Here is a 117067-nt window from a genome sequence, read left to right on the forward strand (position 1 = left end):
CAGAGATAGTGAAGGAGGAATGCAAAGAATGTTCTATGGTTTTCCCCTTGAAAGCAGAACCATGCCCCATTTCTGTGGGAAAAGAATAAGGTGTGTGCATGCCTATGTATAGGTTTATGATTAAGGGTAGTGCTCATTTCTTGCTTTATTTTGCCTAGTGTATGTGTAGGTGGGTGGAAAGCTGTCTCAGTCTATCTATGCTCCTTTCCAAACATGGTCAAATTACTCTCCTAATATAGTAAAACAGTTCTGCACTAACTTGACTTTTAGACATTTAGGTAGTATGCTGCTGGAGGCCAGCAGAGACCTTCCTGCCTGCCTGTCCTGTACTCTGTGTGCGTGTGTGTGTGTGTGTGTGTGTGTGTGTGTGTGTGTGTGTGTGTGTGTGTGTGTGTGTGTGCTGTTTAAAAAGTGCATACGAGTGTTGTGGCCTGGTTTGCCTTACTAGGACAAGCCAACATGGAGTCACTGGCAGAAGCAAGAGGGTTTATTCAAACTCCCACTTGCCTTTTCAAAAACCCCCAACATCCCAGTTACAGCATGCTGCTGTTGCCTAGCAACCAGCTGTGTCTTGAGAGAGCATAGAGGCGTCATAATTGTGTATGTATATCCACGGCTGAGCGCGAGAGCAAACACTCTCTGCTGCCTCTCCCTCCCCTGTGGGCAGCTCACTCTCTCCACAACCTCACTGCCATGTAATGGGGCTCAGTATCACACACTGAATCCTGCCGCTGCTCAGCATCACCCAATGACACTGCACATGGAGAGAACCATGCTTATAACCATTTATTATGGACACATTCGTCTAGTCGGTAAACAACATACAGACCATGCTGTCTTTATAGATCATCAAGCATCAGGAAAAATGACATAAGACATGATAAAGTTCATGGTCTTTTATTTGAAAAAAAAATAAAGACTAGCATGTACAACTTGGAATGAATGTAAACTGAACTCAGATGAACAGTCGCGAAAACTGGTGCGCTGACACTCCTAACAGCATGCGCCGCGAACACAGCACACCCCTCACTAATGCTCGTCTGAGTCGAGAAACAGAAGAAAAAGAAAAGTGAAGGCCAGTGATTCTCTCTTGCAAGAAAAGACAGACACTCCATCTCAGCGAGAAAATAAAAGAAAAAGAAAAAAAAAGAGAAAGCTCACCGTAAGACTCTTTAAGTCCCCCCTCCTTTTAAAAAGGGCAGGACGCACAACTACTAAGATGGCCATCCAAATAACATAACAAAAACAAAAGAACATGCCAAACATTTGAAAATGTATTTTTTGTACATTGTTTTTTTCACTTTTTATCTAGCATACAATTAAGTCCCATTCCACTTTAACGCTTGAGTTAGAACCTGGTATATTCTCTCATGTTAACAGTACAGGGTTCCTCTCCAAATACAAAAAAACTGTACCAAACCAACAAGAGGACAGCTTATAGTGGAATCAGCACGCTCTGGTAGCCCGGAGGAGGGATGGGGGGGCAAGGGGGTTAGTGCTCCGGTCTCAAGCTGCATGCATGAAGAACAGAAAACAGAGAGAGAAAGAAGAGATGGCCAGCCCAGACATTTACCACTAGCAAATGGAACTGGAAGGAGTTCGCCAAATGCCTTTGCTTTAGTCTGAAGGTAGTAGTTACAGGGTTTGTTGTTATTATTTTTACTTGTTAAGTACTGATGCTAAACTGATCTCCGGGGGGAGGGGGACAGGATCACTAACCATTTTCATGCAGATATTTTTTGTATATTTTTATATTTTTCCTGTGTGGACAGAAGGATATTTTATTTCAACATTCAATTATTTTCTATACAGAAACAGTATGAATAAATGAACATTTTTCCAAGAGGTAAGTAAAACATTTTGATTTTTTTTTCCTTTTTTTTTTCTTCTAAGAGGGGACAGGACGGGGCGGGCAAGCTTCACTTTGCAGTCATCATCTGTACAAACTCTGCAGAGAGAGAGAGCGAGAGGGAGGGAGAGAGACAGAGAGAGAGAGAGAGAGAGAGAGAGAGGACAATAAGGGCATGAGGTTTAAGGCTTTGGCACAGCCTGTTGCCAGTGAGAGCAGTCACCTGCTAAATTGTTAAATGCTTTATTAATTTTTTAATCAACTTGAGCAGGTTCAGAACACACATCCTAATTAGTGTCCCCTTTCTAAATGGCTTCCGTGTTCATCTCATTAAACCCAATTGATTAAAAAGCTCCTGCATTGTGCTTACAGTTTTGGAGCAATGTGATGACAATATGCACACACACAGAATAAAAAAACAGATAAAGGGAGACTTGGGAGAACATATTCTCTCCGCGGTACAATGACAGTGTAGAAGTAGGACACTTTTCAGCTAAAACTTATGGACTGTTCATAATATATCAACAGCCTTCTAGAAAATGAGCGCAGTCTCTCGTGTAATGTGCCGAGGGAGTGACAGTAGGGGGATGGGAGAAAGAGACAAAAAAGGCTCCTCGCACACTGATGATAATTCAGAAGGATGACTTTCTCCCATCTCTGTTTCAGCAGGCTCCTTCTATAGCCCCTATCTAATAACTAATATTACGTGTGGCTGGCTTATCTCACAGTCGCCCTCAGAGAAATACACAGCTTGGAAAATGAAGTGCTCTTGTCCCCCTGTTTAATAAAAACTTACACCATGGCCTAGAAACTAAAGCTATTTGTGCACCGTGACATTTTTGTGTCTGCTTCCTTTATAGGCATCTTATATATAAATATATTTATATATATATGTATATATATCATTTTTTTTACCTTCATAGTTGACCTGTCCGTCTCCGTCAATGTCTGCTTCTCTGATCATCTCATCCACCTCCTCGTCCGTTAGCTTCTCTCCCAGGTTCGTCATGACGTGACGGAGCTCTGCAGCACTGATGTAGCCATTTCCGTCCTGGAAACATGAAGCATGGGATCCAATGTGTGAAACGTGAAAAAAAAAATCCCCACAAGCTGACAACTGGTGCGGCAGGTGTTAAACAAGCAGTAAGTTTTTTTTTCCATCTGCATAAACTTACTTTACTTTCAGCCTTACTTAAAAAGCTTAACAGATGATACTATAGCTGCAAGCAAGTCTTCTTGGCCTCCACGGAAAAATAAAATATTCAAACAAAACTAAAAAGCTTGGCAGGCATAGAGACTGTTCTACCATCTCATTAGCACTTTAGCACACACTCATTTACCTTGTCAAATACCCGGAAAGCCTCACGGATCTCCTCCTCGCTGTCTGTGTCCTTCATTTTTCTGGCCATCATAGTGAGGAACTCCGGGAAGTCGATGGTTCCATTACCTGGAATGGGTGATCAATGAGGCACGTTTAATCAGCAAAAATTGTAATTACTTAAAAAGCCAACTCGGATAAGTAGAAAGAATTTAACCCAGCATTTAGCTGATGAAGAGCACTCGACTGAAAATATTAATTTAGTGCTACAGTCCTCTTTTTTTTCCCCCTCTGTGAATGATGGCAGCGTGTACATTATTGTATGGAACATAACTTCTCTCCAGTGACGGTGCAACCTGGGACGTGAGTAATGGTGGAGACGGCAGCAGCCCTAAGATCATGTTAGTATACACCTTCCTTCCTGCGATAAATACAGCTACTGCAAGCTGAAAGGAGGAGGGGGATGTATGTGTGTGTGTGTTTCCTTTTCTTCCTCAGGGAAGCCCCGGGAGGAGGTTGTGTATGTAGTACACAGCACAGCAGCATTGCAGGGGGGGGGGGCAACCCATGGCCAGTCATCCATAATGTAGACGTACAGTATACTGTGCAGCCTGGCCTTCAAGCAGCCCGGATAAATCAAAGGCTCGTCTCTCCTGGTGCCCCTGTCAGAAACCAAGGCCGGACAGGAAGTGAGAAGAACAGGAAAGGGGGTGGGGAGCTTCAGTCCAGATGCTCCATCCCTCCCTTCTGTTTTTATCCATCCTAGATTCCCTCCTTTTTTGTCCCCTTTTCTTGTCAAATATCCGGCAGTGTTTGCATGTGTTTTTGGGTCATCTGGAAGCGACACCAGAAACCCCACCAACCACTGGTGGCTCATGTATGCGTGCAATAGGATCAATATCCATGTTGCCGCTGTCAAGACAGGATTACCAGGGGATCAGACCCTCTTGACAGAGGAAGGATCTAAGAGGAGCTCAGCAGCTCACTAACTGCAGCACCAGGAGAGAGGATGGGAGGGTTGGTGGTGGTAAACCTCGCTGTTATGTAGATGTTATGGTGATGTAAGATCGTAGGAGTATGGAAGTTATCATTAAGATTTGTCGAGAAAAAAAAAAAACGTAGAAAATTGTCAGGACGCTGAAGTGAAGGTCAGAGACACCAAGGGCAAAGTACCCAGGAGGATTAGCCCTGGGGTGGGACGGATTGAGGGGGTGGGGTGGGGTGGGGGTTGGTGAGCAGATTAACCAATGATGGAGCACGCCTCAAGAGAGCGAGATAGAGAGAGAATAAGGGAATGCATGTGTGTATGTGTGGAACAAAAAGGAATGCAGTAATGTGATGGGGCAGATGGTGAACTCATGACCCGGGGTAACAATCTAAGGACCTGTTATCTAACACAGAGAGACAGCCAGCAGCGCCGAGGGAACACATGCTGCCACTGGGGGGTTGGAAGGGAGGCTGAGGAGGGGTGGGGAGGCGGGGGTCCCAGTTTGGGAGAAGGGTAAAAGTGCAACTGGAAAACCATCATTTGAGAGCACAATGACCAGAGAAGCAAGGCAGCCCTTTGAGTGAAATCTGCTCAACTGCACCTCGGGCCAGTGGCTGCTGCGGTGGAGGAGGCAGGGAGAGAGGGAAGGATGGATGGAAGCAAGCAGGAATGGAGATAGGGAGGCAGGTGGGAAGAGAGAAAAAAAAAATGGTGGGAGGGAAAGAGAGAGAGAAAAAAGAGAGGGAGGGAGGGAGTGGGCGGTAGAGAGGGAGATGTGAAGAGGAGAGAATATAAGGAGTGAACCGAGTGGGAGATGGTGCGATTACACATAAGAGGTGCTGACGCAAACTATAGAAGGCTGAGGCATCTCAGCGCACTTGTGTGTGTGGTCATCGTTTTTCCTGCATCATAAAGCCAACTTCCATCCCTGAGATAAGAAAGAGGGGTGGGATTGCATAATGATGATGAGTGGTGTGCCGGGACTAAAGCTAGTATTTTTGTCATGCAGTTATTTAATCTTGTCTCAAACATCCCTTTCACATATTTTACCTCATTAAGGTCTAAGATAGAAGCCCTGTATCATTTTAAGTAGGTGTGGTTAATTCCCGATGTGTGTGGTTGGAAGATAAACAGCAGCTATTCCATGTCGTACTGTAATCCACACTGTTCGTAAACTGCAGCTTGGCTTTTACATTCAAATAGCCAAGAGACTATTTCTTTTCACAGCTGTGTCTAGCTAAAGCCCTCCATCCTCTCTTCCATTCATTGTCATTCTTTACCACAGCATCCTTGTTTGGTAAATAAAGCTGATTTTCAATGGGCCAGCTGACATCCAATGGCTGCCGATGTGGGTACGGGATGTGCAAAGCGCAGAGAGGCCTTATGTAACCACTTTTATTTTCCATTACTAGCTTCATTGCTGTCTGACCTAGATTGCATCAGCCAAGGGAGGCAGAGGCAGAACAAGGGGATGTTAGTGGTGTGTGTGTGCGTGCGTGCATGTGTGTGTCTGCTTGCTCCTGGGTGTAACCAAAGGGGAGGGGGGAGGGCACTGAGGATGGTGGGAGGACGTTTCAATAAAGGGGCAGCCAAGCTGCGGTGCAATTGATTCCTCCTGATCAATGCGGTCCCATTTTAGGAAATCCTATAAGCTGACAGAGCACCACTGGGGTAAAGGCCCCACTGACATATAACATCCTCGACTCTTCTGCCCAAGGACGGCCAGCTTGGGAGCTACTAAGCCAACTCTGACTCCTCTCTCTCTCTCCCTTATCACTCTCTTTCGATCACAGAACCTTTGGGAGACGCTGCAGTGCAGGATGAAGAGGTGGTAAACAGAGGAGGAGGAAGAATCTGTCTGAATTATGGCGCTCAGCGTGGGGCGCCAACACGGACAGTCTTTTGACACTTAGCCCGCCCTTCTCACCAGCACTGCAAGCACCTCCTGCACATCCATAACTCTTACAATGTCAGCTATGATGGAGCTGGATACACAGTGACTAAACTGCTGACACAGAGCGACACGTCATCTGAAAATAAAGCCGGCCGGACAGTTGGCTCGGACAGTTGGTTGACAGTTGGCAGAAAGGGGAGGGAGGTGGGCAACAGCACTACTGATGTGTTTCGAAATGGAGGCAGTAATGGATGCTCTATATAATCCCTTATCCATTTGTAACAGAGGTTTTATCACTGAAGTCATGCAATGAAACGTCAACGGAAAATAAAACCAGCTCTGACACTAAAACTTTGTCAGTATTTGGAACCAATCAGGAGATGGCTATATCAGCTCTATTTCCTTATTTGGCATCTCATATGACCTCTTTAACAATTATTACTGCTATGTCGGTATTAATCAAGATCTCTGTTAATGTCATGGGTAAATCAAGCACGGGTATACTGACCGTCAGCGTCCACCTCGTTGATCATGTCCTGCAATTCGGCCTCTGTGGGGTTCTGGCCCAGCGACCTCATGACGGTGCCCAGCTCTTTGGTGGTGATGGTGCCGTCGCCATCCTTGTCAAATAAGGAGAAAGCCTCCTTGAACTCTGCAGGGGGCGGAGGAAAGAGTGAGAGGTTAGGTTACTGTTGCTATGCAGTTACAGAAATGGGTTATGCTGGGACACTGCAGTCGGGTCTAGAAGGTCAATCGATTCTTGTGAGCGATGTGACTACAGGGGCCGAGTTAACTCGGTTCAGGCTTGTCGGTAAATTGGCCCACATGAGCGTGAACACGACTAGAAACTGTGAATGTGCTGAGCTCTGAAACCACACTGGGATCTTATCTCATACTATGAGAAAAAAAGCTGAAAACTGCAAGTTAAAAAAAGCCACAAGATTTCAGTGTAAGAACTTCAATGTGTGCATTAGTTTTTTCTTTGTAGGAGCAGCCCTCTAAACTACAGGCCATAATCAGAAGAGCAGGCAATAGTGAGCGTTACCCTTGGAGCATTAGCACAGGCTAATTAGCCACAGAGGGGGTTTGACAAAGAAAAAACTGTGCAGCCTCCAGTATTAGTACAGAGCCCACATCATTTATTTATCAAGAATATCAAGGTGCCTGAATGATTGAAGCTACTCGTGAGCTTGTCTGGAAAACTGTCTATTCACTGTAGCTTTGTGGGTTTCCTGTCCTGACTCATGACATGCTGTAAATACGTTTTCCCCTTACTTCCTGTTCATTCTGAAAAGCTAATGATCTACCAAGGGAGGGTGGGGTGCCAGATCCTTCAATTTTCTGTTGCGTGTCATGTTCTCTGTAAGTTATGTGGAAGCAACCAGAACAGCTAATGAGAAACACAAAGAGGAACTTTATTGAAGTTATATATTATATATTATATATCAGAATTATAATTATAGGGTGGAACTGATCCACCAGTTGCCAGTAAATGTGTGAAGGAAGGATGTGTCTGTGAAGGGAAGAAGAGGAAATCTGTCTGTTCCTACCTGCAATCTGCTCCTCTGTTAGTTGGTCAGCCTGTGGTTGGAAAAAGAAAAGAGGGAAGGGAGAGAATTACAAACAAACAAGTCACTCAACAAGGCAATTATTCCCAATACCAAACTGTTTCGTCATTACATTCCTCAGCATCCCCACCCGCCAACCACCACACAGCTTAACACTGGCCACAGTGTTCAGGGGTCTGCTGGCCTCAGTGCAAGGCCATCTCCAGAGGCCTCCACTGGAATCTAGTCTTGGGGCTGCCAAGATTTACAAATGACGATAACTCAAAATTAACCGCAAGCCACAGTCAGAGGACTTGTTTTAATATTTTCTTTATCTCAATTGCATTTTCCTCGAAGCAGAATTTCACCTTGCCCAATTGATTCAGTCCCTTAAATGGTTTTAAGCCAATTGGAGTCCATCTTGACTCCAGTCAGACTTTGATTGCCATATAATTGATCCTGCAAAATCCGGAAAATCAGTTAACAGACATGGCTCACATTGATAGCAGCACGGCTTATCAAGATGCTTTTTAAAGGTTGTGTTTGTTTGATAGGCTGTTGGAAAGGCTAACATGCAGAGAGCTCTACAAAGGTACTGCGTGATGTTAAACCAGCCGATGAGTGGCTCCATGGAATTGTGCAAAAGTAGGCTACGCCATGGCGGTTCTCACAAGAGGGACTGCTGGGAAACAAGATGGTGTAATAACTCGGATGAAGTGCTGTCTCCAGACCAGGAGAGAGTGTTTAAGCAGGGTTGTTTTAGGACATATCAGCATGGGAGTGTTTTTCATGGCCCTACCAACAGGAAAAGAGGCCTGCTGGGTTGGCACGGGTTGGTTCCCCCTCCCAGTCTGTTCCCTCCACTAGCTGGGGCTCTTTAATGGCTGACAGTGACTCACAAATACTTTAAATGGCTTGGAAGCGAGCATCCACTCGCCAGGTCCTTTTTACATGGATGGATCCAGCTTCTAAGCAGCACCACTGATTTCAAACAAACACCCACAGCAGTAAAGTGTGAATACAGTGCAAACAACTCCCACAGGTACCCTCCCTCAATGCTGCATCAGAAAAAAAAGGATTTTGTTTTATTGTTATTGTTAACAGACCACTCTGACATCATTGTGCTTGCCAACAATGTAGGAACACACACAAAACGTGAGTAGTCACAGATGTGCACATATACTTGCACACTAACTTAAATTTAACTACGTTACTCTAGCACGCACACGCACACACACACTCATACACGCACACACACACACACACACACACACAGAGTGTCTCTTAATGGCATTCTTTCTCAACACCAATACTTTCCATCCCCATGTTTCCTGTGAATTAGTCAGACTAGCCAGTTCTGCCTCAAAGCAAATTCCCCCAGCCCGTCGGTGTGTTTATGTGTTTGTACAAGCAATCTAGCTCTCGATGCAGCCAAGCCCACATCCAAGAACCGAGTCATCCTCAAATCGCGTGGCCGTTGAAACCTGAGCCTCATTTTTTGAGGTGAGGGTATTTTATTTTGTAATTCAAGCCAGTAAATTCAATTTTGTTGCATAATGACTAGACTCGGTTGAGCTGGATAAGATTTAGCAGGTCACCGCATGACAAGCTACAAGCTGACCTTTGACTTTTCAAAAAAGGGGTTAGAAAGGCCTCTGGCTCTCCTCTCCTTGTGGCTTGAGTAGCAGCAGCCACAGGATGGATCGATCCGGCCAGCGAGGGGTTCATGGATAACTTCAGCGGCGCTCATACGATTAGCTGACATGATTCAATAATCTGCTCCGCACACAACAGCTCTTGCTTTTCTTCTCCCTCCCTGCACCCTCTTCCTGTCTCCATTTCCATTTGTGAGAGACGGAAATGTCAAGAGACAAAAACAGCCTCGCCACCACTAAAATGCCACCCAGCTTGACCAATATCTTCAATCTCATTTTGTTCATTTTCTGACGCCATCTTCCACCGTTCCACTCATCTCTTATGTTCTGTCCTCGTGTTAATTTCTCTCTCTCACTCTGCTGATGAGTCTCCCTTCCACTCTTTCCTTAGTCACCCTGTTTGTCATGCTGTGTCGCTCCTGTTGTATCTTTGCTGTCTCTTTCTGTCCCCTGCTGTCTCTCTAAGTGGACTGGGTGTGGGGTATGGTGACTCAGTGCTATGGATCCTCCCCTGGCTCCAGCCCAAGCTGTTGGGGACTCACAATGTTGCTGCACCACCAGGCCCACTACCGGCCCATCCCTTCCTTTTCGCCTTGTTCTTCCTTTTTTTCCCTGACACTTGGACTTCAGCCAATGCCAACTCCTCCTCCTGAAGACCTTTCCCCTCTATGTGTCTCTCTTCTCTCTCTTTATGTGGCATACTGTTCAGAGGAAACTCCCTGTGATTCACCATCCAGTGTCTTATGGACAGGGTTGTTCACTGCCAGGCTTCCACTCTTAATAACAGCTTGTAGAGAAGAGTGTGTGTGTGTGTGTGTGTGTGTGTGTGTGTGTGTGTGTGTGTGTGTGTGTTTCTGAGGATGGGTGGTGCTCTACTGGCAGTGGTCTGTTGGCATGCATCGGTCAACCACTCCCACTGTTGCCCGGGCAGCCAGCCTCAGCAATGCGCTCCAAACAGGACTGTGAGGAGGCAGGAAGCAGTTCACTGGGCCAGCGAGGAATATCTTTTACTCTCACTTGATGCTATATCACCCTTCTACAAACATACTGCATCCTTCGCTGTTCACACTCAGTTTAAGTTGACAGGGGATGCAAAATGGTGTAAGAAAACACCAATTATTATCTTTGCAGCCCTTTCATCAACACTTTCCAGGTTTTTCAAGTTGCCAGTCTGTCACTGTGAGGTGCCCAGGCACTTCCTTAAGCAGTTTCTCTATACTCACCAAGTGAAAGGTGCAAAAACCAGCTGTCACTCTGACAGATGGGTGTGACACACACACACACTCTCGTACAAACTTCCATTCACTATGACACAAGCACAAACATAAAGAGTCAGTGTGACACACACACTCCCTTTCTATAGGAGCACTGAGCTCCACAAAGCACTGAACGCCTCTTCTCTTTGAGGCCGAACAAAAGGCAGCGAGGCCTTTGGCCCAGCCTGTGTCTGGAGGGGAGGAGGGAGAGAGAATGGGTGTAAACAACACCAGCCTCCCTACTCCCTGCAGACAAGGCTGGTCCACCATATGGCCTGGTGGTGGTAGGTGGCTGGGTACTCCTCCACACCATAGAGAGCACTTTACTGCTCCTAGACGCTCGGGACATGGAACATGGCTAGGTGTTGCCGCCAAGCATATAAATTATTCACTGCAGCGGATCAGATGTCCTTCAAGTTACTAAACATGCATCAGCAAACAAGAGCGTAACAGGAATAGGATAGGGCCTTAGCATGGTCCAACTACTTATTCGATACTTCCACCTCAATGGGGGAGGCTGTTTCCACTTCAATGGGCGTATTGATGCAGACAAGGGGCTTACGCCTGTGGATTAAACTTTTCAGAGATGCTGATACGCAGGCTAACTCCATAACAATTCCACTTTACACTCCAATTACCGCGCCACATTTGCAACGTGAAACTGCATCGCAGTTCGATACCATATATGGGATATTTGATCACAGCAGAAGGGGGGTGGGGGTGGGGGTGGGGGGGTCTACAGCTTCTTGAATCCCTTCGGCCATTAATGATCTATCAAGCTTGATAATCAATGGATTGGCTTGAAGCCCTCTTTCCCACATCCACACTTGGTAACTTCTCCTTGTGTGACGTAGCAGGTGGAGGGGCTCTGTAGCTGCCTGCAGATGTCAAAGTGCGCGTGGACGCGTGGCCCCAACATCTGGTGAAATTGGTTAGAACTGGGTGTTAACGTGTATGTTAATATAATCTGCAAGTCACCCAGGCCTGTCCTACTGAAACCTCATGGTGTCACAGAATTTGACTTTCTACAGAATAAAACATAACCTTTAAAAATGTATAAGCTGTAGAGCAGCATGGCAGTGCTGTAATATTCATATCCCACGATATGTGGCGTTACACTGGTTTGGAAAACGTCGACTAAACTTCCCAGCTGTTGATGTTTTTCAGAAAGAGCTTCTTGGACAACTCACACTGGCTGCCACATTTGCATTACATCGAAAAATTTGCAAAGAGGCAACCAAATCATCCGACATAACACAAATAGATAACACAGCCTGAGATAAACCCCGCAGTGAAGGCGGAACTGCGCCTCATGTCGCTGTATGTGTAGCCCTTACACACAATTTAGCTGTAACCTTGTAATTACAGAATATGGTCAGTTTCCGTTGCGGAACACTGACGAGATCCACTTGTGTCATTCCCCCCATCGTGGCACAGTATAGCACGGCACGGCACGGCGTGGCTCGAGCAGCAGCACGATGGTGCAACCTAGAAAAAGGGAAACCAAGCTCGTTTTTTTTTTTCCTCATGACGAGGGGCAGCGCAACTCGCGGGTTAGCCGTGTTCAAACCGTGTGAACAGCAGCTACAGAGAAGAAACCGTGTCCCACATACGTGTAGAAACGTGTTGAAATAAATGTCAGCGTATGGCTCTGCTGGGACTCTAATAACGTTAGTCAGGGCGTCCCAACATGCCTGCGCTCCTAAGGCGGATAGTAGAAATGTTGCCCTTAACTGAATTATGCTGTAATAACCCAGAATAGCTTGCTAGTTATTCCGATACCACTAAATCTAGTCCAAGAATTAATTCGATCTGCACCAAGCAGCCGTGAACCAGCTACTTGACCCGACATAGCCGGATAGCCAATAATGCTCTATGAATTGCGCAGTTATGGGGAAATACGGTCCCGGTTTGAAGGTGACCATCGTTTCAGAGAAAAAAAACATAAACACGAATAAAGCCAGACTTCGTTATGGCTTCACGTTATCTCGTGCACTAGCTAAAACATAGAAAAAATGCGGTTTGCGGGCGTTTTCCGTCCTCGTCTCTACATACGAGTAGCTCATAAGAGCAATCAATGACTGAGTAGCAAATACGAGGACGGAAAAGCATTAAACCGCACCGGGTTTACATTTGTAATAAGCAGGCTTTCCTACAATTAAAACGCATTTCCCTTCTACACAGAATGAATGACAATACATACCATGTCGGATGGGTTGTGTGCTTGTCGGTCTGTGGAGGCAGACTAGGAGTGTGGTCGTTCCTTAGATGGAGTTCCACTGGCGGGTTAGGAGTGTGTATATTGGCCGTGGCCAGATGGGGATTGCCTGTGTATCCCTCCGCCACACTAGCACTGATCACTCACTTCCTTATTTCAATTCAGGGCTGTTGCAGCAGCTCGGGCCTCCAGCAGATGACATGCCAGTCACCGGGGCTGAAACGCCTGCAGTGCACGGAGAGCATCCATCCACTCATATTGAACTGCATGACCTGGGATGCAGTGGACATCCAGTTGATAATAGCTAAATCCATCTTTGTAGGATGATGATTCATGATGTACATTAAGACAGCAAACTTTGTGATATCACTTTATCAATGGATATATAAAACCCTCAGACCAGAGGATCAAACCCCCAGCAGTTAATGTGTTGTTTTCATTCTCATAGACCATTAAACTCCATCACCGCAAGCAATGACAAACTGAGGTAAGTCATGTAAGGATAAGGTCTTTTAAGGAAAGCCCGGATGAACATTTCTAGATATGTATCCACGTTTGCCTACTGGAGGCCATATTCTCCACACACTACTGCTTGCCCTTGTTTTGTGCACCATATGTGCAGACTACTTTAACTTGCAAGAATCAATATTTTACAGTTTGTTTGGTTGGCCCCTTGGGAGCTCTCAGGCCAAGTTAGATGAAGCGGCAATAAAACAGCAAATTAAAGTTAAGGCCAAACAGTTACTAAGGTGTTATGGACCATGATTAACTTTGAGTAAGTAAGAAATGTACATCTGAACTGAGCCACCATCAACCTTATCATCATCATCAACATCCTAGCCAAGAAGTTAATCCCATAAATGGCCAGGATACATCAACTTGTTTGTCTGGATCATCTAGAAAGAATTTTTCCTCACCTGATAATCATCACAAATCATTATAATACAAGGATCAAACCTATTATGACAAAAGTAATCAACAAACAAAAGTTATTCATGTGTGAAAAGGTGGGTGTTTGAGAAATGACTGTAATCACAAATATAAAGACTAACTGAACTGATGTTTAATCTTTTGTTATTATTTAATCTAATATTTATATCAGTCCACTAAGAATATATTTTTTATGACCATAATCTGTTTTATTATCAATTTATTTGTAATTTTATCAGCAAATGTGGACATTTTTTTTTACTTTTAATGAAACCCATAGGTCAGAATTTAATGCAGACTGTGGCTTTAAAATTGAAGCAGCTAATTGTGAGAACTCACAACTTCACCAGATATATCTATTACATACAAACATATAAAATCTCTTTTGGTGCATTTTGAAGCTGCCATCTATTCACCTGGCTTGTTATTATTCCAGAAAGAGAGTTGGATTCTCCCAACACAGGGTACTAGTTTGCAGCCGCGGAAGGATAACGTTTGTGTAGGAAGCCGCCTGGTTGACACTGGAGAATTTGCTGTGCCGGTGTGTGATGGCGTCTCTGATTGGCCGCTGCAGACCTGCAATATTATACTCCATGTGTCGGCCGCATCGATTGGCTACACGGGACCTGCATTGCACCAGGCAGTGGCACTTGATGGAAATATAATAAATATAAATACAGGAATCTTAAAAATCAACGCAGCTTTCAGCGCCGCGTTTCCTCTGCTTTGTTAGTGTCTATAATTATTTACATTTGTTTGGTGGAGACGGATGTAAATTGCGACAGGTTTTCATTGGTGCGGGGTAAATGTTTGATAGGCTCCATATGGGAAGTGCGCAGACTTACTATTGGCTGCTACAAAGTCTGGTAGGCCTACGTGAAATTAACAATGAAGCGTGGTAGTGTTACTGCCTACTTATTTAAGCGGTACATAACCGGGGTGCGTTGCATGCCATTAAAATAGGAGCTTGTTAAACAAGTGAACATTATGTCTGACCCCTGAATAAAACTAAACTTAGGGAGTGACGACGCAGGATGTGACAAATCACATAGTATGTTGTCATAACCCTACACACTAATACACACACACACACACACACACACACACACATATATGTGTGTAAAGGTCCTCCAGCCTGTTTGTGACTGTGAAGTGTACCTGACAAAAGCACCACTCAGTGGACAAAGCGTAGAAATCAGGAACAGTTGTTTACAGCAGGCGGCAACACGGAAGGAAGAGATCCCACATACCGAATACAAAAAGAAAATGTCTTATATTCAGAGTAAGGGCCATGAGCATAATTTTAACCATATGTTCAAGTATTGAGATCACTGAAACGTGTTAGTAACTGGTTTCTGAGATGTTTCTCCAGTCACAGCTTGGTTTCTAGTTTGATTCAGATCTTTATTAACATGTAAACAGACTCATAAAAGGCCTCACAAAGTCTTAGTAAGTTATTAATAACTGTTCATACATATTCAAGGGTGCAAAAGGTATCACTGTAAGACTGAACAAGTGACAATGGATAATAAGGAAGCTATCCAAGAACCCAGAACCAGTGTTTTATTGATTGAACTGCTGATTATATTACACTAAAGTCCCGTACCTTCTTTTATTCTAATCAATGAACTGTTTTATGTATAGGCCTATGTATTTGTATGCATATGCATTTTATATATAACATTCACCTTGTTTCATTTACATAATCATATGAGGTTTTCCTTTGAACGCAGGAAGAATAGTGCTTTTAACTCCTAACGGAGATGCAAATAAACAACTTCAGCTATTTAATATTTAAATTCAACCCTTTAGAGATCTTATATTATAGTTCTTTAAGTAAAATCTCTGCGGTTCAGTCAGGGAGCAGGCTGTTTGCAGTCTTCTCATCAGGTCAAGTAACTCTAACTCAAGTTGAGCTGTTTCATTTGTTAATCTACTGGAACTAATCGGGACTTCTTACTGAATTTGTTCGGTGCGTTTGCCCTGTTTAACAGGAGAAATAGCTATTACATAAGCAGATATACATTTCTCTTGCTGCTTTGCGTTTATCTCCTACTCTCTCTCTCTCTCACACACTTCTCTTTTGTGTTGCTGCACTCTTTGCAGCAAGACACAGGTGAAAGGATGAGCGTTGTTGTTTATGACTTGGGACTACATTTCCCTGCACATGTGGGGATTTGAAATGGCAAAGGTAAGATCACAACCCCACTTTTCAACCTTAAACCTCTTACTGTCTTCTAAAAGGCTGAATAAAGCAGGACCCGAGGTGCCCGATAAGGTCATGCTTCAGGTTAGGAATTGCTTTGCTAAATACTGCAAGGAAGTGTTTTGGATATCTTCATTAGTTCTTTACCATTTATGTGTTTGTGAATTTCTAATTTTGAAAACAAAGCTTTTATTTGCGTTTACACAGAGCTACATTAACTAGAGCACAATCTGTACACACTGTGACTGAACAATAATGTGGATGTGACATTTCAGAGAATGCCAACACCATGGTCAGCCCTGCTGATCATCCCCCATCAGTGTCTGTGCGCTCACGGGGGCGGTTTAGAAATACCCAACCCAGAGTTTGCCTTAAGCTGACAGGGCAAATGCCTCATTAGAACGCACACTCCTCTTCTTGTAACCCTCCCAGTCTTTCTGGCCCAACATGCCACGCTTGATTTAAATGGTGTGTGGGTGTGTGTGTGTGTGTGTGTGTGTGTGTGTGGGGTTTCTTCCATTTGCTGAATGTGCTGCAATGTATGAGCTGCAGTTGAAATGCGTGACTGATTTAATAAGGAGAGTGTTTCCGAGGAGGGGGCTGCAGTACAACAGCAGCAGCAGCTTGGTTCTCACTCGAGCCCAAAGATGGCCCTGTAAAGTGGTTCGATGCTTTGCTGCATGGGGCCACTTTCTGCTGAGCACTGAGTTACACATGGCTCCACATCAAGAGGAATTAAATCAACGCTGCTGCTCTCCACATGTCAGACTGCAGCAAAGGCAGCTTAGCTGGATTTACTTAACCATGCTGTAATAACTTACAAGGCTGATTTGAATGGAGACGGCAAAAATCAAATCACAGACCACACTCACTCAGCACCCCCCCCCCCCCCCCCCCCCCACCCACAGAAACAAAAACATGTGCCAAAACTCACTTTGACTTCTCTCCGCTGCTGAGGAACATTTCCCTTTAAACACTTGAGAGTGAAGCATTAGTGCATTGACATTACGCTACTCCTGTACTCCTGGAGGAAATGTCAGAGTAAAATGCGACAGTCAAGGTGTTTTCTCTCATTCTGTAACTCCAAGATTTAATTATCTGCATCTGTGTTGTTGTCAAGTGTGTAGGAGTCATATGGAATATTGTGGTAATTAGTGAATTTCTTTTAAGAGAAAAAACAGCCAGTTCCTTCGGGTCTTTACTTTGCCTCTGGGGTCTTGAAATAAGAGGTATGTCATGTTGAGGAAGTAGGCAAGGAGGACAATAAGACAACAAACATGACTTTGCATATTGATGGGAGCTATTACGTTTGTGACACTGAGGGCGACAACAGAGACTGAATTAATTGAATAATCCATGCGATTAATTATCTCAAGATATTACAGCACAGAGATGAAGTCAATATACAGGAATCTAATAAAGAGCAGACGTCAACAGATACTGCGTCTGTGCAAATACGATTGCAGAGGCAGCTGCTAGTCCAAATGCTCCTGTAAATACAAAAGGAGAAAACTGATGATTTTTTTTTTTTTGTCAATTTATTTACTGTCTTAACATATAACGGTAACAGGAGAGTGGGATAAGCCAGACATGACATGCACAAAATATATCAAAACTCTCTCTGGGGGAGACAGACAACTCAACTGCTGCCTCCTCTCTTTCACACAGCGATAGATAGAGGTGGAGGGGTGAGGGGGATGGTGGTGAGAGAAACATAAAAAGTTTAAGGGTTAAAGGTAAAGCCCCTCTGGTGTGCCCTCCTGCTTCTTGTACAGGACGTTCTCCTTGGACTTCTTGAAGTCTTCGTTGGTGACTTTCATACGGCGCTCTCGCAAAGCCATGAGGCCGGCCTCTGTGCAGATGGCCTGGAGGACACAGTGAGAGGAGAGAGAACAAGAGTCAAGCTCAATCTAGGCTTCCATAAAGTTTTTGTTAAAGAAAACAGACACATTACACTTTGTGGAAATACAGTAAAGATGGCCGTGGAAGCCCATTCTACTGAAATGGAAACAAAAAGTTATCAAAAGATCAAAGTTTGGTTGGAGTTCTCACTTTAAAGTTTACACCTTAGTTCATATAAAAGTTCTTCAACAACGATGATGCTGCTCAAAATCAAAAACCTCCAACCCCGTGCTTTCTTCATGATCTCCATGGACTTCAACCAATTATGCAATTATAACAGAGCAATTTCCCAATAGTGTTTCTGATCCTGATTTTAAGAATATAACTAAGCAGCTATTGTAAATGATCAACATAAAATATAAACGATGACAAACCACTTAAGGTGGAAGCTCACTCAAAGTGTTGTACTACAACACTCCACATGAGGGCAGCAGAGTTGAGTCAATGAAAGGTGATGATGTGAATGTACAGATAACACTTTGGATCTTTCTGAACGGAGGACTTCATAAAGTTAAGTAAGTTCACACTACAATAACTTAGAAAACCAGCCATTGTCCTTCAAAAAGCTTAATCTTGTTTTCTCTATTCCCTCCACAGCGTGAAGCCGCTCACTGCTCAGACCTACTGAACCAGAGCAAGTTAAGAAAAACAGACAGAAAGCATCTGCAGTGCCAGGATGCACTTTGATAGGTCACAACATCTGCCATGCTGCTTAATCCACTCATGTTAAAGACAACGTTATTGCACAAATACTATTAGATCTGTAAAGGAAAATAACTCTTGCTTTTGCTGGAAAATATCATAATTTACTGGCCTACCTCTTATTTACAGGCTCCTTTTTACTCTAAACAACAATGTGTCAGGTCAGAAAGTGAGACCGACTTGTAGGTTTAGGAATTTAGCTACTGGGAACAGATTGAAAACTGTTATGCAGTTGAGAATGGACAGTCTAGCTCTTACCTTGATGTCTGCTCCTGATAGGTCGTCCTTAGCCAGGATGAGGTCATCAAGGGTGACATCATCTGCTACTGTCATGCGGCTGGTGTGGATCTGGAAGATCCTCCTCTTGGTCTTCTCATCCGGCAAAGGAAACTCGATCTTTCGGTCGATTCTCCCTGAGGAGGAGACGGAGAGAAGAACAGAATAATGTGACAAACTGTTTGCAAACTGCTTCTATGAACAGAATCTCATCATTCTGACAATTCTTGTTTAAGTTTTGATATTTTATTCAGTAACTAAAGCCAATAACAGTCACTCAAAACCAGCTTGATTAATAAACATAGCGTTGCACTACTTCAAATTATAATATTTTGTTAATTTATCAAATGTTAATCTTTTAAGAACACAATTACAGAGGCACCTTTGCCTATGACAACTCTACCCAGACTCAAGCTGACTCACAGTAAAGCAAAGCATTTTAATAGCAGAACTGTCCTGGTGCACAATCAGTGCAACTGAATGAATAAAAAAAGAACCGTTAATATGTACTGTGGTAAAGTGAATATCTGATTTTTGGAATAACCAAGATTTTCAAATTAGCAAAAACAAGTTTTTCATTTAATAAATGTCAATAATTCTTCTGCGTCGTTTATGTATAATAACGAAGAAGAATTTTGTATTGTTGTCTCACTAAATTCACTTTGTGTTTATAAGTGAGCACCTTTATCATGAATGTTTATTCTAAAGAGCGGTTTCAATTCATCCAAGAGAGAAAAAAAACCTTGAACTTCAAAAGAAGAAAAAACTTTGTCATAATTTCTACTTCCTGCCATGACTCATCAAAATACAACCACCTCCCAAATGCCACTCAGTCATAATGTAGATATTCAAGCCGGCAGCCAATCAACAACAGATACAGTCTCCTACTGACCGGGTCTGATGAGGGCTGGGTCCAGGGTTTCTATCCGATTAGTGGCCATGATAACTTTCACGTCTCCCCGCGAGTCGAAGCCGTCCAGCTGGTTGAGCAGCTCCAACATAGTCCTCTGGATCTCCCTCTCACCTCCAGAGTTAGAGTCATACCTACACAACACACACACAGGATATATACACTCTTAAAAATTTATGGACCACACTATATCACCCTACATCTTCAGACTCCAAGGACCTCAAGCTTGTCCATCATGTAGTCTTGTTATCACTAACTAATTTTACTGAGTCGTTTGCCGTCTCTTCTTTTTTACAGCCAACATATTACATCACACCCACATGATAAACAAACTGGCAAAGTTTGATGTGGATACTGAAATCTGATAAATAAACCTGGTATACTGTACAATTTAACAGGCTTACAACATTTTAAAATTCACCACACAGTAACACATCTTCAGTCAGATGAGGAAAACTCTGCAACCTGAACTGTACTGTTAAATATAATAATAAAGGCTCTGCCAGTTTTCACACTAATCCAACACCTTGTCATCTACTTCTGCCTCCTCAACACCACAGGTGGAACATCATCACTGCTCTGACGCTATCAGCCTAAGACAGCTTGAAGTGCACCTCTTTGTACCTTTTAGTGCCAATGGCATCGATCTCATCGATGAAGACGATGGAGGGCGCGTGTTCCTCTGCCACCCTGAAGAGCTCTCGGACCAGCTTGGGTCCGTCTCCCAGGTACTTCTGGATCAGCTCTGAGCCCACCACACGCAGGAAGGTGGCCGATGTCTGATTGGCTACGGCCTTAGCGAGCAACGTTTTACCTAGCATACGCATAAGAGAGGCACATTCAGTAAATACAGTGACACATCTAACGGCACATATTTAGCATGAAAACTCAATTTGGTCCCACAAACATCCTTGTCCTTTGGACCCTGCACACTGCTGTTTCTTTATTCTCACCCATATGAATGTCATTACTTATTAGCAGGGTAGAATAGAAATACTCTGACTAGATATGATTTGAGACATTTAGAGACATTTTCAGTAAAAGGGTAAAATGGTGAAGAGGTGGTGAATGGTAATTTTATTTTGAAAGGCTTTGGCAGTTTCCAATGAGATTTTCTTTTATATAAAGTGGTGAGATAAAGTATCTGAACACTGGAATTATGGGGTTTTCTGCACTAATTGGTCATAAAATTTGATCTGATCTTTATCTATGCTACAAGTGCAGACAAACACTATGTGCTTAAGCTAATAACTCAAATAATTAGAATCTCTCGTGTCTTTATTGAACACAGCAGGTAAACATCAACAGTGTTGGTGAAAAAAAGTAAGTGAGGCCTTGGATTTAATAACTGGTTTAACCTCCTTCAGCAGCAATAACCTCAAATAAGCATCTGCAGATCAAAGCTGCACAATGTTTGGGGGGAATTTGGTCTTTTCTTCCTTATGGAACTGTTTAAGCTCAGCTATATTCTTAAGATGTTACAGTATGTCTGTCGGGTTAAGGCCTGAGCTCTGACTACTTTTACAGACAGTTTCTCTGACTGTGGACTGATGAATATCTAAACTCTCTGAGATGACTCTGTGACCTCTTCCTGCTTTATGCAAATCAACAACTCTTGACTAGAAGTCTTCTGAGATCTCTTTTTTACGAGGCATAGTTCACATCAGCAAATGCTTCTTGCGAAGAGCAAACTCAAGTGTGTGAGTGTTTCTTATAAATCCAAGTAGCTCTAAGCCACACCTCCAATCTGGTTTCATTGATTGGACTCCAGGATTGATAACTCCTGACTCCTAATAGTTCTTGTTGATGTTATTAGCCGAGGGGTTCACACACTTTTTCCAGCCTACATTATGAATGTTTGAATGATGTTCTCAATATGGATGTTTTCAATAAGAAAAATACAAGATTTTTGTGTTACTGGTTAAAATAAATTGTTTGTTCATAATTGTAATTTAGATGAAGATCTGACCATTATTTAGGACACATTTATGCATAAATGCAAATAACTCCAAAGGGTTCAATTACTTTTTCTTTATCTAATTTCAATGTCTCATTTCATCTGGAGCACAAATTCAAAGGTTTTTCAACCCCCAGGCAAATTCTATATTTTGTTGATTTTTTAAGTGTCCCTGAAAAGCAAAAATAAGAAATTTCCAGCAACACAAAGTGCATAAACTGATAAAATTAAGAACACAGTTGTATGCAACATGTTGGGAAGCAAATTTAATATTTTGTTGAAGTAAAAAGAAGTAAATAAAACCCCTGCAGCAAACAGGCATTAAAATGTGTCTTTCTTCTAATGTTAATGCTCTGTTACTTTTTATTCATGGACTTAAAAAACTGAAAAAATCTGGGTGATGAACAGAACAGCAAAGTAAACCCTCCATCTGACTGCAAAGGAACTGCAGGAAGGTTTAGCTGACACAGGAGTGGTGGAGTGGTTTTTAAAATATTTAAATAATTCAACAGTAATTGTGGCATGCAAAATATCACTTCAAGCTCTGAGAGCTACCCACAGATGCTTTCTCTACAACATGGTGTAAGGCAGGTTGGATAACAGTATAAGTTACAGGCAGGAAAGATATTAGCTTTTTAAATATTAGCATCTTTGTTTTACTTGTTTTTTTAAGAGCCACTGTTACATGTAACATGTTTAATGAAAGAACTTACCTGTGCCAGGTGGGCCATACAGGATGACACCTTTAGGAGGCTTAATGCCCATCTCCTCATAATACTCTGGATGTGTAAGAGGCAGCTCCACCGACTCCTGTTAGAAACAAACAGAACTACACAGTCAGATGAGGCCTCTAATGATAATGTTAAACAAATACAAGCAAACGTTAGAACATTAACCTTACATGGTGGTTTATAAGCAAATGTTTTTTCAAGTGATGCAACGGGTCATTATGTAGGCTACAAACATAAACAATGTATTTAACCATATTGGGTTAATATTTGTGTGTTTTGAGCAAACCAAGCAAACAGACTGAGAGTGGAGGATCATGATACAGAGGTGGCATAGTTCATATAGAAAGAGGCCAAGTGTCTCTTTTTTCCGCTCTTATTCCAGACCACAGACAAACTTCATACAGGTTAGCACTTCATAAACCCACCTATTTTCTTGCTTCTCTTTCTTTGATATATTGAAATTAAGATTTTTGGCTCAGGAAATATGCGAGAGAGATTTTTTTGACTTTATAACATGGCGAGAAGAAGTGCCTGCGCTGTATATTGTACCTTGATCTCCTGGATCTGATTGTCCAGTCCACCGATGTCAGCGTAGGTTTCTTGTGGGGCTTTCTCCACCTTCATCACTGTCACCAAGGGATCAGTGTCATCCATCAGCACCCCAATCACAGCATGAACCTACATAGGATACACAAACATAGGACAAGTGGTAAGAATTTTTAAATCAATTAATAAAGGCAGCTGTAACTTTTTAAATAATCTTTACAGTGTTGGGGAATTGTAGAATATTTGCTGGCAAGATGGATGGACTATTAAGTGCTACAGGTAGTTAAATAAAGGAAAAATACTAAATATCAAAAAGCCACAAAACTGAAATTATTTCTGGTTAACTGTCTTGAATCATAAGTTGACAGAAGAAGCCTAACATAAGGATTACGATTGAATGTTACCTTGTGGTTGAGCAGGACAGAGCAACCTGGCTCAAGCAGATCCTTATCCACAAAAGACAGGATGCTGACGTAGTGCTCTGATCCCACTGAGGTGGAAACGATGGCGTGGTTGTCATCAATGATTTCTTCCAGGGTGCCCACAGACATGGGAGTCCCTCTCAGGTCGTCCACCTTTGACCTCTCCTCCTGTTATAAAAACAAAGGCAAGAAGTGGATTGTTTCTTTATGTTTTATCCAAATATACAGCACAAAAGCATGTGAGGTACTAAGGACGCAAAGGCTGACCTCCTGTTTCTCTTCTAGGGGTTTCATCTGCTCCTGGTTCCTGATAAACTCCTCCTCCATCAGTAGGTAGTCTTTGATTCGCTCCTGCTTCAGCAGCTTAAGGCGGCATTGAGTGTGAGGGGTGACTGAAACAGACAAATGCCAGAATGTGTTAACCTCACAATAAGAAATTATATAAACACTAAGTTCATACAATAACAACCAATTTGTTTTCAGACTTAACCTTTCCTCTTAAATATGATGGTCAATATGACGCATTTACTCTCACCATTTACATCAGATCGTGTTACTCTCTCTTACATTGTTTTTATTCAGAAATGCCATGTAAGGTGCTTCAGCAGTATTACAATCTTTTTACCAGAGATTTCATGATAAGTACCAAACAGTATCCTTAGTATCCAGTGAGATAGAGAGAGATCCAGTGAGATCAGATATAACATTGAACAAATGCTGTTGACTGGACAAATCCAAAAACTCACAGTGGCACTAAAAATGAAAACAGAACAGCAAAAGGTCAACCAAAAATTTAACAGATTTGTGATACCGAGAAAACAACAAAGTGGTATGGGCAGTAGACCTGAGAACTGAACTGAATAGTACTGGGAGATAAAATATTTCTTCAAAACTCCACATCTTTTCCATTTCTTACCCAATGGTAGTTTGCTGGCAGCATCTGGTCCCTTGGTCTTCTTCTTCTTCTTACCAACTCTAGTGGGAATTGGAGGCTCATACTTCTTTTTCTTATCCTTCAATTAGCACACAGTGCGAAAACACATCAACTACAGTGTTTACCTTTCACAGACATTTAACAAAAATATAATTTTCATAGCAAAATAAGCCAAACAAGTTTTTGCTTGTTTGTTATCGTCACACAAACAGCTCTACAAGATCTTTGCTTACATGTAATGCAGTCAAATGTTTACTCTTTACATACAGTGGCCTGTGGTAAATCGGTGTTTGATACAAAACGTATAGTTGGCCTGTCTGTCAGTCACAGTGACAACAAAATATCATAGAATACTACTTTTACTAAATGTGAGGTAATTACTGGATGGTGTAGCACATTTTGCTGCGCTAATTACCACATAGACTCATCCAATATATATCCATTAAATCATCAAGACATCTCGGACATGTGCAAATATAATTATTTTTTAATATTAAAATTTGGTGGCAATAATACACGAGTTGATTTAATTTTGACTACCAAAAGATGCAGGTGCAGAGGTGAACTAGCAGAAGCTGTGTCATTCTCACCTTGTCATCCTTCTTGCCTCCCCCTGGACCGTGGCCTCCACTCTGGCTTTGACCCTGGAAGAGTTTCAGACATATGTTAATAACACTGAGAAAAAAGTTGCCATCGGTTTATTTTGACCGTTACAGACAGTGATTTCCTTTCCTGAACAGCTCATTAGCAGAGCTGTTTACAACAAAGTTAGCTCACGTCGCCGTTACCTGCTCTATTAGCAAAACTCAATGTGTTAGCTTGTAATTAAGGAAAGACATGACCGATACAACATTGACACTGTCATCCACGAAGAAACATCGCTAACACTGACACTAAGAGAAAAGGCTGCCTCCTAACCATGAATGACTTCGTTGGTAAAAGCCAGTATAACGACTGCTGCTAACCGGGAGAAAAGCTAATGTTGCTAGCCTTCTGCTAGTAGGCTGTTACTTACTTTCAATTATTTTATAACTTCAATAATAAAACATAAAAACGTTTGAAACTACATGACAGTGGGAATATTATGGTTTCAAGCACTGTGAATAATGTTATATTGGCGAATATTATGTATTAGTAGAATAAATATACGAGCCGTAGAGAAAATTGCTTGCTCACTTACCATTGTTACTTGTCGCTCTGGAGTGACGTCAGAGTGTACGGCAAGAATGTAGGACCAAAAGAAAAAACCCACCTGTCGCTGGAACAGTCCACCATGGGACCACTCTTAAAACATGATTTTTGCACGATATTCGGGTTTAATTTGTGTATTTAAGCCATTTATATAAAAATGTCCAATCAGTATATTTTGGATGCAAATATTAGTTACTAAAATTAGCTAAGTAGTGGTGTTTTTAAGATGAACACTTAGGATACAACAGTGAATAATGATTAGATAGATAGATAGATAGATAGATAGATAGATAGATAGATAGATAGATAGATAGATAGATAGATAGATACTTTATTTTATTTATCCCCTAGGGGAAATTCATGAATAATGGAACAACTTCTAAGACATCATGACAGAAACCTTGGTAATTTGGTACTTACTTAACTTAACTTGGTAATAAAAACTAATTTTAATTGGAATATTTTAAACACATCTTTATGCACCACTAAACTGTATGGCAATTGACTAACTTTAAAAACATATAATTTGGTGAAATCATACCTTCATGTCTTAGTGCTCCAATTTCCTGTTTGGCTTCCACATTTGTCTGTATATACATATTTCACTGTTTGAACTCATTGGACTATAGCACACTGTGTATTGCTTTGAGTAAAGTTGTCCTTAAAGTTTATTGAACACATTTTAATGAACATCACATATCATGCATTGTCATGGTTAATTGTGCAATTATTGCACATTGTAGCTGATTATTAATGAGTCCTGTATTTTCAACAAGACAAGGTGAATTATGGCACTGTATGTCATAACAAAGGAGTTTCCTGAATGACACAAGTGTAACAAGACAAGGTAGACTTTGATGGATGATTTTGAGGACAGTGTCCTTAGTACTGCACAGGTTTTTGATGTGGGTGCTCGACAGTCATAAAGACGGTATAAAGCTACAGAAATAATATTATTTCAGCATATGTTTGACTAGAACTACATGCCACTTTCGGCTTTCTTCCTATTTACCCTGTCACACTCATGCACATGATAAATCAATATTTATGCATATGACAGTGGCAATGCATTCCTCCCATCCTAATTAAATCATTAGGGCAATTTGCTAATTGTGCAGGGCTGCCATTGTTTGTGTAGCTAATTCCCCACCACCACCCACATCCTCCATCCCATCCCATCCCCCACCTCCAAATTGTAATATGGAAAATAAATCCACTTTCATTTATTCTCATAATACCATTGGAGTACGTTTCAAATAATTGTCTCCAAACCAACAGATACAACAGCAGTGTAAGAAACAGTGTGAGTTGGAAATACCTTTAACAAAGAGTTTTTGTATGTCTTCATCCGTCAAAGTCTCACCTCCAACACAGAAACATGTATTTCTGCATGTACAGACATGCAAACAAACATGAACAATGACTTGTTCAAAGCAATTATTATCTGTGTAGGCACATCTTCTCTTGATATACTCTCTGATTCTCTGTTGAGCCATTTTGGTCTGTGTGTCTGTGTGTGTGCATGTGCATGCAGCATACGTGTGCATGAGCATTGGCAATGCCAAGGCAACATCTCTCTAGTTTGAGTATCAGATTATCTGTCTGAGGGTGAGATTGTCTCCATAGCAAAGAGTGGATGCTGTTAGATTCAAGTTATTTTTGTCTGTTTTATTATCCTGCAAATGATATTGGATTTCAGTATTCAGGGATTTGTTCATGTCTGTGTTATTTTCTCCTTCTCTGTTTTTTTCTCCTATTTTCTGGTCTGATCATGTAGGTGACATCTAAGTGTTGGTTTTGATGAGAGCAAAATGTTGACATGTTGTTTAAAAACATTAAGTCAAGTAAGGCAGCACATAAAATGTAATACCTTAGAACATCTCAAAGTTGAGAGTAGAACAATTAAATACTCTAAAGAATTGTTTCAAAATGGCCTACTGCCCTTAGTTATTGTTGAAACATATTGTTGTCAAGCTTTCTGTTCTTGCTCTGTAAATTTACAGTTTATAATGTTAATGGTGGCAATTTACCACTTGAATTTATTAGTCATTTTTGAGGCAATGGGTTTGTGATTTTAGACAGAGCTAGACAAAAGCAGGCCTCCTATTTCTACCCGGTAACCACGGTTAACTAAGTTAATGTCAAGTCCAGTTAGCTGTAAATTCCATCGCCACCCGACTTTTTTATGTTTCAAGCATTATGATGAAAACAAGAATCTTGTATAAGATTTTACTTCATGGCTACATGCATGATATTGTGCTAATAGACTGAAGCTAGTGACTTAGTGACTGCTAATGTTAGCCTCAACTCTGATAGCATCCAGGATTGGCTTCCACACAGTGGAGAAATACTACATAGTGGAAGTGCTTGTGTTAGTGAGTGCTAACGAGGCTTAGGCTTTGGCGGTAATGCTGAGTTACACAGCACTCACACATATGCATTGGAGGCTTCTCATTCACTTTGAATGGGGTGACATCATGGGTTGCATTTTGGTTCAGTTGCTTCGCTTTGCTTGTGGTAGAAGTTAATTAAGCACAAGCGTCAGCCAATCAAATGTAATAAAAGCATGGCTGTGATTCGGTCATAGGGTTCCCTCCCTTTCTCTTTCACTCCTCCCGCTCTCCTCTCCTCCTGGGTTTTCATCACATATTTTCCTTGTCTATGCTCTTAACTTTAGGTTTTCACTCCTTTGTCACTCCCGTCCTCATCTATTCACCTATTCCTGCTTCCTCTCGTAGTCCACAGGTTATCCTGTCCTGTCCCCTTGCTCTTATTTGAGAGGTTGGAGAGAGGTAAGACAGAAGGACAACTCTTGGGACAGATTCAAGATTATATACTATATATATATATATATATATATATATATATATATAATATATATATATATATACATATACATATACATATATATATATATATATATATATCCTTTAATACAATAATAAACAATAACAATAGCAGGGAATGTAAACCAATGTGTGGTCAAGTGAGGACGAGTGAGGACACTGGGGGACAATGACACTGGGTGAAAGAACCTCCAGACAGAGAGAGAGAGAGAGAGAGAGGGAGAGAGAGAGAGAGAGAGAGAGGGAGAGAGAGAGAGAGAGAGAGAATAGAAGTAACATGTTACTGAATTTTAATTTTTCCTCACTTCATATATATTATACAGTCCATGATGTGACCGGTGTACACCTCCCTGCGCTGTGACTGAATGGATTTATTTACTCGACAGAATGTGACAAAAACGTGATGGGATTATCTTTTATTCTGATAAAGCAGAAAGCTAGGTACTGTGCATGAGTGGCAGGCTCCGTTTCCCTCTTCTCCCCATAGATGAAAGATTAGGGCAACTAAAATCAGTACAGTAAATACATATAAACTAATACAGTTTGTATATAAAATAGCTATAACAATGACCAAAAAAGCAGCATCAATACTAATTTAATACAAATTTTCCCGCCGTTATAATGTAACATCTAAATGTTGCTTACATATAGCATAGCCTCAATAGATTGTAAGACACGTTCCTGCAGTACCGGAGGCTGCAGTCTCAGGACCGCAGTGTATTATGAATAATTATATTTCATTTCATTAATATAAATATGGTAGATGGTTGTGTCAATAAAGAAATTAGTTGGTTACTCTTAATATATTTAGGCTATATGAGCTTTCATACTCACTTTCTGTTTACCGTCCATCTTCTTACGAAATGCGGAGCCAACGTGTAAAGTGGCAGTGTCGCCAGAAACTACGGTCCTGAAACTGCAGTCTCCAGTTCTGCAGGAACATTTAACTCAGAATTTCCTCCAGTGAAGAAATCACTTTTTTTTGTTTAAAAGTATTTCCGACAAAGAAAGGGGTAAGACCAGCGTACAGGCAGACTGGCAATGAGGACTTCTGGCTGAAACCCCGGTCGGCCGGTGGTTCATGCACTTTACCGGCTCCAATAACTCCAAGGCTGAAGTTCTTACCCAATCCTACCTTAGAGCCAATTATGGTCTGGATTTACCGAGATGGAGGGACCTACTAGCTGCTAAAGGACTCCAGCTTGACTCAGAACTGGCTTTTCTTCTCCAAAGTGCGTAAGTAACTTGATGACTACATAATGTTACGTGTCTGTTTTTATTCGTGACCGGTTACTGAAGGCATGATAATATTAGCTGACTTGCTGTTTCCATTATTATGAATGTGTTCGGCAAATGTTGCTATGGTTAGCTGGCTAACTGCCAGCGTTGCTAAGGAGCATAACATGGCCATGCTAGTGAGCTAGTGGCTGTGACTAGATTGTTTTTTGTTGGCTCTCATGTTGAAAGAGTACATTTATTCAGTTGTGCATGTTGTGTGTTTAGTGGCTGCTAGCACTTAACTTCATAACACCTTGTTGACTGAGAACGTGAAGGGGGGTTGTGGCCGAAGGGAGGCCGGAATTGTGGCTGACCAAGCGTTTGTTTTGGTCTCAAACGCTGGTGGTCTAATGCGACATATACTCTTTTAACTTTTACCCCTGTGATTTTGAATTTTGGAAATGCTACAAGAAGGCACCATACATTAAAATCTGAAACAAATGCAGTTTTTCCGTGATACAGCCTTATTATGTAGGCTGCTTCAAGGTTGTCTCTCTGTAAATCAGACACACTTAACTCAGATATACAAAAGCTCAGCTGGTGACATCAGAGGTGGAACCTGGGGGATTCTCACCCTGTAATTTCAGCGTCCTCTCCGATGCATTACATCGAGCATGAAGATGACTATACAATCTGCCTAAATCAAGCATAATGTAGTGTCCACAAGTCGTTCTTGCTCTTAGCTGTTTGCAGGTTTCACCTAAGTCAGTTACTCCACAGGCATGTTATTAACAATCTCTTCCGTCTTTTGTCCTTTGTGTTTACTGTGCTTGGTGTGAATCCAGACAGTGGGAAAAATATAAACCTGACACTTGCTGAGCAAAAATCAAATAATCAGGCCTGTAATTATTTGTTTCAGTTTTTCACATTTACATCAATACCAACCACCTAGGATAATGTGCAGCAAAGCCGAAAGCAAACAGCAGTCTCACATAATCGGTTTCATCTCAGATTCAGAATACTTCTCATTCAGCTTCAGATAGGTCTGTTTGCTTTGTAATGAGGTTCTTTTCAGAGGCTTTGTCTTCTATTTGTCGTGATTATGAATGAATGCAGTAGCAAAGACAGAAGCTATTGAGTAGGATATAATGTGGCTGTAAAACATTTGTCTGAATCCTGAATGATGTGAATGAAGAGTGCCACTGATTGTCTGAATGTAAAATCATGTATTCTTCATTGAAGGTAAACATTTAGTTACCTGTGAATTAGGCTACTTTTTCATTTTCTACATGACACTGTGTTTTATGTAATAACTACCAGTAGACACAAAACCAAAAAACACCCATTTTATTAAAGCTATTTTTCTCTCATTAATGTCCTTTACAGGGACAGATACAGTATGGACGTGGGCAGAGTCATAGTGGGTATTGTAAAGTACTGCAGATGAGTGGAAGTTGTGGTTAGATGTGAAGTAGCTGTGTAGTGCGCATGAGGTCTTTAAAGCATAGATACAATGGCTCTAGGCAGGCTTTTTTATCACCATGGAAACTGAATTCCTAGCGGGGTGGGGGATTGGGCATTCCGGTACTCTGAGCTTTGTCCAGATGTGAGACTCCAGCAAACTATCATGCATCATTCATGTAGCCATGTTCTTGACACAAAGGTGGGCTGAGATGGTTTGTTTCTAAGCCGCAGCTGCTGGGGAGTCAGCCTGCTTGTCAATGGAAAGGATACATTATTTAGTCATGAATTCAGTCTTGTAACACCAAGCAACTCTTGTTTCTTCTTCTGGAAGGCAGTCCTCATTGTCTTTTTGAGCTCACTCGCCTCACCCTCTCAACCCTTTTGTAAAATTTGACAAAAAAAAGATTCACACTTTTCCCCCTATCTGTCCACACTAGTCTCTGCCAGCCGGTTGTTCATGATGCCCAGGGCGCCCACCCCTCCTGAGAATCCGTTCTGACGTGAACTGGAGCTGCACTGGCGTGGGTGCCCGATGGCCATCTCCGATAGCTGTTTCTGCATAATAGCCAGGTTCACCTGCAGGGAGGGGACAGAAATAGAGAAATCAGAAGATGAGGAAATATTTGCTGTCTGTGTTTGGAAGTGGTACGTGCAACCTGTGAAGCATTGTGAAACAAGAATTAATACAGTCTTGTTGGCAGCAGGCACATCTGATTTAACAGGTGTGATATAGCAGCAGCACAGGGTGTTTTTCTTCTCCTTTGCAGTGTTGATTTAAGTGAACAAAGACAACAAAAACTGACAGAAACCAGATATTTACTCTCCCACACACCAACTGTTCCCTTTCATTTTTCACTCTACAATGCAGTGTGTGGAGAATTTACTCACCTGATGTGTTTTACATTTGTTCGATCAGTATTAAAACCGCATGATATGCAAAAAAACAAAACAAAACACAATCATATTGCGATAACCTTGGCAGATATTGTGATAGGCGATTTAACTTTCATTTCGCTGAAAGAAAAATACAAACATGATGATGTGATTTTTTTTTGGGACTTGTGCCAAACAAATATGTTCCTTTACTTCTGGAGAATATGATTGTAGGCAGTCTCTGTAGCACCACATTGCTTATGGTGCGATGTGGATATTGCACTTGGCCATAATGCAATTTCGATTATATTTTGATTAATTGTTCAGCCCAAGTCAGTATTAAAGCAAATGAGCTGGAGCTATTTTATCTACACACAATTATGTGTAATATCCTAAGGACATGAATCTAGGGATGGCAATATTAGTCCACCACTTTGGTACAGAGTGAAATATCTCTACAACTACATGTTTTCCATTTGGGCTGCACGATATACAAAATAAAACATATAGCAATTATTTTGGCAGATATTGCAATTGTGATATGAGTCTTAATTTCATTTGGAATGATAATTTTTGCATTTCATTTTGACTGAAAATTTTTAAAATGATGATGATGTGATTTTTGTTGGGACTTGTACCAAACAAGCATGCTCTCTTGTGTGTGGAGAATATGATTGTAGGCCGGAGCGCCTCTGTAGCGCCACAATGCTTATGGTTCTAACAATGCACAACAATGTTGTGACACATTTTGCCTTTATCAAAAAAATCGCAGCTCCCGGATTTGGATATTGCACTTGGCAATATTGCAATTTCGATTATATTTGATTAATTGTGCAGCCCTACTTTCCATGAAATGTTGTGCCGACGTTCATAGCCCCAGGAGGATTAGGCCAGCCGCTGACTTTTAGCCTAGCATCACCATGGCACTGACAGTGACGTTGACAATGTTGTCGTTGAGTGGAAGGAGGACTGCCATGAAATGTGGTTCAGTCCTTCGTGTTCCCCTCAGGATGAACTGTAATAACTATTGTGATCACCTGATTTTTCTTTCTGTTCCATCATCAGATCAAAAATTTAATTTTGTCCCATACTTTGGTTTAGGGTCAAATACTGCTCTCATCAGCCTCAGTTATACTTTATCTTTGATGCTAATTAGCACACATTTGCATATTAGCACACTAAGCTAAGACAGTGAACATGGTAAACATTACTGTTATTATGAGCAGATTAGCATGTTGATGCTAATTTAGCTCCACTGTATGCAAGTATAGCCTCATAGTGCTGCTAGCATGGCTGCAGACTCTTCTTGTTATGACAGAAACAAAGAGCATCATTCATAAAATGTTTGTGCACACAATGTCATGGTGTTCAGTTAAACTTGAGATAACCACAAAGTATTTTGTTGCATTAAGATGTAAGTTGTTGTTGTCAGTGTTGTTAGTGCTCTCAGTAAATGGATGTGTCTGATGGGGCCATGAACTGTTGACCTCATCTTCAGTGTCTGCACCGAGTGTTTATAGATCTGCTTCTAAGAATTTAACCACCTTGTGCAGCTAGAGAGGCTACAGCAAAATAAAAATGTATTCCATTAACACCATCTGAACTCTAAAGGCTATTATGAATTTCGAGTTTATGTTGCCACTGAATTCCACCTACATGTCATCGACGTTCAGCTGTCCCCGATTGGAAATGAAAAGGTCAGTGTGTTACCTTGGGCAGCACAAACATTTGAACTTGTAGAAGTCTGTGAAATGTCTCGTCTCCAGCCCTCCCTCTGTCCTCTCCCTCGTATTCTTCTCTCCAAAAGTACAATATCTACACAGCCAGACTTTACATGTGTCGTATGAATAAATGTTCAGACAGACTAGTCTGATATTCAGACTGAAATGCCATTTCATGTCATTCATATATTATTATATATTATATAAAGGGCTGAACAAATTGGTAGACAGCAAATCAGAGGTCTGGAATCACAGACCTCTACAGACACGAGGCAATACCATGATTTGCAGGCAAATTTGCTGTCAATCAACACACAAGGGTGCATGCATGTAAGGCTCTGAGGTTTCCATCCAGCTCCAAGCTGAATCAAGCTTTAGTTGTTCTTTTATTTTGAAAGGAGACCAGATTGTGTTTGTTTTTGTGAGTATTGTAAATTTTAATCAGTGTTTTTATGCATAAGAAAACAAACTATAGCATCGTTTGAATTCATCTGTCTGGGCAAGGTGGGGTCATTTTAACATTAGCTGCCCTGGTAAGTGATTTCAGTCATGTCTGGAGCATGTACAGCATGTGGGTAGTTTTTCACAGCAATTACCTACTGTTTTTCGGCAACCTTGCTGGACCTCCTGTGGTTTAAATCTCACTTGGAGTGATGTCCTTGTAACTTAAAGTGGATGTCTGAATTTTTTCTGCAGAAAGGGCAGCTTCCCCTTCTGCTTTTTTCATAACCTCAGGAGGAAATTTGTCTCTTGTGTGAAAATTGAGTAAATGCTAAGCTAGTCAGACAGAAACATGTTAACACCAATTTAGACCTATTTGGGAACCAATATGAAAAAAACACCAGGAGAGCAAGACCTCATACAAGTTCATCTTGGACAGGGCAGATTACAGTGACTCACTATCGCCCTTTTGAGGTACAAAGTCATATTACAAGACAAGACTGGCCAGGGCTAGCTGATAATCATGCTAACTCACGCTAACTTGAATAGATATCTCTGGAACACAATAAACTATATATAGTGTATGTATGTATGTATGTATGTATGTATGTATGTATGTATGTATGTATGTATGTATGTATGTATATATATGTATGTATGTATATATATATATATGTGTGTGTGTGTGTGTGTGTGTGTGTGTGTGTGTGTGTGTGTGTGTATGTAAAATATCAGATTCAGTTGTTCATTGTGGGCCAGCACTAATCCTCTGGAAGTGCATGAATGATCAATATGTGTGTCAGTATGTTTGTTGTGTTAATGGTTTGACGTCAGTTTTTATCACCTGCTTGCTACAGCATCGCACCATTTAGTCAGTCAAAACCCTCAGGCTTTAATCACCATGTGTGAAAATCTAGTTTTTTTGAGTTTATAGTGAGTTCATAATCCTTGGGAGCATGGTTTTGACATTCAACAGCTCACACTGCTCACTCCTCTTATCTCAGTGGGGTAGCTGTTATGGAAATGTGCGGACAATTGACACCTAACTGTCTAGAAGGGCTGTCGAGAAATTTTACAAATAATGTTTATGTAACCTAGAAAACAACAGCAAAAAATAAACTGCTGCTTATACAAACAGGAGGCTCTTATCAAAATATGAATCATTATATGAATTATTTAACCTTTGTTAAACCACCAATCATTGGTGTTGCTTATCTTTTATTTTTAATATTTTAATGAGTTTCAGTGATAATAAGTCTACACGTATGTTATGGCTCATGAGGAATCTCTATTGACAATTGTGCTGCCTTACAGCATAAAAAATTCAATTAGGCTTATAATGATGGAGATGACTGAGAGCAGGGTGAAGGAGTTAATGAGTACAGTAAGCACGACTACAGGGAAACAAGGTTACTGACTAAATGTTGTACTCATGTGAGCAGTAAAATCAAATTATTCTAGGTATTAACAGAATATCCTGTGTGCAATAACATGCGTGATTACATTAACCATGTGAAATGTCACACGAGCTGTTTGCCACAGCCTGATCGAGCCCTGCAGCTCTCACCTTATTGGCTGCTAAGAAGTCCCGCATGGAGATCATCTCCCCAGACATCCTGCGCCCAGTGTCAGTCTCGCTCTCGTTGATGGCGTCTGTCTCGATCGAGGGGTCTCTGCGGGTACGCAGGTGACCTGGGGCCACCACGTTCCGTCGGGGGTGCCGGTGCGGATGGTGACCCCTCCTAGGGAAACAGCAGCGGCAGGGGGCTTCCAGCCTCCTTAGTAGCCAGTTGAGGACCTGCTTGATGACAATGGAGATGACATTGAAGAGGGAGTAGATGCAGCAAACGCCGGTGAGGATGAAGAAGAAGTTGCCCAGCCGGTATGCAGCTGTTGCGTGGCCCTCGTAGACGACCCGCTGGCTGCTCACCATATCTCCAAAACCGATGGTGCTAAAGGCCACAAAACAGAAGTAGAGTGAGTCCAGGTAGCCCCAGCCCTCGGCCGCTGAGTACATGAATGAAGCGCAGCAGGACACCAAGATGGCTGCCGCTCCTAGGATGAGCATGACGCAGTAGACCGAAGGCTTCCAGCCAGCCAGATCCTCCCCTTTTCCCCCTCCACCTCCTGCAGCTCCACCTTCTCTGTTTCCTTCAGACACTTGCCGGCCATTTTGTGGGAGCACAGCCTTGTTATGGCGTCGTTCGTGACAGGACTTAAGGACAACGGCGATGACGGTGATGACACGCTCCAGAAAGAGGTTGAAGAAGAGGATGGTGGCTGCGCAGCCAAGCAGGCCGTAGAACATCAGGAAGACTTTTCCTCCAATGGTGGCAGGCGTGGTCATCCCAAACCCTGGGATACACACAAAAAATAATATGAAATATGTTAAAATTACACAATGAAACTGGTGTTATGGCAAAATCAAATGAAGAGAATACTAGGAAGAGCAGCTTCCTCGATGTTTTGCCTCTGAATGAAATAATTGTTTTACATAAAAGCATTACATTCACTTTAACAACTGCTTAGTATTACTCAGTGCCTCCATTTTTCTTTCAAGCACACACTTAAGTGCTCTAAGGAAATGAATGGGTTATTTGTAGAGGAGATAACGGTGGTCATTGCCTCCAGCTTCTTTTACTCACCTTTAAAACCAAACGTGCACCCTCTCTGTCATTAACAAAGATGGCTAATTACTGAGCTCGCCTTCTTCCTAGTGAATATTATACTCACACAACAGCTTCACTCCACTGGGTTGCCATTGGTGATGCACTCTCCCTCCTCTTTCTCTCTCCGTCTCTCGCTCCCTCTCTTTTTGTCACTCAATTTAAGAGCTGAGTCCAAGCACATCACTGCAATCAGTCCCAATGTGTCGGGTTGTCTAACATTTCACTGTATTCCACACAGTTATTTGGCTAAGATTCGAACCCATTTGACTGGTTTCACCTTAAGGGGAACTGAGATGCTGTTTTTAAGAGACTTCTCTTTTGTCTCTTGAGAACGGGCAGAACAGGCCTTCCTATCGACTGCACCAGTATCAGTGAAGTATCTTTTTCATCCCTCACTTAACACTGAAAGCTCAATGAAGCGCTGTCTGTCTGGCTGCTCTTCTTTTTCAGTTTATCACATTCATAACATTGTTGAAAATGTGAGCACTTATAATTCTCACGGCGATTTCACGCGCCGTGTAACGAATTGACTTCTTACAGGTAGGTATAGCAGCTGTAGAGCCTTACAACGAGAGCTCTTTTCTGTAGAGAAACAAAGATGAATGTTAAGGTGTCTCGCGTCATGAAAAGCATACTCTGCAGCAAGACTAATTGCCACTGTGCCACAGGCGGGCTTCTTGCAGAGGATTTGATTGCCTCCACATTCAAAATTGGTTCTCAAGGTGCAAATTGAGCCGGAGTTTTCTTCCAAATACGCCGATAAAGCCAAATGAACTGGATTTTATAGATGTGTTTTTCTTTCCTTCTTGTTTTGTTAAGCCCGGTTAAATGCGATGTTGATGAGTCATTTAACCTGTTTAATAAAATATACAGCCCATAAAAGAAAGGGGAGAAAACAGTGCGCTACTGTGTCAGTATGACATCTGTGTCAGGAACAAAAGCTGTGAACATAGTGGGTGTTAATGGAGGTGCTGGGCTGTGCTACACAGTCCCGGCTTTTTCCTCCTAAATTCAGCGTCACTCACTCAAGAAAGATATTTAAACCAGTAAAAAGATGTGGGAGGTGTACTTAACTTCTTCTCATAAGTTTTTATATACACAGGCTTGTGCTTTTGACTATTTATCAATGAACTTTTATTATCTTTTGAACTGATGATTCAAACTGGACAGTTTCATGCCCATGCAAGCTGTAGAACTGTGACTTAACAGATACCTCAAACATGAATGTGATATCAATCTTCTAATCTACTTTGACTGTAAACCTACCTATGCACAATGTTATCATATATTTTAATTAGGCCATTTAACCAAATAGAGTTTTATTATCGCAATCTTATAGTAAAACTCTTCTTTTGCTCTTCAACTCTAAACATGACTGTGCATATTTTCTGACCACACATGCACTTGAGATATTAAAAAGATGCACCACTCTCTAGTACTCCTCCATGTATTTATCCAAGCTCTGCAAGCATGCAGCACTCTCAGAGAGGATGCAAAATGATGCTGTGTTTGTGAAGGGCTTTACTCCAAAAACCAAGGGATGAGAGTGTAGGAACAGAGAAGATGAAAAGGCTAAAGAATGCTCAGATTGATCTCTCTCAGCATACAGGATATGTACAGGAGGTTGCAGCAATGATGACAATACTTCATACTTGCACTGTTATAACCATAAACTCACACTTGTAACGCAGTCTGTGATTGTGGAGTGTTATGCAGGAGCATTTTGAAATTGTCTGCATTCATACGCAGAACAATGATGCTTCTTCTCTTGGGAGGCTACTTGAGTGAAAGATGTGATGAAGTTTGTGTTTAAAAATCAGAATGTTGTCTTTGCTACTCTCAGAGGAAGGTGCAGAAGGAAATTCATCTTGGAAATTGTCAGACTGTCAGAATAATTGGATCAATCTTGCAGCAAGGCCTCTTTGTAGGCCACAATCTATCTAAAAAAAAAAATGAGGTCGTATAAAATGTGATCATTTTGGAAATTGGCTTGACAAACCCCAGGTCCTTCATCACCTTCCCTCTGATTTAAATGGCGATGGTCTTTCCAGTCATCTAATCGGAGGGCTTGTCAAACTGTCAACTGTCATAAATTCAAAATCACCCCGATCAAAGATGTTGAAATGGCGCTAACCTATCAGGTACTGAGAAATAATCGCCTGAGTGTACAGGTACAAATCAGGGGTATCAGCAACAACAGATCAGTGAGTTTATTGTCACTCTGTGTAACAGTGCTATTCCCTAGAAGGATGGCTCTGTCTCTCTGCTCCGTCTGTCATACTGACACTAACACCTGTAGTGCTCTCAGACAGTCCTGGAGAGTCTGAGCTGAAATGGAGAACAAATTGTCAGGGACAAATCTTGCGCTAAGGCAGAGATTACATTTTTAAAAAAACATTTTTTTTTTATCTTTCTTTCTTTTTTTTCCCTCTGAGCTTTGTTCTACCCAAAGAAACAGACTGCAGGAACTGATGCTTCAAAATGAAACATGCGTGGTCAAAGAGGAGACTCATCAAACACAGGTGGAACTAATTACATTAATTAAGGCTTCATTATGTTCAGCTTTGCTACATCCAGGGCTCCGGTCATGTGTATGCTGGATCACTGCCTGTATTGATATGTTACATGGGAAAAAGTCCATTACACACAATATATTATTACTGTTTTGTGTGAAAGTTTGAAACCTAACTTGCTTTCTAAGACATTTTCAGCAGAAAATGAAATGAGTGTGAAAATAATTTAGCCATTTTGGCTCATAGAAAGTGAGTAACTCATGGCCTTGAGTTTGCTGTAGTGTTTGTAAACTGTGAAAGACAATTTGTGACACAGTCATCTGTAATTACATATAACAGACAAAACATACACATGAGGTAAAAACTGATTATCCTGGAAGAGAGGTCAAATCGATTTGGAAATGAATGTGTTTTCAGAAATTGCATTTTAACACCGTTTTAAGCGCCTCTCTCTTCATCTCACCAATGGTTGATACCACAGTTCCCACGAAGTAAAAAGCGCCGGTGAAGTCCCATCGTGGTCTGATTGTGTCCACACGGATACCGGCTACGTTCGCCTCCTCGTAGTTCCTGAGGAAGTTGTTCAGGTCCTTCTTACTCAGGTTATACTTCTGGCTGAAATGCTCGAACCTCTGCGCCCAGCGCTCCTTCGCCTCTCGCTCCTTTGGCTGCTCCAGTGCGGAGAAAACTGCCGCCCCACAGAAGAGATAGATGATGATGAACAGTGCCAGCAGCAGGAACCTCGCGTTATCTTCGTTTATTGGACCGTAGCCGCAGCAACAACCGCTCCTACATGCCATTATTTTGCTGTTGTCACCGTGGTACAGTTGCAGTGAGGGACCTGTGGCATGGTGGTCTCGAATAAAACGCTCTTTTCCTCGGGAGAAACGTTGCAAAGATATTTTTTTTTTTTTACAAAAGAAAAGTCCTGAGCAGTACAAGTAAATGGTCAGGTAGTTTGTAATCGAGCTGTGGATTCGGCATTTTGCTCACGGGCATCTGCACTGTCCAAAGTCCAAAACGTTCATGCCAACGCGTTCTTTAGCGACTTCTCACTTCATTTCCAACGACTGTACTCTTCGGTGTGGGCTGCCAAGATGCACAGAGAGGAGGAAAGATCCGCGCAGCAACCTGTGGATGCAGGGAGTCGTGCTGTTGTGCGCTGTGATCCTGCCTCTCCAAAGAAGTCTCCACCCCAGAGCGCGCGTTTTACGCACCCCGGACAGACCACCATAATAAGAATGAATTTACAGGGTCCGTCCATTCATCACCGTATGCGAAGTCTATCTTGACATATCTGCTGATTCCAGAATTCATTTCCACATTTCAATTGTAAAAGAGGCTGATGTGTTAATGAGTCCCAAACTGACCTGAAAATGTTCGACCTGACCCCAACTTTGGAGGCTTGATTCTGACAATATAGCGCACGTTTGCATAGTGAGATCAATATCACTTGACCTTTCCGAGCTCTGATGAGAGATTCATGCTCCTGTCCATGCTTACCCAGGGACGATGTGAGCAAATGTCACAACGGAACGAAGGCTGGAAATAAATTATTCAGGATCACAGGGACAACAAAAAGCCATTTCTGTAATACTGGGAATTTAACACAACGATGACGCGTGCAAGGCCATTTCAGCACCATGGACAGAGCGTTAGATCACACTTTACAACAAGGTTTTATATTTTTTGGAAATAACAAAGTTTTTACTTTGCCAGAACTACTTTAAAAATCAATTGAAAGCTGCTCAAAGTGAACCAGAAAGTGTTCACTGGACCAGTTATTAGCATTTTGTACTCTTAAATATTAAAGCCCAGATGAAATTGTTTTTTTTTTAAGAGAGTTGTAATAGAAGACTTGCATCACTGAAAGTCTACTGATGCATAAAACATATTAAGAATTCTGAGCACGTCAAGCATTACTTTGAAGTGAGTAATATATTCAGCATTGTTAATATGCTAATTCATGATTTCAACTGACACAATCAGAATTAATTTGAAACAATAATAGATTACCAAATTAGGCGTTTTGGAGCTGCCCTTACTAACAGGTACAGTACCACAAGATGATCATTAGCAACATATTATAGCAACTTGATTTTAATTGTATTTATACCATAGGTTATTGTTAAATAAGGTTGATCAATGGAAGTGATTTTCTCTATGTCCTATCTGGAATTAGTGCAACATAACAACCACCCGTCTTTGAATGGCAGCTCATCAGCTTGGATTGTTCCCAGTGATTGCTCCTGGTTCCGGGCTACAGTAAGACAGGAGTGCCAGGAAAACATTTTATTTTTAAACTTAACATATATTTAAGCAGACAGTTTAAAATTACTGTATAAGGAAGAAGTCCAACCTTTGCATGCAAGGATTGAAAAGTTACTGTGTAAATAAGATTTAGGGAAATCCCTTTTACAAATGATAGTATTAAAACATTAAAAACTAAACTGTTCTCTCTGATATTTGCAAAAGCTTCATGTTGACTATTATGGTTTTGCCAGTCTTCATACATAAGCTTATAAAAGTAAGACAGTAAGAATGTTAAGTCAATAACATGGGGCAGTTGTATTGTAGGACAAGGAAATTCATGTTAGATATAAGACAAAAGTGTGAATGGAAAAGTTATATTTTTCTGAACAATTGGCTGTATGAAGGGTGGTAGTTACATAAACACATTTTGTACATACAAGAAATCGGAATGAAACCAGTGCAAGTAAGGAGGAGTTATTCTAGTCGTTAAACATGAGGGAGCAATTGATAAATATAGAAAACACCTCATAAAATAATACACCACTGAAAGTAGACAATCAGCTTGATTATGTACTGTGTACATGACTCACACCCCTGATTACAGCCACCTTGTGTCTGATTTTATAGACTGGGCCAAATCCATGCCAAACTTCAAAGTATTGATATTTCACTGGCCATTATTTGGCGATTAGAGTTGACTGGAGTGTTGCTTCTCCTCTCATACATGGCTATTTAAGGCCATCAACAAGTGATAAATAAACTTTTAAGTGTGCTTGACATTGAAACAAAATGGGTATACTGCTCATTTTAGGGTTAAACATCACTGCTGGTTCTGCTGTTTTCTATAAATAACTCTGTAAATAAGGGTTTTATGTTACACCATATTTTCTACTATTGCTTTGTTGTATAGTATAGTATAGTTTAATATAGTATACTACACGATACTATCGTATCGTGTAGTAGTGTATAGTATACTATAGTTTTAGTATCCTATAGTATAGCGTTGTATACTTACTATAGTATAGTGTAGTAGTGTATAGTATAGTAGAGTAGTGTATAATATACTATAGTTTTAGTATACTATAGTACAGCGTTGTATAGTATAACATAGTATAGTAGAGTACTATATAGTGTTGTAGAGCATAGTATAGTATAATAGACTAGAGCATTACTTAATATAGTATAGTATAGTATAGTATTCTATATTATAGTATAATAGACTAGAGTATAGTATATAATAGTGTTGTAGAGTAGAGTATAATATAGTGTATAGTATAATATGGCACAGGCATGTGAAGGTCTGTCAGTTATTTAATTTAATGGTGACAGGTTTTAGTTGCAGAACTGGACTCCATCAGATATGTAATTATCAAGGTTTAAAAAGAAATGAAAAAATATGTGTAATTTGAAATATGCTGTGTCCTTTGCCTCACAATGGAGTAAACGGGCAACCCTGAAGCCGTTTCTTTTCCACAGTACTGACGAACAAGCAGATAATTATTTCATTAATTACCTCATAGCCTGAAGCATCGCCTGGTTTTGTGGAAGTTTTTGTACATAGAGCCAGACAGCCAAATGGGCTGCTGCCCTCCAGTCTCTTGTTGTCAAATATAATTTAAAAAAAGTTGCTGCTCTACTGTTGTGTAACTTCCCAGAAAGTGCTAACAAAAGTAGAAACAACTGTGTTCAGCTCTAATCTTGCTCTTACTGAAGACCTTAGTTTCTTTTTACTTCCTATTCTTCTGCTTTTACTTTCTAAATCTAGACTTTGTAGCCAAGAATTGCTAGTAGCTGTGTGCATATAAATATAAGGTTCATTTCCAATTCTGTTCTTATTTCATGAAGAACTGGTGATTATTGGACTGTGGTGGTTTATTAATAATATAAATCATACTAGACAGATGGGTATTGAGCTTCCTGTTAATTCTGTGTTCACTGCAGATATGGAGTCAGTCCATTTCAGTTTAAGCAGAAAATGTTTCATTAAAATTCCATGACTTTTCAATACACATTTGTTGACTGAAAGTGACCTGAACCCGACCCTTCTTCATACTGGTTGAACGATTGTTGTCTGATAAACCAGCATAAAACATCAATTTATATACGCTGCGATAACTAACAGGGCTCTGCGTACATACACTATGTATTCATGTTTGTGCATATATGGCCTTGATTATAGTCATTAAATGGCTTGGCATTAACAAGCATGAGTGTGAGTCTGCATACATGGCATTTGCTTATTTATGCATACACACAGACACAACCACACGTACATCAGTCTTGCCTGTATATGTGGCTTTGATGGCGTTGTCTACAGTAGCTACCTCTTCCTTTGCAGAGCTTTCAACTTATACATGGCCTTGTTTTGTACACAGCCTTCACGTGCTATGGAAAATACGACCTGGCAGAAGAAAGCACAACATTTTCTGTGGTCTGCTTCACATCATTTTGAGCAATCTTCAACACACTCAACTGGTCTGTTCTTATCACCAGGCGAGTTTATCAGCCGGCCCTCTTCCAAAATTTGGTGCAAATCTACAATGGCCACAATTTTTATAAAAGAATAGTTTGTTTTCATGTGAAGAGTTAGAGATTAGGAGATCGAAACCACTTTTTCCCAAAAAACAAAGTCAAACTTAATCAAATGCAACATTCACTAACATATTTAAAATCAAGATTTACATTGTGCATTATGAGAGACGCCAAAAAGTTAAATACAAGCAAATAAAGTTACGCTTTTAAGCTCCCATTTTTTTATACTGGCCTCAGTTGGAGCTGCAAGAAATCTGATAAATTGCCTCTGGTGATGTCACGAGTCAGCGTCAGTTGGGTCTGAGGACTATAAGTTTGAACATGAGAAAAGGTTGAGTAGTGTGGCGTTGCAAAGATATGAACTCACCAGACCTCTGTGACCCACTCCTGATCTCTGCTTGAGTCTAGCAGGTCGAGCTTACTCTCACAGCACCTAGAATTACACACCTGAATCTCCAACAGATGCATTGTGGATAATTGTCAGTAGATGCAAGGAAGAAGACTACACCACTAAATTTCAAAGATATTCTCTCCTCTCCCAATTCTGGATTTTGTCGCACATCCGGTCAGAATATGAGACTTGATTTAGATAAGGAGTAAATATTCTGAATAAGAAAACAACTCCTATATGGTCTTATTTGGGAAAAACATGAGCATTTCATAACTTTCCATATGCTTATACGCACTGATTAATGGACTACATCATAGAACTTCATCTCTGAGAAGCACTGTGTGGGATATATACCTTTTATATAGGATACTGAAGGCAGTCATAATTTTAAAAAATGTACTGTTTACTGTACTGTTTTTTTTTATTTTTTTTGTAGGTATGAGATCCGTTTCCATGGAAATACATTGGGAATATTCAAATAAGGGTTATTCATGAGCTGAGCGTTTTGTGAGCACACTTCCAGACCTGCTGTAACCTAATAATAATCTACTCTTTTATTCATAATGCATATGCCCAATTATCTGAATGTGCATGATCCCAGGCTTATTTCTTAGTTGATATAATGACACTGTTGCAGCTTCACTACTGGCAACTATGACTCCACCATTACCATGTGGTCTGCCAAGGTCACAGCCATTTGTCATCAGCCTCTACATCTGTAAGTAGGCACTTCACCTCATTTTGCCCTGGTTTATAAGCAGCATCATTAAGCTAGTGCTCTAATCATTTACACACAAACAGACACACGCACACACACACATATACAAAAAGGACTCTATTTTAAACTCTTGGGTCCACAAGCGTCCGCACTGCTGAATCGCCTTCGAGCAAGACTCTGGATCTCAGCATCTCCAGCAGCTTCGGGGTAGTTGTTCGGTATCTGACCCTAACCGTTGACCTCCCTCTGGAGGGAGCAAGAAAAAAAGAGAAGTTCTTGTTGAGTGGGAGCAGAAGGCATTATTAAAAATTTTGAAAGTCACAAGGGAAAAACCCTGACCTTCAGCTTCACTGTCTTACCTCATGGTGGACGATTGTTACCTCTCACATGGCGCTCATATTCACAACACACCACAATCTTGGAGAGAATCAGATCACATTGTGTAACAATATTGTCTTAAAAACACATATACACACACAGTTAAGAACAACCTGTACTGAGTAATGAAGCTGGTGTGAAGGATCCTTTGTGATGAGAGTTACCTCTGACTGCCTAAGTATAGAGATCTGATAGTGGGGACTCAGTGAGTGATAAAGTGTCTCTTGCATTTAAATGACTTTTTCAGCAAAAAGAATCCGACTGGGCACATAGACATAATACCTGTGCTGAATAAATGACAGGAGTCTCTCTATGTGTCTATTTCAATGCCAAACTAAAGGCATCCCCTGTTCCACAACCTTTGAGTTACAGGGGTTCAAAAAGTAGGTGGGAGTTTGGACCAACCCTGTGTGAAACAACACCAGCTATGCAGTGGGGCTGCTGAGGAAGTGGGGGTGGGAGGAGTGGATGTGGGGGCTCCAGCAAAAAGCAGCAAGGTCAAACTGACAAAAGTTGAACTTGGCCAAACTTTTGCTGCAATGCAACAAGCCGTGATCCAGCAAGGCTCTGAGGTAGCCAGTCAAATACATGCAAGTGCACATTCCTTACAAATGACTTGCATGAACGACACATTTCTACAGTTTTGGGTTTTGTATAACTCGCACCTTTGACCCCACGCTGCCCAGTCGTGAAGATTGTAGCATGTCAGCATGTGAGTAAATTGCTCTTTGTTATTCAGAGAACATTTTGGTATAACAGACTGGTGGCAACAGGAAGCAGATTCTATGATGTTTCTCATGAGTAGAGCCTGTTTCCTGGCCCAGAATAAGTGCATTAATTTAAGTAAGTGGAGACTGACTGAAGAATGTGTTTCTTTATTCATCACTCACAGTATTATAATCCACTGTGCAGTGTTTCGGTGAGTAATTAACCTTCAGACTCATGGATCTGTTGCTCAAACCGGTGCTTCCCGGTTCATATTTCATGTCTCACCAGAACCTGAAACAACACACCCGCTTGCATTTTAATGCAGGGTTGTTTTCGGTTTGTTAGTTAAGTTATGTTGTTTGTGTGGATGGAATAAAAAGAAGCGGGTATAGGACACAGCTCCGTGGGACCACAGAATTTAAAATTACATAGCTGGATTTAGAACCATTTTGTTGCCTATCCTTCAGGAACCTGTGGTACAGAAAGCCAAATAACTGGGGAAACTGGTGTGGGTCCAGTCTGTCTGCAACTGAGGTGGTCACACACTCCCCTCTCCATTTACATAGCAAGTTCAGCTAAATACACTGAAGACCATGGTCTGTTAGATGCCATTCATTTACCCAGTCATGTGCTTAAGCTGTCTTCGTGGTTTTCTTTGTCAAATTAAGATACAATAATGAAACTGTAGCAGGATGACGAGTACCACTGGTAGTACTGTATCTCTGCTTTTGGATAATTCTATGACTTTGTGCTTTATCAGAGTGGATGTGATTTTGCTTTTCTTTTAAGTGGACGACAACGAAACAAATGAAAATCTTATTCCATTTGAACTAAATCACAAGATTCAATTGATTTTTGGCGAATACATTGACAGCACAGATCTCTCTCCCGCTCTCCCTCTTTCTCTCTGTGTCTGATAGAGAGACGTTTATCCACTGAGCATGGGGTAACCATAGTAACTAAAAACTAGGTTACAAAGTACTGTATATAAACAACAGTAAAGTGCACAGGCGCGTACAATGATCGTACAGTTCTCAGACTGTCAATATTCTATCAACAAGATGTTCCAGGGAAATATGTTGAATATAAAGTGCTTTGTTTGTCAGGATGTACTCTGTGTATGAGAGTCGCCTTCTCTCAGTCTGTCTCTAATTTCTGTATCTGATTCTCCCTCCGTCTTCACTGATAATACACAATCTCACTTTTACTCCACGGGTTTCATCCACACAGAAACTTGTATGCCAGACAGAGTTTATACATGGACTGCAGTAGATTCTATAGGCAGTCATGATACTGTGTCCAACTCTTATATAAACAGACTCCCCCAGTGATTCTTGTAATACACGCTGAAATTAAATATACAGCAGAAAGCATATACGATATAGACTTCAACATAGCAGAGTCTGGGGGTCATTTCAAATATTTTTTTTTTTTCAAAGCCTGCTTTTATTGCACAATGCAAATTTTGTTTCATAACTGCACTTTCAGTTGCACTGTCAGTCAAGACGAATAGGGCAGGGCTATTATGTGATTGGATGTCACTGTTGTCTGACTAAGCAACCACTCATATTGCCCATTCCTGGCTCTGACCTGATTGTGTTCACTCACAGATAAAGAATCAATTATTTAATATTGAATAGACTTCTATTGTTGTCCAAAAGCTATTAAAACACATCAGGGAGCCAAACCGTTGCACTGGGTGACATCTTCCTTTGTAACCATAATTGTGGGCATTGTAGGGCATTGTATACTATTTTAATTATTCAGTCCCACCTACACTTCCCTGCTGTAAATACTCACTATAGCAGAAAAGGTATTAATCTGCAGCTGAAAATAATTCCTAACAAACACATTCTTTTCTCCTGTTTGAGTAGTATTTATTTAAAACTACAGTGCTCATTTGTTTTTGGTAACTTAGTCTTTTCTTTTTTTTTTAAACTTTATATTTGTAACAGACTACAAATTCATTGCTGGTTTGGTGTTTTCATGGGATTTGTTGACAATAAGAAAAACATACAATAACGCTAGACTTATGCATTATTCCTCAGATCTTATGACCAAAACATTTTATTTTTTTTTGCAAGGTATGAGAGTTATAAAGCTAGGTATTAAATTTACTGCCTTTAGATACAAATTTATTGGTCTCAACTAGTTAACAGACTGAATTTGAAGGTGCATGAGAAAAGTCTTCCACTTTTGATATTTGCTGTGCCTCCAAATGATGCCTTTAATTTTCCCTGAAGCAAATTCTCCTTCATTTCCACCTTTTGTCATGTAAATGCATAAATATGTTGTTCTGGAAAAGACTCGCTACCTCGTCCACTGTGTTGAACTAAAAGCAGCGAGCTTCGTCTCTATTGCACAAGAGTTGTATCAGCGTTCACACAGAGCTGGGATTAGTTTTGAGCCAATTAGCAGCTTTGCGCGCTATGGCAGCTTTGTATGTGCTTGTCTCTGTGGGGGAAAGCATATAGACATGGTTCTGTGCATATCTTTACATATTTATGTGTGTCTTCTTATCCATGAGTTTTCTTTGAGGGAATCTATGTGTGTGACTGTGTACAAGTTTGGGTGTTGGCGAGTATGTGGAAGGCCTTTATCTCTACAGCCTTTGATGCTCACAGCTTTCTCCTGTCTTTTGTGAAATACACAGGAGGGGGGTGGGGGGGGGGGGGGGGGGTGTAGCAGCACTGTGGCACTTTACAGTCCAAAGCCAATAAAGAAGACTGCAGCCTCTTAAGTACACTGTAATTGGTAAGGGAGGAATAATGAGCTTGTTCCATTTGAGGAGGAGTGATCGGCCGCCGAGACAGAAGATCCGTGATAAAACTAAATTGGATAGACCTGTCCTTCATCCTGGCCCCATACTATCAATGAAGTCAAAGAAATGATTCGTCATCCCCTGGAAGGTGATGACAGCTGATTTGTGGTCGGTCACCCCGACTGATGTAATGTTTCCCACCTCTGCTGGACAGTTCATTTTTCCTTATTTGAAATTCAGAAGCAAGGAACAGATCTATTCAATATGCTGAACCTATGCTGATGCTTTTCTGTGAGCACCCCATTATAACAAACAGTACTGTGCTGGCAGTGTCAGGTTATTGTCAGCCTGGTTCTAGGGCTCACAATATTAATCTGTTGGTCAACCATTCTGGTCCAAACTCTCTATAATCATTGAATGGATTTTCATGAAGTTTCATTCAGACATTCATGGTCCCCAGATGGTGACCACCAGTAGGTGACGTTTCATGTACCCAGTGAAACTTCTCAACAGCTACACAATGAAGAGATAATCATTGTTCCAAGACGAGATATCCTAATGACTTTGACGACAGCCCGACTTTTCCTCTTGTGCACTTCTTTTCATCAAAATTTTGATTTGTCTAAAACAATTAAATAACAGCTAATTACAAGTGAACACCTGCAAGTAAATACTTACCTTGTGGAGAATCTGTCTGAGCTGACGATGTGTAGCATGTCAGTATTGACAAATGTTTAAACACTTGTGTCTTTGCGTGTGGTGTTATGTTGCTTTGCACGAGCTTCAAACTGGTTGCCAGCGACCAGGTGGGTTTTTAAGAGGCTTAGCCCCCTCAGGTGTTTTTTTTTTTTTTGCTCCTACTCTTAAAGCTTCCTGTAGAAAAATAGCAAAAACAGCAAAATTATTGGTCGAGATATTTTGATCGTGAGTCAGGACCACAATGAAAAGCACATTCTGTGTTTGGGTAGTGGAACATGGGTTTGTCCTAAAGAATAAACTTGTTTATGTTTATAACAAAATGTGTCAGTCAGGCTGAGAGAGAACAGGAGGGGCTTCCTTCTATCTCTTATAAATCGCCCGGTTTTAATAGTTACCATGGTCAAAATACATGAAAGCAGAACTTTTTATTTTTTATTTCATAGATTTAAAAAAAACATTGGATATTTTAATTATATATTGATTGCTGAACTGGGAACATCTGCGGTTTTCATCCATGACATCTGGTCACCTTAATGTGGGGACCATAAGAACTGAATGGTCAGCCTGGGCTGCTCATGTTTTCTCCTGATCCCACTGAGGAGCATTGAAACTGAAGACAACAGTAAGGAAGTTAGAGAAATATTCTCATTAGTCACACACACACACGCACGCACACACACACGCACGCACACACGCACACACGCACACACGCACACACACACGTCTAGTGTTCTACAACTATGTGTGCAGCCCACTGTCGCTCTGTATCAGTAAAGAGAGAACAAATGAAATAGTTATTGTGAAGAATATAATTAAAGCACCATACGGCCCAATCATGAGTGTGGCACTGTAATAGCATTATCAGTGGCATTAACCCCTTGCACTGACTATATCTCCAGCTTCTTTTCATATGTATTATCTATTGTCATGTTCGAGGGAAAAACTGAAACCAAATACAGACCACGAAAAAGGGGGTTGGTGGGAAAAGGTCTTTTAATAACAAAAAGTGACTTACTTACAGAACTCAAAATCCAAAATGGAGGCAAAACCCAGGAACAAAACTGAAACACTAGGGTAACTAATAGGAGAGAAAAGCAGGAGCAAAACACAAGCAAAAACAGATAATCCAAATACACTGGAAACACAGGCGCATGAGCCATGAAAACAACACGAACTGACAAAGTGAAAGGGGAGCACAGAGACTAAATAGACACAACGGAGGCAAGGGTGATTGAACGCAGGTGAAACACATTAGGGCCGGGCAGACATTCAACAAAGAGGGAAACGGGACAAAGACAGGAAGTCAAAACATCAAGAGACGCACAAGGAAAATAACTTCAAAATAAAACACGAAACGACCAAACTCAAATATAAATTGTCATGGCAACCCATGACACCTATATAATTAAGTAGGTGCAGATGTTTTTGGGTTTCACTGCGCTTCAGTCCTACACCACTTTAGCACATGGAAATCTGTTGATAAATGTTACCATTGAAGAAAATTAGTGTGGTGCTTTCCTTACAAACTTTGAAAATTGAGCAAAGCAATTTATTCACATTTAACAATTCATCAAATATTAAGATAAAGTTAAGAAATCACCTTCAGTTTTTATGTCTTTCAATATCCTTGGTAAAATGGTTTCTAAAAGTTCTCCTGCTGACAGGTTGATTCATTTTTGCTCTCAGGGATTTTGGTTGAACTTTTTGGGGATTTTGCAGTAGGTGCTCCTCAGCGTGGATCCAACACCTCTAAGATGTGTGATCAACATGTGGCGGTGTTATTGACAAGCTCACCTTTTTAGAACTCCAACAATATCATGCATTTAATGAAGCAATAACAGTGTGCAAATTATTCAGTCAGGGATTGCTGCAACAGTGGGAAACCAGAAGGGTTTTATATTTATAAGTATAAGTTTTGGCAGTCGTTCCTATTACACTACTGCTCAGGATTCATGCTTCAGGGACCCAGTAGGTGGTTTTGTCTGTTTTAGCCCATTAACAAAAAAAAAAAAAAAGAGAAGAAATGAAAAAAGAGTAATCATTTTCCAGTCCCTACCTTCCAGGGTTTTAGATATAGTTTCACTTTTGCATTTTTTGAATCGTTTTGCAGTGAAGTGGACAAATGGTGCTGCAAAAAATTTAACAAGTGATTTATCACAGAGAGGTATGTAGTTATGTATTGCCATGTTGGTCTTGCAGTTGCAAAAACGTACATTTCATGTGGTCCTTCTTTGTTGATTTTGTGTAGCAGGGAAAAAAATGTGGCCAACATAGAGTAAAGATATTTCTATCCAGTTTTCTTGACCAACACTGTTATGCTCCGTGAAAAGCAGAGACAGGGAGCACACAATCTTCTTTAAATCACACAAATCATTGCATCTTTGCTGAAATCTCTTGCACAAAGACATTTGAGCGTGCTGCTTGTAGCCACTGGTTCCTCCATTTGAAGGATTGCTCCTCTTTTCAAAAGGGAGTTCTCTTTTTAATGATTTCTTTTGCATGCTAGGTTCTTGGTATCAGTTTGAAGAAATGGTAAAAATCTGACAAACGTTTTCAAATGTCTCAGTTCGATGTGTAATATTAGTATTAGTGTGACGACTGTGGTTTGTTGCCTAAATCAGCACCAGTAAAAAAAAAAAGTATCTTGTAAATGATAACCCTTTCGTGTTGTAATGCATTTTGAACATGCATTTTACATGTGATCAAACGAAGTTCAAAGCGTTTGTTGTCTGACACCTCCTTCTTATTTTTCTTATCTTTCCTCTATCCCCCGTGAAACAGGCATATCATAAAACATCTTAAAAGACCTCACACAGTGTTTTTGCCCTCTGTGGCGATGTCATGGTGAGGCAGACTGGTTGCCATGGTTATTTCCAGTGGCTGCCCCTTTGATGTGTCATAGCAGCTTTTCCCGCCCATGTTGTACCACACTTCCCACTTCAATCAACCAATTAGATCCGGACTGGTCCTCGGATGTTTCATCTAGCCACGGCACCCCTGCTGGGAAAGCAAGTCATCAATATGGGACCGGTGCAAGCTTTTCAATCACTTGTAAATGCAGAATTTGTTTGGTTCAGCAATGTCTTCATGGCATATTATCTCTGAAACGAAAAATAACACAAGTGCTTTGTGAGGTTTGGTCAAGCTTCTATTGACATTATCATATCTACATGCATTTGTCATTGTCAAGTTTTTGTTTGACATGAGTCATAAACAGAAATTGTTGATGATGTGTAAACACCGTGTTTGGCTTTAGTTCCACCTTTGACAGGTGGATTGTGGGTGGACCAGGCTGTCAAAGTGCACCATGGGGGTTGAGAAGCTGCAAGAGCAGTTATAACATGATATACAGTGTCGATGTAAGAACGACTGGGTGAATGGATGAATACATGATAACCATTAGAGGAAGGGGGGTCATTTGGGTGTTAAAGAAAAATAAATAGCATCACTTTTGAATCCAGGAATATTAGCATCAGTTATTCCACAGGCAATCTAACATTTGACGCAACAGCCCAATAATAAATGCCATCACCATGGTTTCAGGGTAAAGCTCATACACAGTGGGAGGTGTTGGAAAATGGCTTTTTTTTCAGAGGAAGTTTTCAAAACTACTGGTCATTTTCTAATAATTTTGTAATAGCAGATGGTTCTTTTTACAATGAGCAATATGAAACACATTGCAATATGGGCACTTTGTGAGGCATTCACCAGGGGGTGTGTGTGTGTGTGTGTGTGTTTGTGTGTGTGTGTGTGTGTGTGTGTGTGTGTGTGTGTGTGTGTGTGTGTGTGTGTGTGTGTGTGTGTGTGTGTGTGTGTGTGCGTGCGTGCGCAGATGTTGCACACTTTTGTGTGTATCTATATACATGTGTTTATAGGTGCATGACATGTATTAGACCTTTATCCTTTATTTTTGGGCATATTTTGTATGTATTTTCACGAGTGTGTTTCTATGTATCAAAGACAGGCTGTTTGCTGCTAATTGTCAGTATCACTTGAGAGATCACAATGCAACCATAGACATAAAATGAAACAAACTGCTCCGAGTGATTGGCTTACCACCAGCAGTATTACACACTTGCAGCTGTACTGGTGCACTTCATGTGGTTCAGAGCTGATTGCAGTGATTGCATGAGTTCATCTGATTTACGCATGCAAAAGGAATCGATATACCATATCTACCTTGTATTTTTCTGCCTGACCATCTCCATACTTCAACTCCATCATTTTCAGCCTCACTAGGGGCATGGCTGTAGATGAATCTTAAAGATTTTAGTTAGTAGGTCTATATATTATATTTATGACCATGATTTCCAGATAATGAATCTTGAAGACAAAACGTAAAGTGTACACTAATCCCCTTTATTTTTCATGTAGAGCCATCATCGGGTCAAAATTTTAATATGTCCAATATTTTGATTTACGGTCTACTAATCAAATGCAATCTAAACTAATCTAATCTAAATTTATCTAATATAATCTAAAACTAATGACATTCCCATCAGCCATAGCTGTACTTTATATGTAGTGTTAATTAGCAGATGTTAGCATGCTAACACACTAAACTAAACTAAACAGATAGTAAACATTATACCTGCTTACAAACAGTGTGATATCATTGTCATTATTGGAATGTTAGCATGCTGACGTTAGCATTTAGCTCAAAGCACCACTGTGCCCAAGTACAGCTTCACAGAGCTGCTAACATTGCTGTAGACTATAATGTTAACGTTTGCTGTCCTTATGGGCAAACACGAAGCCTGAAATATAGCACTTTAATAGCAAATCTTAAGTTCTGCATCTTGTTTCCTTTCTAGAATTTGAAAATTTAAACGGTCAATGGGAAAGTATACATTTCAGAATAGACTCATTCGTCAAACACACCCTGAACACTGTACAGAAATTATTTAGATCACAGGAATGAGAGTCACTTTGAAGAGAAACTAAACTATTCCCTCATTGTTCTGAAACCACAGCGATAAAATGTTTATTAGGCTTCCTCTGCTAGTTTTTCCTGCAGTGATGTGTCAGTCTGTGCAAGTAAGGCCTGTGCAGCAATCTGGTGTAGGTCAGCAACAAGCCTTGCAGAGACCTCCGACAGATTGGATGATGTGAAAGGAAGAAGAGTAGTCCCCATAGATCCCCTTTGATGTCATACACAAATAAGCTTGTTGTTAGAACCGAGGCCTGGAGGGACAACTGCTGAACAAGTGTTGTTTAGCAGAAATTATGAACATGTTGTATAAATGTTAAGTGGGTTATAATTACTATAAAGAGAGAAAAAGGTTTCTTTTGATACTGGCATACAGTAAACGAGGCAGTATAGTGGTAGTAGACCTGTGTGCGGCATGTATAGAACAGAAGTTAAAGCACAAACACAGCAAACCTTTCAGATTGAGAGAGAACGTCTCTGCATTTTAAATGCCATTTAAAGTTTTGTTATTTGGTCAGGAAACTTTGTATTAGTAATGATGAATTAGCCGAGCAGCAGCGCTCACAACAGCTTGGCTTTGTCTCAAACAGGCTTTTCCTGAATGATAAACAACTAATTAAACACTAACAAATCAATTACAGTGCAGGGCTGTATTGTTAACTTCACACAAGCTAACTAACCAACCAAGTATCATCATCATCATCACCACCACCACCGCATCCAGCTGGAATGGAAGCAATTCATGTCCCCCTCCTGGCCTTGGTGATTGTGCTGTCATTGCAGCAGCTGTAAATTAACACTTCTCCCATCCTCATCCAGCCTCTCAGCAGTTAGCCACCAGCACGGGGCTGTAATAAACCTTTTCAGGGACCAAGGGATCTAAAGATATTGGACTGATATTGCAAAAAAGGGAGAGAGCTCAAGCTGTGAACTTGTGACAGTTTGTATCTTCCCTTTCATTGCTCCTGTGTCATCTCTTTACAGCTATATTTGTGTGAGTGTTTATGCAGCAGAAGGGAACAAACATTGCCTTCACATATGCAAACAGTAACTGCTGGAGGATATGACATCGCAATTCACTCTCATAGACAATATATGATGTATTTCAGCGGGTGTTAATGCTTTCAGTGACTCTGAAAGGAATAGTTTGGGAAATATACTCATTTGCTTTCTTGTAGCCTGCTAAGCCCCCTGCTAACCCCCCTCCTGGGTCCAACCCAGGAGGAGCAAAGTCCGCTGTAGAAAAAAAGATTTTTTGCTAAAAAGATTAAAGGCTGAAGAGATTGTTGGAGAGGCCAAACAAAACATTAATAAAAGTCATTAATAGAGATAGAGTGAGAAACTGGTTTTAGGTAAACACTTAGAGAAACCAGATCCTACAAGGCTGGATGTTGTGTCCAGATGGGCGGGGCTTGGGGCATGGCTGAGAGCTTGACTGTTTCGTTGTGACATCACAAAGTTACAGAAGGCATGACGGCTCGTTTTAAGGCTCAGTGTCTGAATACCGGCTGTGTGCATTTCTTAATAGATTAAACATTTTGACACTTTCACAGTGTTAGTATAGAACCTAGACCTGCTCTATAATCAAAGAAGACCTCGGAATTTCACTTTCTACAATATGAAAATAAAAAAAAATAGCTTTCCCTATTTCTAAATCTTTAATAATAACACGTTATATCTGATTTATTGAATCTATAGACACTTGTGTTTTTAGCGGATGTTACCAGGAAGTTACGTGCTGGAGCTACAATATGTTTTGACGCGGTCACTGTCTAGGTCACTGTCACTTCCTGGAGTCTGCAAGTCTGGAAGCCTGGCAACCAGCTTTGGAGAGACTTTGGTTTGTGTACTAAGCAAAAAAACAAGATAGAACATGTTAACTAGTTAGCCTTTGAAAATTTTTTGAACTTTGGACAGAGCCAGAATAGCTGTTACCCCTGATTCCAGTCTTTACACTGAGATAAACTTATTGTTTTGCTGGTTGCAGCTTCATATTTAGTGTGCTGACATTAGAGAAAAAGCATAAGTAGATTTCCCCAAATTTCTAAGTATTATAAGTATATAAGAAAACTCTTTTCTTTACAAAAGAGTATCATAAATAAGACAAGTGAAACCTGCTTGTGTGCAACAACAAACCTTCACTCTGATTAACTGTTTCTCTGCTTTTACACAAATCAAACCATGACACAGCCTCTCTGGCTTCCTAGGGGTCAAGGATCAACACCTTGAACGTCATAAATTATTGCAGCACCATTAAATAACACAGCAACAGCAAGGGAACACATTAAAACTTCAGGATAGCAGGACACAAACACACTTCATACACACATATTGCTTGGATCACCATGGCAACACAAAAGGAGGGGTTATAATCAAGAATGCTAGATCATCGTGTTCAGAACAGCTTGGTGTTGATTGGTTGATTGATGGCAGGGTAAACAGAGTGGTTCATGGGTAATCTCCAATGGTGGGGTTAATGGGAGGCAATGTTTTGAAGATGGTAGAAATATGCTTTTCACAAACTGTGTCTGTGAATGTGCTATTTGTTGCTTGGGCCTGTTGTGCAGCTGGTCTTTAAAACTTTTCCACTCAGAACAGCTGCCCGCTGTGTCAAAAAAACAACACTGACAGGCAGTGAGTGTGAACCAAACCAGTAATGGTGGGGTCGAAATTCAACACAAAGCGATGAAAGATACAAAAACACTTGACAGAGTTGAGAGGAGCTGCAGTCAGGTGAATATTCCCTGTGGATTTGTCACTATGAGCGACCCGCTTCACATTATACCTCATCATTTGATCCATTTTTGGTCGGTCCAGAGAACTACATCGGAGTGAGTGAGTTAGTGAGTGAGTGACATCATTGGTTGGTGGAGCGTTGGACTTTTCCAATTGGTCGTTGCTCTTTTAAAATGATTTGGCATGAACCTTTTCTATTGTGGGATCAGGGGGTGTTTACAGCAGATCCACTTTCAGACCCTTTAAGCTCTTTTAAAAAAAAAAAAAAAAAAAAAAAAAAAAAAAAAGCACCTAGCAACAAATTTAGCCATGTTTTGTGTTTGGTGAATTCGTCAGACAATGTCACGGTTATAAAATCAGGATTTTAGCAGCAGAACAGCAGCGTAGAAATGGCTTGGAATAAACATGTAGTCTTAATGAGCCACGTTTCAGTCACTATTTCAAACTGGATCCGATGTCTGACAACAGAAACAGAAACATATATAAATGAGAACAGCTTTATTGGAAATTCATCTATATTAGGAAACTGTATGTGTGCGCACAGAGAGAAGGAGAGACGCAAACAGATGAAGTGTTGAAACTGGTTGACACTAGACAGAACACAAATACAATGCAATGATGTCATGAATATGCTAATTAGTGCATTACGTCATCTAGCGTCAGTCAGCGACTTCTCCAGCAGGATTTAGTTACTTTCCATTAAAAGAAATTGTTTACAGCAGCTCGGCAACAGTGTTCAACTATGTTCTCATTTTTGCACACTGAGCATACACAGTCCAGCCATATACTAGGGTTTGATATAAACTTGTTTGTATAACAAGCTTGATTAGAGCAACTTTAAATATCAGCTTGTTCAACAGCTTAAAAGATGGGAAAGGATTCATCTCACAGTGATTATGTTTCGAGCCTGCTTTGTATCTTCTGATAGGTGTTATAGTGTGCACAATCCACAGAGCAACCGAATAGACACGACTGGTATAAATTGTGCTGTGGCATAATGGTAATCTGATTTATCCATCCCAAGTGCCTATATTTTTTGTACACAGTGCCAGCGTATCAGCCTTTAACCCTGTTACTTTTGGTGGTTCATGGCTCAACTCCTTCAACTACTTCAAATAAAAAAGACTTGGTTTCATGTAGCAGAAAAACTTTTTTCCTGGCAAAACATGAACCCAGTGCATTTACTTCAAGTGATTCATTAGCTAGTTCCTGATCCCCTTCACTCTCCATGGATATTTGCAAATAACAATTGTACATTCTACACCAGCACTTAATAAAAAAAAATGGGCACAAAGACATCAGCTTGGAGAGAAAGTGCAAGTTTAATTGGGCTCACGCAGCGTCTCACTGCCAGTGGGAACTGTGAGAAGATTAAAAAGAAAAGCAGAGTCAACAGTAGAGCGCTAGAGGCTCTTTATCTGCCCCTACCTCGCTCTTCAGTCTCTATCCACCCCTCCACTTATCCAGCCCTCCGCCCACACGGCTTCGAGGAATCACCGTTACCTGGCAACCCCGGGGGTGGAAAGTGTGGTGGGGATGCAGGGCTGAAGGTGGGGAGAGGCGAAGGTGGAGATGCATCTGTATCAAGGAGGGTAAGGGTGGATCAGGAGCCTCGTCAGAGACCTCTGAAGATGAATCCAAGCTCTGATTTTGTTTTAAGGGCGTCATGGTAACCAGCCTGTGATATGGTCGGCCCGTTTTAAGGCAAGGCTGGGTCAGGAGAAAAGTGCCACAGACACCAAAGAATATTTGATTTACTTTACCATAATCATGACTCCTCAGTCAAGTGATATCAGTAGATCAATGAAAAGAGGAAGACAGAGGATATCTGCTTGTGTGCAGCACTTCCACTGTTTACCTGACTGAAGCATAAAATTGGCTGTTTGGCAATCAACATCAGTTGGCTTGTTATCTCAAACAGTGTGGGTCTAAGAGGAGGCTACAGAAAGGCACAGAGCTGAAAGTGGAAATATAACAAAGAACTCGAAAGAAATGAAACAGATGAAAGATGAACAGAAACTGGATTGAACAAGATAACAAGTGATTAGGATGAGAAAGAGCTTACAGGCAGACATAAAGGACTCTTGTGGCAGAGAAATGAATCTGCTTCTGAAGGACTAAAATATGCTGTTATTGCTGATAGAAATGTGTGTGTGTGTGTGTGTGTCTATGTGTATGTGTGTGTGTGTGTGTGATTGCACTGTTTAATACAGTTCACGTTCCAGCCACAAGTGCTATTTCGATCTTCACCCCCTCCCAAAGCCTCTCTCCCCGAAGGAGCCCAGATGTGGGCCCAGCTCATTTTGGCAATGGTGTTACCGTGTCATGGCTATTTTTAGGTACCCACCTCGAATGCCTGCCTAATTAACATCTTGTGACATTGTGAGAGAAAACAAAGCTTTTGATTGGCCCATGGAGTGTGGAGTGTCTTAACAGAGCTTTTGAGCGTCTCAAGAAATGGGCAGTGGGGACTCATTACATACTGATTTAACATCCTTGCTTGTGCGTGTGAGAGAGAGAGTCTGAAGATTAAGTGTGACTAGAGGGTTGGTAGTTGAAATCCGAAAAATAAATAAAAACACTGCTAGACATCATAATTCAAAGAGGCCACCAGCAGAATAGTGGCTGTATTTCCCCGCTCTGATTATGTAGCTGTGTGTGATTCAGTATGCGAAACAAAAAGGGGAAACTAGAGAATAGCATGAAAGGTCAGATTGACAGCAAGAGAAAACATCCCAAGATCAGAGAAATGATGTAAGGATGAAAATGAAAGAATAATGTAGAAAGTGGTTTTGTGAGTGTGGAGAAGGTTACCGTGTATTCTTACAATGGGTGAATGCACACTAAATAAAAAAGGCTTCACAATACATCAGGCATCAGAAACTGGGTCGTAAATAATGACAAAAATAATGAATGTAATGGAATAAACGATTAATGAATGGAGAAAAAAAAAGGCCTTGATTGTCAGTTTTTGTAATTCTTATGTGTACTGTTTTTGATAGAAGCATATTTTGCTTTTGGCTTCTTTGTGGAGCTTTAGAATCAGTTCTGGCATTTGTATTGATGTTTCCTTAAGGAGTTTAACATATAATAGAGTGGAACAATGGGAGAAATTTGATGACTGCCATTTTGATAAATGTGGATGTCCTGAGCAATGTTTTGTGTCACTGGGCGTTTTTAGGCTGAATGCTCTCAGCAGTTTTCAACAAGTGGAGATGGTGCCTTGTAGAAAAAGCAACAGCTCATTCTGCAGTGATGCTGGCACTCGAGAGACTAAGCTGCCTCCCCAAAGTTAAATTCAGAAAATACTCTTATTCACTTTCTTTCTGAGAGCTATATGAGAAGATTGATACCACAATTTTTCTCTGGTTTCTTGTCAAGAGCATTTGTTGGTGATTGTTGATTGACAAGAGCTTCAGCCATCGTAGCGTTTACAAGACAAGAGGTTATAATACTATCTCTGAGCAGTGTGGACGCTACAGTGACTCGGTATCAGAAAGTGATGAGACGGGCTAATGGGGCAAGGGCTAGCTAGTTAGCATGTAAAATTCAGTATAAGAAAAGCAGTGATAGAAAGCGAAACAAGGGTTGCTTTCAGGTGTATGATGTTGGTGTCATTAAAAAGTTCAGGTCCCTCTTTCTATAATTTTGGAACATATCTGACCATCCAAATAGAGACAGTCAAGTGTGTGGAGAGATATTGAACATTTAGATAACCTGACTAACCTGTTTGCTCATTTTTGGTCTTTCAGGCTCCAAAATGAATTGGTCAGCCATGGAAAGCCAAGTTAATTTGCACAGCACATTTCACACACAAATTCAGTTCAAGGTGCTTTTCATAATGCCTTGAAACATTTAACATAAAGTGCAACATAGAACCCAAATTAAAAGGGGAAAAAACATTTAACAGAAATTACAAATATAAAAGCTGGGAAATAAATGTAATATAGATTTTTTTTTTTTAAATGTAAATGCAAAGTATATAAGGTTCAGTCAAAGACAGGAGAACATTAAAGTTTTTTTTTCTCAATGGCAGGTCAATTCCTCCCTCTGGAGGTTTCTTTCACCTCTTCTCCTCTACTCTGCTTCTCCATGCTGAATCTGGACTCTGGAAACAGTTAATTAGTGTACTGAAAGTTCAATAAGTTCGATAGATTTTTATGACTGGTCACTTTATTGGTCATGGAGAATAAACAGTTTAGACATGGTTCATGAGGGAAGCCAAACCATTGGCTAAAACCTGTGAGTCAGGGTCACATTTTCACCAATCAGAGTCAGAAGTGAGTAAAGCAGCGGGATGTCGGCAACTCATCCCCGCTGAGGGCCGGGGGACACCATGTGATCTTGGGTGGCCCTCTTTAGAGGCTCTGTGGAGATTACACACAGAGTCTGATGTATTCGTACGGGTATCTCTGGAGATGGAGGGAAAGGGAAGCCGCAGAGTTTTAGACAGATTCCTCAACAATCGCGCTGGTGTGATCTCAGGCAGCAATAGAGGAGTGAGGGTCAATGTCCTGACTGATTGTGATGACAATGACAAATCCAACACACTTGAGGTGCCTTTACAGCCATCTCAATGTCCTTCATGCAAGGACAGACTATGGATCAGGCCGTCTTTCAAATCTGATATTTTAGACATGGTTGCCCTTGTTTTGACCAAACTGGTGTAGCCCAGATGCTGCGTTCCAGCATTTAAAAATGTCACTGCACCATAATTAAAGGTCAAAATTTATATCTTTGAAAGCTGCTATTTTCTACCAAACTCTGACAGATTTAAAACCCTGCTAGCTCCACACATACCCGATGATGACTATACAATTAAAGGTCAAAATTGTAAAGTCAAATGTGATACTTAAGATACCACTGTTCCAGTTCTGATGAAACCTGACAGGGTGATGCATTTCAGCAAAGTGTCCATACAAAGACCATAACTGCTTTATAAATGGTCCAGTTAGGATGAAAAATGGAGGGAGGATGGTGGCTATTGGTCCATGGGGTCGTTTGTGTGTAAGTTTAAATTCCATGTCCACAACAGGAGCCAGTAATTAATAATCACAGACAGCTCTGGCTGCTGATAGACTCATCCATTCTGCCAGGATGTCCCCCTCCACCAGCAGCTCATTTGAAGTCCTTGAACTAAAGGAACAATGTAGAGGACCTCTCCTGCCATGTCTAGTAATCCTGTATTAGTCAGATAATGAGTCAGTTTCTCTGACAAAGACAATTCATAATAGTGTAGTGCAGCTAAGTGGTACACACCACTTTAAATCATCACCACCTACTTTGTTCTCGCTGTGGCGGAGCTGCTGAGTGGAGTTTCGTCCAGCGCCACTAATGATTCCTTATCTATTTCTGACTACAAACACAAAAAAACAGCTGATTTCACATTGATGTTTTGTAAACACACACTGACTGTATGGTATTCTGTATTTCACTACTTAAATCTAAAGCACAGGGAGAGAAACCCCCTTTCCCTTGCATTTGTATTGACAGTAAAAAAAAAATGCTCATTTACATATTCAGGCTCTACAAGATCAGCAGCTTTAAACTCTTTTGTTTAAAGCTGCTGTATTGTTATACTAGCTCGGGTTAAAATTATTATGTCTAATGTGATAGAAGTCTTTCAGTAGGTTTATGACATGAGGTGACATAATAATAAAAATTACATTACAAGTTACACTACAAGTATTTCGCAGTATCATAAGACCAGAGGATTGCATGTGTCACTCTCCAATCCATGTGGGAAGATCAGTATCCACAGGATCAATGTCCACTACTTTTAGCCCTGCCGGGCTGTGTGAGATAGCATTGTCTCTGTGGAGCTACTGTACGTGCACAATGGCAACAGTTAAAAGTGTATAGGTGACTGTTTCCATCTAGTGGACAACAGCGCACATTACACCCTCAGTGATGGTAATGGAAATCGGTGAAAGGTTATATATTTGACACTTCTGAGTGCCACACGGCCAGATCAACCACAGGTAACGGACTGTAGCCAGTAGCTTGGTGAAATTCACAAGTAAATGTGAAAGGAGATGAGCAGATCGTTGAATCAGACTAAAATGCTCTGGTATCTCAGAAATCTCATTTCAGGAGTCTCTAGTCTTTATTGGCTTCCTGACATGACTGCATCGTGTTTCCCCTTGATATTTGTCTGTCTTGTAGCTTGCTAGCTCAGCGACAGAATGACCAACTGGTGTTGTGTTGTTAATAAAGTTAAGACAACAATAACAAAAAAGGTGGGACTGTGGGTCCAGGTGGACTGTGCAGGGGGCATTTCTGAAGGACTGGTTGTGACATCAAAAATCTACTCCTGACGGCTTGTTTTTTAAGGCACAGCTCCTGAATATGGGTTGTGTGTATTTCTCTGTGGACTGAGTGATTTCATATTGTCACAGTCTTTATACGGAACAGGGCTGCTTAATAATAATAAAGACATGGAAATCTCACTTTCCATAAAATGGGACCTTTAAGTGCAAGATTTTTTTCTTCACTTAAATGTCACACTTTATTATTATCGCTGTCTCCTATCTCACTCTTATTACTTATCTCTCATAATCTTTGATTAGATGTCTCAATCCCCAGAACTGCAAAGTACCACTGATTGTAGCTAACTAAATGTAGTTTATGAAACAGTTTCCTTTTTTAAACTTCTGCGCTGCAGAAAATGAAAACATTTTTGTCAAATGCTGGCAGAGCCACAATAATACTAATCTGGAAATTTTAAGCATTTTAGGAAAACAAAATAAGTTAAAAACAAGTAAACAGTAGGTTCCCTTGAAAAAAGACATTCGTTTGCTGACTTTTTTCTTGTGGAAAAGTAGTTGGTCGTTAACGTGTTAAACTTCTTAAGTTTTCATATTTTCTACATACAACATGCTTCATTTACATAAATTACACACAAAAAGTCTCCAAACAGAATGCTGAAAGAATAAAAGTATTTAATTTGTTTTTGGAAGCTTTGAAAATTAAAAGTATATGATAAAACCACAGTATACTGGAACCTCTGCATTCATTGTGCAGTCTCTCTCCCACTTACTTATCTGACAGCTGTTGCTGTGAAGAATCATTTCAACCCCAGTTTGAAGCTGAAACCGTCAACTTCAAAGTTTGACAGTTGGTCCAATGGAAAGGATAAAGAGTCATAAACTGTGTTCACTAACACTCAATCACACACATACACACAGAGTCCACACTCATGCCCTTGTCTGTCAGGTGAAATGACTCTCCTCCTCTCCTTTGTGGCTCCCTGCTAGGCTCTTGACCTATGGCTGAAGGAGTCCCAGCCACTTTGCAGTGACAGTCCAAACGGATTGACTCGTGCGAACGACCTTGTCCATCCCCTCTGGACATCTGTACACTCACTCAGCGTGGACAATCAATCCAGCTTTTTAAGTGCATGCCGTGCCGTCGGTCACCATGAGAGGGAGCTGAGATACTCTTTAATCTCCTGGAACAAAGTAAGGCTTGCTCTTTCTATTCTTCGCTTCACTATTTGTCTGAGCTTGTCCTTTTTCTTTTTCTTTTGCCTTCTTGTCTTCCTCTCGCTCCTCTCAGTCATTCTCACTTTCCCTGTAGTTTTATACGAGTGTGTGTCTTTTGCATGCTTGCCTCCTTGTGTGTGTGTGTGTGTGTGTGTGTGTGTGTATGCGTGTATGTGTGCGTGTCGCTGTTAACTGTGTCTACTGTATGTGTGTCTGCATGTGCCTGTTCCGCTCTCTGTTGTGGAACAAATTACACAGCGGCTGGGGAGCCAAATGACTAATCAGTGGTACACAGATTAAAATCCAATTGCTGCAATTTGAAGCCACACAGGAGTAGTATGGGAAATTAACTACTACAGTGTCTGTGCCGCTGTCTACACCAGGCATACCTGTTAGATGTTGATCATTTAATTAGTGCAGCCCATAGAAACTGTAGATCAAAGTTTTTAAAATTATACACTTTGCTTGGAAACCTGGAAAAAGACCAGATGAGGGATTTTGAAAGTACAACAAAGCTGACAAATGACACTTCAAATTTTGATACCCAAATTAAAAAGAAGCTCCTTGTGCAGTGCTCAATGCATCTCAAGAATTAAATTGCAGATTGTCTGAGATGTAATCTGCCCATGAAAGACAATAATAATGGCGAACAAAGTTAGAGCAAGCCACAGTCGGTGGTTAATTTGTTCATATTCACCAGGAGGAACGTAAGAAAGATAAAGTGTTGTGCTTACGATGGGGCCGGGAGGATGGGATGTTGTCTGCAGTCACTCATTCGCCATCACTGTATCATCCCCCTGCCCATAATAACCACTTATCAACCACAGGCTAAAGTGGCCATTGCCAGGGCTTACCATCTCCGACTTAGAAATGGATTGCTAAGCGCTGCGTGTTTATTTTAAACTGCAGCCCAGCCGACAATTCATTTCTCCTTGCACAAAAACATTTTCAGGGGGGAGAATGAGTGATGTGAATAATGAGCAACCCCCGGCCAAGCCCGCTCAGCCCTGTAGGTGAAACCCTGTCAATTGACTCCCCTTCTTATTATATTATCCTTTTTTTCTTTTTTTTTTTCCTGGATGTACAGAAGTGCAATATGCGCTTGAGCAGGGCTGAGACACAACATGAACGCTTGCCTGGAATACTCTCAATGGCAAAAAATAATCTCATTTTGTCTGGGAGTGTAAAAATCCTGTTTGCATGGCTGTGGCGTGCGTCTTTGTGCCTGAGTGTCTCATGGCAGGCAGGAGACATGTGTGCAGGCTGTCGCTGAGACCAGAACAATCACGCTGAAACACTTCATTGGGAATGAATTGAAACATGCCACGTTTACCTTTTTCATAGACATGACATATTTTAGTTTTGGATCATGCACACAAAGGACGGCCTTGTTTTTTTAGATTTCTAAACAGCGTGGAAAATGTCCCAGATGCCAAAATTGCGCTTTTAAAACACTTTATTAACCAGCAATGGTTTGATGAAACACACCTGCTCTCTTTCAGCAGTGTCCTGCATATCCTTATTAAGTAGCAGAGCCGAACTCACCTGGGAGCTGTTACAGCCCCCGTGGACACTGAGCCACTCAGCTGCAGCCGTTCTTAGCGCAGATGCTTTGTTCACGGGTTCAGTGTGGTAACTGCTGAGGGAGGAGAGAATGAGTTTGGTGATTTATTCCAACCAGTTGAAACCTCCACTTTATCTTCATGAGCCCACTTCTCTAAAGTTTGGACTGCCGTAATGCAGCTCAACAAGTTTTCTAGCACTGATCCAGGACCGTCATGTTAAACTCTGCAGTTTGTGTCACTCATTGGCTCGTCGATGTTGTTACCGGAAAAAACTTCGGACATACACACTCACCAGATGGTAGGCAATCTTCTTAGCAACTTCCACAGCAAGACTGCAACTTTTTGGAAAATGTATTTGCTGCTTTCTTTTTGCCAAGAATTACATAAGAAGACTGATACCACTCCCATGTCTGTATGGTAAATATACTGTAAGGCTACAGTCAGGATCCTGTTAGTTTAGGACTAGACAAAAATCAGCTCTGTTCAAAGGGGGAAAAAAACACCAACCAGCACGTCTTACATGTTATATCTCACTTGTTTAATTCATATAAAAAAAAAAAAAAAACTATGCCAGAATATTTCCTGGCCAGGAGCAGTAACTTGACGATCAGACTTCAGGAAATTACAGTCAACTTGCTAATTAGTTAGAGGTGGTAGAAGTGCTGGCTTCAGACAATGCCAGACTTCCTGTTTCCTCTGTTTCCAGTATTTTTGCCAAGCTAAGCTAACTGGCTACATGGGAGAGGTACTGATCTTCTCATCTAATTCTCTGCAAGAAAGCAAATAAGTGCATTTCATAAAATGTTGATCTTCTAATTTAAGGAAAAAACCCACAATAGAACTGACAAATGCCTGTTAGCACCTTAAATACAGCCCATGTAAATCACTGCTATTAGTGGCCAGAAGCTACACTCACTGAGCACTTTATATGGCCAATCATGGTTTGAATGCTGCAGCATAACTGAGTATTGTTGGTGACCATGTGCATCCCTTCATGGCCACAATTTACTATCGTCTAGTAGCTACTCCCAGCATGACACTGCACCATGTCACACAGCAAAAGTCGTCTCAAACTGGTTCATTGTCTGGAGTTCAGTGAACTTCAGTGACCTCCCCAGTCTCCAGACCTGAATCCAGTGAAACACCTTTGGGATGTGGTAGAACAGGAGATCGGCGGCGTGAATGTGCAGCTGACACATCTGCAGAAATAATGTGATGTGATCATGTCGACATGGAGCAAAATCTCAAAGGAAAGTTTCCAACATCTTGTGGAATCCATGCCATGGAGATTTGGGGCAAAAGGGTGTTCCTAATAATAAAGTGTTTAGTGAGTGTATTTTACATGCATGAAATAATGATTTTACAGTGGCACGATTATATGCTTTTATTTTGTCATATTGCGATAAAGCACACCACTGTCAATAAATCATTAAATCACTGTAGCTTGGGGCTCAGTCAAAGGACCATCCAAAAGCCATTATTCCAGATGGTACATTAGGATGAATATCATTATGATGATATCCTCCCCCACAGGTCCTTTCTTTCTTCTGTCATTTTCATGCTATCGCATTTTATAGCTAAGCATTGTGAGGGAATTTTCTCTTGTCCACCTAATGAATGACTGACTCAGGGTGAAAGGTCAGAGTGAGGCCCTAGGTCTCTGTGCCACAGCTACTGCATTAAATCTTACAGGCCTTGAGATGCACAGGCGGCTCCTCAAAGACGCAGCTGTGGTTTGCTGTTGATGCTGCTGGTGCCCGGGCTGATAGCAGCAGACCTTGGATGGTCAGTAACAAGTGGCTGGGTGTTCTGCGAATCAGCACTTGGGCGTATATAGTCATGGTTCCTTGTTTATGGTTAATGAACCAATAGTGTATTCACACATCCCTCTTCTCCCTCTTCTTTTAGATATTTGACCAATTATGGAGTGTAAGCTATCTGAAGTAATCTCTCTAAGTGTATAAAGACGATCCTCAGGGGTTCCTGCTTCAGATTTGAGGTGACATCATGCACAGGAGACTGTATTGATGATTCCTCCTTTCTCCTTGGGCTCAAGCTTCAATAAACATCCTCAGCATAAGATATCCTGAACTCCGGCGCTCTTTCTTCTCCACCGGTGATAAGAATTTTCCCACACAACCATCACATGCCATGTGGTCTTTCACTTACTGCAGGTATTGTTCTGACATAACAGCAGAGGATACAGTGTTGAGGAAAATTGTGGGGTTTTCTTTTGTTTTTTTTTTTTTTTGTTTGTTTGTTTTGCTCTAGATTAAAACATTTTGGACAGGTTGTTCTTTTTAAACTCCCTTTTCAGTGTATTAACCCAAAAAAAGAAGAAGATTCCTCAGGCTGAAACAATTTCCTCTCTCCCTCTCCTCTCTTCTCTTTTGACTATATTTCTAAATTTACCCATCCATTAGTGGGAGACACAGAAGAAGACAGAGCAGCTCTAGCTTTTAACAAGGCTACTTCTTCACTTCAGTGTCATGCTCCACTGGGCTTCAAAACACGCAGCCCTCTTTTGTGTCTTTATTATGGCCGGTGCTGAAAGAGAGATGAGTTTGAGGTTGTTGAGCTTTTGTGTGTGTGTGTGTGTGTGTGTGTGTGTGTGTGTGTGTGTGTGTGTGTATGTGTGTGTGTGAGAGAGAGTGTGAGAGAGAGAGGGGGACTGACATCAATAAAATTTGGGGAAGCTGCATCACCAGCAGTAGGTGGTATTTGGCGTGGGAAGGAAGTAGTAGTAGGTGTGTGTGTTTGTGTGTATGTGTAGTTATGTCCCAGTTATCTACAACAGATAATTGATGTGGACAAGCTCGAGTGAAATCTCTGTGACAGCGATAGGCAGGCCGCACACTCGCTGTTGATGGATGCCCATGTCAATCTTTCTGACCCCCCCCCATCCCTTTCCTTCACACACTCGCTCTCACACACACACACTCACAAGCTATGAGTCCTTTTCAGCTGGGCACAAAAGGAGCAGTCTCCTGGCACGCCATCACCAGCTGAGCTGTAACAGAACAGTGCTCAGAGGGCACAGGGGGGGAGGACGCAAAAGGAGGATGCGGATGTAGGAAAGGGGAGTAAGAAAAGTATGAGAGGGAGGAGGTGGAGGATGGAAAATATTGGGAAGGAGGGAAGATTAGAGGTGATGTTAATGAGGTAACAGGGGCGGGAGATGAGAAAGAGGAGGACAGAGGATTGATGGGGAAACATGAAAGCTGGTGACACGAGGAGGTGAGGCAAGTGGAGAAAAGGAGGTGGTCGGCTCGAAGAGGGAGAAGGAGGACAAGGAGGAGTGTTTTGTCAACTGTGCTGAGTTTGTCTTGTGACGCTAAAGATTTGGGAAGCTGCTTAGCATTCTCTCTCTCTCTCTCGCACACTCACTCCAACTTTAGAGCTGGCTCAGCAGAGAACACATAGATGTTAAAGTGGCGTGATTAATTTAGGATGCAGTGAGCTTTTTTGGCCAGCGCGCGGGCACACACACACACACACACACACACACACACACACACACACACATACACACACACTTCCATGCAAACTTACACATCAGGATCTGAATGGACGTAGCAGTAGTAGAGAAATGGCCTCTCACAGCTCGGTGTCAACATGACAATGAAAACTTCAGATCAGGCTTATCTAAAGGGCACAGTCATAACCGTAAGTCAAGATGGTGTTTAAATCCACATGAAATGAGCAAAAGTGTTTAAAGGACATGTTGGAAATAAGTCTGATGAATATGAAAAAATTTGGTCATAATGGACGAATATTTGTCGAACTAATGTCTGCTCTATATGAAATGTCAGGGGATCATCATTCCCTGCGGACCACGAGTTACACAGCAAACCATACGGTAGCTTTACGGATATTTTGATGAACCTCTAACATTTTTACCTCAGGGTAGCGCTAGAAGAAAAGTCAAGGGATCATCACAGTCATTAGCATTCATTTTCTCGAGATCACGGATATCTGTAACAAATTTCACATTGGTCTGTCCAATAGTTGTGAAAATGTTTCACTATGAACCGCAAATGTCAACTTCATGGTGACACTAGACAAACAAGACTAGGTCAAAACCTAGTAAATGGCTGGACCACGTATAGTCAATGTGTGAAACTGGGGACGTAGTATTGATATGCTCACTTATACAGTATTTTTTAATACAGCCAATCCCAATAAAGCTTAAAGCCGTGCATTTACATGTTTTTTCTGTTTCTGTATAGGGTATATATCTGTCTATCTAGTTACTGAAACGTGGCTCATTAAAACTACATGTTAACTTCCTAGCCATTTCCAAGCTGCTGCTAAAATATAAAAAAAATATATAAACGACGCTGTCTCACAAAATCACCAAACCTATAAGTTAAAGACAAAGACTATGCTGTGATTTCAGCTTTACTGACTTGTAAAATGATCACAGAGAAAGTTAGAACCGACACAACATCTTTTTCATTTTGTCTCCCTGGGTAACAAGCTCCACCTTACTGCCACTCACTGATGGGAGTAGAGCGGAAAGAGGGCATTACAGGTTGACTCTCTTCTAAGTAGCCACGGTTTGACCAAAAAATTGTTAGATTTGCTCCTATGTGATTTTTTTTCTCCCCCCCCCCAAAGTCTTTAAATCCTGCAACAAATGCGCTGAGTTTGCAACACCTCAGGTTGTAAACGCCCCTTATTGACAATGTTTGCGCTGATTCATTTTGAAAGAGCAACGGCCAATGAGCAAAACTCCAACTCAGTCATTCAGCTGACCAGTGAGGAAACTACGATCACTCACCCAGTCAGTCAGTCATTTGTGATAATAGGGCCGGCTCTGCTGTTGTGGTTCAGCCAAACGTCAGGGGATCAATGACGTAAGTAGGACCCTAGCTTCATTTTTAACAATATGGGAGTGATATCAATTTTCTCATATGACTCTAATACACGTATTTCCCGAAATAGCAAACTGTTCTTTTGAAGTTGACATCCTATCACCTTCTTTAATGCATCCATTTCTCTCTCAGTGTCTGGGTTTCCTTATTATCTACTTCCTTATGGCGTTGGTGAAGGCAGATTGGAGCTTAGCTGATTCGGCAAACCCAGAGGGACAGATGAATTAAGCAGCACTCAAGACACATACCTGCTTTCACACACTATTGATTTCCTTCTTTCCTGTCTGTTGTCCTGCTGTCTCCCTGCATATCTCCACACCACGCAGCCTACCTGTCGTCGCAGCACCACGCGCCATCACATCTTTTACACACAAGTGTCACTGACCACTCCACAATGGAAAAAAAAACACACATGCATTGACACCTCAGCTCTGAGCAAGGAGCGCAGGAAGTGAAACTAACGCCCACGGGTATTTCCAGATAGAAACCCCTGCCGGTGGAGTGGCGTGTGTGTTGGTAGTGGTGGTGATGGTGGGCAATGTGATGAGAATTGGACCGCTCTCCTGGCGTGGGTAGCATTCATATTTTCGCCGCCATGAGTGCCCGCGGTGCAGTGCCGGGCTGGCTGGCAGGCTTGGGGAAAAGGACCCATCTGTTGTATGAGATTATTTCAAACCAGGAACAGCACAGGATGTCACCTGTTTGGAGAGACTCAGGGGAGGTGGGATTATTAGGAGGAGGGTATATATCTGTGTGTGTGTGTGTGTGTGTGTGTGTGTGTGTGTGTGTGTGTGTGTGTGTGTGTGTGTGTGTGTGTGTGTGTGTGTGTGTGTGTGTGTGTGTGTGGAGGTGAATTTCTCAAGACAACATGTGTTCTCTCATCCTATCTAGTCACAGTTTTATTCGTGCGTGTGTGTTAAATGTGATTGTGTGTTTGACTGTGTGTCCGTCAACCTGTAACTGTGTCAGCATAAAGAGACTCTCTGAAGGGGAGGAGGAAGCAGCCTCCTTTAATTTGAATTATATCAACTTCCATATATTTTTACTGCAGTTCTTTCATATATTATCTTCAATAATCTGGATTTTTTCTATTTTTAAACCATAGGCTATATCCAATTCTTCGCAGCTGCAACAACTCAACTACCCCAGCAGATCATTAAACTTTCATTTTATCTAACGTATGTAGGAAATGAATGAAATTCTACTGGGTACCACAAGCAAGTACCTGCAGTAAGTGAATAGTGTCAGCTTTCCACAACTTTACAGTCGGTTGTCCTTGAATATGACACTCTGGGTTCCTGGACAGACAGTGGCTTTACATTACATCCCTTGTCTAATTCACATTATACTCAAAATACAGCCCAGTTTGAAATAAATAAATAATTGATACAACATTAAAGTGAAAAGACTCAGCTTTCACTTGATTAAGTTTAGCTCAATGTAGAAAACTGTGTGTTACGAGGGCTATATCTCCCACACAGAGTTCAAAGTTTATCCTTTGCAGTCAATGACTGCCTGAAGTCTTTGACCCATAGACATCAGCAGATGTTTTGTATGTTCCCTCGTGACGCTCTCCCAGAGCTTCACTCAGGTCTCTCTGCTTTCAATCTGGTCTTCAGCAGATGGAGTGCAGCTCAGTCGGACTGAGATCAGGGGAGTGACTCAACCACTCCAACCACTCGAGCATATTCCACCTCTTCTCCTTGAAAAGCTCTTGATTGTTTTGGCCGAGTGTTCAGGATCGTTGTCCTGCTGAATGATGAAATGCTGTCCAATGAGTTTTGATTAATTTGGCAGAATCTGAGCACAGGACGCTCCTGTAGACCCCCGCATTAAACCTGTTGTCTCCATCAGCAGCGAAATCATCAAGAAATCCCAGTGTGAACCGCAGCCTGGCCTCTCTGTTTTTGAGGCTCACTAGGAGTTTGCATCTTGTGGTGAATCTTCTGAGATTCTGGTCAAGAAGTCTCCTCTTGATCATTGATAAGGAAACGGCGACATCATGGAGAGCATTCTTGACTCACTGTGCAGTCATACACCATGCAAATGATTATCCACTCATCCACACATGCAGACTTGTACTCTTGCCTCTGCCAGGTCATTTGCCATTTTCTAGCTTTTCTGTGTGAAACTGCTTTTTAAAAAAAAAAAAAAACACCTCTTTACTCCTCATAGTGACTGAATCTGAGCAACATGTGAGCTCCTTTGTGCATGAACTAACACTGAAACGACAAACAGCTGCTCAAGACACCTTTAGTTGCCAAGCATCCAATTACTTTTGTGGACTGTTTGTTCAAGCTGAGGCTTAGCACTTTAATGTCATATCCATTATTGTATTTCAAATTGAATATGATGAAGCACAGAGCCCGAAGAACAGAAAATGTCTAACTGTCCAAATACTCACAGTCTGGGTTGTATGCAGTGGTAGAAGTACTCAGATCTTTTACTTAAGTAAAAATAGTCTGTTGCAAGTAAATGTTTTACATTCAAAATTTTAATTACAGAAAAGTACTCAATCATCAGCATAAAAAATACTTACAGTACCAAAACTATCACTATTAGTTCTGCTCAGTTACATTCAACCAGAGAAAGTGTGGGACACTATACACAAAGTTATAGGAAACCAGAATATCAAAGGAAACCTGCGACACAGGCTATTCAGCTGTCAAACACATTTAAAATGCTTTAGTGGTTTCGATGTACCGAAGCCAAAGTATTGACAGTTGCTCAGTATGAAACTCATATCAACATCAGAAGCACACTTTGAACATCTTTACCACGTCTTGACTTGTAAGCAACTTTCAACAGAAGCTCTGGTTTGGGCACCTCCCCCTATGGGCCCCTGGCTCTGAGCCCAGTATGACCATGCAGTAACACACCCATGGGTTTAGATAATCCGACCTAACCTTAACCCTATCGCACAATCATCTTGGTGTGCTAAAAATTATCACAGCTGATAGAAACTGTAGCTAAAACTACGAAAAAGACCTCAAAATCTACAAGTAAGACTGAAGTTGTAATAAACTGGAGTTTTCTTTTAAATATTCTGTCTCTTTCTAGCCTAAATAAAAGGTAAAAAAGAGCAAAAGTGGCAGAGGAAGGCTCACACACTGCCACGTCACACCCTCAAAGTACCACTGAAGGAGTCAGACCTTCGGCCAAGGTTAGACTGATGCACCACCTGCATCCTAATGGCTGTAAAGCAGAATCCCTGCCTGCAGGTGATGAATGAGTGTCATGTCAGGAGGGAGTATGGGAGGAGGAGGTGAAGAGGAGGAAGAGGAGGAGGAAGATGAAATTTGGCTCTAGAGATGTTGCCCACAGGATACTTAGGCACAGACCTCAGGAAGCCCTAACCCCTTCACTCCACCATCTGTGGCTCAGAGGTGTGTGTAGGAATGCGTGTAGTGTGTGCAGAAAAGGGAGATACTTTTTGTGGTTTTAGTAAGTGGTTGATAAATTGTTGCAAGTGTGTGTGCATACATACAAATGTGCAGTATGTGAAAAGCACCCCATGTATATATACTGTAAGTAATTACCTGTGTGTGTGTGTTTCTATTAACCTTCATACCTTTATACGTTCGTCTACATGTGTGATTATTTTTGTCTCATTAACTCCACCCTTTACACACAAGCACACATCCTTGTTTTACTATATTCTTAGGGACCTGTCATTGACACAATGCATTCCTCAGCCTCTGACTGTAAATTTAACCTTCACAACTGAAGGCCGAACCTTAACCCAAAACCAAGTCTTAATCTTCTAACAGCCATTTAAACTTGTGGGGTCGAGTATTTTGGTCCACACAAATCTGTCGGACCCCTCAAACATAGTGGGATCCCAATTTTTGGACCCAACGAATATAGTAAAACAAGCTCACACACACACACACATACACGCGCACCACACTCATCACCTCTTGCACCTCCACCAAGCAGAACAGATGGGAGAACAGGAGAGAGGGTACCCACGTCCGCTCCTCCACCTCGTCCAAACTCAACCCATCGCAGCCCAGCCTGCCTCGACCCTGCCAGAGCCACCGTGATTCAGCCAAAACACACACACACACACACACACACACACACACACACACACACACACACACACACACACACCTCTGCTGGAACCCACACATTCCAAAAATATCATGCCAAACTCATATGCACACAAACACAGTTAAATACACATTTATTCTCAAAGCCACAAATTCACATGCAAACACACACATCAAGTACTTTGGCTGTCTGACCGTCCAGAGTGACACCACTGAGCCAAATTATGATGAGGTAATCAAACTGCAGTTAGTGCTGAACTACATCACATCTATCTCCAAGTTATTAGGACTCCGCTAATAAAACGCTTTTGTGATTTACAGTAATTCTGAAGAGACGGTCAAAAATTCCTTCAAAAGTCTGTGGCATTTGAAGAATAGTGGCACATTTCATTGGTTAGCTGAGGCTCTCTTGAGTCAGTTGCTTTTAGACATAATCATTCGGAGACGTGCCTGAGAGCAAGTGGGCTGGGACCACAAATAGTAAACAACAAACATGTCTCCTGGTGACTTCTTGTTTTGTGATGAAACCACTGAAATTAGTGTCTGTGACATGCGAAACTGTAGTGTGAGACTCTCGAGGAACATCTTTAATGGGAAAGGGGGTCATTTGATCAGCAGGGCTAGCAGTAGTGCTGTCAAGCTTATTCACTGGCACTTGCTTTTCAATGGTAAAAGTAATGTTAGCCTGTCATTCATGTGTAGCTCACCATGCACATCTTAGCGTCTCTTGCTAGCTTTGACTACCTGAGATAATGAGAACGCTAATTAAATACCAAGTGTTAATGCAAGGGCCTGTGATGTCATCCAGATAACGTATCCAGTTACAGATGGTTGCGTAAGGCGGGTCAGAATATCAGCAGACTCAATTACATATCGATCATCGCAACTTGCTTTCTAACAAGGTTGCCATAACAACGTGAAAGGTGATTGATATGTCAGTGTTTTACTGCTTTCTTCTGCTGCTCCCAAGTAAAACGATCAGCTACTGCAGGTTTAAGTAACGGTGCTGAAGTATTTGCCAAAATGTAGTGAAGTTAATTGTAATACAGAGAAGTAGCCCGTCAGTGTGTACCATGAGGGCGTGTTAATACTGATGCATCCATGGGCGCAATGTAGCATTTTATAGTTTGAGTCGGTCAAGACGGAGCTCCTTTTAGATTATATACAGTTTGGTGAGTTAATTAATAACAATGTATTGTGCGTTTTTGTCATTGTTTTGAAAAGTCATAATTTGCAAAGCAATTTATTACTAGCTGTCAAATAAGTAGTGCAGTGTTGGAGTAAAAAAAAACAAAAAACATATATGTGCCTCTGAAATAAACAAGCTGAAAATAGAGACATTCAGAATTACCCTAAAGAAAAATACCTCTGCTGGAGTAAAAAAGTGTCACTGTGAAGATTTTGACTTGTTATAGCAAGAAAATTACAGGTTATTTTTTATTTTTTTAATTAACATTAATGATGGCTCTGCTTCATGTTGGTGTCCCAATAAGTCACTGCCACTGAGGCGGTATGCACAGCACCAGGACCCTGAAACTGATGCAGCTATATGGAAACGCAGCCATTATTAATATTATAAATTACACCTCTGCTTGTCCTGTTGTGACGTAGCCTCATCTTCAGTCAAATACCACTCTGCGCCCCCAGAGTCAATGAGAAAAATAACAAACATCATGAAGTGAGTGAATCAACAAATACTACCAGATTCCACCTGCCTGGCTGTGAATAACCACCTGTGCCTCACCCCACTCTCCACAAGCATGCACAGCTTTACATAAGCACCGATGCTGCTCTGTAAAGACCAGATAATTCTCTCACTGTCTCTCCTGACAGAGAAAGAGATGGCATCAGCATGTCACAAAATCAATGGCAGTTTCATGAGGAAATCATCACTTGTTCTGTGCCTAAGCCCCCTTCGGCTGTTTTCCCGCCGCCATGACGAGAGAGAGAGTGAGAGGGACGGCTGGACGCAGATAGCAACGAATCGCAGTACAGGGTTAAAGCTTGGTTGTAATCGATACAGAGTTGGCAAAGGGCTGGGGCTAGGGATAAACAGTGAAGATTGCTCTGAGGGGCTAACATTGATGTGTGATTAAAGTCAGAGAATCCCCCTGCCGTCCGGAACTTGTGAGTGAGATCTCTGACGCCGGGGTAATTGGTCTTGGGAAAATCAATGGATTTGGCGAGTGAGCTAGTCGCATCTGTCGAGGCTGCTGGACGGCACAGAGTAGGCACTGACATTTTCACCTGAGGCTGAACTTGACATTTATGTTTGAATGGGCTTAGGGCCCGACTTGACCCAACTTCATGCAGTTGGCAAAAACGTTGTTGAGAAGTGCGACCAGGGCCGTAGCCTTCATTATAGACTGAGGTCACGTCAACACTTGGCCATGTTTCAGATTTTGTAGTTTGAGGTCACATCAAGTGAAATTTCAATTCATGTTGTAGTTCAAGGGTACAGTAGCTGATGTGATTTTCCTTGGCTGATTTTGAAAAATGCTAAGGCAAAGACAATTGACTCGTGTGTAAAGTCACAGTAGAGACATTTTGATCCACACGACAAACATTAAATTAACTGAACCCATCACCCAGCAACCACGGTTTCCATGTCAACTGAAAATGACCTTGGTGGGACAGATGCAACATTCACTACTGACTGGTTAAGGCAATATAAAACCCACTCCCGAGCGGGAAATGGTTAACAGGACACACTGAATAATAAAGCGAAAACGTAACAGCAGTTCGCTCTGAAAATATTTTTATTTAATTGTTTTCCATTAGTCAAAACCAACTGTGAAGAAATCCAATAAAAACCACCTTCTCCGAGGCTTTAAAAGATGTGTGTAAGTGGGAACAGACAATGAAATGTACGGTAAAGTGGATGTTTATAATTATTGTGCCTGGCTGGAACGGCTGTATTCCTTTGTGGCGTCTTAATAAAGAACCGATTTGTCATGGAAAATAAATTGTGACAAGTGAAATCAGGTTGGTAACTTGATTTCTGTAACCCACCCGTCATCTCCTGCTCTGTTCAACATGACAGCTTTCTGTAGCACAGGCCTTCACTTTCAAAAAGGTCATTGATGATGCAGGGGCACATCAGCATACATCTGATCCAGTGACAGCTGTGCCTGGGAGCCATCGCTCTCACAGTGCAGACCAATTAGAGAGGGTCTTGTATCAATCAGAAATCAAATAACATCTCATCAAAACGTCTGTCTGTTTTTGATTCCCCCCTCTCCCCCAAGAGAATTATCCCTCTCCCTAGATCCCTTCTTCATCACCCCGCACCTCTTTTGGCTTCTGCCTATATATATTTTTTTTTTCAAACATCCACCCATCTTACCAGTACATACACTTAATAGCTATGCACATGCACTCATGTCGTCACACGCGCACACACCGCCCACGGCATTGAGGGACAGTGCAGGTAACCAACCCAATTAACACCTTAATGAGACGGGCCCCAGCCGCAGTCTGACTTACTCTACATGCACAACAGAACACACGGCTCTCATCTTCCTGGATACAGCACGAGGATTATGAGCATGGATCAGCTGATGGACTGCAGCTGGATTCTGTGGCTTAGGTTGTTTTAAAGTAAAATCACAGAGGTGAGCACAGTGATTGTAGTTTGACAGGTTTTATAGTATTAGAAAATATTCTGAATATTGTCGAGAAATACAGCTACAAGCAGTAGACTTTAATTAAAAACATATTTGTTAGATAATGTTAGTAACACAGACAACAGCTGGTAATTTACACAGGTTTTTAAAAATTTTATCTGTCATTTTCTTTTTTCAAGGTGTATGTAAATAATAAAAGTCATAATAATATCACTATTGGAAAAGCTTTAAGTGGCCATTTTGAGGAACTGCAATATTTGACACTTCTGTGTTGGCTTCCTTTTTCAGCTGTGGAAGTTGCTGCTTGGTTCTGGCAGACCATGAAACGAATGTCCACCTCTTTTTGTTCATGCAAACGGGCTGTTTGTGCAGTCTGTGTGTGTTCGGTCTAAACAGACAATTACAGCGAAGACATTAGCTGTGTCAAGCTAGCAACATATGCACAGACCATGTGACCACTGAACTGAAGCTCCTATCGCTCCAGTCTCTTTCCTTAAAGCTTAGCTATGAATGCAGATTTTTGATTGAAGATGGAACCTCAGTGTGTGCCACAACATATTAACTCATGTCAGTTTGCATCTATTGGCTGAGCATTCTTGGTTCTCTCACCTTAATGATGATGATGTATGAATTTCAACCAGATTATGCAAACTGCAAATATTTTTTACAAACACTACGTAGCCTCATTTGCATAAACAAACAAACAAAACTTTCAACGACTCCATTTTTTTCATTACTGGTCAATCCTGCATCACTTACCTCCCGCTTACTACCCATAATGCTTTGAGATGCAATTCACTTGCGTCTCATAGAAACTGACTAGGACCAAACCTTGCTTAGCAACGCAACGCCCTCAATGGGTCAAGTAGCCCACTCTCTGAAATTACACCTCTTACGATATTTTATTTCTTTGCAACATATAAAACCATGTGTGTTTTTACAGATGTAGAGAATAAAATATTGCAATTGGTAGGGCTAATAACAAAATATAAACCAATCCCAGCTCTCATTTCCCTTACAAAGAAGTATTGTTTTAATTTCATGTTGTTCAATATACTAATAAAATGTGCATGACATGTAAGTACAGTAACTTTCACAGCTTTCATTTTCTCTCAGGACATGGCACCTGAATGCACACCTATTTTTACTCAGGTGGTCGCTGTGTATTATCGTAATAGAAGCCCTTAGTTAATCTGTATCAAGTTAAATCATATAAAGTTTCATTATGATGGGAGGAAAAAGAAAATTTCCTTTCTCTTTGTGCATTCATCTTGCAGAATATATTGACTGCAGTATTACTTTTTTGCAAACCACATATTAGCGGACAAACAAGACAAACAGCACTCTGAAGTACATGAGAAATTGTCAAGCACCTGGCAAATCACAGAAGTGTGTAATGGAGTGAGCTGCAATGAGCCTTGAAAATTTTCTCAAATATCACGCAAAGATTAAGTAAAGCAGTTTTGAGCAGAGTCACATACACTATAAAGCCTTGATTAAATTGGACTTTAGTTTATTTCATAAACCTTTCAGAGCCCATGTTGAGATCACATCATTAAATATAATGACAGCACTGTAATCACAGTAGTATCAGGTGTGGTGGTGATGGCAGAAGAAGTTGACAGAAGCAGAATAAAGAAGACAGCAGAAAAAGAATACTGGACTTAAAGTTTTAGATCGCATAGAAACTTTGAATCTCTTTCTTGTGATCAAAGAGACACGGTGACTCAATCCGAGCTTTAGTTTAGCCACTTGTTCTCTCCTCAGAGTTGGGATCCAAGTTTGCCTGGAATAATAATAGCACCTTGATGAGGCTCGGTGCCACACGCAGCAGCATTAGGGCAAGCAGTTTGATTCACAGCTCTGACAAAAATCCTCTTGTTTATGATCACACGACATCTGTTGACGGTGAATCACTCCCTGTAATCAGCGCTCTGCTGCCATTTGATCATTTTATCAGTCACAACTTTGTGTGACTGTTTGTGTGTGTGTGTGTGTATGTTAAGGCTTTGTAACACCACACAATATGGGAGGTTCTATAGTAGAATATACCGCGTGCAGTTTATTTCGTCCGTTTCTGTGTTTGTATGGTGTGTGTGTTTAGGTGCTGGGATCATTTCCAGCATAGATTCAGTGTTAGATGAATAAAGCTATAATCAGGGCCCATGATGGTGGCAGTTTTCTCTCATCAAAGCTGATAAACATCAATGAGCTGTTCAAACATCCTCTGCTGCCATTAATTAGAATCTACCAAATACCAAAGACGATGATGTAGCAGCTCGAACAAATAAAGATGAAGTCTGACCCTGAAAATCGGAACCTGACTATTCTCCTGCCACTCCTAATTCCAAACACTAATTCAAAGAGGATTCGTAGGCATTTTTTCTAGGTCAAACATCACAACTTTGAAAAGCTCTTTTTCCCCCTCCTTCCTTTGCTGTTACTGTTTTTTTCTGATGTTGCTGCTTTGCAAAATAGCAAAAAAAAAAAAAAAAAAAGAAGAGGAGGCCGAACTGTAAAGGGTTACAAAGTAGAGCTAAACATACAATGCAAAAAGCTCACACAAGTTGGTTCTTGATCCCCAAAAAATGCTTATTACTCTGAGAGGAATTGCCTTTCATATGCCGATTTGTTTTTGTGCTTGCCCAGCTAGACGTCTTACCCTAAATCTTCTTCTGCACCCAGCTGAGGCGAGAGACAAAAACCAGAATGTCAAGTGAGGCTGTGGGACCGAATACAAGGGACCTTGATCCAGAGGGGATTAGCCATCAGCTTGCTGCAAGGATGTTGCAGGTCTCCAACTGCCATGTGTTGAGGTGGTAATCTGTGTTTTTGTTTATTTTTAATTTGGCGGCTAATGTTGGTGCTAAATGATCATCTCCGTGGTGTTTTTTTTTCGAGCTCTGCCCAGCGATCACTTCAGACCAATGTCAGAGCTCCTTTGACATAGCTGGACTGACAGCAGCTGCCAAAACCACAAGCAGAGGCTTCTCTACTGAGATGAGTAAAGACTCTATAAATAACAGGCTGAGATTTATGTACACGGACGTTTATGTCTACATTATGCAAATTCATCAAATATATTCTGTATGGCAGTGTAATAATGGTTAATATGGATGCAAACAAATGCCTGCAAGCACTGGCACCAGAAATGTCTAAAGTCAAATTGAAATCAAAATTAATTTTCTCCTGGAAATCAATATACAGTATATAATTTGTCCGACTTAATTGGTTAAAATTATACAAACACACACAAAAATGCTTTACTTTACTGAACGTCGCAGCTGTATGAACGATGATGCGTTCACTTACTGATGTACGTTATAAAAGTGCATTCGAGCGATAATGCAATGATGATTCATTTAGAAAAAAGCGTGTGAACTGAAAAAAATCTTTGAACTGAAATAGCAAAATGATTCATCATTTCTACCTCTTTTACACGCAAGAACTATCGTCAGGGAAAGATTGTGGTCGTGGCAAATGATCTACGCTTTATGTTACTATGGGTCTGACTGTTTCCAACAAAAATATATATATTGACAGCAGCTTCTACAGCAGGCTCAACCCCTCTTCATCCTCTCACTCAACATTTGGCATGAAGACACTTTTCTTCATCTATGAAACAGTGTTTGATTTTTGTGTTAATACGCTCGGAGTAGCCACTACTATACTGGGGCAGGTACAGATTGTTTCTTTGTGTGCTTTGCCAGGGCGGCTTCTGATGCTATGTGCCCAGCTCTGCTATCTATTCTAAACAAACCACTGTTGCCGCTTCCAGAAAAACATCAAATTCATTAATGCCTCCGCACCCCAAGGGTTTCTCCCTGCAAACTCTGAAGAAACGGCAACCCGCTTATCAGTGCTTACAACGGCAAACATAAAAGAAAAAGTGAAAATGACTTGTATTCATATTAAAATGTCACATATTGTTGCTGGGATTCTTGGCGTTTATGCATGGCCAGGCTCACAGACACTACATTTACAGTAATACATGAGTGGAACTAAAGCACTACCCTGGGAACTCTGCAGTCGATCAGAATGATCCTCTGAGGTCTATGTTTAGACATGAGAAACCCCTGAGGCTGAGGAGGTTTGTTTTGTTCAACAGGGAACACAGTTAAACTACACCATGATGAAAGCGTGTCACACACACAGCATGGCACCCGCAGTGATAAAAGATCATAACTGACTATTCAGCTTCTGAAGAAAAGCAGCATGCTGACAACATTGGCAGTATAATACTATTTGAAAAACATAGAAATATGAGTGTTGACATTTCTTTTTAATGCGTCGCCTCTGCCAGGTATTATGGTGTATATTACAGCTAATGTATGAACTGAGTCTTTGGCAAACAACTTCTTTGATCAAGCCAAGTTCATTCTTGTGTAAGCACGAAAAAGTTTGCAATGGTACAAATGTTGTGGAGAAAAACACTCTTGGGGTAAATTTTCGGACACGTCACATAAACAGACAGAAAACAAAACAGACTTCACCACATAAAGCTCCACATTGAATAAGTCCTTCTGTTTCTGTTCTGTGTCACTGTTGTTTACTGGTTTGCTGAAGTCGTTCCAAAATGAGCTGGAACTACTACTTACTGTGAAGGAGGGTGTTCAACTGAAAGGAACGGCAAACCTCCACTACCACAAATAGTGCATTTTCTCTTTTAATGTTCACTAAACAGTTGGTAACATGTCATCTTTACAACAACTACTTGGATTTGTCCACCACAAGCAAAGTTAAAATCACCTCCGCCGTATCAGGATGGAGGCAAAAGAGTTAAATTCAGGTCTGCACACTCAAGTGGGATGAAAAGGTGAGCAGCTCTGAAATTAAGCCCCTGATTATATGACACATTCTGTGGCACTGACATTAAACTACATAAAAAAATCTTGTTCAGGGATTTCTTTTTCTCTTTTTCTTTTTTTTCCTGGTAATTAAAGCTGCTGTGCGGTCTACACATTATCTAGCAATGACGCACATTAAGACACATCTAGATGTGTGGGCTCACGCAGAAAACAAGAGGTGTGGGTGTTTTGCATGTCGCACATCTGCAGGTAAACTAACGTAGCTGTCAGTGATCCTTGAGCCAGCTGACTTACTACTGCAGTGCACTCTTCTGTCTACTGCCCCAATATAGCATGTTCGCCAAACAAAGCTCGCTCACTTCAACATTTCGATTTTTCAAACAAGGTAATGTTCAAATGTATCTATAGACAAAACCCTCTTGAGATATTTGATCTGTGCTTGGGTAGGTGCAGGCTTTGAATTGGAACAGTACTTGTGCAGTGACTGATGACGTTGCACAAGTCTTCAAGAACACAAGCACAGCGAAGATCGATATAGACCCTGCCTACAGTTGGACGCTGGGTTGGAGGTGCAGCTTGTGGGATGCTATATGAATAGTAAGAGCAGTAGAGGCAAGTGACAGAAAAGCTTGAGTTGAGCAGTGTGCAACCACCTTCAAAAGGATCCGTTGGACACATAACACCGTCAGAAAAGATTGCTATGTGTGCAACCTGATGGACAGCATTTCCTTGTACATAAATCTTACTGCCTTTTTACAAGTAGACAGTCGGATGACGTCGCACAGTTGCTCCACTTGTTCCTGTTGCCTCCTCCATGCCATTATCTGATTGTATCGTTGTCACATGAACCCGAGCAGGGCTGAGCTTGGCAGACACTGAGCACAAAGCTGAGGCCAAGCTACAACAGTGACAAAAAACAGTGAGACAAAATGTTTTTGGTAGACACGAACCGTTCGAAAACACTGATTGCAGTATCTGTTCAAAACTTTACCTGGATCTTTCAGCCTGAGGCTGGATACCTCTTCAAAGCAGACAGCTCATCACGATGAGTGACAGGTGTTCAGGTGTGAACTTGACCAATTGAGTAGGAGGAGGCGGGTGGAGCTGACGGTACACTTTCTGCCTCACGGCATAAAGTTACAACTGGTAGCTGAGTGTTATTGTTAAAGTCCTATAAGGGCTCAGTAGATCAGTAGCAACGATCTCATTACACAATTGGCAGGATGGTAAAATCACTATTCCTCATAACTTTGTTGCTGTTGCTTTTTTATTTATTTATTTTATCTATTTATTAAAGCAACATGATACAACTATTTTACCTTAAAATGAAAGCTTCAAAATCAATTAACTGTGCACTGACTTGTAATAGGGAGAATGGCACCTCTTTCATTCCCACTCAGAGCCCTGAACGCCTGCTCTTGCACTATGTGACCTGGGTCACACACCACCAACTATTTGTCTTCAGCTTGCTATCAGAATAAGAGTGTGGTATTCTCAGTACGTACATCATAACAGAGGTAACTAGACTAGCTCCTAGCATCAATATTTTAAGTGCTGTGGGCTGAGATGATTTCAATCAGTCAGATTAGCTGACTTGACAATAGTGGACAGTGTGAACGCTGGTTTGTCCTGTGATGATGATTTTATGTTTGCTGCCTGATTGACAGGCTCTGTGCTTCTAAGCGTACGCCGCTTCTAGTACACTTAACCGCTCAGACTCGTGGTCCAACAGACTTTAATGCTCCAGCGTCCTGTAATTACAACTTGTGGCTGCAGACTGCTGCAAAAGTTGCATAGTCTTGCTTTAAGGCAGAGTAAGGCACAGTACGGAAACAGTTCCAGCTTTGTAATGAGGTAAAAATTACAAAGCCTCTCTGACACCCATTCAGATGCCATGGGCTTTGTGGCTTTATGTGCCTATTTATGACCACTTCCTGGGTGAAGCTGAGAGGAGGGGTGGCAAGCGCAGGGTGCCACTGTGGCTCTATCACTCTATTAACAAAGGGAGGACACACAGCAGAGCAGCACATTCATCATCTAGCCAGCAGCCGGCCCTGTGGAAAAGACAATGCACATTCCTCTGAGCTCACATTTGCTTGTGGTGTGGCAGGTGTGTGTGTGTGTGTGTGTGTGTGTGTGTGTGTGTGTGTGTGTGTGTGTGTGTGTGTGTGTAGCTGATGGTGTTAGATCCCTATGTAGTTGAGGTAAGTGATGGCGACATCCCACAGATCCTCTCCAGACAGCTGGGAAAACTCTAATGAGCCTGTGAACCTGCTGAGAAGAAGTGTGTGTATGTGTCTGTAGATTCGCGAGGATTTGTGTGTTTGTGTGTGTGTCTGTGTTTGTGCATGTGTGCAGGTGTTTGTGTGTATTTACCTGGATGTGTACACAGTCATGTGCTTTCAAATCTGCAATTCTTCTCCCCATACCCAATATAAATACAGCACTTTCAGAGTGATACATCTCTCATGATTTGAAAATGCAGCTCTTCATATTCCCTTAATATAAGTACAAAATGAAATCAACTTTGTTTGAACCACAACATCAACTGTCTCCCTTGGTAACACAAAATCCTGCCTGCTTCCCGCCAAACCAGCCAAAAACAAACAAACGAAAAAAAAATAGTTGGTGATAAACAATATTCTGTGCAGCAGTTTAGCGTTAATACAGATTTACAGATTGAATTTGTGTGTGTGTGTGTGTGTGTGTGTGTGTGTGTGTATTTAGTTATGTGTCATTCATGACAGCCGCCCAGCAGGAGGGGAACACACACTCCATCTTGTGACCTTCGCGGGTGCTAACGTCGTTGCCATGGCAGCACGGCTTGATGCTTTCTGACAGGTCTGATTTGCCCTTGACAGAAAAACGGCTGCAGGCCTTGCATCTCCCCTTGTCCTTGTCTTACAGTATAGACACGGTCATATTTAGTCACACACACAAACACATACACACATATACATTCAGATATCCATATGCCCACACACATGCTCTCATGCAGTTAAATTACATTTTAACTCTATGAGCTCATGGCGAGCTTCCCGGCTGCGAGGCCCCCTGCTGGTGTGTTACAGCTCAAGACTAAAGTGAGACGAGGCCGTTTGAAGAACAGAGACTTTGCATGCTCACAGAGAGCGCAACACGCTCCATCCATCCTCCCTCCTTTTCTCTCTTCATTTGACTTCGCCTTGTGACTCTTTATCTTGGGCTGGTTCACAGGCTAAAGGTTCAATGAGGGCTGGATGGAATCACAGGATGGGGGTGCGTGACTTCACATCCCAGCCGCTAGTGTAGTGAGTCATGAGAAGATATTTTACTATATAATAGATGGAGGTGTAGTGAGATAACCTGATATATCTGATGATGGTGCAAGTACACACACATACAATAACATATATATACACACACACACACACACACACACACACACACACACAACTTCCACTATCCTCCCTGCTCTTAATCTCTGTCTGGGCTGCATGGGGACCCTGAGTGCACCTCCCTGACATTGACAAAGCGCTATGGGTGTTTTTGGCAGTCGTCCTCCACTCACCTCCCCCCTCCGCTACCTGCTCACCACTTCATCAAAACCACGGGCACCAAAATGGCGAGGGATCCATCAACTTCCCACGCTGAGAGATGATGTCATCAGCGAGGGACATGTCCTGGGGGATTGTTGCTGATGGCTGACATGGATCAGAAACACATAGCAGGTAAGTAGCCTGCAGCACTGCAGAGGAAAACAAGAATAACACCACGGCAACTACACGTAGATGTAAAAGTATGGCTCATCCTTGTTAACTGGTGTTGTAATTGAATAACACAAACACACACACGCTCTACTTTGAAACATTGCAAGAGAACGAGAGTTATGAGCTATCACTTGTATTTATACGTTTTTTGAGTCAAAGTTTTAACATCCCAGGGAGGAAAATAAAAAGAAGTTTTATTTAAAAAAAAAAGATTTGTCACTTCTATAAAACACACAAAAAATATTTTTCCAAGAGTGTAACTTACTGTGGCCCCTAAGGACAAAATAAATAAAAATAGGAAAGCACAAACAACGCAAAACAAGTAAAAACACATTGAGGGAAATGTATTTCAAATACAGAAATGTTACATATACCAAAACATAAAGAAAACACCTGATACAACTCAGAGACAATACAAATAAAACAGAAAATACCAAAGAGGCACACAAAAGTGACAAATGCATGCTTGGATGACATTCAAAGTAAATATGTTTATTTGAAAATGGCAGGCAGCTGTTATGAAAAAATAAAATGCATGTATTGAGCAATGGATATTTACATTTTTCAGTTACCTGTTACCTGAAAAATGTAATCAATTATTCATCACTAATTACTCAACAGCAGAAATAATAAGTCACATTACTTCCGGCAATTTTGAAGCTGCCACACTCACCTGTTGAATTTTCTTTATTTAACATACAGAGATAGAAAGTGAGAAATTGTGGTTCACGGCTCCAAGAGTATTTACTTACTGACCTTCAAAAGCTAGCTTAGGTCTGGTGACCGCATGCAGCATTACAGAAGTTTTACAGAAGGTTCACATGGAGGACAATAAAACCAAGTCATTCTTGAATGCAGTCTTAAAAGTTACTAATTGACTAGCTAAGTAGAAACCATGTAAAAAAAATAAGACAACTTAGTAGCTACATGAAGGCATATCCCTAGCCTTGTGTCAGCTAGCTTCGTTGCCACAGCTCATCTCTAGCTCCTAGCTAACACGTCCTTCCACTGAGCTCACACAGTGGAAATTGTTATCAACCCAAAGTGGACCTGCTGGTGTTTTACTGTAAAGTAATGTAGAATTTTAAGCTTACACTTCTCATTGCTGAAAAAAAAAAGTTACCAGCAACTCTGAAAAGTTGTGTGAAACATTAGCCACAATGCTACGATCACTTTTTTTTTAGGGCAGACATTCTGCCTTGTTATAGCAGGAGAAGCACAGGTGCCACTGATAGCACTAACGAGGGCTCACTTCCATTGCTGGAGAAAAAACCATGTTGCTGAACCAGTGTGCACAGTCCCAGAGCCCTGTAACTGGTTCAGCTATCGTTAGTGTTATTAATTACACCTGTGCCTTTTCCTATTAAGCTAAGTGAAAATGTTCGCTTTGAAAAAGTTCTATTCTAGCGGTTCACATAAATAATGTTACTTGAACTTGAGCTTGTGTACCTCCAGCTGCTGCAGTTGGTCTTGTAAGTGTTTATGTGGAATTTTTTTTCTGTGTTGCATCACCTTTTTCTGTGCTTTCTGTGGCTTTTCTAGCGTCCTGAAAAGCATATTTTTTGTGATTTTATGTTTTCAACATTTCTACATTTCCATTGTATTTCTGTTAATGCGTATCAGTTATTCATTCAAGTGATTACAGTGAACTTAAAGTCTTCATGTGAGATCAACAAGGCTTTTTTTGTCCACTTTGTCATCAGAGCGACAGGCGTTTCTGCTGGAAATGAGTGATTTGGACTTTTGTTTCTCCTTGACCAACACTCTGCACCCCCCCCCCCCCCCCCCCAGCTGCTACAGCACGTCTCAGTGAGTATTTACCTTCTTGTGTGTGTGTCACAATCGTCGAGGCAGCCTGCCTGTAAAACAAATGACAAACAGTGGTCCCCCACAGGACTTTGACGTACATTAGTACATGACTGTGTACTCTGTGTTGTTGTGTAATCTCTCTCTATGGCTGCTGTAAATCCTATTTGAGGTAATGTACAACACTTTAAGGCTCCCTAAGTCCTTTTGCCTGACACTCATCCTGAATTTGCATTTTGCTCTTTTCTTCATTATTCCGGCTATATCTGGTTTTCTTTTGGTAGCTCTCAGTAGTGCAGGCGTCAGTGATAGGACCTTGTTCAATTAAAAAAAAATCCTAACTCATTAGGGCACAATAACAGAGAGTACATCCTCCTTTTTGGCATTGTCTTCTGGGTGGTATTGTGGTGTGTTTGTGGCACCATGTACCTGAGTGGCATACACCTGAGTGTGTCATTTTGCTTTCCCCTCGTTACAAGAATTTAGATTCCCCCTCCATTCTTCAGCCCCTTAATTGACATAATTACAGGATTACAGTGTAAAGCTGCTACTTTGTCACTCCTGGGCTGCAACCAGCGAGGTGACAGTGCCGAGGCGGGATCCACACACTGCCTCTCGGTTTGACACCAACATCCAGGAGGACAACAAAGATAAGGCGGCGAGAGGGAAAGCTCTCTTTCTGACAAGAGCAAATTAACCTGCTGTGCCCGACAGAGAGCTGCCGCTATCTCCTCCCTTTGTCCCATTCATACTCCTTCTTCACTCGTTTCCTCCTCTCCCATGGGCCTCCTTTTGAAATTTTGGTTTGTGTTTTTCTGTTTGTTTTGAATCATTGTAAAACAAAAGCTTAAGTGTTGTCATCAACTGTTGTAGTGCAATGCGAATCGAGTTTACACTGGTATTTGCTGCCTTCAGGAAATAGCCATATGCTCGCACTTTAAGTCTGACACGAACAAAAGCTTTCACCTTCTCCCACCTGCTCGCCTTTTAAATGTTACCAAACTAACTGTCAGGCAGATACATTACAAACTGTACAAACTCGACTCACCCCGGCTGATGCTGGTACAAGCTCTCGTACTTTCTTGCTGCTCTTGACGCTTCCTGTACATGCAGAACTGCACCCCATATGCCAGCTAGTGCCTGTTGCATTTTGACTTAAATATATCTATTGTCACCAGTAATTCAAAACACTCAATACATTTAGAAGTTCGCTTCTGGTATTTACAGAGGTAAAAAAAACAAAAACAAACAAAAAAAACAAAAAAAAAACATCCCAGCATGAAACTGTGGACGTGCATCCAATTACCAAATTATCCCTTTCACTCTTGTCTTCTTTAAAAGATGCATTTAATTTCCCCACAAGATGACCACTAACTCTTTCACAGACTCTCTCCTTCTGCCGCCATCCCTATCTTTCTTCCTCTCTCAGTGCTCTCTCATTATTCGCGTAGCGGCATTGTAGCCTCAGGCGTCTCACCTGGTGTGGGTCGTTACTAATCATATCCTGGAGCTAAATTGACTAAAATGGCATCTTTATCAGGCCTTTGTTGTCCATAATACCTCTGCAGCACCCCAGGCATGGATTAAATCCTTACATATCTGAAGTCATCTGCTGCTACCATTGTGTATGTGTGTGTGTGTGTGTGTGTGTGTGTGTGTGTGTGTGTGTGTGTTTGGTCCTCTTCACCTCGGAGGAGCTCTGGCAAGAGGTTATACACAGCAGCAGGTTGGCAAAAGGCATTTACGGCCGCTCATACATACTTGTATGTGTTGTGTATAGGGTTTGCTCCGTGTGTGTGTGTGTGTGTGTGTGTGGGTTTGCTTGCCCATGTGCACAGGGAGGACCCACAGTCTCTTGTCTAATTAAGAACGGCAGCTTGGTTAATAGAAGTGCTTGTTGGTTTGTATGTTAACATTTGACCTCCTTTAACATTCTGTCTGAGCCACTAAAGACCTTTACTTTGCCCCCTGTGCTGAAGTTACAGGTAGACTCAATCTCTCCCAATGACCTCTACTGTCAGTACAGAGTCAGCCTGACTGACGTGTTGTTCATTTGTCTCTCCCTCCCTCCGCCTCCGCAACGTCCGCCCTCCCTTTGTTGTCATTCTCTATAGCCAAAGCTCTCACTCAGCTCCTTCTAATCACAAAGTTACACATCAGTTCAATGTGTGTCTGGCATACAGCATACTATGCAGTTTGCACAGCTACACGTAGCATTGTGCGTGCACATGTGTACACTCAGTGCACACACGTTAATTAGAGATTGATGAAACTCTACAGGTGACTATAGAAGCTGAACAAGGCCTGCGTGTGTTGGTACCTGTTGAAACAGGATGTTGGTGCTGGACAATGCACAGTGTCAAATGTATTTTCCCCCCTGCTCGCAGTGCGGCTGTAGTTTGGATTGTGGGCGTAAGCCTGCCATTGGGCGCCTATTTCAGGCGGTATACGCCAGACCAGCAATGTGCCATCCACAGTTGACAGCCCATTATCTGGGGGAAAACAATCTCTCATACCATGTAGACAACAACTCTTTAATTAAACCAGTTAATAAATTAAACACACAGAATACCAACATGTTCTTCTGTTGTTACGACAACAAATTTAGGAACTTTTTGGTTTGAATACTCAGTCTACTCTGCTCTGTGAGTGACAGAGAGGTGGAGCTGCAGTTTGTTACCCTGAGAGACAAAATAAGAGAGATCATTTCACAAGTAAATATAGCTGAAATCACAACACAGTCTTTGTCTTTAATTTATGTGTTTGGTGATTTTGTGAGACATCGCGGTTATAAAATCAGCAGCTTGGAAATGGCTTGGAAGTTAACATGTCGTCTGAGGCCATGTTTCAGTCACTATTTCAAACTTGTTCCACTGTCTGACGACAGAAATGGAAAAACACATTGATGCGAGCAGCTTTATTGGAAATTTGGCTGTATTAAAATACTGTATATTTGAGCACAGAGAGAAGGAGAGTCGCAAACCAGGGATGAAACTGGCTGACACTAGGCAGAACACAAACAGGACACGACGTATCAGTTGTTTACAGTGGTTCCATGACAGATCTTAAGTAAATCCACAATTTTGCACACTGACCATACGAGGTCCAGCCATATACTAGGCTTTGACCTAGTCTTACACTACTGTGGTGTAAATTTCAAATTTTTCCATGAGTTTTTCCAGGAACACAGTGGTCTCAATAATTGTGAAATGGAAGAAGTTTGAAACCACCAAGAATCTTCCTAGAGTTGGCCGTCCGACCAAACTGAGTCAAGGAGGTGACAGAGACTAAAATCCTGAAGAAGGTGGAGGTTGTTTTCTGATTGGCTCTCACAAACAACTGCAACAGTTCCTGGGGTTCAACAACCTCTATAGGTGTTTTATCAGGAACTGCAGCTCTGTAGCCGCCCCGCTCACTACTCTCATCCCAGTTCATAACCTATTCTCCTGGTCCGCACCTGCACAAGAGGCCTTTGACAGGCTCAAGGTGCTGTTCCCTTCTGCTTCTATTCTCTCTCTTCCAGACCCATCCAAGCAGTTCCTGCTGGAAGTTGACGCATCAGATAACCACAGGAAATCCTACTGTAGAACTGTATCAGTGGACCCATCACCAAGTTTGCTCATTTCATTCCGCTGCCCATGTTACCCATTGCTAGAGGCTGTGGAGATCATGCTACAACATGTTTTCCAGCTTCACAGGCTTTCCAGGGAATCGTCTCTGATTGGGGGCCTCAATTCAAATCCTGGTTCTGGAAGGAGTTTTGTAGTTTGTTCGGTGCCAAGGTCAGTAACTCTTCGGGATTTCACCCACAATCCAATGGCCAGACGGAGTGGAAAAACCAGGGGATGGAGACAGCATTGCGGTGCACCACGGCTCACTCATCTCGCCCTGGTCCAGGCAGCTTTTCTGGGTAGGGTATGCGTGCACAACACGCGCCCCAGTTTAGCCACGGGGTTATTTCCTTTCCAATGCGCATATGGTTTTTACGGTGGTTAAAACCATGGTTCCAACCCTAACCTACCTTGCTGCCGGTCCAGGGAAAGGCCAGTGTTCCCTTGGTTCATACATACATCTGGCAATTACGATGCATGTGGCTGCGAGCCAGGGCTACCCTCTTCTCGACTTCGGACTCAGCAGCAGACTGCCAACCATCAATGTTCAACAGTTCCATCCTATCTTCCAGGGCAAAGGGTGTGGAAGATAGATAGATAAATAAAGGGTAATTGGGTCTTTAAACCGTGGATTGGCCTCAATACGTCTAACTGGAGATGAAATTGGTGTCCCTACTGTTGGCAACACCATATCACTAAGCCTTGATGTCGATTTTCTGACCAAATTATCCTGAATTGTAATCCAAAATAATCAGGTTCCCTTGCCTTCTCAGACTAATGCGAAAATGAACAGGGGTATAAAGTGCCCTCTTCAAAATATGTCAGAGCCACTGACTGTTTGCCCAAGATTTTCGGCCTCAATACGGATTTCTCCCTAAAGATCTTTGGATTAATATGGATTTCTGTGTATCTAAAATATATTACAGTCTCTCATCTTTGGTCTGCTGCTGAATATTCCAGTGTCTGTCTGCAGTGATGAAACAGCTGCATGCATCAGGTTTATTTCTTAAGCACTGGAACACATATTGTACAATTTACTAAATTGTAAAAACAAATTGATGAGGAGCACATGAAGACATAATTAGTCATAAAAACAAACCATCGAAAATGCTCTGATTGTTTGAGAGTACTGTTGGCTCTATCATGTAACAAAAAAATGTTGGTTCGAGGCCACTGGCGACTTGGCAAAAACAGGTTCTGCATTATCCACTCCTCCTTTTTCTGTCATTGCTGGTTTCAGACCAGTTCTGGGAACACATTGTAAATGTTTAAAAAAAAAAAAAAAAAACTTGCCTCTTTGCATGAGACACATACAACACATATACTATACCATGCTCCAGAAGGGGGCCACAATCACCTTCACACAGCCTCTTTGGACTCCTTCAACATTTCCACAGTTTGTCAGCAAGAAATCTGCCTCTCCTAGAAACCTCATTCTGCCTCCTGACTCTCGCTGTAACACTCACTTTGTCGTTTGGATCACTCCCTCAGTTCTTTCTTTATTTTTCCTTCACTCTTTATTTTTCCCTCATTTCCCTGACTCCTTCATCCCACTTTCTCTCTTCATATTGACTCTACATAACAGTCCCAGATACCACGGCCTACCATTACCGATCTGAGTGAACCATTACGGTACGACCGTCTGCTTATTTGACCTACATCTTTAATTGACTGACAGCTGGGAACCCAAGCTGGAGTTTTATAGATATGTATGCGTGTTTGTGTTTTTTGTTTGTGTTTGTGTGTGTGTGTGTGTGTGTGTGTGTGTGTGTGTGTGTGTGTGTGTGTGTGTGTGTGTGTGTGATTGTGTTTGTCATGTGTTATATACATTTATCCCTCATTGGCAGCCAGGAATAGCTCTCATGACCTCGCTGCGCTCACGTGTGAAAGCTGCCATGACAAGTTAACATGATACTACATCATTTCAGTATACTCTACATGGGCATCTCAGCTCAGAGGTGTCACAGATGGTCACTATTTTGGGGTTGAATCATCCAGTTTGTTTGTTCTCATCTTTTTTTTTTTGTCTCATTTGATCTTGTTTCTAGCAGACTTTCAACCCTGTGCTAAACACTTATCATTATTCTTCCTTTCTCTCTCTCTCCCTCTCTGTGTCCTCTGTCTGTGCGAGTCATCCCAACAGAAGGACGGCAAAGGTTCAAAGAGACAGAGCGCGTTGGAGGTCAGAGCATATTGTGTCAACACTGACAAATTGTCATGTTTGATGATGAAAATGAAGTCAAACAAAAGCACGAGAGAGAGGACAAATAAGAAAAAAAAAAGACAGAAGGAATGAAAGAATTAAGAGACAAAGAGAGAGTGAGAGTTAGAGAGAGAGAGGGAGAGAGATAGTGAGTGACAGTCGGAGAAAGTGAGCCAAAGAGAAACAGGCAGATAGGCATTATCAGGATGCATGCAGGGACTTGTTTTCTGCCTGGACAGAGGCTGGCAGTGTTAGTGAGTCCATCCTGCTAGGAGAATGAAAGCATCTGTATCAGCCCACGGGCATCTGGTTGACATTGCAAAAAGCTGCGTGACCACTCGGGACCTGTCTTTACAGTGTTGGCCTCTTTTCCTTGTTGTTTTCAATGGTAGGAACATGTTTTAGCGCATTCCCAACAGTATGGGAAAGAGCATATTTTCAGTGTTCAGTATGCGAGGTGCTGAAAGTTGAAAACATTTTAGATATCCCAAAACCACACTGGTTAAAAACATGTTTACAGTGCTATAAATCGGCACAGTCTTCTGCTGGATGCAACTAGCCAAAAAGGCCTACAAGGCTACCATTATGTCGGGTCCTGAAGCCCTAAGAGCGTACTGAATTAACGAGTGGATGACCATATGATTGTTTTGATTTACACACTCAAATTGCAACCAGTTGGAACAGCTTCTTGTTTCTTCATTTCTTTTCTTCAGCTGGCCAGTTCAGCAGAAGAAAAAAAAATGCATGACATGTTGATGGATGGTGATAATAACAGGTTTGTATAGGGCACTGCGGCATTCAAATGATCTCCAGTAGCCTACATACTGTAGTGTGCCATATAAATATATGTCTCAGCTTTGCTTTGTCTGCATAGTTTCACAGCCACATGGTAGTAGATTCCAGTTGCACATGTGTAGTGCTGAACAATATTAGGCCTTGACCATAATGTATGTTATTCAGCTAAGGAGCTGGTTGCTTTGTATTTATTCATCTTGATTATTATTATTATTTTTTAGATATTAGGCTTTTTGCATGTTTATGAGCGACACAGTTTTACATGTGTCCCAGCTTTGTTTTGATCCAAGTCTTGTTATGTGGCGTTCACTTGCTTTGTCTTGAGATTAAACCCTAATCTTTATGAACAGATCAGACTGAATGTGGACAGTGTCACCGATAAACGCCATGGGAACTGAGAACTGAATCTTACTTAGCATTTCACATCTAGATGAAAAACAGATTCTGCAGAGTGGTTCCACATGAAGACATTATCATAACTCGTTCTTCCTGCTGCATAAATCAGTTGCCGTATCATTTGGATATTGACCTCTGATATTTTGGATATTTTTCTGCCTGTCCAGCAGATACAGTATTTGGGGCATTTCTATAGATCAACTTTGAAGCTTTAAATGTTGTAATCAGATACATTTTGTATTTCTTCATTCTTTATGTTGCTGCTTTGAGATTAAAAACAAGAATCTGAAGTGTCCATTAGCATGGCCAGGATGCTTCCTCGGTCAGTTATGTTGCTATATATTACAATGACCCAGTTTCCTTTGGCAATGTTATTGATTATAACTGGAAATTGGGTTCAACTTTGACATTGCCTTTTGTTCCTTGAGGTATTTGTTATCTGATCGGTGTGATTTACATGTTTCTTGTCTAAGAAACTGTAATTCATTGCAGTTAGTGAGTTCATCACAATTCAATTACTATATTCTTTTCACATGTGATGCATTTCTTTCCGAGCCTGGATCTTGGCTGTACAAGTAAGGAAATCTGTGCATGCAGGGAGTGCTGGTGATGAAGGCCATTGGAAAAGGGATAAGTGATTCAGCAGGCAGATCAATAGAGAAAGATCCATGCCTCCCAGCCGGCTCAATCAGACCCCCTGGGGGGGTGAGAGAAACATTAGGAGACGGAAAGATGGACAGAGGGTGTGTGTGTGTGTGTGTTAGAGAGAGAGAGCGAGAGACAGAGAGAGAGAGAGAGAAAGTGTATGCTTTCATTTAAGACCTGATTAGGCCAGCAGAGAGAGAGAGCGAAAGAGAGAAAATGTGGATCTTTTGTCTTGGTGCTTTGGCATTTCATTCTCAACCGCCATGCCAATAAACCACATTGTGCTGAAATGAATTATAATAAATTGAACTGAACTGAAAAGCATTGAGAAATAGAGACAAAGTGCATTGGGATGAGGGCTTTTTTCATGATTTGAAAAGACGCACAACACAAAATAAAGATGTTTGACTCATTAGTTGAGTCAAAGAAATGACACCGTGCCCTTGAACTCAAACAGCAGCTTGCGCTCAGGTTCATTAAAGCCTGTTCTCAATACTCAGATTACTCCATTTCCTCCCTGAGTCACTTTCGTACTCTTAACCATTTGATGTGTGATTGATTCGAATAGAAGCCGATGCACCGCCGGTTAGGACGCCTCATCACACCGCTGCACTGATGTTAACATCTCTGACTGCCGGTGTGGATTTCAGCGTTGACCTCTGCTGAGACGTGTAAGTCAACCCCACAGCACCCCATTGTCCTTGTATGACCGTCACACTAATGCCCCCAAGACAGTTCAGTTAAGATCTGACAAGCGAGCGCACACCGCTGCCCACCTCCTATCCGCCAGCACTCACTCTGAGATGTTTTCCTTACTTGAATAATGTATCAGTTTCTACAGAAATGGCAATGTTTGCATTTCTCTCTCCCTCGCTCCCTCTTCCTCTCTTTCTGGATGGTTCTCCCTTTTCAGTCTGAAAATAGAGTGCAGAAGAAGGCTGTTGCTATGGTGATACATCCACTGGCGTTGCCCGGGACATTTTTAGCCACGCGATGCGCGGGGGGATTTAGCTCGCCTGTAACTTTCTGTAATTTCCATTCTAATTATATCACTCCTGCCAGCGCTGTGTGCCACCGCATGGGGTAAAACAGCAGAGCACGGCTGGGTGAGGATCCTAGTCACTGCTCTCTCCGCTGCCCTCACACCACATTATGCCGTGCTATTGTATAATATCACCATTCAAAGACAGAGAAAAGACGGGGACAGGGAGAGGGAGAGTGAATTTGTGCATGCATGCTCGTTGCACCGGTATGTGAATGAAACGCGGAGACACAGGGAGAGAACTGACAGAGCAAACACAGTAATGCTGATGCTGTACTGTACATGACATAAACAGTAGTTTTACAACATGATATAAGACTCTGTTACCACTCAGTGAACAAATCAAATGAGAGACAAGCTGAGATTAGTTGGGAGTTCTGTTGGTGCTCGCTGGACTTAGTGTTGAGGACCAGCAGGGGGTCTCAGCTATCAAGACTATCAGCTGTGCGAAAAAATATACCACCTTTCTAACAGATGATGCTGATGAGGGTAAATTAGAGGCAATTTTTTTCACATTTTCACCACATTGACGTACGATATAAACTAAACCAGTATTTTTAACCTCTGTGACGTCTTTATACTTGTGTACGAAATATAAGAAAAAACAGTTTTTAAAAAGGAAATGAATAACTGATAGTTATGATGTGCAAAATTGTTTTAAGAGTAACACAGTGTAAACATACTGTACTTAAAGACATACACTTTACATTTTAAGTGTAACAGTGCAAACATATTTTAAAGAGGCAAAATATTGTGCAATGTAAAAACAGGACAATAAAGATGACTGTCAGATGACTACCTATGACTGGCTGTTGCACTGCCTGCCAGTGATGTTAGAGACAGAATGTAAAAAGGTTTTTGTCATCTCTCAGTCTTCCTATCATCACTCATTTTGTGTTTTTACCTCAGTGATCACACGGTGCAGGCGTCAACTGCATGAACATAATAAAACACCAATTCTAATATGGGGTTCTATGGGTAAATATCACTGTATATTTAATTAAAAATAATAATAATCATAATAATAACTGAGAAAATGGTTCGAAAATTGTACAAATTTCACCAGTAATTTTATTTTTCAACCATGCAGGTATGTGATAATCGGTGCATGGCTCATGTGAAACAGAAAGTATCAAACACTGTAGTTGATATCAGAGAAAGATATCTCAATGATAAAACATATGTATGTATGGTATGAAACTCTGTAATGTGAGTAATCATTCAGTCAGAGGTGTCACAAGCTTTTAAGTGTCAGTGTGCTTCCAACAAAGTGCTTGTCAGATTAGCAAACAACTTTAGGGGAAACCCCCCTCCCCCCTCCCCCCGTACTCTTCCCACATCAAAATTAGGATGGCTCCAGTTTCTGTTTGTTTCTAAGTAGTTCTTTTCAAGTACACCTCAGCTTTAACCCTGCTAAAACCCAGCAGAGCAGTCCACATCTTTTCATGTTTGTCATTATCCATCCAACTCCCGATTTTTCCCACTGCCTTCAAACACCACTTGAAACACTCATGAGTGTTCAAAACTTTAAACACTTAAACAGCATCTTTTAAATTTATCTCATATGGTTTACTGAATGTTGTATTTGTCTTTCCTATTGTTTCCTCGCTCCCTGAGATGGAAATGAAGAGGTTCTTTGCGGCTGACAGAGTGTAAGTAAAGGCTTCATGGACCACAACTTTAAAATAATACCAAAAAAAGTACTTTTTTAAGCCACTCCCTAGGTACTTGGACAGCAGCATCAACCAACTGTGTTAAAAAGAGTTTTGTTCCAAGATGAGATGCTGTGCCCACCATTTGGAAATAAGAAGAGACACCTACCTTAAAAACATTTAAAGAATAGTGTGAAGGAATTTTTCCTTCTTCAAGTCTTTAGGTATTAGACAGAGTTTCCACAGGTCACTTAGAAGTAAGCCCTAAAAGCAAGACTTCATTGTCCATCTCTAAGATAACTCTAAAGACACTGATAGAGTCCAGCTTGACCAGTCCCTAATCACAGTTGCCATAGCAACCAAGGTCGTAGCACAGGCCCTACTCATAGGAGATATGATAAACCGAGCCTCCGTTTGGGGGAGTAAAAAGTCATAATACTGGTGGCCTTCAGGGTCACATGGCACACAGTCTTCCTTTGGGGAGGATGTAGAGTAGGTATATGGTGAACTATAAACGTGGTTCACACATGTAGGGATAGGTGCTGCAGTCCCATGAAGAATATCTTTATTGGAACATGTAGTAAGTTTTGTATGAGCTTCATATGGGTTAAGATGCGCCCTGCAGGGAAGATGACCTTCAGATTACTGTGGCATTACAACTTGTATTGCTCATCGCTCTTCTCCTCGATGCACGAAACCTGAAACCTGAAACATGAAACATGTAACTTCTTCCATCATCATTTAACTGGTTCACAAGATTTCCATGAACAGGATCCCAAGAAAACCACTTTAACTTGGCTTTCCATGTCTGTGTTTGATGGGATCATGAAGAAATTGGGTCTCCAGTCGGCCTGTGAACATCTCAGGCCTGAAGGTCAGGGTTCAGTGTCTGTGGTATCTGATGAATCCCTCAGGATGTATGTGCATTACAAACGTCCCAGTGGATGTTCAATCAAAATTGATAAGTTTGAAGTACGTCGAAAAGAGAGAGAGGTCAAGTGAGCTAAAATGTGGTCTGTATTTCTGATTATATCCAGACTAAGTATGAATTAAGTGTGTTAAATTAAATCTCAAAGTCAGTGGCTGGTCAGTAGATATCAGATAAAAGATTGTGGTCTGTGTTTTTAACCCCCACTGCTCCACCAAGGGTGTTTTTTTTCTAGGTCAACTTCAGGTTGAGCCTGAAACAGAGAAGACCCAGTGAGCTCACACCAGTGGGGAGACGTTCTGAGAAAGAATAAGAGTTTAGGAAACACTTTTATTGGTTGAGAAAATATGCAGGTTTATAGAGAGATGAGTAGTACACACAGTAACGCAGCCTCGGGCCTTTGCAGCTGTGGACACCACATGCTTTATTGACTCGTGTCCCCTGTCACTTTTGTCTCTCATATCTGTCCAGGTGTCATCATCCCTCTGAGCAGCACAGTGATAAAGACTTGGTGGTGGGGCAGCGCGGGGAAGTATTTACCAAAGTGAAGGATTATTCAAAAAATTGTTGCCTTTAAATAATTCATGGACATCAAAGGCCTTCCTCATTGAACCTCATGAATAAACCAAAGCCTCGGTCAAGCTCAGTGTTCCACAGCACAAGTTCACAACAGAGAAACCTGGGGAAAATATTTAAAGTTATTAAAATAAAACAGAAGTAGACAGAGGGAGGAGAGTAAGAGGAGCACAGTAAATAGGACAGCTCAGATCTCAGCCGTTCTTACTGAAGTAGACAGATCAAGTTGTTGAAACTCTTTAAGAGTCAAAAAAAGTTAAATGAAGCATGTTTAGATGTTTAAATGTCGACAATATAACCTGCAGCATAAATAGAAATGTGATGTCATAGACGGAGGACGCTAGAGAAAGAGAGCATCTGCATTACTGAGTCAGCTTTCTAAACTGAAGCGTATGTAAGGGAATGAAGGGCCTGACTGATGTAGCTGTTCCCTTGTTGACCATGACATCTTGTATTTCCTGGTGTCATTTTACGCTCCATTAGGGCTGCTGATGTTCATTAAAGATGACTGCCCTTCAGCAGATGTGGCACCGCAAACTAATTACAACTTTTACCAGCCAACACCCCCCCCCCCCACACACACACCCCCCACCCCCCACCCCAACCCTTGTCCTCTGTCATGTTGCCTCAAAAGAAAAAAAAACAAAAAGTGGCCCAGGATATCATCTGGGATTATGTCGCTCGGGTGTTTGGAAGTTTAGAAAAGAGTCGAAACACCTGAGCTCCAGTAAAAAAAAGTGAGTTCAACAAGTGTCAAGTGTCAAGTGCAGGAAACACTTCACTTGAGCAATGACCCTCAGTCCTGCTGCATCTGTTCTTCCAGTATATTATAGTACAGGCAGAATGTCCTCTTTTTAATTATTCATTATTAATTGCATCAAAGTTATAGGTTTGCAGAGACGCTTTCCTGCCATGGCTAGTCCATTATCTAATTTCCTGTATTCTCAATCAATTCCAGTCCCTCTCATGGATACTAATTTACCCACTTGGGATGAAAAACAATTATTGGAAGGTAAAATACTTCTTATTCTTATTCTTCCTGTAAACTGTTCAATGTTTTTATGGTTTTAGGGGATATTTTATGCTTTTATTTGACAGTTGAAAGTAGCGACAGGAAATGAAGGGAAGCGCTGGGGAATCACATGCAGTAAAAGCTGGACACAAATGGGTCGGTGTAGTTTGGGTTTTGTTTGTCATCTTGTGTGCTCAGGTTCGTTTTATTCTCAAGAGGAATGCAAACATGGCTAATGTCTCACCACTCCAGAAATGATGATGATTATGTGATTAATGGCCCAATTCTTTTAAGAAATGAAGTGTATTGAGTAACTTAAGAGTAAACAGCCATGACCTTGTGAGGCTGTACTTAAACATGGCAGTGTGTTTGAGCTAAATGCTAACACCAGTGTGCTAATAAGGTCACAATGACAATTCTAACATGCTGATGATTAGCAGGTATAATATTTACCATGTTTACCATCTTTAGTTTGCCAGTTTGCCAATTAGCACTTAACAAAAAAGTACAGCTGGAACTGATGGGAGTGTAGTTTTGCAGGTGTTTGGTCATAAACCATGCTGAATAGATAACATTTGAATCACAAACTTCACGGAGTCACTAGAGTCCAGATCACCAAAATCAATAGACTCTGTGGACTTTGAACGTCTGAAACAAACTTTACAGCATGAAATAGTTGATGAGTTATCTCAGTCTGTATCAAAGTGATGACAAAAGACGGACAAAACCGATCAGTCACTGGGAAATGGACAGGTCAACAGAGCTTCATCATTCTGTTGTTGTAAACCAAATTCTATCTGCGTCCAAACGTCTGTCTTTGGAAACTTTTCAGATTCTTTTCAGATGCACACATGCTGCATCACTTCTGGCACTAATGATATGCTGTAACCACACTCTACATGCCATTTCTTACAGAAAGGGAACAACTTTCCTCTGCGGGTCAGCATTGCATGAATCCTCCTCCCTCCGTCTCTCTTGCTCCCTGTTGTTAGCCCTGTACACATTTGCTGTCGTGTGTCTGACCCACTTTTTCCAGCCAGTACAAAAGATGGTTAACATGTGTCAGCTTGTGCAAACAAGTTCCCTGTACCTTTAAATACTCCTCTATTCATTTCCAGGATGAATAACCTTTTTTTTTTGAGCTTGCTGGTTTTTGCTTTTTGGTAAAGTCTGACTTTAAATTGGCCTATGACAAATACACAATAGTCATTGAATTAGTCAGCCTACTTCTGCTTAGTTATCACTTATATTGGTGTTTTATGTCACCATTTTCTGCTTCAGGATGAGGCTAACACAGATTGTATTCTTGGATTTTGTTTATTTGTGGGTTTTGGCAAAGGGTCTTGGGTCTTTCTGTGTGAGTTAACATTAGCAGTGCTAAACACCACTTGCCAAGTCTTATTATTAGTGGCACTAAAATTACTCATAGTGCAGCAGTTCAGTGGTGCCTCTTGCTTATTTTACCAGCAGAGAAAATATTTAGTAGTTTGAACCTTTGATCTAAATAGTCTCCACCATATATAGCAAGGTGGGTATAATTAACAACTATTTTCACCATGCTCCGGGGTGATCGGCCTCACTTGGCTTCAGGAAGTGTTAAACTGGATGTTATATATACAAATGTCCTTTGTAAGAGGCTGCACACACTAGCAAATATAGAACACTGCAGTATTTGGATTTAGCACAAGAGTGAAATCAATAGGATTCTGGACCCCCTACCCCCTCTCTCCCAGTCTTTCTGTGTGTGTCTTTCCCTCACACATGCTCTCTCCTCTTTCTCTCTCTCGCCATCTTCCTCAATGCCCCCCTCCCCACCACCACCTCACCCTCCTGATTGGAAGCAAAGCAGGCAGGCTCAGTTCCATGGGAGGGCCTCTCCACAGCAGATAATGGTCCATTCCACTCATTTTGGCTTCCTTTTATTTGTTCACATCAACATCAAAGCCTGTCCGCTTCCTCCGTTGGGGAGCAGGGCTTTAAGTCTTTGACTGATCTGCCTCGTTCACTCATACCGCTGCCCTGGTGATGTCCATCCCTCAACGCATGTGCGGCAAACACACACACATACAAAGGCGTTCACACATACATTCATGGACTCAAACACAGGAGAGAAGGAGCTAAATTGACACACATAGTGCATATAGACAAAGCCACACATACAAAACCATTATATGTGCTGTAACACATAAGAATGCATTAGTTTCTTCTCTGCATTAATTAATTAAATAAATAATTAATGGTTCAGGTATGGATACGCTGAGCAGTAATGAATTTACAGATTTCCAAACTTTTTAAAACCACAACAGTCCATCATGGTAAGATTTTGACAGTATTAAAGGTCCCATATAGTATAAAGGTAGATTTCCATGTCTTCTTTGATTATAAAGCAGGTGTAGGGTCTATATTAATACTGTGAAAGTATCAAAGCGCAGCCTGTATTCAGAAATTGAGCCTTAAAATGAGTCATCAGGATTTCTGTAACTTTGTGATGTCACGAAGCAGTCACCGCTCTCAGCCCCAAGTCCCGCCCACCCAGAACCACCATCCAACCTTGCAGGTTTTGGTTTCCCTGACTGTTTACCTGAAATCTGACGTATTTTTATTTGATCACTCAGAAAACAGTCAGCCAATCAGAATAGAGAGTCAGAGCCTCTTTGATTGGCTCACCGATCTGTTCTTACTAGAGCTCCAGAGAGAAGCCTGAGAGAGGAGATGAACAGATATATTGAGCTGGTTTTGGGTACTTAAAACCACAAATATATTTTCTTATGGATCAACACTTCAGATAAAACACAGGAAAAGTTTAAGATATGGGACCTTTAACTGAAATAATAGCATATTCCCAAGAACTCAGACAAAAGGAAGCCAGCACTGTTATTTCTGAGCAGATTTTTGAGCTTTAGCTAAACACTAATAATAAGAATTTTAGTTTTTCAGGTATTCTGGGTATTCTAGGACAAAACACACACACACACACACACACACACACACACACACACACACAACATCAATAATATATGTTTTTCATTTACTTGTCTTTATTACTTGAAGTATTCCAGATGTTTGCTGGTTATAAAGGGCTGTTTTGTCTTGAAGTGTTTCTTATTTGGACTGCGTTCGGTGTAAGTATTCGGCACCATTTTTTTTCATAGTTGCTCTTAAGGAATCCCATATCATATTTTAATTTTAAAATTTGATTGTTTGTTTTTCAAGCTTTAAACAGAATATCTCCAACATATATCAGTGACCTGATACGTCCTCACTGTCCTCACAGAGCACTGAGGTCATCCAGTCAGCTTTTCCTCTCCATCCCAAACAGTCATTTTTGCCATAAAGGTGACTGAGCTTTTTCTGTGGCTGGACCCAAGTTGTGGAATAGCCAAGGCTGAAATCCCACTTTTATTCTTTGGGTTCCTAGGTGTATGTGTGTGTGTTTTCTGTCATTTGCTGTGTGTTATTTGTAATTTACAGTACATAAGACCAACAACACTGTACAATACAGTAAGGTGTTGTTGCTCTATTATAGTAATAAACAACTACTTAAGCATACAAATCCCCTCTTGTGCCTCAAGTAAATGTTCTGAATATGGGTGTTTTATCATGAAACAAGCGTATTTCTTGGAGACTGTCAGCATAGCAAAATAATTTGACTTAAATTTCAAAGTAAGCTTGATAAGCTTGAATAACAGATAAAAACATGTGCTCCGCTTATCATCGTTGTCCCTGTGGTTGTTAAGTTCCCCTCCAGAAAGTGCTGTCCAAGGGCTTAATGGTATGAGAGGTCCATTCTTAAACTGCAATTCAATGCAACCCCCCTCTGCACGCACACACACACACACACACACACACACACACACACACACACACTCTTACACACTCATATGGATACAGGAGGCGCAATGGCACAAGATCAATTACTGATCAGAGGATGGGAGCTCCTTCTCTTGGTTTTCTTTAGAAGTCAGCCTCTCCAGTTCTCTCTTAATTGGCCCCTAATCTCTTCTTTTCTGAATTCTCGCCCTTCCTCTCTCTTACACTGGCTTTATTCTGTCTGTCTGGATATCTGTCCTCTCTCTGTCTTCCTTTCTCTCTCGGCCTGTTTCTTTTTGCCCGTTGTCTGACCACCCCCATCTCTTCCCCTGCGTCTCTTGACACTGCTCCTAATTACAAAACACACAGGGGCCATTAGCGCGGACCTCCAGCCGACGCCTGTCCCTTTATCCATTCATCCCCTCCCCTCTGTCACTATCTCTCCATCTATGCCCTCCGTCTTTCTCTGTTCTTGGTCAAAAGTCGTTTTGTGTGGGACCCGTTAGGCGAACAAAGGCAGTGGGATGCAGCGGTGCTCAGAAAGGTCACAGTGATGTACGGCCCTCGGCGCTGCCGCCAGGGTCAGGCCTGTCTCAATGGGGACGCACTTAACGCTCACACAGCCAACAGCATTATGGCATTTTGAAGGAAATGCATTTTGTCTTGGTTCTGCTTAAAGGGGAATACCACTCAATGTAAAAAAAATTAAAATGTTTTCTTACTGTCCAGTAAACTTCTCTGGTTTTCAAAAACTTGGACATTTTCCTTCAAGAGCTTAAAATCAAACATACAACATTTGTTTCAGCAGTGATTTAGCTTGTAAGGTTACAGAACAGAACTAAAGGTGTAAATGTTTCATGAAAGCCAAGAGACCAGTGCAAATTGGAAACATTCAGTAAACAAAAAAAGTACTCAGAGAGCTGTGATAGTCTAATATTTTTCCAGAACTACATCTCTAAAGATACAGCTAATATTCTGCTAAATATACTTTGGAGGGAAACGTAATTGCTGCCTGGAATATGTTCACTGATAATGTTGTTTTCCAATTCAGGAAGTGTCATGATGAGCAGTTCAGGGTAGATGGTGGGCATGCAAAGCACGTGAGACGGGAGTTTGCAGCCTGCATCCCAGATCAATAAATCCTCCTCACTAAACAACACACTGCATTGTTTTTCAGCTGTTTTCAGAACTGTTACAAATGACCATTGATAAAATGATTGAATTTAGACACAAAGACTGCTTGTTTAAGGTTAGAGAGCCTTTGGCATCATTATTTAAAGAAAGAAATTTTACTATTGACTGACTGAATGCTCCTGGCAGTCTCTCCATGTTAAAGTTACAGATACGTTTGACTTGATATGATTCTCGTGTTGCTGTCGTGGCAAGGTAATCACTGACCAGGAGGTGGTTGGGGTGGATGTTGCATACAAAGCATACAACTGTCACATCACAGACTGGGGTTTGTGTCCACGGTCCTATCTGTGGTTTGGTTTAGGAAACAAAGCACTTGTGAAAAGAGTCACTGTGAACTTCTTCTTTCCCAAATCTAAACCAAGTGCTGTGAGAGTCCAAACATAACCATAAAAGTCTAATGACACGCTACAAATTAATATTCTACTGCAAGATTGGGTTTTAGAACAACGTTTTTAAACAAAAATGTCCTCCGCCCAGACAACCGTTTTAGCTCTGCATCAGAAATGATATCTCTGATATCTCTATACTATCACACCTGAAAACACATACCACATGAGCGACTGTGGGTGTCTATGTCATTTTTTCCAAGGATGTGCGTTTCTGCCTGCTCATGGTTAGGGTTAGGGTTAGGGTCAACGCAGCCCTGAGGTTTCAAACTAAAACAGGGTCAGGATTTGTTCCCAAAAGGCTCCATTTTACGTTTTTGTGGACACCAAGCGTGAACGTAGCAAAAGAGATGCGTTTTGAAACTGAAACGTAGTAGTGTGAATGTGGAAACTATTATATGTAGAAATGTATTTACAACTTGCTGAATACGTAAATAAACATACCTAACATATCCTCATAATGTAATCAGTTAATCAAATTACTGTGGGCTCAAAAAGATTTTGAGCTTATAAAGTGATGTTCACTAATAATTCCAATGTTTGTAGTTCATCCACCTTTACAAGCCTATGAAATAAATCTGCATGAGGAAATCAAGTTTGCGCATGTGTAGAAAAGTGAAGTGCTTTTGTGAACATCTGTGTGCAGATGCAAAGCAGAAAACTGTGTGTAAAGCGCAGCGCTCAAAGTTCCCACACTGTGTGAAACATTTAATAAACTTTGACCCTATCTTCATGCCTGAATCTGACTGGACAACGACAGTCCAATCACAAAGCGGAGTCCAGTCAGAGGTCAGATGGTCCATTTGCCTGAAAGGTGTAGTAGATTTTCGAGATGAATGACGCCGCGGGCTTTTCTGCGACCCAGCTGAGTTTAATTATATTTGATGGTGCTGTAGAAAATAACGGTAAACATGTAACGTGCTGTTCCCCTGCGTTTGTGTGCACGTGCGCGTGTGCGCAAATGAAAAACATCCAAGTTTCCAAATTCCAAATACAAGCTCTCTCAGTCACACTGCTGGTGCCTTGTGTTTCTATGAAATTGTACAGCGTGTAGGAAGACAAGCTGTTTAAAGTGCTCACATCCATTGTCCTCTCTCTTGTGAATGGCTCTCTGTGTTGTGTGCTGTGTGAGTGATATTTGTGTTAGGCTGTACAGCTTGTATCGGGGCTCTGGAGGACCAGGAAAATTGAATCCCATTAGTGTTCCATTCAGCCTGTGTTTCTGGATATGTATACAGCGCTATCTGAGCCGCGAGACGCTCTACGGCATGTCTTGTACTCGGTGCATGAGTAGCATGTCAAACCAGCCAGGTACGTTGAAGAGAGCTCACTTGCATTACTGTACATTGTGTCTGGCTGTGTAGCGCTGATGCCGCAGCCTTGACCCCGCGTGCGCCGTGTGAGCCGCACATCCGTCGGGCTCCTGTTGTTATCCATTTGTCAGTCAGGATGCTGCGGCTCTTGGTCATTACAGCAATCACATGTTAGATTTATGCCACTGCCTGATGTTTCATGGCTTTATAAAAGGAGATGAAAGTGGATCTCGATGGTTGGAGAGAGAGAGAGAGAGAGAGAGATGGGGGGGTGAACAAGGAAAGAAGAAGAAAATGAGAGAGAATGAAAAAGAGGGAGAGTGAAGTCAGCGGCATCCTTAGCATGATGCCTTGTCATTAAATGAAAGCTTTTCATCGGCCCCTAATGAAAATTACTTTCTGCAGCTAAGTGATTGTTGTCTAAAAGAAGACGGAAACATAAGCAAATTTTTTTTTTTAAATTGGCATGGGTGACATTGGGAGCAGTTAGAGGCTAAACCAGGATTGACCCCCCCCATCCATACACACACACGCACACACACACACACACACACACACACACACACACACACATATATACAACCCCCACTCCAGCCTTACTCTGGTTTACCCGGCTCCAAACGGCAGATGGAAGGCTTCATTATTGCTGCAGCTCTGAGAATCACACACACACACACACACACACACACACACACAGAGAGAGAGATGCTACTAAACAATAAATAAATAAATCAAATAAAACCTCTGGTCATGCCCTGCCCTGTGTTCCCACCATTTATCATTACAAACACCTGTACAGTAGATGGAGATATGAAAGCTGTGACTCATAAATGTAGAGCACAGACACAGTCCTCCTCTGTACACACACACACACACACACACACACACACACATAGACAAACACAAACATGTAACTCTTGCAAGACAGCCATCACGCCATGTCTCTGCAATACCATAAGCTTGTTGGTTTTGTTTATTGTTTGTCTCCGGGCACTGGGAGGCCTTTTTACAAACACACACACACACACATACAAACACGTCATGTGCGCACGCACGCACGCACACACACACACATAAGCAGGCGCTCCAAATTGTTCGATTAAGTGGGTCATCCTCTCCTACAGTCTCTTGAAAGAGAAAAGAGCTTTTTTGTGCGTTTCTAGCCGAGAGGCAATCGCGCCCTTCCATGGTTTTGGCTGCACCTTTTAAGAGTATTTATGGAAATGACAGTACAGCACTCTGGAGGGCTGCATGCTGCTTGGTTGCTTAATGTGTGTGTGTGTGTGTGTGTGTGTGTTGTATGTCTATCCACGTGTGTGTAAGCACAGGGGGGTTTCAAAAGCTCACTTGTGTGAATACCAGCCAGTGTGTGTGTGTGTGTGTGAGTGAGAGAGAGAGAGAGAAAGGGTGTGTGTGGATGTGCGCGAGCACAGAAAATAATATGTATGTCCAAGTGTATGGTTTGTCATGACGGGAGGTTTATTATTTATATATTTATTTATTTATGTATTTTTGGGAGGATGAGCCAGGTCTGTGGACTTAGCTGTGACTCTGCTGCACATTTGGCGAGACTGCACAGAGAGGCCGACCTGTCCCTGAAAATGAAAGCCAAATATCTTACAGCCGATCCACTTTGGCTGTCTGAGAGAGTGAGAGAGAGAGAGAGAGAGCGAGAGAGAGAGAGAGCGAGAGAGACTGACAGGAAGGGAGAAAGAGAGAGAGAGAGAGCTCAAGTGTCCATCTCTTTCCATCTCCGTCTGTCTCTTTGGACAGCTCTGTGGCAGGCCAGTCGGATCAGACTCCCTTATCGTTGAGTATTTGGACTGATACGCCTCCAAGAGCCACAGCTGCAGAGGAAACGTTGACACTGCGTGAAATAAACAGGCTTCAAATTAAATGAGGGTGCATAAGTCATCAGACAGCATTCAGGCTTCTTGGTTGATGATGCATGTTAGATTTCTCTTGTTCGGTCAGTGGCTGAGGCACCTGAGATAGTCTAGTCTATTCAGTGTACAGTATAGCCAATACATTACCATAGCAACACAGAAGGCGCTGTTAACGTCTGTTTCTGTGTCGTCTCATAGAATAAATACTGGACAGTGTGTCACAATAACACGTTGAATTGAATTTTTGGTCTATTTAAATGGTCACTTTATTTAATTCAGTTGTGTTATTGTGTTATATCCTACATCATCATGGTGAGATACTTTTGACTGTCTTTCTTTATATATTCAGCTGGACATTCTTCCTTATAACATTTCTTCATTTTTCTATAATATTCTCATACTTAAAAATGAACTTTTTATCTATTTTTTACAATGAGAGCTAATGGGGTCGTAATCTAATCTTGCCCTTTTTTTTAACACTTTGTACAAACTTTGAACACATCACAACTTGTGGCACAACCAATCAGGATTTGATATGCAAATGAGCTGTGTCCAATTAAACTGATGTGATTTATTTTCAGTATTTGTACTCCACTCAAAATGTAATTAACTACTTGGGTTCTCCTCTAACATTTTCTGCATGTTATTCCGCATGTATGCCGATCACACACTGCACACAGCTAATCTTTGCAAATAATGCTCTCCTGTACTTATAGAAATGATACTAGGTGTGACCTTGATCACATCATTTCAAATTTGATAACATCACAGAGAGATTTACTTTATTCTTTGTCTATCAGCTTCTGCAGAGCTGTTACATTTGTGTATCCAATATTTTCATTTCTGAATAGCCCCTTTATTGTCCTTATGAGTTGCATCGAGACACAATAGTGCCCTTCAACTCTTCATTCAAAAATCAAGTGGTTTTTACATGTCTTACTGGAATGTCTGAGTACACTTTATTTTGTAATTTGTCCTCTTTGAAGGTGCTACACACAGCCCAGACATCATTACCATGAAAGGTTTTAAAAATCATATCATCACCTCTTTGTCGTTTTGAAAATATCAGGACTAATCCATCACTTGCCCCGGTGACAGGACAGATGAATTTCATCCTGGCCAGTTTGTCAGAAGTGGACAACAACACAGGTGGTAAAGTGACAGAGATGTATTGGCCCTGCTGAAAAGTACTGATGCATATTATAGGTGTTTAGTCTCTTGTCTGCCCTATAGGTCCAAAATAATTTCCCATTGGAGTCTTTCTGCGTTTTACGCTGTAATATAACAAGAAGGTTGAGAGAAACAGGTTCTTAAGGGTCTTAACTTCTATATTCTATAGAGTAGAAATTGCGTTTACATTTGTGCCTTTTTTCAAAAATTCTAAAGAATTTGGTGTCCCTCAGTTAGTACTATAAATGAACACATCATAGCCGCCAGTAATTCACGCCACTTAATGGTATCCTGCAGCGTTTTTTTTTATACACAATGCATGCGCACATGGACGCACGTGCACGTAAACAAATGTGATGACGAGATCCACGTTCCTGCCAAAATGTTCATGCTATTCCATTAATCTACAGTTGGCGGTGGAAATGTTCCAAGATACATACCAGATGTAAGGAGGAGGAAAACTGCAAGATTGCAAATATGGATGTAAACAATTATCATTATCACTGATTGATATAACTATAAAAAAAAAATGTATTTACAAAAACAACTCAGGGTACCTTTAAATTCTACATACAGGGCCTTTAAGTTTAAGTTGCCTTCAAACAGAGTAGATGATATGAAATTATCTCACAATGTCGTTAATGTAAAAATGAGAGTGAAACATTTTTTTTTACAAAAGGTACTTCTGCTGTATTGTGTTTGTTTGTTGGGGATTGCAACTGCTAAACCCTTGTGGGTGACTTTATTGTTTACTAGGAACAAAAGTAGGTGGTCACAATGTAGGTGGTTTCATCCTATCATAGGAGAAATATTTACACAACAGTACCACACTATGAAACAACTTATTTTAGAACAAAAGGCCAGTGGAGTGGGACATTAATGTATATCATGGCATACAGGGATACCAGAGTAAAGTTGTGTGTGTATGTATGTATGTATGTATGTGTGTGTGTGTGTGTGTGTGTGTGTGTGTGTGTGTGTGCGCTATGCATACCTTTGGAGCTTACGTCTGGACTACAGCAGCAAGGTTGACATGAAGCTGAGAAGGAGTGTGAAGGGCACAGCACCTCAGGAGGAATGACACAACACACGCACACATGCGCGCACACACACACACACACACACACACACACACACACACACACACACACACACACACACAAATACATACAGTACACACAAATACACCTCTCCTTTCTTTTCTTCTCTCTCTTCGATGACTCATCCCACCCTGGGACAGCGAGTGAGGGAGAGGGAGGGAGGGAGGAGAACAAGAGAGGAGAAGGATGGGAGAGTGTGAGAGGCGACACAACAGTGAAGAGAAAAATGCTGGTTTATGGATTCACAGAGAAGACATATGGCATAAAGCATTTCCTTATTGACCTTTTATTTCAATGCTATGCTAATCCGATTGTGTGTATCATTGTAAAAGTTATTCACAGCTGTTTATTCCCAGCAAACATTATGCAAGCATTGTGATTCTCTCTATTCCCACACGGAGTCTCACAGATGATTTTGTTTTAAAACACTTTCCCTTTTTTTTTCCTCTTTTTCTTTTTTTTTTTTTGCGTTGTGGCGGTTCAGCTAGAAACAACGGAAACCCTCCTAACCAGCTCAGCAACATGCTGAGCTTTGCTCCAGTCTGCCCTGCCGCTCTGCTGTGCTCATTTGATGGTATCTGTTAGAGAGATCCCAAACTTCTTAGGCGTTCCAAGTCTGTATCACTGTGCATCACAGACTGTAGACCCAATGCTTAGCTCTCTCCAAATCCCATAGTCTCTAATGTCTTTATCTTATGGTGCGAGGGTATTTGAGGAGGTAGATAGACTCCTGAGAAGCCTGGGATGTTGTCACAAGAGGTGATTATACTGCATTGAAGGAGGTACACTATTGAGCCGGCTGTATTGCTGAGGATAAGGGTGTATTGCTGAGGATATGTCTGTATTGCTGACTGTTGCAAAGCCCAGAGATGAGTGGTCAGGTCCCGTGTGCCTGTAGAGCAACATACAGCATGTGCCCCTACTGCACCATTATTCCATCCTTACTGACCTCGGGTTGCTTTGGTTAGATATATCATCTGATAAATGAAAGGTACCATATCTGACTTAGTTAGGATTACTGAGAGTAAAATGGATATGGTTGGTGGATATGGCTATACAGTGTTGTGTCGCTCATGTAATGATACAGCAAGGTTCAAAATTTGCTTCAAACTATATCCAAAATGGATATTGGAATGGAAAGTTAAACCCTGAACTGCTCATTCAGTGTAAAAGCATTAACTAAATGGATTCAAGATAGCAAAGATCAATTTCCTCATCAGTGTTTACTGCAGCGTGTCATTCCATACTGTGCAATTTTACGTAGAAAATGATGGTTTCAGCTTAATGCTCATTCTCCTCCTTTTGGTCATTTTTACTGCTCTCACTTTGCGCCGCAGAAATGGCAGTGGGATTCGTTGTGATGCTAGATTGCCTCAGATAATGCAATGTTCTCAGGCCAAGCATAGGTGTGTGTGTGTGTGTGTGTGTGTGTGTGTGTGTGTGTGTGTGTGTCTGTGTCTGTGTCTGTGTGTGTGTCTGTGTGTGTGTGTGTGTCTGTCTGTGTCTGTGTGCGTGTGTGTCTGTGTGTCTGTCTGTGTGTGTGTGTCTGTGTCTGTCTGTGTGTGTGTGTGTGTGTGTCTGTGTGCGTGTGTGTGCTCGTGTGTCTGTGTGTGTGTCTGTGTGTGTGGTGTGCGGGCCTGCCTGTCTGCCTCTGAGGGGAACGTCTCTGCCCAGAGATCCAAACTGATCCCCAAAAAAGTCCAACAGCAAGCCCAGACAAGCCCTCGCAGCGTGCTGCCAAACAAACCCTCCAGAGGTCTTGGTGTGATTACTGGACCCCAATACAAATCATTCGCAGCATCCTGACTGAAAATTTATTTCCAGTGATTTCTTAAATTATATGCAAGAAATGAGTGATAATTGGTAAAAGTGTCAATGGAGCAACATGGTCAAAAACCAAAGTTATGATGTTCCCACTAACTTTGCACCGCAGACACACCACAAAGTGGCACAGTGGGTGTAGAGGCTTGGAAAGACGGCAAAGACGCTAACCAATCAACATTGATGCTCAAGCTTCTTTCTGGTTTTACTCTATTGTGCCATTTACTCCTCATGTGGCTTTTTGTTCTGTGGGGTTCACATTATTTTATTCAGTAATGTGTTGTAGATGAGAGGCCGGGAAAAAGCTGTCATTGCTAGTTAGCTGGGTACAGGTATTTGGCTGGAGCCGCCAGACCTATGAGCGTGAGTGAGCGAGTGAGTGAGTGAATGAGTGAGTGGAGTGATCGAGTTACACCACTGGTCAGCCGAATGCCATGTGACCGAGTCATGAAATTACATCATTGGTCAGCTGGCCAAGTGTTGGAGTTTCCCCACAGGCTGTTGTTCTTTCAAAATGTTTCTATCAGGGTTGCATTAACAGCTTGTAATGTTTCTAACTTAGCACATTTCTCACTAGATTTAGAGACTTTTTTCAAAAGAGCACCTCACAACAAGTCTTTTTGGACAAACCTTAGCTACTTTCTGCAGAAGAGAGAGACCAGCAGGGGCTAAAGTGATCGATTCGATTAATAAGTAAAAAAATCTAAAATGTCTTAAATGAGACTGACACAGAGATGAGTAGATACACATACATACACATCCTCAGGAGAGAAGCCCCTCCCAGCAGACACAAGTAGATGGTCCTTTTAACTTCATTGTTGCAGAAGAAGCACCGCCTCACTTGTAAACATAAAAAGCTCTATGTTATAAATTCATGAGGTTGTTATAAAGATCAGTTCTATGTGTGATTTTAAAAAAGAAGCAGAGGAACACAGTTGCTTGTTGACCGGCACAGAGAAATGTGAACAGCCAGGCTACTGCTCGCATGACACAGAGTCGGACTGGTCACTATTTCAAACTTGTTCCACTGTGTGACAACAGAAACAGAAAAACGTGTAAATGAGAACAGCTTTATTGGGAAGCCAGCTGTATTAAATTACTGTGTATGTGAACACAGAGAGTAGGAGAGACTCCGCAAACACAAAGAGCTGAAACCAGCTGACACTGGGCTCAATGAAAACACAACATGATGATGTCAGTTGTTTACAGTGGCTCCACACAAGTTTTCAACTAAGTCCTCAATTTTGTAAATTGACCATACACCATTTTGACCTAGTCTTGTTTACCTACACGCATACCTAATCATGTGAGCTTGGATGCTGATGGGACAAAAAGTGAACACAGTTTATTCATGAGTTGTATTTCTAACACAGTCTCATAACCATTTGAAATTTCTTCCTGGAGGAGTTTCTACTTCAACAGATGAGGGTTAAATAATGATGCAATACAGCTAATAAACAACAATAGTCTCCTCCATTTCAGACTCTCTGGCCCCGAGTACTGTGGAGACAATTTATTCTAGTGTTGCAAAGTGTGAAGATTTATTTTGGGCACCCCCGGTTCCAGAGGTAAAAATCCCATTCTGGTTGAATAATAAGTCCAAAAGATGAAAAACCTCTGAAAAAATCTCTGTTTATAAAGTCGAAGGAACAGGACATGTATACGCAAGCAACTCATGTTAAATCCCAAGGTCCATTTCCACAAGTAATGTCCAATCACAGAGCTTAGAAATCTGTTATATATCCTGACAGCAGTGGACGGAAGCTAAACTGACAGCAAGGGCAGCTGTGGCTCTTGGGTTTTGTAGTATTTAGAGGAGTCCACCATGCCAAACTCAGGGACAAAACCTGATTTCTTAGAAAAAAAGTTTAAATAATGGTAATACAGAATGGGGAAAAACACTTCCGGTATCTCCACTCAAAGTGAAAGATTGACGGGGACTCACTATAACTCCATGAGCAAATCCACTCATGACTGATCTTACTGAAATTTTGCTCTGTTTTATTTTGAAAAAAGCACAATCTGACGGTTTTTGTTTTGTGTCTGGTCTATTATTAAAAAAATGAATCCTCGCTTATATTAGTGAGGGGGAAAAAAGTTCCTTTGTGATTGTAGAATTATAAATTCCTGGCAGGACTAGACAGCCAGCGGCTTGGAGTCAGCATACAGAGAGCTCCAGCCTAGCCAGCTGCTGAGAGCTGCCATCCCCAGAAACGGAGACCTTGGCAGGGGACGGTGTTGAGACACACTGGGTCCCCTCCTCCAGCCTGGAGC

The 117067-nt window shown here is 41.4% G+C and overlaps 3 protein-coding genes and 1 long non-coding RNA gene across 4 annotated transcripts; 1 reads left to right on the top strand and 3 right to left on the bottom strand.

Annotated features, from left to right (window-relative positions):
- Window positions 1–881: 881 nt before the first annotated feature.
- calm1b (calmodulin 1b) lies at window positions 882–12839 on the bottom strand. The gene is made up of 6 exons (XM_056405253.1): window positions 12711–12839; window positions 7600–7630; window positions 6558–6701; window positions 3190–3296; window positions 2765–2900; window positions 882–1948 (listed from the first exon to the last, which is right to left on the bottom strand). The coding sequence occupies exons 1-6, from the start codon at window positions 12711–12713 to the stop codon at window positions 1920–1922; spliced, it is 450 nt and encodes a 149-aa protein (XP_056261228.1). The 5' UTR covers window positions 12714–12839; the 3' UTR covers window positions 882–1919.
- A 4541-nt stretch (window positions 12840–17380) lies between these two features.
- On the bottom strand, window positions 17381–24885 carry psmc1b (proteasome 26S subunit, ATPase 1b). The gene is made up of 10 exons (XM_056405725.1): window positions 24832–24885; window positions 24224–24320; window positions 23575–23699; window positions 23290–23475; window positions 22889–23017; window positions 22322–22418; window positions 20276–20465; window positions 19634–19785; window positions 18724–18878; window positions 17381–17726 (listed from the first exon to the last, which is right to left on the bottom strand). Exons 3-10 carry the CDS (start codon window positions 23632–23634, stop codon window positions 17592–17594), a joined length of 1104 nt encoding a protein of 367 aa, XP_056261700.1. The 5' UTR covers window positions 23635–23699; window positions 24224–24320; window positions 24832–24885; the 3' UTR covers window positions 17381–17591.
- Window positions 24886–29134: 4249 nt separating this feature from the next.
- On the top strand, window positions 29135–89228 carry LOC130187826 (uncharacterized). Its single transcript, XR_008830509.1, has 4 exons — window positions 29135–29514; window positions 64540–64743; window positions 87234–87408; window positions 89151–89228. It is a non-coding gene; the product is annotated as an uncharacterized LOC130187826 (long non-coding RNA).
- kcnk13b (potassium channel, subfamily K, member 13b) lies at window positions 30830–40741 on the bottom strand. Its single transcript, XM_056405727.1, has 3 exons — window positions 39641–40741; window positions 35563–36350; window positions 30830–31536 (listed from the first exon to the last, which is right to left on the bottom strand). The coding sequence occupies exons 1-3, from the start codon at window positions 39975–39977 to the stop codon at window positions 31381–31383; spliced, it is 1281 nt and encodes a 426-aa protein (XP_056261702.1). The 5' UTR covers window positions 39978–40741; the 3' UTR covers window positions 30830–31380.
- Window positions 89229–117067: the final 27839 nt, after the last annotated feature.

The sequence above is a fragment of the Seriola aureovittata genome, chromosome 19 (genome assembly GCF_021018895.1).
Source record: "Seriola aureovittata isolate HTS-2021-v1 ecotype China chromosome 19, ASM2101889v1, whole genome shotgun sequence".
NCBI lineage: Eukaryota > Metazoa > Chordata > Actinopteri > Carangiformes > Carangidae > Seriola > Seriola aureovittata.

What these genes read in the sequence shown, in the direction of transcription:
- calm1b (XM_056405253.1), bottom strand. An exon ending in CAACGAGGTGGACGCTGACG is followed by an intron (nt 3,297 to 6,557) that starts GTCAGTATACCC and finishes CACCCATTCCAG; the next exon opens with GTAATGGAACCATCGACTTC. An exon ending in CTTTCCGGGTATTTGACAAG is followed by an intron (nt 2,901 to 3,189) that starts GTAAATGAGTGT and finishes TCATGTTTCCAG; the next exon opens with GACGGAAATGGCTACATCAG.
- psmc1b (XM_056405725.1), bottom strand. Translation starts at nt 23,634, where the DNA reads ATGGAGGAGGAGTTTATCAGGAACCAGGAGCAGATGAAACCCCTAGAA. An exon ending in CTGTCCTGCTCAACCACAAG is followed by an intron (nt 23,018 to 23,289) that starts GTAACATTCAAT and finishes TATCCTATGTAG; the next exon opens with GTTCATGCTGTGATTGGGGT. An exon ending in ATCAGATCCAGGAGATCAAG is followed by an intron (nt 22,419 to 22,888) that starts GTACAATATACA and finishes TGTTTCTAACAG; the next exon opens with GAGTCGGTGGAGCTGCCTCT.
- kcnk13b (XM_056405727.1), bottom strand. Translation starts at nt 39,977, where the DNA reads ATGGCATGTAGGAGCGGTTGTTGCTGCGGCTACGGTCCAATAAACGAA. An exon ending in AACTGTGGTATCAACCATTG is followed by an intron (nt 36,351 to 39,640) that starts GTGAGATGAAGA and finishes TGTGTATCCCAG; the next exon opens with GGTTTGGGATGACCACGCCT. An exon ending in ACTTCTTAGCAGCCAATAAG is followed by an intron (nt 31,537 to 35,562) that starts GTGAGAGCTGCA and finishes CCCTCCCTGCAG; the next exon opens with GTGAACCTGGCTATTATGCA.